This window comes from Salarias fasciatus, chromosome 2 (assembly GCF_902148845.1).
Source record: "Salarias fasciatus chromosome 2, fSalaFa1.1, whole genome shotgun sequence".
NCBI lineage: Eukaryota > Metazoa > Chordata > Actinopteri > Blenniiformes > Blenniidae > Salarias > Salarias fasciatus.
This window is the reverse complement of record NC_043746.1, coordinates 9,562,707-9,673,998: the sequence shown is the minus strand read 5'-3', so window position 1 is coordinate 9,673,998 and position 111,292 is coordinate 9,562,707. Positions and strand designations below refer to the sequence as shown.

At 45.1% G+C, this 111,292-nt stretch overlaps 7 protein-coding genes across 16 annotated transcripts; 3 read left to right on the top strand and 4 right to left on the bottom strand.

The window, feature by feature from the left end:
• Positions 1-1,419: 1,419 nt before the first annotated feature.
• pdlim7 (PDZ and LIM domain 7) lies at positions 1,420-34,756 on the bottom strand. The gene is made up of 14 exons (XM_030114078.1): positions 34,576-34,756; positions 32,189-32,287; positions 23,620-23,771; positions 21,041-21,074; positions 19,935-19,942; positions 13,295-13,437; positions 12,841-12,877; positions 11,988-12,083; positions 7,017-7,069; positions 6,508-6,751; positions 5,934-6,114; positions 5,702-5,822; positions 2,831-2,946; positions 1,420-2,500 (listed from the first exon to the last, which is right to left on the bottom strand). Exons 1-14 carry the CDS (start codon positions 34,597-34,599, stop codon positions 2,414-2,416), a joined length of 1,395 nt encoding a protein of 464 aa, XP_029969938.1. The 5' UTR covers positions 34,600-34,756; the 3' UTR covers positions 1,420-2,413.
• A 3,831-nt stretch (positions 34,757-38,587) lies between these two features.
• cltb (clathrin, light chain B) lies at positions 38,588-42,909 on the top strand. Of its 2 annotated transcripts, XM_030108799.1 has the most exons (6): positions 38,588-39,034; positions 39,594-39,640; positions 39,747-39,864; positions 40,811-40,922; positions 41,544-41,597; positions 41,903-42,909. In XM_030108799.1, exons 1-6 carry the CDS (start codon positions 38,872-38,874, stop codon positions 42,072-42,074), a joined length of 666 nt encoding a protein of 221 aa, XP_029964659.1. In that variant the 5' UTR covers positions 38,588-38,871; the 3' UTR covers positions 42,075-42,909. The 2 variants fall into 2 exon arrangements, with proteins under 2 accessions (XP_029964659.1, XP_029964667.1); XM_030108807.1 differs by lacking the exon at positions 41,544-41,597 and having other exon boundaries at positions 38,593-39,034.
• A 404-nt stretch (positions 42,910-43,313) lies between these two features.
• higd2a (HIG1 hypoxia inducible domain family, member 2A) lies at positions 43,314-45,036 on the bottom strand. Its single transcript, XM_030108820.1, has 2 exons — positions 44,838-45,036; positions 43,314-43,764 (listed from the first exon to the last, which is right to left on the bottom strand). Exons 1-2 carry the CDS (start codon positions 45,034-45,036, stop codon positions 43,598-43,600), a joined length of 366 nt encoding a protein of 121 aa, XP_029964680.1. The 3' UTR covers positions 43,314-43,597.
• A 1,190-nt stretch (positions 45,037-46,226) lies between these two features.
• On the bottom strand, positions 46,227-68,577 carry ankhd1 (ankyrin repeat and KH domain containing 1). 7 transcript variants are annotated; one of them, XM_030101405.1, is made up of 40 exons: positions 68,137-68,577; positions 65,120-65,273; positions 60,290-60,446; positions 59,944-60,106; positions 59,713-59,860; positions 59,391-59,624; positions 59,157-59,251; positions 58,080-58,241; positions 57,642-57,723; positions 57,318-57,509; positions 57,100-57,209; positions 56,767-56,854; positions 56,488-56,615; positions 56,261-56,404; positions 56,072-56,174; positions 55,702-55,964; positions 55,320-55,604; positions 54,808-55,231; positions 54,575-54,714; positions 54,358-54,469; positions 54,103-54,248; positions 53,857-53,999; positions 53,380-53,593; positions 53,049-53,224; positions 52,585-52,747; positions 52,400-52,495; positions 52,189-52,305; positions 51,942-52,110; positions 51,611-51,810; positions 51,460-51,502; positions 51,150-51,279; positions 50,841-50,993; positions 50,500-50,649; positions 48,573-50,148; positions 48,278-48,467; positions 47,930-48,052; positions 47,501-47,752; positions 47,210-47,394; positions 46,956-47,123; positions 46,227-46,862 (listed from the first exon to the last, which is right to left on the bottom strand). In XM_030101405.1, the coding sequence occupies exons 1-40, from the start codon at positions 68,413-68,415 to the stop codon at positions 46,803-46,805; spliced, it is 7,917 nt and encodes a 2,638-aa protein (XP_029957265.1). In that variant the 5' UTR covers positions 68,416-68,577; the 3' UTR covers positions 46,227-46,802. The 7 variants fall into 7 exon arrangements, with proteins under 7 accessions (XP_029957265.1, XP_029957219.1, XP_029957227.1 ...); XM_030101359.1 differs by having other exon boundaries at positions 51,150-51,502; XM_030101367.1 differs by having other exon boundaries at positions 51,150-51,502; positions 58,080-58,235.
• A 2,221-nt stretch (positions 68,578-70,798) lies between these two features.
• On the top strand, positions 70,799-76,735 carry hnrnph1 (heterogeneous nuclear ribonucleoprotein H1). 2 transcript variants are annotated; one of them, XM_030105478.1, is made up of 11 exons: positions 70,799-70,868; positions 72,041-72,137; positions 72,218-72,373; positions 72,480-72,623; positions 73,493-73,631; positions 74,385-74,563; positions 74,698-74,810; positions 74,894-75,029; positions 75,112-75,195; positions 75,312-75,404; positions 75,894-76,735. In XM_030105478.1, the coding sequence occupies exons 2-11, from the start codon at positions 72,056-72,058 to the stop codon at positions 75,989-75,991; spliced, it is 1,224 nt and encodes a 407-aa protein (XP_029961338.1). In that variant the 5' UTR covers positions 70,799-70,868; positions 72,041-72,055; the 3' UTR covers positions 75,992-76,735. The 2 variants fall into 2 exon arrangements, with proteins under 2 accessions (XP_029961338.1, XP_029961347.1); XM_030105487.1 differs by having other exon boundaries at positions 75,890-76,001.
• rufy1 (RUN and FYVE domain containing 1) lies at positions 76,532-81,461 on the bottom strand. 2 transcript variants are annotated; one of them, XM_030105458.1, is made up of 17 exons: positions 81,132-81,444; positions 80,807-80,986; positions 80,617-80,734; positions 80,437-80,538; positions 80,225-80,348; positions 80,086-80,147; positions 79,743-79,878; positions 79,494-79,595; positions 79,298-79,414; positions 79,028-79,195; positions 78,849-78,946; positions 78,656-78,775; positions 78,149-78,278; positions 77,956-78,050; positions 77,700-77,748; positions 77,543-77,620; positions 76,532-77,452 (listed from the first exon to the last, which is right to left on the bottom strand). In XM_030105458.1, exons 1-17 carry the CDS (start codon positions 81,442-81,444, stop codon positions 77,309-77,311), a joined length of 2,136 nt encoding a protein of 711 aa, XP_029961318.1. In that variant the 3' UTR covers positions 76,532-77,308. The 2 variants fall into 2 exon arrangements, with proteins under 2 accessions (XP_029961318.1, XP_029961326.1); XM_030105466.1 differs by lacking the exon at positions 78,849-78,946 and having other exon boundaries at positions 78,656-78,768; positions 81,132-81,461.
• Positions 81,462-84,194: 2,733 nt separating this feature from the next.
• Positions 84,195-87,495, top strand: hbegfa (heparin-binding EGF-like growth factor a). Its single transcript, XM_030115906.1, has 6 exons — positions 84,195-84,438; positions 85,112-85,345; positions 85,451-85,643; positions 85,738-85,890; positions 86,007-86,093; positions 86,239-87,495. Exons 1-5 carry the CDS (start codon positions 84,396-84,398, stop codon positions 86,077-86,079), a joined length of 696 nt encoding a protein of 231 aa, XP_029971766.1. The 5' UTR covers positions 84,195-84,395; the 3' UTR covers positions 86,080-86,093; positions 86,239-87,495.
• Positions 87,496-111,292: the final 23,797 nt, after the last annotated feature.

The window sequence follows — 111,292 nt, the reverse complement described above, 5'->3', positions numbered from 1 at the left end:
GGGCCTGACGGCTCTTTGTAAGACTTGTCAGTAACATAGATGCTTTTTTTTTCCAAGAGTTTATACTGTAAGTTCACTTATGTGTTATTGAGGAAAAACTGTTCCATCTCACTGTACTTCTTTGTGTCACTCATTACTACTCAGTGTCGTGTGTGTGTGTGTGAGAGAGAGAGAGAGTGCCTGGGTGTGTGCGTACCTCCCTGTCGCTCTGACTGTAAGTTTCTTTTCTTTTTCAACTAAGAACAATAGACTTCTGTACTTGTGAATGTTTTTTTTTTCCTCCTCTATTCATTTCCTCGATTCAATGTTCCTTGCCTTTCTGCAAGTCAAAAATGCTGTATTTATTACATGCCACAGCGCTTATGCAATTGTATAATCCTTCTATTGTTTCTCTTCTGTTCGTTTTTTAACCTTTTTTTTGTGTTCCTTATTGTTAACGTAAAATGTTGTCAGACCTTTTTGTGGCGATGGAAAACCTCCTGCCGAGGGAGATCTTCTGTACTTTTTGGACAATGATATGGATTTGTGGGTAGAATTTTGGAAATTCGTTTCTAAGTGCTTTCAAGTATTTACTTGGCCTTATGTATATATATCTATCTATGACATTTCAGAAAGGTATGTATAGTAATTCAATTCGAAATTGTTGTAAATAAATTATATATTGTTAATTGAAGGACTGGACCTTTTACTTTTCAGACGGCGGTTGTGGTTTTCAGTGTGTGTGCCTCAAACAGCGAGGGCGTTAAACACACACCACCTGCATCGCAGAGTGTCAAAAAATTCTAATAATGCTGCAATTATTTCAACAACAGCAAAAACTTAAAATGGTCCCCTCAGTGCAGCACTGTTTCAGTTAAAAAAAATAACACTACAAGGTCTAAACACAAGCTACATTTCAATTATTAAAAGCATGATTGGCATCAAAGTCGTACTATAAGACGTTTGTTTATATTTTTACGAAGTCACGGTGTTTCAGTTTGGACTTAATAAAGGCATGAATTTCCTTTGACGTACCAATTTAATAAAATACAATAGATCAGAAGAATCACTTTCGATCATCGTGCATGTTCAGAAATTAAGATTTTGATTTACATTTGGGAAGTACAGGAGCCATGCTGAACTGGCACAGAAAGGCTGTTCCTGTATGAAAAAAGTTTTTTCATCTCCAGCACAGCTTTAACCCTCAAGGAAAAAAAAAAAAAAAAAAACACACTTCCAACCAAATCGACTGTGTCTGGGTATTTACTGAGATGTTTTTCAAATTGCAATAATTACACTTTTTAATAAAATTAATTTGAATACTAGCCTTCCCAGTTGGTCTTCTTCCTAAAATGATTATGGCTCAGAACAGAAGGTCACATGAGTTCTCCTCTTAAAAAAAAAAAAAAAAAGCAAAAACACACACACACACACACACACTCCAGCACTATGCTCTGCCTCAGCACATGGCATCACACAATAACTTTATTTGTAACTTTTCAGCAGCTATAAAAACATTAAAAAGCCAGTTCTGAAGCAACATAAATACATATTTAACAACGGCTTGAAAGTAATCTAAGGAAAAAAATCCCAGAATCATAGTAACAAGAGGAACAAGTATCTCAGGACTTATAAAAGTCTCAATAATCCAACTTCATCTTTGCTGTTGAAACGTGAGACGGTTAAAACAGTAAACAGGGTGTTCTCTATCGCCCAAAAATGAATAAAACTTTCAATTAAAGATTACTGCAAGACTCAAAATTCCACTAAAAACTGCTGGAAGGTCTCGGATTCCACCGGCGCGACGCAGCCTTTCTGTGAAGAGAGGCCAGTGAGGCAGAAGAGGGAGACGCTCTGCCTGGCCGGCCGGCCGGCGTTACATTAGAGGGAGCTGCGGCTCCAGCTAATGAGCAGGCCGGGGTCCGGAACGGGGCCGCCACTTAGTGCGGCAGAAGTGGCCGATCATTACCGCAATATGCGAGGTTATTAGCAGTTCAACGACTCCTCCGACTCGGAAGACACCGACTTGATACTTGTTACCGCAGAATTAGCGAGGGAGGAGGAGAACGGCCGAGGTGTGAGATTTCACGTCTGGAGACGTTCTTTTTTTTTTTTCCATCAAGATCAAAGTTTAAAAATTAGTACTGATGGGAAATAATTCCTTGACTACTTCCAGTTCTGCAACGCAGCATTGGATATTACAGGCAGTGGCGCCTGCGCCGTGCTAACAGCGCAGTAAAGTGACGACAAGTGACGTTAGCAGGAAGCCTCAAGTACAGAAACACAATCTGCAGGATAGAAGTAAAAAAAAAAAAAAAACAAAGGCTGTGTGTGGTTTGGAAAGACGGGAAGTAGACAGTATACGGATGTGTCGGCGCGGGTGGAAGGGGGAGCGAGGGATGAGCTCCGTCCTCTGAGGCCGGCTCTCTCGCTCTCACACCGGAGCGAACGCGTGGCCTTTGCACAGCGGCTTATCCTTCTTGGAGTAGAACGTCTTCCCCTCCAGGTTGATTTGGCAGAGCTTTAAGAGATGAAAGGAGACAGACAGAGAGTCAGACGGAGGAGCCGGGGTAGAACTGATGCCGTGCTGCAACTCTGCCCGTGTGGATTTACACAGTTTTCTCCTGGACAGAGCGGCGGCGCATTATTTACTCAACCACATTTTCTGCAATAGAGGGAGTGATAGACTGCAGGTGACAGGTTAAAAGGAGGGAGGGGAGGGGGGGGGGGTAAAAAGAAGAAAAAAAAAACTTGAGTGAGAGTTTTTCAGATGCCATTGTGCGGGGACAGCCACAAGACGAAGGGCAGGCGGGGCGAGGAGAGCCCGCCGTTATCAATCAAAGTGACTTACAGCACAGACGAAGCAGGTATCATGCCAGCTGTAGCCCAGGGCCTCCAGGAAGCGATCGCCGGCATCAATCTTGAAGTCGCAGCCGTGGCATTTGGTGCCAAACATCTTCTCATAGTCTGGAGCGGAGAAACGGTGTCGGGAGGAGAGGTGATGAGCTCAGGGTGGTGTCGGCCCGCCATCGCAGTCCAGTAATATCCCCCCCAAGACCTTTCTAAACTTTCCAGCTGCTCGTGGGGAAACTTGATGAAAAAGCGGCCCTGCGACTTTATCTTATCACAAAGTGATCAATATGTCATTAAAATCAAGTATGCACAGGAGCTGGAATCGGATTTGCAATTAGATGAGTTGAGGAGCAGGGCCGTAAATAGTGATAATTCCCCCTCTCCCTGTGCACGGCGTGCACGTATTTACCTGAAGGTCTTACACAGAACTCTCTCTTTGTCAACCTCAACTCTCTTTAATAAATCCAGAGGAGAGGAAGTGATGTGCCGGGTGTCGTGGCTCTCTGTGTCACCTTAGTCATATGATTTTATGATTTTCTACAGGCCTGAAGACTTCCTGGGATTACTTTATGTCTCAGGTCCTTGAAGTAACCTTGAAGTAGCCTTGATACAGACAGACCAAGCTGCCAATGCATTATTTTTAATAGCAAGAAACCAAGAAATTGGAAACTTTAGATGTCCTATTAAGTGTTGCCTGATCAAATACGTATTTTCTGTTTTGGTGCATCCCGATCCTACAGCTTGTTCAATTTTCCTCCATGCAAGTATTAAAATTGCATATTTTTTTTCCAAACCAAAGAGCTTTAACCATGTCGGAATCCGGAACCACCTCATATAAATACCACCAAACAGGTCCTGTCATATTTTATACTCATCCGGAAATGACTAACATCTCACTTTCAACGACCACTTAAGGGCCTGAAGGACAGAAGTAAATGATGGATGAGGCTATTTTGGCGGCGGGCGTTCGTCTCCCGTCTCCTCGCCGGGCGCCCGATAACCCGAGTGTTTATGTTGTGTCGTCCACCCTCTGTACATTAGCGCCTTCCCAGAGAGCGAGGCAGGGATTAGGATGAGGGGAAATTGCTCCAGATACTTGACTGGATTTGCCAGTCTCTTTCATCACAAGGACTCCGGGGAAAAGTGTCAGGTTATAATGCCGCCGCTCAAGAGTGAGTGGGTGAGAGCCGTACAATCCCCGGCAAGATGCTGAGGCAGCAGAATGTTTATCAGAGCTAAAGGCATTATTCAGAATATGAGCGCTCAGGTTCTGGCTGCAGCGCTGATAAAGCAGCAATCCACGTCAGAACCTCAGTGGCGAGCGCGAGGCGCCGCTAAATCATTTATAGCATAATAGAGGCGCACGCGCCATTCATAAAACCCAATAGAGAAGTGTATGAAGTAAACTGGAGCTAAATAGATTACAGCAGATGAAAACATCACACTTTATGAGTGACTGCGGCGCATGCCAGCAGATTCACGATACAGGTCCGTGCCAAAGCTCTCAGCAATAGTGCAACAGTGCTTTCTGCAAATAGCCTGATTTAAAAAAAAAAAAAAAAAGTGTGAAACGGATTGAAGTAAAACTAGAGAGGGGGCTGCACTGCGCTGAGCAGCGTCTTCAAAGGAAACGCATTTATCGCAAAATGCACTTTATAAGACCTCTGAATCACCCAGTGGCTGCAATTTTCTGTTTCTGCACCCCTGCCTCAGCGGAGTATCCTAAACTGCACCCGCTTCCAGTCGAAACAGCAAACATCCTCTATCAAAGCGGCTCGATCGCAGCCCTAATGCAGCGAGGCGGCACGTCAGCTTCCCCCCACTCATCCTGCGTACTTAAAGCCAGTGCAGATTTAGAATAAACATGTTTGGCTTGATTTGTGTGTGTGATGTTAGTGGGAGACTTACACAGGCTGAAAAGCTCCCATGTGGCACCGGAGCTAATCGGCCCCGCTCACATTTCAGCCGTGCTTTTCCTTTCCCCAATGTTTCATCTTTATTACTCAGACATCACCTTTAATTCTGAACATTACTCAAAACCGCAGAAGTATTTAAAGTTCCTGTTAAAACCGGGCTTTCTGTGGGAGGCACTGCGAGCTCGGCCTTGGCGGATCCTGCCGCTGCGTTTGCTCGAAACAAAGAGAAATCTTACAATTGTTCTTCTGCGAGGGGGAAAAAAAAAATTGTATTTGCTTGGCGTGGAGGATTTTTCACCATGGTGACGCTTTCATGTGTTTTATGAAGCCTTGACAATGACAGGAAGTCTTGTATTATTAAGTATGAATGGAAGACGCAGTCCTTGAGTGAAGACGCGTTCAAACTAAACACTCGGCGAAGGCTGACTGACAGCTCGAGTAGTATCGGCTCAGAAACTCCGGCTCGCCGCCGTGAAATAAACAGTGCGCTCTTTGTACTGTTTCAACTTGACTCACGTGACGCCAGCGAACAACACTTCAGGTGGGCTGACGACGAGCGAGAATCAAAGCACAGATTTGTAAACCAGTGATTAAAGCGGGGCAATACTTCACTGCCCCGCGCTTCACCATGAGAGGGCGCACCGCACACTAGAAAGCTGCCCTCATGGGGTTTCTGCAAAGATGCTGTCTGGATCGTAGCTACAGTGGGAACAATCACCGTTCAGAATAGGGGTAAACAGCCTTCCTGAGAAAAAGACTGGAAATGAGTAATGTAGCGTATCAGCATGTTAAGACAGTAAAAGAAGTATTTTTCTCAAAACAGGTATTTTATTCTCACAAGGTTGTTTTCCCTCATTTTCTCAAAGCAAAAACGTGGTTATTTATAGGTTGCTCACTGTCGTGCGTTATTGAGGAGCGCAGTGTGTGTCGACTGCAGCGGCTCGGTTTCTCACCTCTCTCGCAGTAGGGTTCCCCCTCCTCCATGTAGAAGGCCTGATTCCTGATGGGAGCCTTACAGGCGGCGCACTTGAAACACTGAACGTGGTAGGTCATCTTCAGGGCGTGCATGATTTCCTGACAGGGTGGGAGGAAAGGTTATGCATTTTTTTTTTAGCCTTGTTCTTACTTCACTCTGGAGACAAACATCTGGTGTAGCGTTGAAAACTCCTAGAGCGCCGCCGTTACCCCTGCGATCTTCTTTTTGCACTTGGCACAGTTGGGCGCGTATCGGTTGTCGTAGCACTTGGTACAGTAGACGCAGCCCCTCTCCTCGAAGAAGCCTCCCTCCTCCAGGAGCGCCTTGCACTGCGAGCACGTGAACTCCTCCGGGTGCCAGGAGCGCCCCAGCGCCACCAGGTACCGGCCCCTGGAAGCCGCACACATTAATAACCCATCAAAGACATTATTAAATCATCTGTATCCGTTTCAGTCACTCGTAGGGAGGAGCTCGGGAGACTGCAGACATTTAAGCTTTAAGTCTCTGGAGAACTTTGTAATTTCAGCTGATGAAAAACAGCTCCTCTGTTTGCTCGCAACAGTGACCAGAATACGAACTAGGATTGCTCTGTTATCGGTGAAATGTCCCTGGAGATAGCAAGATGTCTGCAAACTATGTGATTTCTGCTGACTGACTTCATCTGCAGCAGACGAGCGAGCGGGCGGGCGGGCCGCCGTCCAGCATATTAACTGCCTTGAGTGGCGTGAAAGGGGGCACGCCGGTTCTGATGAACTGGATCGCTCCAGCTGTCGGCGGACGCACCTGATGATTTTGTTGCAGGCGCCGCACAGCGGGGTCCTCCCGCTGTCCTCGGGCGCCTGCTGCGCCGCCTGCAGGATGGAGCTGCGGTTCTGCATGGGGGTGGGCAGCGCCGGCTGCTGGTGCTGGGTCACCACCAGGCTGCTCTTGTCCGGGCGGAAGCGCTCGGCGAAGTTGGGGTCGGTCACCCATGGCGGCCGGCCGCTCGGCTCCGAGCCGCCAGCTGCTACGGCCGCGGTCCTGGAGGCTGCGGCGGAAAACGAAACAAGGACCCCTTCTGTTGGATTCCGGCCATTTAAGAGACTCAGACGAGACGTTAACGTCTCTGTGAAGGAGAGCCGGCCTCCGCTAACGTACACACTCGCTCCAGATGTCTGCTGTGGCGGTTTTGCATTTCACGCGGCTGCTGCTGACGCCCGTGTATTGACACTTAAGAGTAAGAATCTATTAGCACAGTGCCTGCTGGATGCTGCTGGGCTTCTTTTTACGCATCAGCAGGAGCAGAGACTCACCATCTGGTTTATCTGATGCCTGGGCCTTGGCAGGTGAGGGAGTTGGCTCAAGGCTGTGGGGAGAAAATGGCTAATTAGTGAAAGGTACGCACCACACACACACACACACGCACCACGGTAACCATGGTTACCTGTCAGTGAATGTCAGGTTTGGTTACTGGTGGCCAGGACTGTCTCTATTCCACTGTCAAAGATTACTTCCTGTGTCAACGACTGAACAGGATTCCAAAATGCAAAGTAAAGTAAGAAAAATACCCTGCTTCAACTTTCAATCTTGTTTCTTTTTTTTTTTTTACTATTGAGTTGGCGTTTCATTAATTTTTTCAATGTTGTGCAATTTTACCAACAGGAACAATTTTATTCACAATGAATGATAAATCTATGGAGGTAAAACCTTTAACTGATGGTTGAAGACAAAGTCTGATGTCTGTGACTCAAAACCAGTTGAAGCCATGTGTTCAGAAAGTAAACCAGATATTGATGATCGGATTCAGAGCAGTAACAAGTCCTTGCTCTTCTGTCAGCTCACAGATGGAGAGACATGTTTCAGGCTGTTGGTAGCACGGTGCAGTGCGGTGGTTGGTACTTTGGTCTCACACTGAGAGCGCCTGCGTTCTTTTTTTGTCACGAGTTCTTTCTCCCAGGTTTTCTCAAGGCAACCCAGCTTTCTCCAATAATCCAAATATCGACTCTAACCCTGGAGACCTACAATGAATGAAATAGGAATATGCATGGTAGATTTCACACTACCAACTCAAGGAAAAGAAACAGAGAGGAGGAATATCTCATCTATGTTACATTAGAGAGCCATTATTTTTAACCCATCTATTAATGTTTCTGTCCATCCTCTCGAGGCCCGCGGCTTCTCCTGTTCCGACTCCGTCAAAAATAACTTTTCACATGTCAAATAAAACCATAATAAGTGACTTTCTAGGATCTGGAGCAGGGCTGGAAAATGTCCCCTCGGATTATTTCTGAAGGCTTCTGCTGTTGTAGTGTGGCGAGAGTGTGTGTCCACGAGAGATCAGAGAGGCGACCACAGGCTTTCTGAGAGGGAATCTGCAGGGGAGAACGAAAAAAAGATCTAAAAAAAATTAGGAGAACCACTGCTCTAAACCACTATATGTGCAACTACATTTCTTCTTCAATAAAAGCATCTGTGCTTCCACTTGGGAGAAGAATGCATGTACTTTGATTAAATCTCATCTTATGCGGTATTAACAGGACATGCCGGTTTGAACTCGTAAAATGTAACTGGGCATTAAAGAAAATACAATATTAAGACGTTTGTGAAACATATCGAGCCGTTCCCGGCAGCTCATCATCTGTGCAGGCCATTTCCCGTGATAACAAAGAGACCAAATCAATCCCATAACTCAAACAACAGATGTGCATCCAATCAGCGCGTTACGAGCTTCAAGAGCTCCGAAGCTAATGAGAGCACGTGAGCGTGCTCTCGCAGTGATTGACAACACTCACGGGCAAAGTTAGAAAAAAGGGAGGAACTCATCAGACGCGCAGCCGTGTCAGATATGGATGCAGGAGAGTCTCGCTTCAAGCCTGCATTTGCAGAAGCGTTGAAATAAAGAGTTCTCTACGTTTCAAAGTTCTGTTACCCGCAGCAAGCGTCACTATATTCAGAAAATCTTCAAACCATCAGCGAGACAGAAAAACAACTTCTGAGCCCAGACAGCGAGCTCCGGAGATGTATTATCTTGAGAGAGAGAGAGAGAAAAAAATATGACACTGCCTCGGGCATCTATCATGTTTACATCATCAACCGTGCCATTTACAATACACTAATGAAAGATGATGAAATCATTTCTCATGTGCCAAAAACAGAGGGAAATCTGAAGCAACAGCCCCACTGCATAGTACTGCTTATACTAGGTCAAGTCTGCATATCAATTACACTCTTCATGTATCCAAACACTAAACATAAAACACAGAGGCAGAAGCTACAGACAGCTGGAAGCATTCCAGCAAGAAAAGAAACGAATTAAAAAAAAAAAAAAAATCTGCTGTTTTCAAAAATGCACACTCTGAATCATAAAGGACATTAAATCCCTTTGCAATAGCAGAGATATGGCTTCCAGGCCTGATGACAGTGAGGAAGTTAGATCTTTCTAAATTAAAGAAGGCTCTCCCTGACTCCTCGTGCCCCTGGAAAGTGAGTGAAAAGCATTGAGATGAGAAGCATCTTGAGGTCAGGTCAAATCAAGGGTAGAGACCGTTCGTTTAAACCCGTTTGACACACAGACCCGGGGTCAACTGAATTCCTCCGAAAACGCCGGCCTTCTGGGACGTTACCTTCCACCTCACAGGGTGCGAGCCCTCGCCGCGCCGCCCCACATGGCACCGGGCCAGCGACTCCAGCTCCGCGCTCGGCTTCCAGAGCTGTTTTTCTTCCGCTGCTCCTCAGCAAGCCGAAGGCTGCAGGTGCAAACAGGTGCACGGCCTCCTAACAGCAGCTCAGTCCCGCATGAAGCGGCCCGAGTCCTGATTTCTTGACATTTATGCTGCTTTTCAAAAATCTTTCTCCTCTCTTCAGCTGATATGATGCAGCTGTGCAACTGCTGCAACACAGATTGCAGTTTTTCTCTCCTTTTTTTTTTGTCAGTGATGCGCAACATCTCCTTTCACTTTTGCTGTTTACTCTTTTCACCCCTGATTTCTGATGTACGCCTGCTTCATTTTTTATTTATTTTTTGCCTCCATTCCTCTGGGATACATCAACAACGGCGAGGACAGCGGAGGAGCGGCTTGTTGGCAGCTCAGCATCAGGCTGAGAAAGGAGCAGCTTTTGATTTTTTTTTTCAAGGAGCAAGAAGCCACTGACATGTGTCACCCTCTTCTCGGATAAGAGGCAAGGGCGGGTGCCGCTCTGCAAGAATCTGTGTATGACAACAAAAACATCCCACAATGGCACCACGACCTCAGGGAGGAGCCGCCGCCGCCGCTTCACAGGCTGCTCAGGTGGAAAAGGCCGACTTTCATTAAACTCCTTTCTTTTTATCTAAGGACAACTATACTTTTGCAAAAGTGGAGAGGCTTTATTTATTCCTACAAATGTTTTTTTTTTTGTCTGTACCACAAAATAAACAAGTAAAAAACTCAGTAGAACATTTTGTGACAGTGTTAGAGGAATGTGTTTACTTCACCTGTAATGTCTGTGAAATCATGATCATGTTGTGATACTGAGAAACTAACCCATGATTATCTTCCTTTCTAAAGTCTTCAAGTGATTCTAAATGCTGCAGTGAGTTTTTTTAATGGTTCCTGTCTGTTAAAATTCCCCTTTTTCATTCTATAATCGCCTGTGCATGTGGAATAGTTGTGTTCTTCTTCGTAAAAGTGCTTTGAGATTTCTGTTATCATCAGCACTGAATCTGTAATAGTTTTCTCCTCTCTAGGTCAACAATATCTTTAATTTAAGATGATTTTATTAAAAATAGAAACACTAATGTAGCTCAAGAACACCATAATTCAAAGTTCCATCACACTGCGTGTGCTTCTCTTTCCCACCCGCTGCTCAGACTTTTATTACTGGCTTCAGGTTTCACCTGCCAGCCGCCTGCCACATGTTCCGATCACAAACCATTTGGCAATATCATCTTTCAGCGAGTAACCTTCCAACATTTTCTCTACTTGTCCCCGATAAGCCCAAGAAGCTTTTTTTTAATCTCCATGTCTTTTCCCCCTGAAAGTTATTTCTCGGTATGCATCTAAATCTTCTGTATGATTCCTGTCACACGCTGGCAGTGATTAAAAGTTATTTCCACCCAACCCTCAGCTTTTTTTTTTCCTTCCCTTCAGTGTTGTGTGCAAGGTCACCGCACTGCAGCAACTCCCCGGCTGAAATATAAATATGGTAATGTTGATCTTTTATTACATTTTGAACACTCTCCCAGTTATTTTTTATTTTACGTAACTGCTAAGCCTGCATTTCCTCATAGTTGGTGTTATGCATGTTCCCCCGTTTGTTGTTTTTAAGCCTGACTGCACATTAATTTTCTCTCTGGGGTAAAAGTAAACCTTGAACTCTCATCTTACAAAAAAAAAAAAAAAAAAGACACACCATTATTCATAAATAGTGAGAAAAGCCCTGCTTCTACATAATCATTTTGTTGGGAGTGCTGTATAAAGACTCGTGCCGAAGACTTTAAAAAAAAACAAGGAAAGACGAGCTGGTTATCAAAAGAAACCCAAATGCTGAATAAACAGGGAGGAAAGAAGCACAGAAGAAAGGACAGAAGAACCAGAATTGCTTTTTTCAGGCGTTTTATGTTTTATATATTATTGATGACAGCAGAAAAAAAAAAAAAAAAAAATCAAAAGTACAATTTTGTCTTCTTTGTGTTTCTTAATGGTGGGAGAAGCCTATTAGATGAGGGAGACTCGGAGATGAAAAACTCTGAAGGATGAAGATCTCGCAATGTAAACAGGCAGGAAAAGAGAACGGGGGAAGGAAAGAGAGAGAAAAAGAAGGCGAGAGATCCAAGGAGGGTCTGAACTTTGCAACCAAAGCAGAGAAACAAACAGAGGAGCTTCCCACTGATAATGCCCCCCCCAAGTTTCATCTCCCCTGGAGGTGACTGAGTGAAGCAGTGTGAATTGGAAAAACCGGGCTGCAAACACAGTGGTCCAGTGTGTTGTCAGCAATCAAGTCAGAAATTCAGAAGGAGATCTTAACACTTCGGCTCAGTATGCAAGGTTCCACTTTGGGCTTTGTCATCTACCCTACGCTTCTTCATTTTTTTTTTTTTTTTTTTTTTTTTTTTGTAAGTTAGCTCGTCTCGTTTTCCTCGGACTTCTTCGTCAGCCCATGTGTATCTGAGAGGTGAATTTGTGAACTGCCGTCGGACAGTCTTGGTTGTCTTTGTGGCGTCGTCGTCGTCGTTGCTGCGGTGCGGCTATCTCTAGCGGGCTCTGGCTGGGCTCTGCCTCCCAGGGTGCATCTCTGATGCCGCTCAGGATTTGATATTGAGAGCGCGAGCGGACCTGTCGTGGTGCCAGTCCCTCAGACGAGCGTAGCGGGGACTCTGAATCTCGGTGAGGAACTTTTCCCTGACCGCAGGCAACACAGACATGAAACAGAGACAGACACCAAGGAAACAGATTGCAGGGAAAAGAGTCAGCGACACGAGTTGGAAGAGTCGACAGAGTGAAGAAAAGTACAGGAAATGAAAAAGTAGCAGAGGAATTAAAGTGGCAAAAAAACACAAACAGAAGAAATTATAATAGTGATGCAAGGCAAATCTGAGAGACCTAAACTAGAGGAACCTCCTATGAATATAGATAGATATCTTCACGAAGAAAGAATAATAGTGTGAGATGTGTTAATGAAGAGGGTTAGATGAAGAGAAAAATCGGTTGCTTTTTTCATTGTGGAGTTTGCATGTTCTCTCTCTACTTGCATATATATATATACATATATATATATATATATATATATATATATATATATATATATATATATATATATTTATATATATATGTGTGTATGTATAAATGAACTGTTGGCCACTATAGAAAGTCACTTCGCTCATTACGGCTGGATCAATCACATCAATTCAAAATTTTCAGTCACAAAAACATGTTTTTAGGACTCCTAATTTCACAGTGCATCCTCGTTGTTTCCATAATGCGGCTCTAATGTATCATCACACAACACACACCTCATGACACTGCTGAAAGCAGCAAAATGACCACAGCAAGTTAGGGAGGATTAAAAAGTCGAGATGATTTCCCCGTAGAAATCAACACACTAATGCACAAACACAAACACCCATGACTGTTAAATTGGCGTGACTGAGGCCTTTACCTGGACCGCTTCATGTTTTCATCATCTGGGTCCTGCACTGAGAGATCCAGGAGACACACACATCAGAAAGGCTCACCGATTAAAAACCGAACGCACACACACGGCTGGCTTTCCACGCCTAGTCAGCTGATAACGAGAGGCATGAAAAGTGACATCGGTAATACAAAAAGCAGCGCCGTTTCTTCCGATACTGATTACAGGCAGGAAAAAAAAAAAATCCACAGCTGTCACAGATGAAAGTAACCACCTGACATTTGTGACATCGCTCTAAAAACTAAAAAAATGGAAGGAAAAAAAAAACCTGTTATCGTTCTTTTCTCTGTCACTTTCTGACTGGCCGCCACTGCGATCAGATCAGCTGTTCAATAGTAAGCGCCATGCCTCATGTCTTATCTCAGCCGTCCCGGCCTGGAGCCGTCGCTCCGGCTGTCTGCCTCTGCGGAACCTGACTTACTGAAGTCGGTGCCTGTGAGCTGGGCCAGGATGCGGAAGGAGCGGGACTGGGTGGTGCCGGTGCGGGGCTGCCAGTCCTCGGTGTCCTGGATCAGCCTCTTCTTGCTGCGGTCGTTGGGGATAAAGCAGGGGATGTTCTCCACCCTGAGGCCGTGCCTGCACACGCACACGGCAGGCGCCGTTAACACAGCCACATCTGGAGACCCGCTCGCTCGCTCGCTCGCTCGCACCTACTCGGCTCGCGACCTTGAAAGCGAGAGGACTTCCCGGGCGCATCATGCAGGACCCGCTGCTTAGTATCGCTGTCACGTTATCAAAGAGCTAATGGATGCCCATTACCAGATTTCTCAGGGGCACAATATAGCCTCTCATAAATGGATATTACTACAGGAGAGATCACATCTACGCCAGTCGTAAGCCTCAATGGGAGAAGAGCCGATCGTCTCCAGTAGCTGGCCTTGCGCGCGGGAATATTCCGCGTCGTGTTAAAGCTGTTATTTTTGTTGAACAACTTTCAAAGTAGCGGAGAAAAAAAAAGGCTCTTTCATACCCAACGCCCTTTTTATCACAGCTGTAGGTCAAGTGCAGCATGCATTCATCAACGAGCAGGGAGAGGACAAAAGATGAATGGTCACTAATGAACTGCCATCTCGGCCGGGCAAATCTTATCGCCGGATCGACCAACACACAGCAGCTCCTCTGTTTTCATAAACAGCCTGCACACTGGAAGCCTCCAAGCTGACAATACAGCCAGCATGCAGCCGTCCCCTTACTTGGCCTCCTGGTAGATATCATCATAGTAAGTTGGTTCGCCCCTGTAAAATAGACCAAAGACGAAGTAAAGACCGGTGATATAATGTTAGAAGGAGGAGATGGAGGGGAAGTCAATAAATGGGCAGATGATTGATTAATAAAAAACGTTATAAGGCTTTTTCCACATATGTAGTTCTGTCTTGAAATGAATAGGAGCGTGGCAAAAGTGGAAAATGGTTTGATTTATCTTGAAGTAAATTGTTCAAAAAGGAAAAAGAAAATGTGTTTGAAGATTGGTTCTCTGGGCATAGTTATGAACGGTAAAATGAAAATATGAACACAAACGGCACTGCAGTCGTCACAACCGGTAAATATATGCAATCAGCGGTGGGGTCACGGGGACATGTGAAGAGTCCAGAGGTGTCCAAACTACAATCAGCAATCAGCAGCCGTCTTTTACATAGTCAATGACTGATACTAGTCCCATTAAAACACAAGAGGTGAAGTAACATATCATTAAATTCAGCCTCCAGTGAGCGGCTCAGCCTTCTGAATATTTTCCTGCACGTGGCCTGAGGAGTGTGGACGCCTCTGGATGGGGAGAGTTACGGTGGACACACACTCTGCAAGAACACAGAAACTCTGTCATTTCATGTTGCATGAAGAAATCTAGAGGAGTACACCTGGGGGAGACGGGAGAAAGAAAAGCAGCGCCTGTAGGTGACATGTTCGCTTTTCAGTATTAACCATACGGCGATGAGTCGGAAATGAGCTAGGAGAACTCCCAAACCGCTGCTCTGAGAGACAGAATGAAATCTCTCTTTTCATAATGTGCATATAAACCTTTGCTCTCAAAAAAAAAAGCAAACAAGTAATCAATATTTCACATCAGACTACAAAAGAAGTAAATAAAATACTAACTTTTCAAGAGTTTCCATCTGTGGAGATGAAAGAAAAAGAGGAAAACACAAAGTGAGAGAAAGGGGTCAGGGTTTGGCTTTGGGGAGAAGAGCGAGGAAGAGAGCACGTCAATACATGTCTGCAGACGCACGCAACAAAGGACGGGAAACGGCGCAAAATGCAGAGAGCATGCGAGAGGTGACACCAGACATGCTGTTACTGTCAGCCGGCTCGGCGGGTGAAGGACGCCATTGTTCGTCTGTCAGATCCTCTATTGTCACCCTGACCCAAAATGACTCGGGAGACGGCCGAAAAACCCTCGCCGCCCCGCTCCTCTCGTGCCCCCGAACACAAAGCGTTATGTAAATGGCTGCAGTTTTTTGCACGAGGAGAAACAAAACTATCCCAAATTTCTCCGACGCCGCACTTCGCTTGTGCTCCGACACCCTGTAAGTCATGTCAAACGCCAGAGCGGTGATGCATCCTGTCAGAGTACGTACTGCACAAACAGCACAACAAAAAACCTGCTTTAGAAATCAGACGGGAGCCGTCTGCACTTCGCTACTTTATAAAGACAATCCCGCAATGTTTTCACCAGACTGCGCCGCTGTGATCAGCGCGCCTCCTTCTCCGGAGATAAAAAGGAAGGGGTGGTACTTCACAAGTATGCGAAGCCTCTCCAGAGAAAGTAAGTGGTGTAGCATGAAAAAAAAAAAAAAAAAAGAGCAGGAGAGCTGTAAAAGCCGAGTGAGAACTCAGCAGAATTTATGAGTGATGCTAAATACAGCAACACGCCGCATCTCAGCAGTCGAAGCAGCCATGACCCAAATTACAGGAGGCAGACCGGCCCGTCCTTCAAGGCCATTTCATGCCAGTCTGCCACTTTCTGGACTGGAAAAACAACTTTTAACTGATTCTCTAAACGCAAGGAAAACCTGAATTTAAAACTGGACAATAAAAACTTCAAGAAGAGCCGCACTCAACTTTTCAATAGAATAATTGATGTAGCGTTCTCTATAAACTGATAAGATACGATGATACGATCCAAACTGTGGATGTGTGATTTTAGTGGTCTGATTCACGGTCTTAGCTGGAAACCTGACAGATTGATAAAAACACTGCAGAGTTAAAGTAACAACACGACCAGAACTTTTTCCAGTAGCTCCTCTGCTCTGGCAGTGGGGCCAAACAATTTCCAGAGTTCAGTCAATTAGATTTAGCTTCAAATGAAATTACAAATGAAACGACATTCCCTGGTCATTTCACAGCACTGGAGTTAATTGTCGATGAGCAAAATGGAAACTGACGAAGGACAGAACATATTATTTGTGGGTTGTTGTTTTTTTTAACCAACAGTACTTTTACTCATATGCAATCATAATTGCTATTAACTGAGGAGTGAAACAGGAGTTCTACTTGAGGGAAAATGCTCAGTATTCTTTTGAACATGGCAGGCAACACATTTCTCTACCAGGTAAAAAAAAAAAAACACACACAAAAACCCAATCCCAGTGTGTGTCCCAGTGTGCTGCCGAGTGAATTCTACAATACGCATTTTCATGAGCAATTCTTTTTTTTTTATACAAAGATACACAGAATAATCCCAGAAAGTCGATAGTTCATCTGTTGAAATGAAAAATCGCATCTGGAGAAGACTGAACGCTGTGCGTGAAATTCCTCCTCTGCTATGTGTGACAATATGTGACTACATTCAAAAATAAATACACTTTTTTGCATTTCTACTTACACACACACTGAGTCAGGCATACATCACATCAGAGACCCGACAGCGTCACTAATACGAGCGCACAGATTGTAAGGAGGAGAGGAAATATTACTGACAATTTGCAAAACCATAAAGCCGAGACTGATTATTGACACGTCTCAGTTCGATGAAGCCTTTTCTGTCATCTGTTGAATTCCACTGCATCGATTTACCAGACGAAGCACGTCCCTGCTAAATATTATCCGTTCGGCGAACAGCAGCTCCACAGTTTATTATGACGCGATCCATAATGACAGCCTTCAATTGCCTCCGCCGCGTTTAGCAATCGGCGCAAGTTTCAACAAAGAGCATCATATGCTCACCATCGCGTGTGCTAAATTCCTGGCAGGGCTGTTAAAGCAGTGAGTCAGCATACATCTGCCGCGTTTATCTGCCTCTGTAATGTTTCTGAAAGTCTGAGACACGGCTTTGGCACCACGCTGCGGCAGTGATTGAGCTGGATTCTTCTAAATCCTGAATGGGCTTTTATTTTTTTTTTCCCCCTTTCCTTTTAAGTATAAAACCAGAATAATGAGATATCAAAAATACCATTAAACCCAGAAGGTGAGAGTGTTTATTCATCCACCTACCCATTGTGTGGCTGCTGTGTGTCGGCGTGGCCCTGTGAGCGAGGAGCGTTAAGTTTAGGCGAGTAGGCCACAGGTTTAATAAGAGGTCCTGAGTTGACGCTAGCGCCGCCTGCTGCGAACGGCCTCGCCACCTTGTTAATGGTCGTGCTCGGGGCAAAGGTGTACTTTGGCTGAAGGGAAGCTGCGGTGAGCGAGTCCTGCGAGGGTGTGGAAGAGGGAGACAATGCAGAGCAGTGCACGACATGCAGATAAGACATTTCTGACACACCCAAAAAACAAAAAAAACAGACGTTCCTGAGGCGGTTGCACAATCCCAAGCTGTCCGGTTTGCGGGCCAATATTTTCTCATGGCAAACGATTACTCCGTACGGCGGTAGCAGTTCTGTCGGAGCCTGCAGGCTTTTCTCTACACACACAAGAAGTGCTTAAGAAGTCGCTTTATTTGTGTTGGCGGTCGGCCAACGACTGGCCAGCGTAATCTGCCGGTGCCGCTGAAATGAAAATACTCCGAGTGAGAATACTGTCAATATAACCGACATGTCTCGGTAATGAGATTTCTGACAAAGCTAAAACGGGGCGAGGGCTTTGTGTTAGCGCTATATGCCAGCTGCTTAGCTAAAAACTGTGCAGCACGGAGCCGTTTGTGACACCGCGGTGCCATCCGGGCCGCGCTCGGCGTGCCAAGCGGCTCTCTCAGTGTTTGTTTGGTGTCGGGGATTGTGCAAGGCATCACAAAATTAAACTACAGGAACTTCCAAAGGCGACACTCGACAGTCCATCCAGCAAGCGCCGCGCTCAGCGAGTCAGTGATGCTTGGCTAACGCGCCGTGCACAGACTGTGTAAGAGCCTCACATCACAGGTGACTCAGAGGAATTTAACACAAAGTGACACGGCACTACATCGACTCCAATCGTGAGTAATGATTAAAGGAACTTTTAAATTCGGTGTCGCTGGAGTGCAACGGCAGAGCATGCCAAAATATTCACACAGAGGCTTTCAGATGAGCGCAGGCCTACCTTCTGCTCTCCAGTTTTGAAGGCTCTAAAAGGAAAGAGAAGACAGTAATTAGGTTTGTTTCAATGAAACCACCAATTAAACGAAGGTGCAACGGAATCAAATAAAGCAGCGTTGAGAGCCGCCTGTGGAACACAGTCTGTGAGAAGAATATTCAGAGGGAAAACATGGCCTGATCACAATGACGAGTGCAGCAAAGTGTATCAAAGCCACCAGTGTCAAGATGAAACGCAGCAGATGAAATCAGTGAGGCAGCAGCGAAAGCTGGACACTTGATTCTAAAATATATTGCTTCAAAGTTTTTCGAGGTATTCCTGTTTTATTTGCACCGGTTCGACCCAACTGTGGTGAAAACTGATGAAACTGATATGAATCATTATCTGACTCCGCTAATCTAACTGAAAACTTCACAGACTGAATCTAAAGTGAACAGTCGGATTGCGCAGATACTATGGGTAGGAAAAAAACAACATTTTATGCTCATAAACTTGGTAAATATTTTAAAGATTTCTACTTTATTACACTTTATTCTCAACAGGTAGGCAGAAGCCATTCCTATAATGCATATGTTGTCCAAGTTTTTCTAATTTATTAACTTGTTTATTTTGAGAGAGGAATTGACTGGTTTTGTAGGTCTGACTATTGTAAAACATGAACAGGGAGTTTACTGAAGTCAGTGTATTTAAACTATTAGGAATGCATGAGGAGTATGAAGTCAACTGGATTTGAGGCTTAAAACTGAAAAGATTAGCTTAGACTGAAAACTATTTCCTCACGGTTTGTAGAAGTAACAAGAGGCGAGACCAGCAATTTAATAAAAATAAACCTGAGGTCACATTAGTGAATCACAAACACGAGAGCCACACTTCTCTCAACGACAGATTCGCCCACCGAGATAAAAATACAAACGCCAGAGAGCTGTACACTTCTTAACTCTGATCCTGGGCCTCGCATTACTGCGGCGCTTCGGCTGAATCGCAGCAGACGTTTATTAAAATATCTTTGCACCTTCGCCGCGCAGCGACCCGACCTGCCATTGCTGTGGGGCTTCTGAAATAACTGGACGTGAATTACGAGCCTCCCCCGACCTGTGAGCGCATGCCACACAACGCTGCGCCGCGGCGGGATAAAGCGAGGATGGAGCGTGGCTGCGGTCGGCCTCAACTGTTTCTATCGCACGCCAGACAATGGACCGCACTTCCTGTGGCGGAGAGAGATGGATAGCCCCTCCGTGTCATTGCCTGTTCCGCCACTGATAGAGCGATTTAAAGACGGGATGACAACCGGCAGGAGCGAAGGAGGAGGGGGGAAGGCATTGCGGCGTGTCTGCGCTCGCCACATTTCCTCTGGGATCCGAGTCACGCCGAGTCACGCCGGAGATCGGAGGACGTACGGAATGGTTGCTCCTCTGCCGTATTTACTTTTAGCCCCGTGGACTCAAATGAGCAAATGCGGAGATGATTAAGTGGAGAAATTAGCTCTCCCTGTTCGGAAACCGAATATGCACAGTGGATGAAATCATTTCCTGCCTCGTTTCATGGATCACTTATTTCAGCTGATGCATGCTTTGGCTCTCCAGCCGATGTTAGATAAAGACTAAAAGTCCTCCTGCTTCGACTCGGGCGTCTCCCGTGATACTGCAATCAAACGTGCACAAACAACTGACATATTTCAAGCACCAGCGTGTACTCTAGTTCACCGATAGTGAAACTGAAATATGACCCCAATGTGTCCCTATAGCTGCAAGCCGGATCCCCAGTGGTCATATTTTCTTTGATTCAACGCTCTATAAAAAGCTGCGGATAAAGCGGAAAACCTTTCCCATAAAGAAACGACACAAGATGATCATTGGTGCTGAACAAAATGAGACACTAAACCAAACAATAGACCGTATCTCATCAGCGTGCAGCTGTCCTCCTCTCTTGACATAAAAGAACTGTGGATGGCGGCCAGGAAAGGAATAAATAAAAGCCAGAATGGCTCCTCTCTGAGAAGTGTTTCAGGAAAACAATATTTGCTTGTCTTACAGTGTAATAACAATCGGACGGGGTGAGATGAAGAGGGGAGGCCTGGGATCCACGGGAAGAAAGTCATCGGTGAAGGAAAACAAGAGGAGAGTGGAAGAATGTGAAATGTTTACAATAGTCGGACTCCACAAGGAGACGAGAAATAAGAGGAGGGAAACCGCAGAGCGCAGGGAAAGTATGGTGGGTGTTAAGTAAACACACGGGCTTATTACAGGTCCATCGAAGTATCGCAACCACTCCCTGAGAGACAACGGTGGGAAAAGAAATCTCTCTCCTTTACAAACGCACAGAAACAATATGTCTATAAATTCAGTTTGCTGGGTCACTTAATCCTCCTTCACCTGATAAATGCAGGCGAAATGAAACATAAACAGAAACAGAAAAGTGACACAGACAGAGAGATCGCGGTCTAATCCCCTCTCCACGCAGCGTTATCGATTCTCACAGAGCTTCTCTTTTAATTGTTCTCATTTCTTCCCGTTCTCACGCCGAATGCCCCGCTCTCTCGCTCTCTCTCTCTCTCTCTCACCCTCGCTGTCCCTTAAAGGCATTCGGTAGGCTGCAGTTTAGTTCACGACCTCATTCTGCACAGAAAGTACAAACAGAAATGTTACTAGTTGGCCTCATGAGGAACACACTGTATGCAAGTACGCACTGTTTGCAAGCAGATACACACATTTTAGGATTTTATCCAGACTCTAACTTTCCTGCTGGATTCTGTTGGCTGAAAACTTTTTAATTATGCAGGATCACAAAGTACATGATAGGTAGGAGTCAAATAATCAATATTAGTTCCTAATATCTGTGGGCCTACGTTTGTCCGCTGGTGAGAGTTTCCACCTGTTTGGTCTCACTGTGATGTTTTGGAGAATTTTCGAGATCGTGATTACTGTTATATCCGTTATGTGGATTTTATAAGCTCGGGTACGATGGTAACTCTGACTGCATGAGGGGACGACCTCCACGGTGAACTTCAGCGTGCAAGAATTTTCCTGTACGTCATCCACACACGTCTTCAGGAAGCAAAGCAGGACCTGTTGTTGTTCTAACAGCATTTATGTCCAGAAAGGGTTCGGAATGGAGGCCGATGGAGAACGTCAGCGTCGTCCTGCACTTTACCTCTTAAGGAGTTCAGAAAAACACCAAAAACCACAGATTTACAACAAATGAAAAGAGAAATGGAAGATTATTATTATTACTCTACTAAATTGTTGATATGTTGATGTATAAAATACACGATGAGCCAATTTTTCAATAATGCATTAGTCAACTAGACATTGCAGCTTTAGTGTACATTATTAAAAGTGCACCCTGATCACCAATGACTCGACAAGAATGAGAAAAGCAGCTGGATTTAATGAAAAGCGTGAAGAAACAAAATGTGCGACAAGGTTCAGAAGGATATTCAGATCAGCTCTGCAGAAAAGTTTCATAAATAACCTGTGGCTGCCGTGACTGTCAACAAACTCCGTGAACAAAGAAGATTCACGAGAATCAAACAGCTGAGACTTTTGGCAAGCGGCATTAAAGTGAACAATGCTACTTTCACGTTACTTATGAGGATCACAAAATCTGAATGAGTCCCATGACAGCCGCAGCTTCATTTTTACTGCTCTACAAGTCAATACCTCCTCATTTTCTGAAGGTATCAGACTCCTGAGTGATTACGATTCATCCCTCTTTTGGGGAGAAATCTTTTTTCTTATAATTAAGCTCCTGATGAAACATTTTGGCTGAGACTTTCTGGCAGCAGTTGATGCGAGCAGGTGTGAGTGCTGCCTATAGGAAGGTTATCCAGCGCTAATTAAAAGCATGCAAGACAAAAAAAAAAAAAAAAACTGAGGAGAAAAGATGAACTTTCCTGGCCACATTTTAAGTGTTTTAATGGGAGGAAATTTTTCAACTAATTCTGGTACAAAGTTGAGGCATAATGTAAGATATCCAAGGTTCCTCTGAAAACGGTTCATTTTGAACCAAACAAAAGCCAGTGCATCCACTTAAGAGCTGCTGGCATGCATATCTGCTGCTAAGTGCAGACTATTCACCTCTGCTCTGGCTTCTTGAGGATGATAAAGGACTGAATATGATTGAAGAAAGAATGAAAGAAGCCAGAGACCCTGGCCTTCAGTCAACAACACCACAAAATAACTGATAATGACGAGAGGCTTTCAAGTGCAACGACAACAAGGTGATGGAGTGATTACACAGGAAGAGGAACAGGACGGAGTTTGCATGTTCTTTTTCCAGTGTAGAATCCAAACAATTTCCAGGTGTAAAGTTTGCACGTTTTCCCTTACGGAGAGTTTACATGCTCCCTCTTACTGCATTACAAGTCACAGTCCAGTTATCCATCGTAGGGAGCTGCAGTCGATCCCAGCCAGCACGAGCTGAACGGCTCTGGCTGCACAAGTTTCCAGCCCAACACAAGGCCGAGCACAGCCTTTGTTCCTAATCATACATTTACAAGCAAAATGCCAGCGTGTTTGGAGGTATCTCTCCGAGCTGAATCCTGCATCCGGCCGAACAGCTGTGCTTCCAAATGCACTAAAAAGCAATTTGTTTCAACTCGTCCATGCCAGCAAGAGTTTGGCAAACACTTTTAGAAATGCAACATGGGATGCAGAGAAAAGCCTGAAAAGAGACCACTTAAATATGCTTTTTCAGCTTCAGTCCTGAAAATACGAAAGCTGCCGTTTGCTGCCATAACTGTGTGGGCGGACGTGGGCACATCTTTAAACAAAGACAGAGGTCAGACCGAAAACATAAGACAGCTCAGGAAATTATCTTAACTCTAAACCACTTAGTGAAGGATTGATGAGGAAGAAAAAATAACATGTGTTTGAAATGACCATATGGTTGAACAGTTTGTTTTTTTGCTCATATTCTTTGATATTTCATGGAATATGAGACAGAGACAAACAGGATGGCAAACAAAAGGCGTCTGGCAGAAATAATCACCTTGTCCTGCAGTGTACAGTAGCGGGGTTATGACCTTGGTGACGCACTGAGCTGCAGTCAGGTCCAAACCTAAAACTAATTTAAACCTGAGGGAAGTTAAATAATGGAGCGGACGATCATTTCAATGCATTTCGCCGCTGTCATAATTTCAAGGACATCGCGATATCTCATCTTCTCCAAGTATGAATAAAGCGGAGTGCATGTTTGGTGATGATTTATGTTGCTGTTAGAATGAGATAAAATAACGATTTAAGAAAAAAAAAAAAAAACAGTGGGTGAGTGATTGTGTAGCGTTTCTCTGCATTTTGCGAGGCTTACTTGCTCAGGCTGAGGGTGAGAGAGTCTGTCGCTGCTCTGATCTTGTTCTGTGCCTCCACGTGGGTCATGTCCTCTGCGTTGGAATCGTCGATGGACACCACCCAGTCTCCCACGCCGACGCCAGCCTGGGCCGCCTTGCCGCCCGGCGTCAGCTGGAGGATGGGGAAAAGCAAAAAGCGTTCAGACAGAGGTTAGGGCCCCCGGCGAGGAAGCGTTTAATGGGAGACGACAGTGATAGCGGAGGAGGAAAACAAAACTTGCTGTCAGGGGCAAAAGTGCAGCTTTGGTAACAACAGAATTCAAGCTGCTGATGATAATTTAATGAACCAATTAAACATGAATGCAAACAAAATGACAGAACGAAAGTGAAGCGCTGATCCCAGGATGAAATAAAACGACGGCAGAATTTTAATACATCGTGTAAATCTTTCTAACTTTATTCACTTTGTCACATGATGTCTTTCTCAAAGAGAAAGGCTTAAAATCACAATGACTCAAGTGTTATGTGTCACTTTGTGGCCATAATATCCAATAAACTTTATATACGGCATTCATTTAAACTACTTACTGGTAAAAGCTGACAATACATCACATTTCCAAATATAATGATGGATGATATAAACAAAGTGATTTACTGAACGTATCAATTCCACCACAAACATTGCTTTGTGTGATTAAAACGGGGAGATCTGTCTCATTTCAGTCTCTCTGAATAAAACCCAGCAGCACCATGCATTATTGAAAGAAATTCTCTCCTCCAAAGTCTGGTGCTTTGCCCGCTCAGCAGCCAGGAGGCAGTGTTATCATCCACTGTTGGCCATTTCTTCCAGGGAAGAAGTCAAACAAGAACTTCCCTTTTTATCGTTCATCTGCCAAACCAGCAAATAATGGCTGAATCAGAAGGAAACCTACAGCAGAAACAAATCCATTAATCATCAATTCAGTGTTTCTGTAGATCAACATAGATAGATCTCCTGACAAAAAGCATCATTGCTAATTGATCGTGTGAAAATTGTGTGAAAATGTAATGGCATCAATACCCAGATTATTACAATCAAATCAAACACAGCTTTTAAGATCATAACTGCAATAATAAAATGTTCTTTAAATGTTTTGAATCAATCATGTGAAATCTTTTTATCACAGGCCTACAAAAATGCGTAAGAAAAAAATAATGTTAAAGGTAATTGTAAATGCTGTAACTCTGACTATTAAATACAGAATGTTTCAATTAAAGCAGCTCGTTCAGCAAATATTTGATTCTTTGGATTCAAAATTCTCTCACAAGTCTGGAAAAAAACAGAAACCTACTGAACTCCAGCTAAACCCTCGCTGAGGCCTTCCACTGTGCCGCTGCGTCTGCGTCTGGGAGACTGTTTCTAACTTTAGTTTGAACCGGATTGTAGCTTCCAAGAGGTTTTTCCAGGCACTGTAATCAAACACTAATTCAATTGATCCGAGTTTCAAACGGTAGCACTAATCAGGGAGAGTTCAGCGTGGCTTACCATCAAACCGGTAACTCTTCATTTCCTAATTTCAACACACTGGAGGTTAATAGCTCATGCATGATGTGAACAGCTGAAAGCAGCATGCGAAAAGTCTAGGAACACACACACACACACACACACACGGAGTCATGTTCTGGAGCGTCTGTTAACAGTTAATAATCAGCTTGTGGAGTCTGTCTTTCTGGGTCTGCCTCACTCAACACCACTAAGTACAGACATCAGAGGTCATCATGATGTCATCAGTCAGCACCGATGATTTATTGCAGATGTGAGTCACAACTATGAGGCATCCGCAGACAAGGACCACATGTTCCAAGCAGTCGTATCGCTTACCGGAATCAACTGTTTACCGTTTTGCTCGCTGAGACAGGTAAGTCAAAAGGATGACGTCAACCTCTGGGGCCGTCACACAGAGAGCAGCCGTAGAGGAGTCAGAGCCGGAGTCTGGTTTCAGCAGGACCAACCTGACGTAGTTATCCCCATGCTCTCATGCACCGCTCTGCTCCACCACGTCCTTTTAACTCTGCTAATACACTGGGCAAAGATGCCAAGTCGGGTTTTGTAAGGGTTTAGCCAGCTTGTCCGTGTGGCTTAATGAAACTCAAGACGAGCGTCAAACCCTCAGATCACCAGAGAACAGAGCAGAGCGCTCAGAATCAGATACGCCAGCGCCAGGATTTCTGGCAAAAAACAAAGTCTATTAGGATTACTCTGATGTCACGGATCCCTGCAAATGTTAGCTCATCAGAAGCTCAGAGGACTCGGAGCTTCAATCAATAGTTTCGCTGCCATGTTCGGCTAAGCTATCGCACTCGGCGCTTTGATTCTGCACATTAAACGTAAACACTTGTGTGAGCGGGGAAGTAATGCGCTCAGTAAACTGACGACAGCTCGGGGCTGGAAAAAGCTGCTCTGCACCCCGACAAAGACAACACAGCTAAAGCTGGCCCCCCTACTCCAAAACATGGCAAAGCTAATAATAGGAAGACATGCATTCCTCAGAGTAAATCCACGTTATTCTCATTTTACAGCCAAGTTCAAACATCACTTTAATTGCCTTTGATTTGCACTCGCTGGAAGTAATTAGAGGGGTGAGGAGAGAAATAATTTCTCAGTTTTAGAGAGAACTTCAAAGACTTGGCAGCTTAGGTTGGAGAAAAATAACAATGGCGTGGACATATGCAAGGTATTCTCTGAGAAAAAAACAAAAAGACTACAGTTTGGCTTAATGCCACTGAGGTCTGCTACAAAGCTGGAGTGCTGTTTCCTTTCCTTTAATTTTACTAGATAGTAAAACTACAGCATTTTGTTGTTTTGCCAAAAAAAACAATTATTTAATTAGCGCCGAACAACAGCATCCTATTAGATTTAGCCACAGAAACGCTGTCAAAGCCTCATGGGAGCTGTACATGTTTAACGCTAACAAAACGAACACTCTTTAATCTCCGTTGGACTGAAGAGCTTATAAAATGTTAACCAGCTCACTATTAGATACCCTCACAGCATAATATGGACAGGAGCCTCCAGAGATTTGGGAAAGAATTAATAAAGAAGCTCCATATAAGGACTGCAATTAGTTATTTAGAAGAGAAGTGCTGCACAGACTTCTCCATCATTATTACCGTTTTAAAGGCCGACATTTATAGCTTCATAACAAGAACCGCCTTCATTCTGGAGGATTACATTGATACAACACCTGATCTGGACGCTGCAGTACATTTCACATGAACTGGTTTATATATTTTCATGCATAAAAGACTAATTATACCCAATTCCAAAAAAGACAGGATGAGGCTGACTTATCAATAAAAACAGCATGTAGTGACTGGTGAATCACATGATCCTCACGATAGGATGACGACATGCGAGAAGCTGAAGGTTGCACTGCATGTACAACAGAAACTCATTTCTCGAGACACGGCCAGGTCTATCGCCGTCTAGCATTCGTGTAGCAGAACAATTGCCGGAGGGCATTTCAGCACTCAGCCCTTCCACTGTGAGGTATGTAGTCGAGGATGGTCGTGCCGAAACACACAAAGCCTTCTAACGAAAGAGAACTGGACGGTAGCGTATGCAGCAATGAAATCCTGTGTTGAAATCGTTCTGCAATTTTCCCCCCGATTGGCAAAGGTTTGACTGCCCGCACCTCTGAGGGACCGTGCCTCTCTAAAATTCTCTTTTCATACCCAGTTATGCAACCGACTTGTTGACATTTCAACTAATTGGTTGCAAAATGCTCGAGCAGCAGTTTTTAATCCTCAAGTCCCGCATGCTTATCAAGTCTTCGGTTGATTCTGTCCCAAATAATTTAGGAAACAATTTCAGACCGAGTGGTTTATAAAATCCTGTGGGTTTCACGCTACATGTATGTGCGAGCTGCTGATGGACACGGACACCTGCGCTCCTGGCTCAGGTTCAGAGTGCAGCTGCTGGCTCACTTGAGAAGGCAGCAGATAAAGTTGCTGCGCTCAGACCTTTGCTTGGTAGGGGGCGGACAGAAACCCTACACCCGCCACGTCCTCCTCTCGGCCAGCAGTTTGTCAATACAGCGAAAGGACAGTGGAAAACATGTTCTTGTTCTTGCAAATGCACTGATCTCTATCTACAACCCGGGATGTGACAGATGGCTGCAGCCACACAGCAAACTGGGCCGCGTGACGCGCCGGGCCCGGCGCGGCCAACGAGAAGCGGCCTCGCTAATTTGCAGTGAATATGCGCGCATCATAGCCGGGATGTTTGGATGCTTTCTGGCAGAGCGGAGCCGTTTTGGCACGCTATCTTATTTCAAAGCATTAAGCCAACCTTTCAAACTGCAGCGTCTTGCATTCACCTTTGAAGTCTGTCCCTTGGGTGAACTTTCAGGTGAGCCGGGTGTCACGCCGACTCCGAGGGCTGATTACGCTTGTTGTTTTTTCTTTTTTTTTTTTTTTTTTTTTTTTGTGGCTGAAGTAATAATGCAGAGAAGTTTTATCTGCGGCTGGCAATATTCAGCCTTTGTAACTCGGCACCAGCTCACTTTTATTCTTTCCACGGCTATTTGGAGGCCGAGAGACAGTCTGTCCTTACATCACTCACACAGCACAGCTGATGCAAAGCCATAAATATCACTCTGAGAAATGGAAAACCAAATCTGCAACTATGTGGTCCCCCCAAACCCCCCCCCCCCCCCCCCCCGCCAACCCCCCTATAATGACTACAGGGGCACACCTCGCACCACCTCACCTTAACACACAGCTCACAACACCAGACATTTACATCCTGCCATAAGAAATGCCCCCTGTGGCCAATCTACCAGCACCCCTTGAATTATTAATCAAAACCCCCAACATGGCCTCCTTTCTTCGAATTTGAGTGTGCGTGTGTGTGTGTGTGTGTGTGTGTGTGTGTGTGTGTGAAGTAGAGAAAGGGGAGTGTTTAAGAGGATACCGGTGATAAAGCAACAGATGGCTTCCGAGCCAAACAGAGACACGGAGACACAGGAATATCAGACTGGATGACACATCCAGCTGTGGCGGCGCGGCGACGCTCACAAATCCCCTCCCCTCGCGCACTGACATGACATCACTTGTAATTTCCTCCTGAACATTTGATTTCAGTGCCGTGGCATGTGTTTGTCGATAGGAACCAGATGGTGCTCAGGAGGCTCCGTTATAGTACCATAATGTTTATGGAATGGCGGGCGGCACGAGATCCGGGGCAGATATATGGACAACTGGCTCACAGCAGTTGCAGGGCTGCCCCAGAGCGCAGCGGAATCACTTCAAACGGCAGTGAAAATGGATTGCCGCAACACCTTGCTTACTAAATTTCAAAATGGGATATTGATACAGATGTAGTTCGAGGAGGATGTTTAAATAACTGCCTCGCCATCTTCTCAAAGCCGTGGGAGTTTTAAGGCATTCGGAAACATAGCTGGTTCTCTGCTGCCGTGACGGTGCGATTACATTTCACAATCCTCCCGTCAACTTCTGCTTTTGTGGCCAGACGCCATTAAAATGACACGTTAATACAGGAATTTTACTCGTGGAGGTTAAACCTGACTCACTTTATGAACGCATTGTTACAAAGTCTTCTTTGGTTTTGGAAGAGCTTTATTTTGAAAATAATGTCATCTGGAAGAGCTACAAATTGAAAAAAGGAAATCCTGCATTACAATAAATAAAGTTAGGCTGGCATTTACAGTTTATGGAGGATATATCAAAAGACATTTTCAAATTCTGCAGTTGGGGTTTTCTGGGAGTTTGGAGACTGGTGAGTCAAACTGAGAATATTTTAGCCTGAAGATTAATTAATTTCAAAAAACTCTCTCTGTTACAGACTCCAAAAAATGCAGAAACACACATCAAGTGGTTGTGTAGACGAGAGTCATCTGTGCATATGAATCGTCTGCATACTCGGCATTGTTCATGTTTATGGCGCATTGTTCTCTATGTGCATCTGTGTGTGCTTTCATTCCAAATAAAAACAAAACCTAATATCACCAGCTCGTGTCCTGGCATGCTCACTACATAGTTTTCGGCACTTGTGCCATTCCCATGCAAATAAACATTGTTGTGTCAACGCGAAACTTTTCTGAGATGATGCATGTACACATATTATTAGGATGAAATAGTCTTTTTATCTTCCTGCTTTCACAGTGACTTAGAATAATGGCCATGATCCATGTGATCTCCTTAGAAAAGTTTTCTTTTCAGACAAAAAGTATCCATCACACAGATGAGAAGAGTGAGTGTTGGAAGAGGCATTAGACACAGAAAGGAGACAAATGGATCGTCTGTTGGCTGCAGACAGGGTGGATATGAGAAAAAATCCCAGGAATGCTGAGAAAGCATAGCTTTCCAGGCCTTGCTCACAGAGGAAGGAAGCAGGAGCATTGTAGAGCATGGAAACACACACCCGAACTCACTCACCCAGGAGGCAAGAAGTCAGACACACAGTCATCCAAATCATTGAGAGGTGTATCAGAACAGCAGCCCAAAGACCTTCGGATACTGCCAGTCCCAGAAATGGACAACCCAAAGTTTTTCTCACTGTCACAATTTGTCGCAACACAAACGCACTCGAATGATTTAAATCTCCGCCAGCTCCTATAAATCCAGCCTTGAACAATGCTCATTGCTGTCTCCTCTTCAGAAAACGCACTTAGACACATTGATCCTTGAGGAGTTATCACTTGCTATCTCTTTGCCATGCAGACGGTCTAAAAGCCTTTTGTCCTGTCACTTCGCATGGTCTTCATTTAGTAATTGCTTTAAACTGACTGAGCTGAGATACTTATCTCTTCACCGACAAGTCACTGGAGACAGACCACCCACTACATTCATCAGACGTGAGGCCAGTAAGTACAGACCGGAGTTTTCTTCCTGTTACTAAGGGATACTGTATATCTTGGTGGTTTTACAACTCCTTATTGGGCCATTTTCATCCTCCATAACTGTGAGGTTCACTGTCCCTTCTTTTACGGCAATCACGACAAAACCCAACAGCCCCTACGAGGCAAAGAGAGAAAAACCTGTCAAGTTTTTATAAACCCTGCACCCTCCAGCCTGGTGGACTGCTGAAACAAGCAACATATGTTAGGTACTGGCTGGTAGTTAAGCTCCAAGCTTTGAAATATGTTACATTCTTCACATGCGGAGCGACTGTCAATCTCACAACGAGCTGCTTGAGCAAACCAGGATCTGACAAAATTCATGGAGACGCTGCTGCAGAGAGGCTTTGAACTACAGGGCATGCGAACCGCTCTTTCAGCACGGAAAAATAAAGTGCATGTACCTTGACTACAGAAAAAACTGCGATCCTGCAAGGGCTGATGAGCGGAGACAATTCAACTAGAACTACTGACTCACCAATTGCTACGGTACGCCCTAACTGTCTAGACTGAAATCTTTCAACGCTAATGGCAATATCCCACCAAAAACCCTACTTTCGCTGCCATTCGTCAAAAAGGGGTTTTTCTTCGGTCTGTTTGGTCTTTTATGAGTTAGCAGAAAGCCTTTCTTGTCAAACATCCAAGGGGAACATTGTGTTTTTGAGTGGGATGCCTGCCAGAAAGCTGAGCAAATACAAGACATGTACTGACAAGGCTGGCGATAACTGCTGCCCTCGCCACAGGATTACATCAGCTCCGCACACACCAGGCCACGTACAACGCTGTGCACCATATAGATCAAAAGGACACACAGCAGCGCGTCTCACTGTGGGGTTTTATCTTAATTGTCGATCGTGACTATGTAACAGCTACTAACACAAAGAGCTAAGAGGTTAGGCGCATCATTATATCAATCACACATGAATGGTCCAAGACTAACCCATTAAGTCCCAATTATCTATAATAATAGGAGAAGCGGAACAAAGCCGATATTATAATCATAAACGCAGGTCCATTTAATACTTATAGATAATCCTATCTTCTGAGCGGGCAACAACGGCAGAGGAGATAGAGTGCATAAAAAAAAAAACATTGGTGAGTGAAATACCTGGCAGCGGAGTTGGAATGACTGCTTTGTGTGCCTGCAAGTGCGAGTCTGTATGTTTGTCAAGCACGCAGCACACTGCACTTATAAGGCCTGGAAAATGGTTGCTGCTCTCGTCAACAGCAACAGCAGTTTATAGAGTATTTGAGAATTGTTTCAGTGACCTAACATGGAGAGCGCACGGCACTGTCAAGTAAATGACAGCGGGCTCCCCGCGTTGGACTCACTGGACGCTTTTTACGCGAGAGACGCTGCGTGGTAAATCTGACCGTGTAAGGTTTGACATTTAGGCCATAAAAACTTGACTGGTGTGAAAATAAGCAACATAGTGTAGAGATTAGATCCTGTGTCAGGCTACAATGCCAAATAAAGCAATCTGAGACAGTGTGCTTTTGCTCAAGTTGAGTCCTTTCGGCGGGAGCGATCTGGTTCGCAACACCAACAGATGTTGGTTAATGGGTCAATCTGAAGATAAATGGCTGGACAGGATGACGTCCTGTGAAAATAACGAGGAAATCTGCAGAGGCCTCGATGATACACTGATCCCAAGAAGTACAAAAGCTGAGCCCAATAGCAGTTTCTTACCCTTGACACAGTGAGGGGCATGCTGAAGTCCTTGCCGCCCTGCAGCCTGAAGCCCCAAGGCGCTGGGCCGCTGAGGGTGACGGAGTACATGTTCATAGCCTGGAAGGAGAGAAAGAATGAAATGTCTCAATTAGTCAGAGGACATGGGAAAGCTTTCTCTGCCTCTTCGTCCTTCTCTGGATCATCAGAAAAATCCCGGCTGCTGGTTGTCTGCTTTTGTTTCCAATGTAAACACGCACACACATACCAAAGAGGAGTGACTCTCGAGTCGTTTCCTCTCACATTTAACAACTTTAAATCTCATGAGTAAAGCTTGAGTAATTCACCAAGCATGTCTTCTGTTACAATTGAATATATGACTGTTTGAATTCATCCAATTGATTATCACGCAGAGCAATAAAATGTCAGAGGTGCTGCTGGGACATGACATTCCTGCATTGATTAACCCACGAACAGACGTATGCATCTTGCATAACAATGGAAAACATTTCTTACAGAGACTGAGCAAATGAATAGCGCATAAACCGCTGCATCACCAATCAACTGAACAATAACAACAACAACGTCATTTAAAAGTTATGCGCTTCAGCGGAAACACTGAAGGCAACTTATTGCATTCGCCTAGTAAAAAGACAAAGTAATAAAGAACGAAAACCCTCCAAACCTGCCCTGACATTTATCGATCTTTTACACCGTTTATGCCAAATGATAAACAAGGAAAACTATGCGAACCAGTTTGACCAGAACAAAGCGATGGCATTAAATGTCAAAGCACTAAATACCAAGGTGAGAAGTAAAACTGAGATTTAAAAACTATGTCACTGCCTCTCAGTAAGCAAGTGAAGACCCTGCCGATGACCTCTGAGCTCCAGTCTGGGCTTCTCCACCACCTCCTCCTCCTCCTCCTCCCCATCCTCCTCCACCTCCACCTCACCCCGTCAGGTGTCATCGCCGCTCGTGACACACAGGGCGCCTCATCCGAGACCTACCTTGTCCTCAGGAGCCGGCCGGTAGCCCAATCCCGGGAGAAAAAGCTGGGGAGTCAGTAAGCTAGGGCAAGCAGATTCCCTCTCTGTTGGCAAACCCTACCAACCCCCCGATGCTGTCCGTGACACAGGCAAGCCCTCGCCTCTGCTCACTCCTCAGAGGCTATATAAGGAATGTAAAACTACACCAAACTATTTCAGCCCAACACCCACATGAGTCACAGAGAGGGAAAGAGGAGGGAGGCGGGAGGAGGGGGTGCAGAGGAGGACTGAGAGAGGTAACGTCAACTACCCCTACATTCTGGAGAAAGGCCTGCTATATAAAAGTCAATTGATTTTTTTGTTTTATAAGAAGTACGCCTGAGAAAGGGCAGACAAGCGCAACTGAAGTGAAGCGTATGGAAGTCTGCATTCTTTCTGGAGGGCATAAAAACACAGCAACCCGGCAATTATATTTTAACATCTTGTTCTTAAAGCAACAGAGCGGCTCACATATAGCAAACACTGCAACATGGTTACTGCTCATAGATAACACAACTCAACACTGCTCGTAGATAACACAGAAATAGTAATATCACCCCGCCGCTCTAATATAGTGCCAAGCAACCGGCCAGGCACCCAAAATAATCCCAGCAATAAAACCTGCAGATCTGAGCGACACTGAATGGAAATCCTGTTAAAGAGTGTTTATTTGTGTTCATTTATGGGGTTTGAGCTCCAGTACAATGCTCTCTAGGTCCTAATTGCCCAAGAAGTTGGACTAGTTTTCCTCTTGTTGTGGAGGAAATGCAAGAGCCAAGAAAAATCAATTACCTCCTGACAGAGCTGGAGCAGCAACAGGTAATGGATGGGAGGCTAGATTTCACTTATGATAACAACACTCTGCCAATTGATTATTGTGCTGTTTTAATTTACATTAACACCCTGAATGAAAACATCGGGCTGAGGGATGTTTGTGTTACTACACACTCTCTGCTTATGGTATCGCTATTTATACACACCTATATTACATTACCATAATGTTTCTATAAGGACCTGTATGGCTGACATGAATGGCCTCTTTTTATTCTGTAATCTCATTTGACTCTCATGCAAAATACTTAAAATCTTCCGTCGAAAAGTTTGAATGAATGCATTGTGTGCAAGACAATAATTTGACTGGTAATTAAAGAGCACGAAAAGAACAGTGGAGACAGAAGAAAGAGGAGGAAACAGGATGAGACACGAGATTCAAACTTTAGACCCAGACTGAACAGCAGACACGGCCAGGCAACGACAACACAAAACTGTTATTTGCAGGATCGCTGCACGGTGACTGACTGACGCTTCGAGGAGAAGAAGTAAAAAAAGTAAGAAGTTAAGAGAGGAATGCACAGAAGAGATCACGCTGCTACTTCTTACCTCCTGACTCTGCTCTCCAGACATGGCGAGTACCGGATAACGGCGGCGAGCGCGAGAAGAAAGAAAAAGTTAGTCGGTAACAAGTAACTTGTTGGACTTCCTTAAAGCGGACGTCAGGAAGCCTCCGCGGATCCCCCTGGTGAGCACAAAACTCATTCCCTCAAATTCCTTTTAGGAGGACCGAGGCGTGACGTCACGCGTCACGTGGGGCGAGCGGGAGAGGCCGCGAGGCTGCACCGCACTGATGAACGCACCGCTCATCTGCCCCGACCCGAGAACAGCCGAGTGACTCGAGGCCTCCTGGCGAAGATTTACATGAAATGAACACAGCTTGAACAGTAACTAGTGATTCCTGTTTCATCTTCAGAATCAGAATCATCAGCGCCCAAATGTATTATTTAAAAAAGTCACAGTTTATCGTTTTGTTTGAATTAAACACAGGCCATTTTAAATACACAAGGCCATCATAAATGTAATTCTTTTATTTAGGCTAGTCAATCTATGATTTTACACATTAAGATGAAAGAATACATTTCGGCTCAATGTAGAATGAAAACAAGCTTAAACCTGTGGACTCAGCACTGCCCCCTACAGTGATGCAGAGGCACTGACTGCTTCATTTCATCAGCAAAGCTACATTTTTTTATAGACACAAAATACATTACTGTTTCCATGGGAAGTGAAGTGAGGACTTGTTATAAAAGTCTCAAGTCAGAGGTTCAATGCAGTTTGTATGGTATTGTGTTAATTTGAGGTGAAGCCCAGCGCTAGCTGCCTCATTATTTCAACAGGAATATGCCACTGTGGCAATTTCACTAATAAAACATGACTGGAATTGTATGGACGTTTCATTCATTACACATCAGAATCCATGTCAGAATCCGGATATTCATATTATTAAGGCTTTATCAGTATTTGTTTTGTACTTTTTTAACCAACACCCTTTAGTCGCTACAATATAAATTCTGTCATTTTAATAGGAGACATATGCAGTTTCGGATGTATTAATATTCTAGTATTGTTCTGTACATGACTGCTACACTGGTATCAGCATGCGACCACTATCACTCACACTGTGCTTTGAAAGCTCACCCACTCTTCGCTGATGTGAGTGAACAAGATGACTGCATGTTGAGACAGTAATCAGGCCTGACAGTTCCAACAAAGGTGTATCATTGTGTGTTTTAAAATGATGAAAAACTCCATCATCTCTTCCGTTTTGAGAAGCCTGTCAGAAACGACACCACACATGTGCACATTAAACATCCAGGGCCTCCAGGCATAGACATGTAAAAGGACCCCCCGTCTTCCTCAAGAGAAATAAAATGCCTGTTTATAGTCTTTGTGGTTATTTGAGTTCCTTTAAAGGTTGTTTTGTATGTCTTTATGTCTGCTTAGTATAATTTACCATCTCTTTGAACTTGATTTTTTTCTCTTCTTAGGTTTTCCTGAATGTTTATTGTTGGTCTGTGTCCCACTTTCTGGGACTGTTTTCTGAAAGGCTAAAATTAATTTCTGTTTATTTGTGACAATTTTCAATATGAGTAAGTTTGTTTGTGGCACATGTAGCCTTTAGGTTCTGACTGACCAGCCGATGAGAGCTCCAAGAAAAACCTGAAATGAAATTATAACTCATCTAGACGATTTTGGATTCATCATGGATCCACAAGACTACTTTATTAGAGCAACAACTTTAATATTTGTCTACTTTATACTCCCCTAAAAGTAACCAGTGGAATTATTCCTTCATAAAGGTAAAAGTTAAATGCTTTATGGAGTTTTAACTACAAAAATTGTGATTAATAGCAATTAATTCAAATATTTACCTCATTAAGCATTTTAACTAAGAGACAAGACAGCTGCTCAGCTTTTATTCATCTATCTTTTTTTTGTCTGCATGGTTTTGAAAGAGAGTTTTTAAAGAAACGTAGCCATCTAAATGTTTACTCACCAAAGTCAGAGACAAAGTTGTGTGTCTAGTTTGTGAAGATCGTGTCACCGCGTTCAAAGATTACAATGTAATTCAGCATCACCAGACTAAACATGCAGAGAAATGCATGACACATGCATACCAGAGCCAGGAGGTAGAGCTGGACCGAACTGAGTGACAGGCTGCTTTTATTCTGCTGCACGGTACTGAACCCAGTCCAGTGTACTCTGAATGTTTTCTGTATAACAACATGGTCTTTTCTGTTTCTCTGCGGTTGTGTCCTTTTTGAGTGTCTTCATATTTGTTGAGTCTCATTTCAGCCATTGTTGTTCTGTGGTTTTACTTTATGATCAGATTAGAAAATCCTAAACAAAGTCACTTTAATGATTTTTTTTTTTTTTTTTTTTTTTGGTTGTTGCAGTTTATGTCACTCTGTCATGATTCAGTCTTTTCATAATCAGCTGAGTCACATTGAGGTAACGCCATGTTTTTGTATGTTTTTGTGGAAAATGTGTGTCACACCGAGACCTTTTTACCCCTTGGGCCTTTCAGACCTGCCCCTGATAGCTTCTTTCAATAGATGTATCCAGAGCATCAGAGAATAAACTGTGTCAACAGTGTAACACTTCTCTCTGTGCTTTAAATTGCTCTTTACTGCACACTTGTGGTGATACTCTTGAAATGCATTCTCACAGATTTACAAGTGACAATGATGTCAAGAAGATTTTACCTATAAAGCACTGATTAATGTAGTAAAGCTGAAACATTTCAAGAAATAAACTATGTTAAATACAAATAGGAAACGATTAATTTAAAAAATGTCAAACATGACTGTGACATTTGATAAAGATGGCAGTAAACTGATCATTCAGACCATCAGGATGTGTTTTTCTTTCTGTTTTTTGAATTCACAATTACAATCAACAGTTTACTATGACCCTTTCTGGACATATCCTTGCCTTTTTGACATGAGTTCAGCAGTTTCCGCTCTGAGACGGAGGGGATTCATTGTGACTCACTGACAGTGACTGAACATGTGGCTTTTTGTTGCTTGAGGGTATGAATGTAAATTTTTAAAATATGTTGGGGAGGAAAATAGAGCAATCGCACTTGTTACTACTTTTCAAGCCAACAGTGAAATAAAAATATGGCCCGAGGGACAAAAATGGCCCCCTACAAAACCCAATCTGGTCCACAGGATGAACTTGCAGCGGAAAAAAATCTAAAATAAAAGCAGAAACGGTCCAGTAAAGGTCTATGACTGTGTTCGTCTTTGTGGTGGACAGGATTACAGATCCTTCTGTAGAATTGGACTGGTTTTATGTGATTCTGCCTGCAACAAAACACAAAGAAATAATGATTTCCATTTGAGGCCTGTATAATATTGCACAATGTTGAAATTGCAGCTATTTTTTCCATTTTAAAAAATCAGTTTGTCAGACTTTAGAAAAAGCTTGTTTATTAAATGTACCAGACAGAAGTGGAAGAGGTCTGCAGATGAGAAAGGAGGGATGGAAGTCACTGAAGAGGCGGGTGGAAAGGTGAAGATTGAAGGTGAACACTGTAAATGTGGAAGAGTTCAGCGATCCGGAGCAATCACTGGGTTGCAACTGCAGCCAGGACGGAGTGACGGAGGGAAAGGGCAGGATTACAACACAGTAACAAGATGATGATGTACGGCTCGGGGACAGGAGGCCGAGCTGGAGCTGACAGAGATGAAGATGCTGAGATGTTCATCGGGAGTGAGACAGACCGCAGGGGCAGCCGAGGCCGGGCTGTTTTACCTAAAGATACCAGGAGCTGGTTTGGACTTGAACTGAGGAGAGATGGTGGAAATATTAACATTCTAAAACTCCCACAAAAATGAGATGCTGGAGATGGAGAGCTGAGAGAGGAATCCTGGAGGTAGCGATGGAGGAGATGGGGATGGATGGTGTGACAGTAGAGGATGAGGTACAAGTATATGATCTAATGTTTGCAGAAAACAAAAATGTGCAGTGTGGCTTGTGGCCGAAGCCTGTGCAGACCGGAGGTGTCCAGCAGATGGCGACAGACTCCATTAAAACGAGCAGGGTACCCTCGGGGTGCTGCCCCTGCTCCATCATCACCGAACAAGTGGAGAAATCATGAATCATCGGTGAAGGCCTGAAAACCGCGACCGTTTCTGTCAGCCGGCGTTTACCTGTTGTGTCTGCACTCCTCGGCAGTTTAGACAAATCTACTTTAACCCGAGGGGAAGCTCCAGCGGTGTCCGTGGAGCCGGTGCAGAGGCGGAGGACGGCTTTCTGTGGATTTCACGGTTAACTGGCCCAAAGTGACCGAGCTCCGGTAAACTTGGAACACTTTTTTTTTTGTTGTTGTGAAAGATGGCTGACAACGGAGCGCACCCGGCGGAGGAGGACCCGGCGGCGGCTTTCCTGGCTCAACAGGAGAGCGAGATAGCGGGGATAGAGAACGACGGAGACGGTTTCGGAGCTCTGGAGGGGTCGGACGATCCGCCGCCGTCCGAGCCGCAGACCTCCAACTACGGCAAGTTTCAGCTAATGTCAGCGGCGGCTAGCAGGCTAACCGGCTAACTCAGCAGCTAATGCCTACCCCGGCAGCTGCATCTTTTATGAGACAGTCAGTCAACAAAGCCCCTTCACTACACATTTATAACAAGCAGCAGTGAAAAACGAGGCTTGTTGGTTTAGTGAGTTAGCTTTAGGAGACATTTCTCTTTAATAATGACCCAAAAAAAAAACGTTAGCCTGCTAGCTAGCGGTGCTACATCTGCTTACGCACACACAGCGTACGTCACGTTAATTAATGTTAGTATTTCCACATATAAACCCGAATAAAGTTATACTCATCCCCCACTAACGACGGTTAAACTCGACCAGACACATTGCCATGAAGTGGTAACTAAGATAAGGTACAGCAGCGGCTTCCTGAAAATCCAGTCCGGGAGCGACCGAACAGGTGCAGCTGCATTTCTGAGAGCGAGCAGTCACCTGGAAGGACAGGGAGGGATCTCTCTTAAAGCTTTAACAAATCACTGCAAATCTTTACTAACTCTGCTTCTCTCTCTCTTCAAACATCATGTTAGACTGTTTCGAAGAGGAGCCTGCCACAGTGAACGGGGACCTGTTCCCGGTGAGTCCCACTCCACTCTTTGTTTTTTGTGTTGGTTTTGTTTTGAGGGATGTGTTGATCGTGTTTCAGGTTTAGCTGAAATCAAATGTTTTCTGTCTTCCTAAAGGAATCCAATGGACCAACAGACAACTATGCAGCCATCGCCCAGGTGGACATTCAGAGGCAAGAGCCAGAAAGTTTACGCAAATGGAGAGAGGAGCAGAAGGAGCGCCTGGAAGCACTGGGTGAGCAGCTCTGTGGACAACACCTGATCAGGATAATGACCTGACATCTTACACCTTATTGTCACAGACTGCTGAGATCCGTAATTATATGTGGCTCAGACCTGTGTTCAACCTGGCTTTTATTGTGTCTCATATCCATATTATCTGTAATCTGATCACATTATTTATTTTTTGGTCTAATTGTATCCAAACCTGTGATTGGTTTATATTCTAGACTTTGTTTCACTTGGGAAGGATATTGGATTTAGCTCCCAATATTTTATCTATGCAGTTGTATAAAAAGGAGAAAATAAGTCAGTGTTTGACCTTTTTCAGTTTTATTTTAATAAAGGAAACGTATGCAGATTTGGCATAAACATTGCTTTTGAAAAAAGCCTTGTATAATATAAGCCAGTTGTTAATGTGAACGCCAGCATTTCTCCAATAATTCAGTCCAGTTTACACACTTGTCTCTGATGTACAACCAGAGCCGATCCAGGCATCCTTTCACTGTCCTGGAAACACTTTATGTGGAATTTATTTGAGTTTATTCTGCCTGTAAAGAGAAGATGATGGTTAATCCGCTACATGTTCTCTGAAGACTGCAGCAGGTCTTCAGCCACACCGATCATTGTTGTGTGTTCACTGTCAACATGTTTACATTTACCCTTCTTTTCAGCATGGTCACAGTGCAGCACAGTACACTGTCACTGTGTTGTGAATGCCTTTACAATGTCTAATAATGGACACTTTTTTCCCAAAAGCAATAACTAACTTACCAATCTTGTCATTATCATATCAGTACCTTTCTCTCAGCTCCCTGTTAGGTTTCTTTCTGATGACTATAAAGACATGTAGTTCCCAGGTGAAAGTGAAGATTGCACATTTTATTCAGTGCTTCATTAACTGCGTGTCGTCTGTTGGGGAGCTTCTCACGTGTTGTTTTCTGTCGTTTCCTCAAAATAAGACTCAGCCTCCAAGGCGGCAGAGGCAGAGTGGCGAGAGAAGGCCAAGAAGGAGCTGGAGGACTGGCACGTGCACCAGAGCGAGCAGATGGAGAAAAACAAGGCCAACAACAGGTGAGAGTCTGACGTTTCCCCGGTCATCAACACACACTGAGGTAACAACCAGCGACGATGCAGCGATCGCAGCACTGAGCAGCACTGAGCACACACTCTGCAGCTCAGAGACTCACTTGATGAGAAGATTCAGCCGTTCTTAGCAAATTACAGCTTTTCTGCTAATCTTTATAAAGCTAAACTTTTCTGACGGTTTCCATTCGAGGGTCGTGGTGTAGACAGGGCCTCAACTTTTCCTCTCTTTGAGCGAGCTAACCACTTCTTCTCTCACGCTCTCCAACAGACTCTGTCCAAGTCTGGCACGGTATCTCTCTGCATCTGTAGCTTCTCTGTTTGTTTGCAAGCGCTGAGACTCAATCCTCTAATGAGACATCAGGCCAGTCTAAAGGCCGTCACAGCCAAACAGGAAGCAGCACAGTGAAGAAGGAATGCTGGCAGCACGTCCACCAAATTCTTCACTTGTACTCAAAAACGAGCTTTCACCTCTCCCCTCATCAGAGCTGCGTCTCAGCGGTTTACATGATTCTGTTAAATTAGAGGCCAACTTCTTTTTCTGCTGGCATTTTGATACTAAACCTCTTCTCCTCTCTCCTTCTCTTCCCTGCTTTGGCCGCCCACTAGGATTGCTGACAAGGCTTTCTACAAACAGCCCAACTCTGATGTGATAGGCTTGGTGTAGGTTTAGAGCTCCTATGTTTCATTAATGTCTTTTGATTTTCACCCGATGCATGCACAAACACTGGAAGTGCTTGTCCTGTTCACAGAGGTCTAGTTTGGTGTATTTTTTATTTTATTTTTTTTTTCGTGTGTATGTGTCTTGATTCCAGTGTTGGAATGTGTTTCTTAGTAAAAGTGTGTCAAATGTAAAGACATGCATGAAGCTCCGACGCTGCTGCTCGTGCGATTTAGCATCGTGTTCGAGTCCGACTGGCTTTATTTTCTAAATCCTTCCAGTCAAGTGCCTCTGATTCGTCCCGCAGAGCGTCCGAGGAGGCCTTCCTGGCGGAGAGCGACGGCGACAGCCCGGGGACCGAGTGGGAGAGAGTAGCCCGCCTGTGCGACTTCAATCCAAAAACCAACAAGCAGGCGAAGGACGTGTCTCGAATGCGCTCCGTCCTCATCTCCCTCAAACAGACGCCTCTGGTCCGCTAGAGGGACGGGCTTCCCTGCGCTCCACAAACATTGCCTTTTAATCTCACATTGCATTTGAAGGATTTGTATTCCCTTTTCAATAGAAGAAACAAACAAACCCCAGTATGTTTATAACCTTTAAACACTTCCTGCCTTCTGGATTCTGTGTAAAAATATAAACGCGAGGCTCCCGTGAGACGAGGGGCTGCTCTGTTACAGCTGCTCTCTTTCATCACTACTACACTTAAGGAAATAATGTTACTGTAAGTTAAGCATTTTCCTTTCCCCTTTAACTTATTAAGATTCACTCGACTGCATGCCTCCGTCAACAGTTTTGGTTTTTTTGTTTGGGTTTTGGTCAAACGCGTCCTGATTAAGTACTGTTACAGATTAGATTGTAACCACTTCTGCCTCTCATCAGTGGGAAAAACACCGCTGTCTGTTGCATTTTATCCCATTTTATCATGTTTTAACGTAGCTCTCACACACACAAGCCTGTGGCCTTTCTCATCTAGCTCTTACTCCCATTTTTTTCTAGTGTGTAGCCAGATGAATTTAATCTTCAATTTGGCTCAATTTGAGAATCACAGAACTCACAACCAAAGATTTTCTGCTCTCATCTAAATTTCCAGACTTCACTGTGCGGCTTCTGTCTCATCTCACTCCTTTTTTTTTTACCTTTTGTGTCACATCAACACATATTCAACTTAAAAAAAAAAACAAAGGAGAGACAAAAGTCACAAATAAGTTTGTTTCAGCAGTGATGTCTGCACATTGTTTCACGTGTTGCCTATTTGGACATTATGAATATTGAAAAAGTGAATGTTGAAAGGGAAACTGGAAAAATAACAATAAAAAAGTGGATTTATGATCACCTCACTTAATTTGTCCTTTAATATTAGAGATTGTTGCCATTTGGACACCCTGCAGATAATCACTGGTGTACTGTGACACAGACCTGAATGTTCACACAAGAGAAACACTAATTAGGAATATGTCTTCAGTTTGTATAATCCTGTTTTCACAAGAATCAAGCCTTCGCATCCCTGACACATCCAAAGGGCGTCTGATTAACCCCCCTCTGTTTCAGTAGACTCACCCAAGCCGTTAATATAATACCGAGAAAAAGAAGGAACTGTGTTCACCTTTAATCTGAATTTTATAACCTGTCGAATAAAGGTTGTGTGAGGAGTAGATTCCACCTGATCCAAGCTGTGTGATGTCTTCTTACACACACACACACACACATACAACACCGGGCCCAGTTTATGTTTTATATCAGAAGACACATTCGGGTATAATACAGATTATTCCACTGTTGACACATGGGAGCAAATAACCCACCAGCAACATAGGAAATCTCAATAATTCGCTTCAGCAAGTTTAAAACTTGCTCGCTTCTCCTGATGAGGCGGGTTCTTTCAAACCGTTCCACACTGTGAGTTCACAGCTTTAAAATAAATAAAGTTGGCCTTAGCGTGTGTTTGTCACTAATGTTGGAAACGACGTAGTTTGTTCAGTTCAGGTCCAAGCGGGACGCGTCTTCACTGCTTGGGTTTCAGAGCCGTGCCCAGCACACCCACCACCAGGGCGACCACCGTGAAGCCCTGGGCGAAGATCCGGCCCCTCATCAGCAGCTGGGACTGCCGGGTTTTCCCTTGGTGGAAGGCTCGGAGACCGTAGAGCAGCGCTCCTGCTGTTCCCAAGCAACCTGGAGAACACACAACGATCACAATCAGGAACTCACACTGGAGTAGTGGTTAGCACTTTCACCTTCCAGAGAGAAAATCTCTAGTTCTAGTAAATCTATAGAGTCCAGTTTTGAGGGACTTTCTGTGCAATGTTCACTTGCTCCAATTTTCTAACTCAGCTCTAAACATGTTTGAGGTGAATTCATGACACTAAAACCGTCTGCAGGCAGGAATGTCAGAATGATTGTCCCTCTCTGCATTTGTCCTGTTCAGTGTTTCTAGATGGGATCAGTACCAGGATGCTGAAGCTGACAGAGGGCAAGCTACATCAACTGACAACCACAGACGCACACACTCAACAAGCACATCTGTACACCTACAAAAAAGCCACACAGGCACAGAGAGAACATAAAAAACACAAATAACGACCCCAGCCACGAAAAACTAGGATTATTAAGGAGCATATGTTATGATAAAGTACTGATCTGAACAGTTTCAAACAGTTAAACATGCCATCACAAGGCAACCTCTCATTAATAAACAATAACTGATGTCGAAATCGTTGCAGTTTGAAAGTTTTCCTATAAAATGTAATTTCAATACAGGGGAGGATAAAACTGCCTCTAAAAGCTTGGCATTCGGGGAAAAAAACAGATGTAAGAATAATGTATGTATATTAAGTCTACAGGTGCAGTGTTTAGAAACACTGTAGTAATGCATGTGGCATGGGGGATGATGAAGGTCACTGTATTCTATATAAAGAGGAGCAGGAGGGTTACACACGTGGACACACATTAGAGGTGAAACTTTTGTTTTCCGCCTGCACGATCAAATAAAACCTGATCAATAAAAACAATATCAAAAGCAACTAAGTTTGAAGTAGCTGCTCTGGTTTGAGGTAAGTTATCTGTCATCTCGACTCACCTGAATGGCAACACGGAAACAAACACACAAACTTAGTTGTACTCCGTTTGTTGCAGACATGCTCCAAAAATATTGAACATCTGTCCAGCTCTGGTCGCTGACCTACCCTAAAGGACGCGTTGTTCGCCACTTGTGTAACTTCTCTCGGCTTCACGCTTGTATAACTCACCTATGGGGACGAAAGGGTTCTCCTTGGTTTTCCGCATGAATTTCTCCTTGAAGGTCTCCTCCTTGAGCCTCGGGAGCGGGGTGAAGCCCTCGATGACGGGCGGCTGGGAGAAGTCGAACGGTGCGGGTCCCGGAGGCGGTGCCGCGGGGGAGGCTGCTCGCTCCGGGACCGCTGGTGCTGCTGCTGCCGCCGCCGCCATCTTTACTGTGGGAAACGGGAGGAGGCGGGGTTGCCAGGTCTGACAGAATCCAGCAGGACCCGTCCGGATACCAAACACTCACGTTGGTGTGCAGAGAATGTCACGTGGGGAGCATAGTCATAACCACCACCAAACGACAACCCAAAAAACATGTGAAATATAACATAAACACGTTAATCTACCTCGCGGTTAAAGATATATAAAATATGGCGTTGATTAGGGAGTGAGTAAATCAGAAACCTTTTTATTAATAAATTGAAGAACTAATGATATGAGTTGGAGGCTGTGTCAGCCTGTTAAACCCATATAACGGAAACATTTATTGTTTGCTCTCGAATGCAAAACGAGGAAAATTGTTTGGACACCGTCCCGATCTGGCAACACTGCAGAGGAACCGGAAGACTGCATTTCCGGTTGCACTTTGACCCAAAATTCTATTTTATATAATATACTGCGTGCGGTTTCTTTCCCTCCTCAAACCCTCCCATGACTGAAACTTCAGAGACTGTGAGAAACAGAATACAAACCCATCCATGTTCTTTGCAAATTCATCCACTTCTCTCAGTTTGGAGCAGATGGTGGCAGTGGCATCTGGGAGTGTTACAGGTTCTAATCCCACTGCTGATACTTGACCAGTGGGTCCCTTAGCATGACCCTTGACCCCTACCAGTCATTAACTGTTAACTGTGGGTTAACTGTGAAAAAGTAGGGTTAATTAAAGGCAAAGTTAGAATTCCCCGTAGGGATAATTACAGTATGTAGCCTGTGGACAGACCATCACTTGGTGTGCTTTGCAGTTTTTTTCCCTTTGTGTAACAGCGAAGGGGACCTAGAGAAAACAAGAGGGAACATGCAAACTCCATAGAGAAATAGCAGCTCAAGCCCAAAGTGCATTAAAAGCTAAGATATTCTTGCTGTGAGATTGATAAGTATATTTCCACAATTGACACAATACTACCATCAACATTTAAACAACCCTAGAGAGCATACTCAGGCTTCAGTTGAACAGCATCGTTAAATGATCCGACTCTCAAAGTATAGCAGCAACACTAGATCAGTTTTTAAAAGCGTCTCATGGACCAAATGTTCATATTAATGAGAATCATGCAAAACTCGAGACTCAAAAGTTCAAGGCTCAGGAGTTTGATCAAAGAAGCAAAGAAAAAGAAACATCAGAATGAAAACGCACATATTTTTCAATCTTTTTATTGAATATTAAGGTAAATATTTCACATTAATACAGGCTACATAAAGTAGAGCCACTATACGACATGAAATTTACTCTCATTTTAACCCTTTTTAGTATGTAAACAATTATACATGTATTTACCACTCTAAAAGGTTCTGATTTCTCTTTCGCTTTAGGTAATCATCTAGTTCTGGGCCAAGTTTAAATAGCTACTTCATGTTGAGCCCCCTGCAGCCCGAGAACGGTGTACGTGGGTTTAAGTCAAAATTCGCTAAACTACGCAGAGAATGGTTTCCTGTCGAACAGGTGATCGCACATGTTTGTTTGCATCATTGGGACATTGATAACAACTCTGGCCCAATTTCCTCTTTCCTTGTTAGAGATAGGCACATCAAAGAATGGCGTCAAGAGAACTTCCAATTCTTCAACTTCTGCTCTGCACTTTCAGGCCTCTACTAAAGTTTACATGTTGTACTTTTACGATTTTCTTTGTCTCAATCGGTCGTGTTCGTCAGTTGGTATGTCGTGTCTGCACTGTGGGTCATGCTGTGTGCGTTTTGATTGATGTTGACGCCGTCTAGTTGACGTGGTTCAGGTGCACATTGCCCACATGAGGTGCCCAGGTGCCAGGCCACACCTGGAGGAGAGAGGACAGATGTGTGGTGGGTTAGTAGAGTCACATCTGGACAGAAACGTACATGGACCGGACCCTAAAGAGAGAGACGCTTGCCTGCTGCTGTGGGTCAGAGTTATCCGCATTGTTTGGGACCACTTTAATGATGGGGTTCCATGCGGGGTCACTGGCGTGCAAACCATTGTACATCGGCCCCCCGGGGCCCTCCGCCATGGAAGGATGAGGGGACAGCATGGTTCCTCCATACATTGACATCGGCATCCCCTGGACAGACAGAGCAGGTAAACCGTGTGCACAGAGAGCGGAGAGGCGGGGCTAAAGGGGCCGACCGGGCTCTGGCTTTCCGTTACCTTTGGGAAGTCCATGTAACTGTTGGGCAGATGCTGGGGCTGGTGGTAGTTGTTGGCGGGGTTTGCGATGCCCGTGTCGTCCTGCTCCATGGGCTGGTGTTGAGAAAAGGCCGACTGCTCCGCCTGCAGCTGCGGGTGCATCATGTGGCTGCCGATCAGGGGCTGGGACCAACCGGACATGGCCTCTGCACCAAAACACACACACAGTGCGTGTTTACCACAACATGTCGATCGCAAAGTCAACACACTGTTGTCAAGGAACACACACACGCTTTCGCCGTTTGCACATACCCGAAGCGCTGCCAACCCCGAACGACCAAATGCCTCCCTGTCCCACGGACGCGGTGTAGCTGGTCGTGAGGAGGGGCGGGTTGACCGAGCCCGTCTGCCGGATCCTGGCCAGCCTCTCCGTGCCGATCGGCGGCGGGACCTTCCGGTCCTGCTGCGAGGAGCTGCCCGGCTTGGGCTGCGGGGGCGGGACGACGGCCGAGGTGGACAAGGCCGAGGATGACACGGTGGAGGGGGGCTGGACAGGAGATTCACCTGGCGGAGAGGAAAGATGGGAGAAATGTCAGCTTTACACATGGTAAAGTATCAAACAATGCCTCTAATACAAAGTATTTCTGTCAAAAGAATCTCATTAAAAGTAACCGAAGCCAAATCTGTTAATCTACGAACCAAAATAGACTTTACGATAATGGAAAACACTGAAGCTCTTACCTGACGTGGATGCGCTCCATGGGTGGGGTGAAAAGTGCTGTCTGTTAAACGACGGCGTGCCGGCGGTCTGTCCATGCAGGTACACGGGGCTGCCAGAGATACTGGTGGCATAGCTGGTCAATGCTGTGGAGGCAAACAACAGGAAACTGATCAATAATGAGCAAACGCCGCTTAACAGTAGAATCCTTCGAGCTTCCCAAACTACCTCTTATGTAGTGTCAACCATCATATTTTACAGAACATATGTTTAGAGAATCAAGTTTTTATCAATGATTTAATGTGGTTCTACTTTTAGAAATTAACCACAAAAATATACGGGTAGATGAACTGAAGGGAATGGAGTCGTACCGATGGGGCTGTTGACCATCCTCTGGGACGCAGAGCGGTAGCCAGGGGCTTTGGAGCTGTCTGGAGGCGGTGGAGGCATCATGTTCTCCATCTGCCCCATGCTCATGTACGCTTGCGGGGCCGAGTACGACTGCTCTGGGGGCGATCGTGCAGGCAAATGGCATGCTCCCCACACCTGACTGTTTCCCACCTGTACAAGGAAGAACAATCTTTAGACAAAGCCTGACAGAAGAGCTTGTTGGAAAGCGTGGAGTTAACGTGTGATGTTTAGATTGTGTATATTGCCAGGACTCACCTGGCTGTTGTTGTCGAAGATGCTGCTGAAATTGAAGAGACCTGCGGGACCGAAGTTGGGGGGAATCTGCTGAGGCTTGCCTGCGCCGGCCACATGCTGTATCTGGGAGCCGTTGATCATGCCCAGGTTAGCAGAGACCTGAAGAGAGCCTGGCGCCTGGGCTTGAGCCTGGTTCTGGGCTTGTGGAGGCAAACTTGTCGGCTGGGAAGTCTGGTTTGGGGTTTGTTTTGGGGGTTCTTGCTGAGCGCTGAAGGGTACAAACACAGACTGCTGTTGCTGCTGTGTCTGCTGCTGCTGCTGCTGTTGCTGCTGCTGCTCAGAAAGCGAATAGTAAGGCCCTGGTGGCTGCATACGATGGGAGACTCTGGGTGCTGGGGCTGAGAAGTGGGGCACGGTGTTGTTGGGGTGTGCAACGTTGTGTGAGGGGAGAGGAGGCGGCGCGGAGGGCAGGTGGGAGCTGGGCTGGGCGTTCAGGAGAGCTGGTGGCGCTTCTGAGGATGGCGCAGAGGACGGCGGGGGAGGTAACTGCTGTCGAGGCTCTGGCTTGGGGACTAAAGCCATGGCAGGGGGAGTGAAGCCCACAGAGTTGATGCTCTCGCTCATGGAGACGGGCTGGCTCTCTGCGGGGAGAGACGGCTTGTCTTTTCCTGGGGGGGCCACTGCACTCGGCTCCGTTTTAGTCGGCTGGATCACGGCCTGCGAAGCAGGACCGACCGGCTGCTGCGGGGCGTTCGTCGTAGTCGTAGTGGAACTGTGATGTGCAGGAGAGCCTGTGCCTCGTACTGTGTTGCTTCCGCTGACAGCGGCGACCGACACGGCAGGGACGCCAACGGACTTGGGATCAGCAGCGAAGAGCTGTTTTCTGACGGAGGAAGGAGTGGTGGCGCTGGACTGGGGGTTGTATGGAGTGGGATTCGGGGCGTGGGACAAGGCTGCGGCCGCGGACACGTTGGGAGCGCTGGTGGCGGCGGCGGCGGCGGTGGTGGTGACGGGGGCTCCGGAGCTGGCTATACTGCTGTGCTCGCTCTGGGTGGAGCTGGGCCGGGCCTGCGACCCAGTGCTGCTGGTTCCTCCGTTGTGCTTGGGGGAGCTGTTAGCACTGCCGGGACTGACGGGGCGCACGGGGAACGGCCCCCAGGTGCTGGCGGCGGGAGAGAACGTGCCGCCAAACTGCGCCATGGGGAGACGAGGGTGTCTGATCTGGTGCATGGTCTGAGCGGCCAGGAGAGCCAGCTGAGGGTGGGCGTACGCCAGGGGCAAAGACACCGGGAAAGGCTGTCTGACGTTGGATGACAGCCCCTTCCCAATCTTTCCCGCGGCCTGAGAGGAGGATGACGACGAGCATGAGGAGGGCTGGAATGACACGCCTGTAGAGGTGACCAGCGAGCTCAGAGCCTTTGGCCCAGTGGTTGAACCACTTGTGGCCCCCGTGGTGCTGGGGAACGAAGCCGAGGCCGCTTTGGAGCCCGGTGCTCTGATGTGATTCCGGGGAATCAGATCCTCTAGCTCTTTGGCTGGGTCTTGGATGAGGGCGTTGATTAACTGGACTGCATACCTTGTAGACTCCGTGCCTCCTCTGTGAGAAAAAAAAAATCAACAGAACAGCGCTTTAGCAAAATATCCAGTCTACGTGAGTAAAATATAGAAAGTAATGACAGATCTCAGACTGATGAAGCACTACGATGAAGCAAACTGTCAACAGGGACCTACTTGGTATTCAATAAACCAAGGGGTTTTTTTTTGTTGTTTTTTTTTAATCGAGTCAGTTGCATCGAATACTGATCTGGCTGTGCATACAACTCAGAACTTCAGGCAGAACTGAAGTCATCGTGCACATTTTCCTTTTTTTTTTACTGGGAAATGATTTTCAGGGACATGACAGAGTGTGAACAGCAGTCTTTCGTTCCAGCAGAGGGTGCTGTTTTACCTTATGGTGATCATTCTCTCGCCGTTCTTGTCCTTCTGTTTGTCCACATCAATGTGAGCTCCGGTCACGTCCTGGATGGCTGTGATGTTGCAGCCGCCTCGTCCCATGATGCGAGACACCACAGAGGCAGGCACAGAAAGCTTCTTTGATCTTCAAAAGAAGGACACAGTGTTTGTGAGTATCTCTGAACTGTGCGGACCACCACTTCCTGTCACTGATACACAAAGTATAACTACAATATCAGCAAACGAAGGGGAGACATATCTGGGATGTATGCGATACAATTAACTTACATATGAGAAGAAATGATCTGAATGAGCTTGTTAAATGTGTAAACTGACCTTCTGACCACCTCCTTCCAGCCTTCTTCTCTCTTCTGGCCTCTCTTTGGACTCGTGAGGCTGAGTTTACTGTTGGGTGAGGTGACGGGAAGAGCCATGGTCTTGAATGGAGAGGGTAAGGAGTTGGAGGTGGAGTCACCTGCGTCAGGAGCTCTGTGACAAAAAAAAAAAAGAAAGCTCATGTTTAATTGATTCATAGACATGACTGATATGAATTATTCAGAATCTGTTAATATTATCATTTTGAACAAATTGTTTTGTATAAACATAGTTCTGCTGGTATGATGGATGTTTCCTCTCCGGACTCACTTTTGTGTTGGTTTTGAGATGGAGACTGTGACCTTATTGTCCACTTTGCCGTCTGTCGGCGGCTGAGGACAGTGTCTCTTCTCAGGGCCGGGCAGGAGGGCCTGGGATTGGGCTGCTCCTGAGGAGGGGGCTGAAGAGGAGGAGGAGGAGGAAGAGGAGGAGGAGGTGGAGGAGGTGAGGTCAGGGAGGTAGTTGAGCTCCTGACTCTTGCCCCCACTGCTGCTGCTCTCGCTGGCACAGTCGGTGCTATCCAGGGGGTCAGAATCGCTGTTGCCACCTGTGAGTCCCCCACCCCCACCCCGTGGCTCACCGTGGATCTTGTTCTTGTCAGCCTTGTGCTGCGCTAGTGCAACCTGGCAAGAAGAAGCGTTCTTGTCACTCAATTTCACGTCTTGCACACATGTATTCAGGAATTGCTAGTCGGCACAGATAACGGGGCGCAGAAGTACAGCAGGCCTCACCTGTGGATCCTGCAATATGATTGGTTCGTTGGGGGCTGATTCCTTGGTCTTGTTCTTTTTGTTCTTACGATTGGTGCTGGGAGTAGTGGCCACACTAGCTCGCTTCTTACCAAAAGCTGTAGTGAAAGTGGTGGAAGTGGCAGAAATTCCAATGGTGGTGGTGGTGGTAGCACTCGGAGGCTCGATTGGAACCTCGGTTTCTAAAGCGACAGAGATCAGCGTTTATTAGTCCAACAACTCTAAAAAAAAAAAAAAAAAAAAAAAAAAAAAAATACAAACGGATGGATGAAAGGTTTTGGAATTGACTCTGCAAGATGTTGGAGAAGTTTACCTTCAGCCGAGTCTTCCTTCTGCTCCTGCATGTCACAGGACTCCTCCTTGGTTTTCTGCCCCTCTTCTTCCTCCTGCTTCCTTTTCTGCTCTTCCTTCTTCTTCTTGCGTTTCTCCTTCCTCTTCTCGCGCTTGGCAGCCAGGGCCTGCTTCTTGCTCTCCTCTCGAGACTGCCACACGACGCAAAGTCAGGTTAAGAAGGAATCCTTTCACCCGTCCGTACCTCGCCAGTCGTTACGCAGCGTTACCTTCTCCAAGTCCAGCTCCTTGAGGAGGATGCTCGCGTTCTTGTTGGCCTCGGCAGCCTGCTGGTCTTTCGCTTTGACAATGGTCTCCATGCACTGGTGACACTTCTTCAACAGCTCCTAAAGGAGAGATTCACACGATTTACATCTGAACGGCTCCTGTCACTTCAACAGCTGCAGGCAGCTAAAGGCCGAAAAGGAAATCAATACGTACCTTGTCAGCAATGGTGGCGATGTATCTCATGCACTCAATGTCTGACGGAAACTGGTTGACCTCCTTCACAAGATACTGCACCACCTTGACGTGACCCTAAAACGTGAATAGAAACTAGAATTAGAATCTAGAGGAAACCGAAAATGTTAACGTTACACACGTCTGGGTTATAGGAGGCTGCGAACCTTGCGAAAAGCAGCCATGAGTGGGGTAATCTTGCGGTTGTCGGCTGCGTCCACATCTGCACTCGCGTGCACCAGGAGCTGCACCACGTCAAAGTGACCGCCATTCGCCGCCAGCCAGAGGGGAGTGTTCCCTTTTTTGTTCCTTACATCAATATGAGCACCCCTACAAAGAAAGACAGGCTGTGTTAAGAGACATGCTTGCTCAAAGAGTGGGAAAGGGGGGCTGGCAGGGTTTCAGTTACATTACAGAAAAGAAAGCTACTTCTTTTTACGTACTAGCTAAATTCTTTTTCAAATCCATCTTTTCCAATCTGATTCACCAACTTTTAAAAAGTCAACATAGTGTCAGTGATGCCAACAACGCAGAATGGTCGAATGTCGTCCACATGAGAAAATAATCAGGAGCAACTCAAATAAAGAGAAATTGAAAGTGGTTGGATATATGACCATCTACGAGCACCGACCTGCTGATGAGCAGCTCACAGAACTTGTAGTGGCCCTTGTCGGCAGCGATGGTGAGGGCAGTGTCTCGGGATGAAGGGACAGGGGGAGCGTTGACGTCGGCACCTTTGTCCAGCAGCACTCGGCCCACCTCTGCATAACCTCCGGAGGCCGCTTCCATCAGAGGAGTGAGACCAGTCTAAGGGAAGCAAAGGATCGGTTAGCGAGATGACAAGCGGAGGGGTCAAAGACAAACAACTCCAGGATTGACTCGCTATTTTAGAGGTAGACAGCCGTGTCCAGCCAGTCAGTCCAGTGTAAACTGGATCTTTACCACAACAGAGAATTCCTCACCTTAGCCCGATGCTCTACGTTGGCTTTACGGTCTAGCAGCAGGCTGACGACCTCAGCCCGGCCTTGAAAGCAGGCGAGGGTCAGAGCTGTGTTCCTGTTGGTCTCGATCTGGGCGTTGATGTCCGAGCCCATATCCAACAACAGCTTCACTGCCGGCACGTGACCGTTCATAGCTGCCAGCATCAGCGGAGAGATTCCCAGCTTACTGCCAGTCCTGGTGGGGAAAAAGAGATGGATATAGCTTTTACAGATGACAGAGCAGTGGAATATGGAGCGAACATTGCATCGAGAGTGATATTACAGTGTGATCAATACAATTGCTTTATTAAATAACTGAGTGTTCTGATTGATAAATATTTCACTGGAACATTGTATCCTGGCATTATCATATTGCAAAATAAGAACTTATTTACTCCACATATATGTATATAGATATAGATGACCTTCAGTTTTTTACTTGTGGCTCTTATCGGTTACCTGGAGTTAATCTCGGCTCCAGCGTTGAGGAGGATCTTGATGATGTTTACATAGCCGCCGGAAGCAGCCAAACTGAGAGGCGTGTAGTCGGAGACGTTACGGTGTTCCTTATTGGCTCCCCGCAACAGCAGCAACTCAACAACCTGCACAAGAAAAAACGATCCATCTCCACAAGTAAGTTAAAGTCCAGAGTGCACTGATTTGAAGTGTCGGTGTTGTGAAGACGCACAAACATGATGCATTTACCTCCTGGCGTCCCCCAGAGCAGGCCAATGAGAGGGGTGTGTCTTTGGTTCTCTCCGACTGAGCCTCAATGTCCCCGCCTTTGTCCAAGAGCACCTCAACCACTCCGACATGGCCAGCTGTGGCTGCCAGGATCAGAGGAGTGAAACCTGGAAGAACAGAGGGAATTAAAATGAGTGTCAAAATGATCAAATCAAACCTCACAATTAGTCTTTTTTTCTAATTATGATTTTTTACTTAAAAACATCATGTCAGTACCTTTTTTGTCCCGATGCTCAATGTTGGCTCCCCGTGCGATCAGGACAGACACGAGCTCCTCGTGTCCTCCGGCACACGCCAGCGTCAGCGCTGTGTCGTGGTTACTCTCCGTCTGCGGGGGAGCACATCATCTCTTAATGGGACAAACTCGCGGACCGCTGCAGTCGCTTGTACCGACGCATTTATGAGATGTCTGTCAGGTCAAACTGTGTCTTACATGTGCGTCTATGTCGACAGAAGGGTAGAGGGGCAGGACTGAAGGGGGGGATGCGATGTTTGCAGGCGTCTGCGTGGGTGGCTGGGAGAGGGGCGTGGGTGAAGTTGTAGTGTTCAGCATGGGCACGCGACTGCTCACAGCTGCAGTAGGAGGAAAACACAAGACAAGTTATGCAAGAGTCTTTAAAACTGTTTGAATGAATGATAATCAGCGATCAGCTGACTTGAACTCACCTGCCATGATGTCGTCCAGTGTGTCTGTGAGCGTCTGTGCAGGCGTCGCCACCATGAGCCCATCCGGAGCCTGCTGAGGTATCATTCCTGGGAGTAAGCCGGGCAGCTGCTGGCCCTGGCCCTGCTGCGGCTGACCCAGCATCTGCTGCCCCACCAGCACCCGCTGCAGCTCCGGGCTGGTGCTTCCCGGGTAGTCCGCCGGGTTGTAGTCCGGCAGGGGCTGGATGGGGACGAAGGCGGACTGGAGGGGCGGGGGCGGCGGCTGGGGCTGGGACTGCGGCGAAGGGGGCAGAGGAGGCTGCTGCGGCGGCTGCGGCCCATCCCTGTACAGGATGGTGCCCACCTGAGGAAGTTTGGGGTAGTCGTCCTCCTCTCCGTCTGCTTCATCCTCTGAACCCTCCTCTTCGTCCACGTCTTCCTCTTCCTGAAAATGCACAGAAAAGCAGCGTCAGCCTCCAGGATGGATTGAAAAACAAAACTCTCTCTTTTTAAAAACAAACAGTGAGACTGACCTCCTCCCCATCGACTCCCGACTGCTCCTCTTGCTCTCCGTCCTTGTGGGCCTCTTCGTCCGTGTCAGAGCCAGTGTGACCATGGGCACATGGTGTCGCAGCGAGGGGCCCTGGAACAGACGTAGTCCCAGGCCCCGGGCCCGGACCCTGGCTTTGTCCGGCCTCCTGCTCTTCCTTTAAGCCCTTTGCCTCCATGTACTCTTTGGTGAACTGTTGCTGTGTTTTCAACTGCAGCTGGCGCTCCACCTTCTGAAGCTCCTTCAAGATTTTCTTCTTTTTCTGCACCTAAACAGGCGAAAGTCACATCATTGTATGACTCAAATGCTATGAAAGCACGAGTCACTCGTGCTTTAGAATGCAGAGTTTTGTTCAGCTCAAGTACCTGCTCCTCTCGGCTCTTCTTCAGCTCCTCAATCTTGTCTTTGGTGAGCGGCTCCCCCTGAATGAGCTCTAGCGACTGGAGCTGGGCCTTCTCAATAGCACTAATTCTTTGGCCGAGCTCGTTCAGCTTTCCTTCTGTCTCCTCCACAATGCACTCGAGAGGCTGGCACAAGTGGAAAGGTGGCAAAGGCTCTGCTTCAGGCCCTCGGCCAACGGAGCTGGAGAGACCAGGCTGAAGGGCGGCCTGTCTCTGTTTGGACACGCCTAAATTTGAACGAAAAAAAAAAAAAAAAAAAAATGAAGAAGCGTTAAACTTTAAGAACAACTACAGCTTTAGAAATCAGTGCATGTTTGGAGGCAGGACTGCTCACCCTTGCTGGACACGGGTGGGGGTGTAGCGATGTTTGATGGGGCTCGGTCGGGCTCCTGAGGGGGCACCACCATGGCGAGAGCTTGGAATGGGACACGAGGAACCTGCTGCGGCAAAGGAGCGGTTAGGCTTCAACGGTCAAAAAACAGACCCCAGTTCTCAGAAGAACATGAAATTATCAACTACGTACCTGAGAGGCATCTTGTGAAGGGGGGGTGAGCTGGGAAAGGTCGGGGGCCGGGACAGACAGGATGTTGCTGGGGTAGTCCAACAGGTAGGACACCACATTGGTGTGGCCACCCTTAGCAGCTTCTATCAACATCGTTGAACCATCCTACAATGAAAAAGCATCACATTATTTCCAGTGTTCTGAGCGAATACAGTTATTCTTAACACCAGTACTAAACTGTGCATTACTTTGAGTCTGTGAGTAGGATCAGCCCCATGCGCCAGCAGCAGCTCCACAACAGCCAGATGTCCTCCAGCGCAGGCCAGAGACACCACTGTGTGATCGTTATTGGCAGTAGCTCTGTTCACATTAGCACCTGGACCGGAGAACAGAAATGTAAACACACAAACTCAGCGTTTTTACCACATACTCAAGACGTGTATTCAGGGATTTTAAGTGACATTAAATGATGGTTTCTAAAAACATGAGGTGAATCGGTTTGTGCGAACACACAGCGTATCACATACCTTTGCTGATAAGAAACTGCACTGTACAGAGATGTCCTGCCCTCGCTGCCTTCATTAAGGGTGTTCGCCCTCCTTCAGATTCATGCTCCTACAGAACAAACAAGATGTTCATTACATAACAAAAAAAAAAAAAAAAAAAAAAAAAAAAAAAGACGTTTAGATCTCCAGAAAATGATTGCTTTTAAGAAAACTGCGGCGTTGTACAATAACCAAGTTCGATCAAAGCTTCAGACAAAAGACTTGAATCATTCTGTTCTTTCCTGCTGTCATCTGAATAATGTGGAGGACTTGGTTTAACAATAGTGACAACAGGGATTCAAGACTATGGCGTACCAAGTTGGCTCCAGCCTGCAGCAGCACGTCTGCCACGTCGGTGTGTCCGTTCTCACAGGCGTACGTCAGCGCCGTGTCACCCGTTGCTGTTGTGGCGTGAACGTTCGCACCTGAAAGAACAAATCGGGACAATTTGATTGCAAGGAAATTAAAATAAAATTGGAATACATTCGGGTTTTTTCTCTTTTGCTGTCCATCTGCTTCTTCCTCCCACTTACCTGCAGCTAGAAGGTATTTGACCAACTCCAGGTGGCCTTCCTGCGCAGCCTCCATCAGAGGGGTAGAGCAGCCCAACTCAATGTCAGCGCCCGCCTTGATGAGGAAGTCAGCCACTTCCAAGAATCCGCCACAACACGCGAGGGTCAAAGCAGTCTCCTGAGTCTCTTCTGTTTGAGCGTTGATGTTAGCACCTGGACAACAGACACGACACTGTGACCATCTGGCTTCAGAAGGACCAAAGTAAACCAATATATGCAATGTTTTTCTCTTGGTTCCATTTCATTTTTCAGGTGAAACAAACAGTATGAATCAAAGTTTTCTACCTTGAGCCAGCAGCAGTGCTACCATCTCCTCGTGGCCTTCTCTGGCTGCCTCCATCAGGGGGGTGTAGCCCTCATCGTTGACCTGGACACAAATACAAGCATTGGCAAACACATGAGGCGTGAGTTCAAGCATGACTCACGGCAGGATTCCTCTGCAGTGTAAAATTTGGCTCGCTTTGTGTCAGAGTGGACTGCTGTGCTCAGCTGAGGTCACTTTTGTGACACAACATTTTAATGGCATATTTTTATTCTTGTCCTTTAACTTAAATGACAGACTGGTCTCAATAATCTTTCCCTTGAAAGTAGGACATGAGAAACTTCTAAACAAAATACGCTCCATCTGAAGCTTTTTGATTCTTTTTAAAGACTCGTGTGGTGAGTGAAGACACACAGCTGCATCCTCTTCTGCGTTTTAAAGCGTCCATCTTCACCACATACCTCCTCCAGGTTGGCTCCTCTCTCTATGAGCAAGGCCGCCAGCTCCACGTGTCCGCCACAAGCTGCGAGGGTGAGGGGCGACTCGAAGGAGTCGGCCGGCATGTTGACCTGCGCGCCGCTGTCCAACAGCAGCCGTGCCACCTCCACATGGCCGTCCTGGGACAGCGAGACACACAGAGAATGTAGAGATAAGCACCTGAATAAATACCTGTCATCACCGTGCAGTGAGTTCGCTTATACAAATGTCTGATTCCAGATTAAAAAACATTTTGCTTCGATGTTGTCAAGTTTCTACACGTGTTCAATATCAATCTTCTAAAACTGAAAAGAATCACTTGTATTCCAGTGGTAATTCATGACATGCAATCTGCAAAATTTATTTCAAGGTCACATTGGTCACTTATTTTACTTGCTGAGGATATTAATATTTTAGTTTAAGCTAACATCCATATATCTTAGTATCTTTTAGAAAATCCTTTTTACCATCAGCTTTATTGAAGCCATCTCTGTTGTTTTCTCCGCCATTTTATTTAGCTGTTCCCATGAATTCTACCTATTTGTATTCCTCTGGATAATTTGCATGTGTGCCATGTCTTTTTGGTTAGCCATGTGCACATACACACGTATGTGCAGGTGCGTTTGTTTAGTTTCCCGTCAATCATTCGTGAATCATCAAGTAGCTTTCCATTGTGTGGAACGGGCTATATAAATAAAGAGTGATGACGTGATTAGATGGCACCATACTTGGAGCAGCTCCACAGCCTCCTGAGTCTGCACAGTGAATTCAATCAAAAACGATTCAGTTAGGAAATTAAATTTAAAAAGTGAAACTTGACCTAGACAGCGTTCACACCGATTCCCCAGTTCAACCACAATTCATAGAAAGGTTAAGGTTTATCTCATCCTCACACTTGTGAGCAAAATGTGTAAACAAAACTTAAGGCATGTAACTACTGTGATTTGTGTCCTGTAACACAATGCAGATGAACTGCATCGACACAGCATTCGTACTCCGGTTATTTGGAGTGTTCAGCACTGGGAACAGGGTGTGCAATACGGTTTGGGTCAGATGCTCACCATGCAAGCTTCCATCAGTGCTGTGTGCATCTCATCTGTTTTATGTTCCTGGTCTGCACCGGCCTCCAACAGAAAGCGCACCATATCCAAGTGACCTGCAGAGTACACAAACACACACTTATATATAGTTCGCTTTAAATAAATACCTTCCAAAATTGTTAAAGAGTGAGAGAAGAGGACGCACAATTTTATCACGCACAAAAGCATCAACAGGAGACCACATTGAGTTCTGACCTTTGTAGCAGGCAAGTGTGAGAGCACTCTCTTTGAACTCGTTGGAGTGTGTGTTGATGCCGGCGCCATACTCCAAGAGCACCCTGGCTACTTCTACATGGCCAGCACTGGCTGCCTCCATGAGGGGTGTGTGTCCGTTCTCGTTGTGGTCCTCGATGTTCGCGCCCTCTTTCAGCAGCACCTTCACCACGTCCACAAAGCCGCCGGCACACGCGTACGTCAGAGCTGTGTTGCCTGAAAGAGAGCACAAAGATAAGTCTGACCTGCAAAACACAGAAACATAAAAGAGACTCTTTATCTCAAGGAAGTAGGGCAGCTTCACCTGTAGAGGACTGTGCATTGACATCGGCTCCATGCACTAGAAGCAGTTTGACAATGTCCACATATCCTCCACTGGCAGCAGCCATGAGTGGCGTTATGTCCCCCTTGATGCCCCTGTCCTCCACGTTAGCGTGCATAGCCAGCAAAACCTGACAAGAAACAAGGAATGATAAGGTTGTTAACAACAGCAAACCTTGAGTGATGTACAGCTCCCAACACTTTGGGTCCATACCTGTGCGAGTTCATAGTAGCCGGCCGAGCAGGCGAGGCACAGCAGGCTCTCCCCTTCCTCTGTGTGTTCGTTGACGCTCCGTCCCTCATCAAGCAATTTGCGCACGGCGTTGACGTCCCCGTCTGAACACGCCTCCGCTAAACTACGGCTGAAAATAACCAGACTGCTACAATTACTGCCACTGTGACAGGTTAACACACACACGCCTCAACAAGAAGAAGCAGCCACACACACACACACACACACACACACACACACACACTCGCACGTGCAAACATACTGTATATGCAGCTGACATCTGAGAGCAGAGATGGAAATGATTGTGCACCGCGGGCGAGATACATACTTGTCGGCTTGGCCGGCGTTGAGTGTGTTTTCAGCTCTCATGCGGGTCAGGGCGGCTGCGGCCTCGTCCAGGGCACAGCTCACGGACGACGTCAGCCGGCGGAGCACCTCGGGGTCTGCAAAAGCTTTACCATCGGCAGTGGACAGTTTACCGATGCCTGCCGAACATCAAAAGGGCAGAGGTGCATAGGGCAATGCAAACCACAGGGGGGAGCACAACCACACCAGACCAGATGAAGAAGCAAGTCCAGTCCAGCCAATCCAATCCAGGGTTAGTAGCAGCATACACAAAGAAGAAAAAAAAAAATACACACAGAAAACACACACAAGCATTTGTTAATATGGCTAAATATATTTGTTTTACTTTCATTGCATGATCTATGATTTTTCATTTCTTGATTGTCAATTAGAATAAAAACATAAAATATCCAGTTGATAACAACAGCTGTGATCTTTGAAAATCCAATAACAATGCAGTGAAGGAGGCAAAGTCTAATGACGCTACAGGAAAAAGTGCTGAATTCTGTGTGAATGATAGGTGCAAGACAGTGAAAGTGAGGCAAAACTTGAAGAGAGCAACAGAGAAAAGCACAATTCCAAAAATACAAAATGACATAAAGGAGAAAAACATGTTTGAGTTTGGGTTTCTTAAGAGAGTAAATAAAAAAAGCAGAGAGAAATCAAGAGCAAGCAATGTGAAGTGCTTTTTTTTTTAATTTTTTCATTTAACCAATGACAGCTTTTTTTTTCCCCCTTATTTTTTGGAACACCTCAGTGTGAAAGATCTCATTGAGGAAGCAGCATAAGGGCCAATTTCCACCCTAAAACCCATTCATGTATTTGTGTCTGAAAGTGAGAATGTGAGCATTTTTGAGATGTCTATAAAAATGCGGCCGGATCAGCCAGGAGGGGATTTGAACTTTTCAGCCTCAGCTTCAACCCATCCATTAGCCCGGCAGACGTGAACTCGGTGAGGTCCTCCTGTGTTTTCACTGCAAGCTAAACTTAGTACGGCTCTCAGACAAGCATTTCACAACAGCCCCGAAGGCACGGGGGATCCAACAAGTCGAGGAAGCTGATCATTAATGTTTCACAGCATCGCGTTTATCTCAGAGAATGCAAGTAGTTCAGCAACAATGAGTGTTGACTGATGTCGTATAAATGCATCAATTCCAAACAAAGAAAGCAACACGGGGTGATTGGTTTTCTTTTACTTTCAGACGATACCTTACAAACTAAACCATCCTTTAAATTCTAACTGACCTTCACCCAGTTAGGTTGGACTCATTCTTAGGTACACCGCACGGACATTGAGCTCTCGTTGAGGTTAAGACTGTGCGCGCATGTTTGTTTTGTTCAACTGAAAATGGTCACAGACGGCGTGTTGAGCTGCCTACAACCAGGAAACCTCTGAAACGCTTTTTTTTTTCTTTTTTTAATAAGAGGGGAGAGAGCATTCTCCACATTGTGAATTTATATTACAGGCGGTGTTAAATACAAAGAAAAACTAAAAATGAACCTTTTACCAATAAAATAACTTTCTGCAAAAGCTACAATTCAGTATTTCACTGTCAAATTCTGTAGGCAGACTTTCTTACTGACTAAATCTTTGCTTTGTGGGATTTAGGACCTTCAGGTCTGTCTCGGCCTAATTCAACACAGCATAAACCGAGAAGACTTCTTTCGGTCACTGACTGAAACGCACCTGCTTCTGCCTTGCTCCACCCACAACCGACATGTTTACACAAACAGCATGAACTTCTGTGTAGCCGTACCAAAATTAATGTCAGGACAGGTGGATACACCAAATGCCTCCTGAGAAAACACAACTGTCATTCACACTAATCTTGAAGCCGTCCACAGCTGGCATTAGCATGCGTCTCGGGTGATCCAATCACGAGCGGACAGCTTTAAGTATATCCGTTCACACCTGCCCCGAGCAAACATCTAAGGTGACCACGTCTCACTTCCTTATTCTATAGGAAAATGAAGCCAATGTGAAGATATTTACATTCTAGCAGACAGACAGCAAAGTGGGAATGGATGTTTGGTTGGTTTATGGAAACTACATCATTGCACCAGATAAATATTGGCAAAAGCTTTATAAACATTTTGTTTTTGTCATTTTTTTTAAATTAATATCTGACATTTTTTTTATCCATATTTTATAAATCTTGCAGTTCAGGGAGAAGAAAAAGGGAGCATTTCCAAATGCAGAAGTGGGTTGAAAAATATTTAAAATGTTAAAATAGAGCAGCGCCTTCTGGAGTGCAAAGGACTCCGTTTTTGGAAACGACACCTTCAATGTAAACCCAATAAATCCATGTGAATCCTCACATGGCGCTGCTTTGCTCCATCTTCCAAATGCAACACAATCTGCATATTTCTTCCTGCAAGCAGTTTACCGTTACTGAATAGTCCTGAATGGAGGATTGTCACTCCAAATCGAGCAGCTTCTTTAGTGAGGCCTTCAGCACCTCTGAGCGTCGGCTCTTACATTGTGTAATACACACAAGTTAGAATTTCAAAACCGAGGTCAACGGCACCTTGTTGAAATACTTGTGAAATTATTTTCCATGATTTATTGATTTTTATTTTTTTTTCCATGCTGGATTTTCTTGACAATAAGAATCTTTTAATAAACACGTCCAATGTGATGGTCGACAGTCTTCCTGTCCTCTTATACAGGTACGCTGCTGCGTTTCGCACCACAGGAAACAATGGCCAAGTACTACTGTTCATCTTTTAGACAGTCAGCAAACGTGTCTTATGTCACACTGCACCGATGGTGCACATTCACGTCCTTGAGCCGGCTCTAGTCTAAATAAATGCCCACAATTTGAGGACAAATGCATTGCACATTTTTACAGCACAACGCCACAAATGCTCACGATTTCCACATGAGAGACGTCCACAAGATCTATCCAGACCACTGCGTCCGATCTCTGAGGCTGTATTGGCAGAAATTTAATCTAATTATTTAAACACTTAAAATGAGCCTTTCATAAATAGATTCAGTCAGTCTGGTTACTATAAATACATTGGGGGGGGGGGGGGTATATTCAGAAGACACCAATAAATCCTTCATGTCAGCCTTTAAATTTATGTTTATTTAAAACGTCATCATTTTCAAACTGACGACAATAGACAATCATTTAAAGTTAGTGCGAACAGGAACTTTGTTGGTTTGACCTATATTGTGTAAAGCACAACATGTATGAATCACTGAACTGATCCAACCACTTTAAGCCAAACCATTCCACAGCTTTTCAGACAAAAAGTCCACTAACATGACAAACCTAATGACTCGTTTACTAAAATGCTCCATCAAAATTTGATATAGATTACATCTGCAAGTACCGCAGTCACATTATGGGATGTTTTTAATATTTTGCTCCCTCGTTTATGAAAAACAGAACTGAAGGCAGAATTTCAGGCACATTGTGTCGTTTAATCAAACAGTGGTTTCATTACTGTTTTTTCTGCCACATTAGGTCAGTTTAACCATTTAAGACAACAACAATCATTAGCAAACATCATCTAGTTGCACGATTAGCTGCAACAGCAACCTTTATTAATATTTGATATGTAACCTGTCTTACATTTGATGTAATTAAGTCTGGTGTTTATTTCCGTTTCTGATAAGAACATAATTTACTAAATTAATCTGGGGATAAATAATGAAACACGCAGCAGTTTATTCCTTATTTTGAAAATTAAAACATTTGGGAGCCAGTTAAGATTTCTTTTTTCTCCTGCGCACTAACCGTGATGTTTATCTGCAGAAAATATTACGCGACATGATCATTCTTAAAATACATCATCCGTGTTCTGTGAATAATGACTAGTTTGATGCATTATGTTTCCAGGCTGCTGACGAACGTACAATAATGGCTGATGTTAAAATCAGCTTTAATCTGTTAAAATCAGCTTTAATCTGAAGGTTTTACATTCACTTTAAGTTCATATTCAGGGAATTTTAGCTCTTTACACTGAAATGTCAAATCTATTTGAAATTTTAAATGACCTTAAAGCCAACATGTTTATTTTCAGATCCTATGAAATAAACTGGCTGACTGGATCACCTGCAGACATCAGAGTCTTGGTATCCTCCCCAGCGATTGTCTGACAGGCTGGTATTTGGCTACTTTGTTCATGCTGGGAATGAAGACAGGGTGTCCAAATCCTCTGTCCATAGCCCGCTGACATAAACATTCCACTTTTTGCTGATATTATACAAATATAAATATAATAAAGTAGGGAAATCAACATCAGACAGTATTAGTATTACGAGATGAAGAGCAAACAGATGACGTAAATTACTACCTCCTTGGTTTGAACTGGGCAGGGTGAAAGCGGAATAGAATGAGATTAGCTATTAGCCGTTCAACACAAGCTCTGTGCATGCTGCGGGGGCTCAAGCCTGTTCCCGTGTTAATCTGCATGGTAATGTTCACAGGCCCAAACGAGGCCAGGACGCCCGGCCCTAATGGATTAATCTACACAGACCTTCTTACACTGAGATTATAAGTTCTAATGAAACTAATTTATCCAGATCACTTTCAAACTATCTGTTGATATGATACTTACAGAACTGAGAGGTTCTCTTACTACCATTTCAGACTCTGGCACAAAAACAATATATGGCCTCTGTTTTTGTAGGGATTGGGGAAAAACTGAGGTGGAAGGGTTAATTATTAGCTGCATGGAATTAAGATATGTTAAAGCACAAATTAAGACAGATTGTGCAAGTATGAGTGTGACCGATGATTTGTGGATTTTACATGTGTTGACTATTGAGATAATTTTATTGCGACCTAAACAGTCGTACCTGCAGCTTCGAGAAGAGCTTCAAGGCGGGCCTGTGTCTCTGGATCAACAGTCCTCAAATCAACTCCATCCGTGGCGCTGGACAAAAGCAACTCTGAGGCCGTCTTCATAATAGGGTTATCCAGATCTTCCTGGTCCAAAATGAATGACTCCACCTGGCGGGAAAGAACAGGGGTGAAACGTGAGTTTTTACTCCTTTGATTGCCAGTTCCAGGTTAGCTTAAATTAAAATGCTTCATCAGGAAATGAAAACCCTGCCCAAGTGTACTGACCACTGTTATATGGCTTATCATTAATAAAACAGAACTTATCAGCAGCGAGAAGCTGCATGAAACTTAGTTCCGTGAACAACTTTCCACTTAAACACAAAATGTAGTCACAAATATCTTCACTGCCAACCAAGCATGTGGCTTATGTTTATATACAGTTTCTTGAAGGGCAAAATTGAAAAACAAAACAAAAAAAAAAGCATATGGGGAAAAGAATTAAAGCAAAGGAAGTGCTTTGGACAGAAACACAGAGATTCAGCTGAGAGTCAGCTGCCCAAAAACAACACGACAATCTGTGATCATACCTGCACTTAGAACACGTTGACTATATGCGGTAGTACAGATCGTTATGTTAATATCTTAGTGACGTCAAACATTACCCACACATCAATAGTTTAACATTATCAGGATTATTGTAAATGTGTCAAAAGCCTCAATCAATAATTCTCAGCATATAAGGGCCAGCTACAAACTAAACACAGGAACCAGAAGATGTTTCCCATCTGGTCACAGGTCCTGTTTACCTCCCTGTTTGATACAATTATTTCTGGGTGACTCAACCAAGACCACAAAATATAAACGCTAACAAAAAATACCATATGGGGAGGGAAACAAGTTACCTTTTTTAAACAAGTTACAGTGACTTCTTACTTTATGTAAAGGAACCTGCGTTGTGGCACGACACAACTTTCAGTCCAAATATCTACACAAAAAGTCAATACACGAAACACAAAGCAATGAAGCCATTGTTATGGAAAACTATTGTCATCTAGAATCATAAACTGTTGACTCCATACACCGATAGCTGAACCACACAGTGCCACACGTGGGACTTCATTAAATTTTTACCTTTGTCAGAAATGTCAAAGCCAATCATTACCTTGTATAATAGATCTTGTATGCAGATTAGCTCTGCTTAAAATGTTAATTGTCAACAACAATGTGACTAACATGGAGAAAGGGATTTAGCGTGGATGACAATTTACTGTCAGTCAATGGCAGAACAAATAACCTGAGAAAGGCATATCTCTTTGTGTCTATAAGCTGTGGCAGGCTTTCAGAGTCTGGCCCACAGAGCGAATGTTGGGAGAGAGTCAGCAATGTGGAGAAATTCAGCTGTAAGATAGGAAGGCAACCACAACAACCCATGGGGGATGTAGTTCCTGTGAAGGCCTTTACAATCAACAATGGATATCAGTCTTCACTATTAATGAACTACAGTTCCCAGAGTGTTGGTATCCAGAGAGCTGGAAAGGCCTAGAATGGCATCTGCTTAATCCTGGGGCTCAGATTTTAGCTGCTGCCCAGAGCAGCGAGTTCTCCTCTGGACTGAAACACCACAACAAATGCTCCCTTTCAGGCTGATGGTGGAGCCCGGGTGAGTGGAAAAACAGGACACTGCGGCCATACATTTGCAATTTGATTCAATTAAGTTGCATGCCATGTAATTGACAGATCTGATATTTCCTTCAGCTGTGGCTACTACACAGCTGAAGCTAAAACTTGAAAAGTCAGGGAATATTGACAGTAGTATCAGCTGACATCCTAGCCGGTCAGCCATGGCTGCAGAGGACTTCAGACTCTTGCAGTGAGATGCTAGTTCAGCTTCACCACTCAACAAGTGAAGTTCTCAGCCTGGCAGTGACATTTATGACTATTTGATGCCCGTTTCTTTCAGATATCAATAACACTACATCCCATTACAAGATGACACCGACAGATCAGATCTTTAGGTTTGAAAATTTAGTCCAGAATAAATGTTTACTATCTGTCAGAGGCAGTTGATTTAAATGCCTGTTGCTGTCACGGGACAGGGCAAAGAAATCCTGAGAACTTTAAACTGAGTATTAAATAAGGCATGCACTTAAAACGTATGGTCATGACAGCGAAAGGATGGAATTTGACCAAATGACAAAAAATGTCACAAGAGGCGGCTTTGTCACATTATTAGAAAACAGCGTTGTTTAGTCGCAAGTGAAACACACCAAATTTGACTTCAAACGATCTCCGCGTGTGCCGACAGAAAAGCGTCTCATGCGTGTTCAGCTGAGGCCATGAGATGCCATTACACCTGTACCGTGTGTGACATGGGAAGTTAGACAACTCCTAACACCAAATAAACAACGCAAAATTAAGTTGACAGCACCAGTGTCCATCTAACAGACACTGACGAGAGTTTTAAAAAAACCAAACAGCTGAGCGAACGGAGGAAAACGTGAGCTGTTCGGCGAGAAATATAATCCAGACGTATCGAAAAGTTAGCCGAGGGTCGAGCCGAGTTAATTTACATGATTTAGAAAAGTGACGTAATTGCACCACAACTACGAAATGGCAGATATTTATTCGTCCGTGGGTGTCCCCGGGTTCACGGACATCTTCCATTTGCCGTGACTGGAAAGCTGTTGGAAGAGCTGCAAACTTGTGATGGGTGTTGAGAGACGACAGCACCAAACGAGGCCGTCGTCGCTTCCACCCGAACTAGGCCATGGCCACAGCCTGCGCTGCATAAATAAAACATTTCAGCCGGTTAGCGTGAACAACCGCTCCCGTCTCACCACACGTTACCGACATCGAAGTGTCCATAAGCTTCTGAGCTGACAAGGGCTTGTTATTCCATTAGGGAGTGGGTTAATTTTACGTAATTTCAGCGGCCTGGGAGGGGGTGGTTGCCAACTGCGAGCTAATGCGCTAGGAGAGGAATGTTGCCTAGCTCTGGTTAAGCTTAGCTAACTAGCTTAGCGTTAGCTACCTCTGAAACCTCGTCTTCGTCGCTGCCGGATCCCGGACCAGAGGAGAGGACGGCCGCGGCCGCCAGTTTGAAATCCAGTCTTTCTGCTGCAGGCCCACCTGGCTCGCCGTATAAACGTACTTTCTTTCCACCTACACCAATCCCAATGCCCCCTAGTCCGACTCCTCCTGGTGTCGCTCCTACCCCCATCCCTGCCACTGGGGAGCGAGGAGTCACCGAGTCAATCTCGTCCTCGAAGCCGTCCGTCAGCATTGCCGTCCCGGCTACTGCATCCTGCATTCTTGTGTTCACGATACGCGTGTTAACGAGCTAGTTGTTCACTTAAACGTCCGTCCAGGCGCTTTCTGTAGGGATATCAGCCTGATTTTACTTCAGGGAATCCAGAAACTCTCCCGAAGCGAGGGTTGAGGAGGATCTCTTTCCCCCAGCCATTAACTTTCTAACAACCTAACCCGATACGCACTGTTTCTCAGAAACACCGCCTCAGTGCAGAATCCCGCTAATTTGATTGGCTTAGCTGGAGAGAAAGACGCTTCCGATTGGTCCGCGTCGATGCTCGTCAAACATGAGCCCGCAACGTCGTGTTAGGTTTACCAATATCACGAGGCTGTAGAACGAACGTCAAGACATGACATGGTAGGCTTAACTTAACTGGTTGAGTTTAACTAGTTCAGGTAAACTCGGATGAAAGAAGACACACATCCAGAAACTGCTCTGGACACATGCTGTGTGGATTACAATCTCTGAGTTATTATAATTTCGTCTTTATACATATATATATAAAATTGAACCACACAAATTTCTCATCATGCAGACAGATGCTTTAATGTTTGAGATGACATTATTATATTACATATATATTTATATATTTGTATTATACATAATACACAAAAATCTGACTCTCTAAAATAGCAGAGTCATACATTTCATCATAACCACTCATATAACTACCTTCAACAATATCAATTCCTTTTTGACATGATCAAGGTTTTCATATCGAAATGTGCTAATGATTTTAGCAATAGACAAAAGTGATAAATAAATAATAAGGTGGTACTGCCCTGTGGCACAAACTGTTAATTATATTTGAAGTCCTAAATACACAACATCGCATATGTGTTTGATTTTTTTTCTTTCTTTTCTTTACACAAAATAAGAATATAATACAGAATTACAATTAACTAAGCCAAACTGTGCAAGCCAGAAAAGAAGCCCAAGGACGTTATATGAAATCATTCCTTCAATAGATATTGCAATGAAAATAAAAATAGAAGGGATCAAAGAACAATTATGGAAAACTGGCAAAGGAGTTCATAAAAACGGTCACACAAACCACTGAATATATCATTTCAGAATCACCTAGATACTGTTTTGACAGGAATAAATAAATAACTTTGCCTTAGAAAGGACCAAAGAGGGAATCAATTACATGATTTATCCATGGAGTTCCGAATTTGATTTCTACAAAATGTGACGAAAAGCTGATGCTTGGAGGTAAAACATTTGAATCCTTCAACCTTGACAGGTCAACCTATCAACAATAAACCTATACAAAAGAATACCAAGTTAAAACTCAACACAGATTCAAGTTTTCACGTTTTATTATTCCAGAATTCATCAGCTGAAAGTGCATTGTGTATCATAAGATGGGACACCTTTGTGTTTAACTTGTGACTGCTATTAGACCTTTTTGTGGCACTATAGGGAATGAGTGTTGTATTTTAAAAATGTAATGTTATTCTTTTTGGCAGCTCAATGGAACAACATGACAGATGTTGTTTTTTTCTAACATCTTGCATTCTTATGCACATTCCCATCCAAACTGTTTTTTGAACAATGTGTTCTTCAAATTGATAGCTGTGCAGGTGTGACACTTTCAACCAGAGCTTTAACCAATATAACAAGAAGCAATCTGAAGATAGTACGAAAGGAATAATGGCTTAAAGTTTGACAACATATATGTTTATTAATATCATTATTAATCATAAAAGAGACTAAAATGAGGATTGACTGTTCCTCTTCTGCTTTAAGTTGCTTGATAGTAAAGAGTATGAGTGCACGCTCTAATTGCAATTGTCATAAGGGTAGACAATGTACCACATATAGTCTGCCTTTAAGAAAGGGTAAATCAGTACAAGTTGTTGTCCACCGTAAAATGGGGTTACTTGGATTTATGTGCCGGGAGATGCCGCCAGGACGGCTGGGGCCTCGCGAGGCAACGTCATCAGTTCAGGGCGTGGACGCGGGAGCATTTGGAGGCGTTTGGCCATTTGCCTGGGGTTGCCAGGCCCGTATGAAAACCCACACTTTCTGCATTTAAAAAAAGACAGTCTATTATTGATCAAGAGACAGAAAACAGGAACTCGTTGCTTTGGACAGGCCACCCACTCAAATAAATGTTCAAAATGTTAGATTGGCATATATTTTCCCATTAGTTGATGTTATGTACTGAAGTATGATTTATTGATTCATGACGATGTTGCCATTCATATGTTTTGATTCAGTTACTAACAGATTAAGAAGCAAGCATGTGTTTCTATTGCATTTGGTCACGATAGTGAGATTGAGTTAATGTGTGATACAGTGGCGATCCAAGGCAAGCCCTCCTGTTATTTCATCACCCTAAAGAGGAGGATGGTTCAAAAGTCTGGCAACCCAGTGTAAGGTTTCAACTGCATCACGCAGCCAGTGTCCGTGCGTGCTGTGGCGTGCTGAATCGACGCTTGTGTCAGGTAAATGAATGTAGCCATCTATTATTTAATTTGAGTATGTAAAAGTTAAACCCTCGCCTCATTCGTGGTAATAAAATAGGGTATGTACCAGGGTGTATTGGCAAATTCTGCTCTGATAGCGTATCGCTAATTAACTATGCTAACCATCGAGCTAGCCGCTAATAACATGGCGCAGGCTGTAAGGGCCGCTTTTGTTCTCGTGTCTGTCTGGGTGGGGTGGTGAGCACGTTAAAGGCCAGGCGCTGTTTTTTCATATAAAATAGTTCAACATTTACTCATGTTGATGAACTGTTGGTTATATAATTCAATATAAGACGGAACGCGTCATATCCAGATACTTCGTCGATTGAAAGTAGCTAGCAGCACGTTTGGAGCGTCGCGTGCGGGACTGACGTCGACTTCGCGCTCTTTGTGAAGTCGACGTGTCTGTGTTTAACCGGACAGAGGGGGGAACTCAAATTAATCAATGTACTTTAAGTAGTGTACAGAAACTATGTTTGTCACAGCAATTACGTGTTACATCTATGATAAGTTTGAATTGAATTAAACCGGCTTGTTCAGCTATAAAACTGTAGATGGCGCTGCTCTGCAGCCGCAGCTCATTTTGACGAAGCTTTACCCGCATCGCGTATCTATTATAGCTTTACTTTATGATGGCTTTTAACTCGCGTTGGATTCCCCGTCTTTAGCCAGTCACCAATATTGGTAAAACTTTTTTTTTTAAAGTTAAAACTGGGTGCTGGTGGCATTCTTTCAATTTCATGAAAACCTTTGTTTCCCCATCGGAACATGACCTGAGATGAACCCGTCTGGTTCAATATATGTCGTCTCAATTTTGTATTTTTTACGATTTTAACAAGTTTTTTAATACCTGTTCAGTCTTTTTTTTAAATTTACCACAGTAAACTGCCTCAATGACCTTCCCCTCTAAACCGGATAATTAGTCCTTTTTAAGTCTGATGGTGCAAGGTCCTTAATGAACCTTAAAGGTATTTTATTGGACTATGAACACCACAGGACCCAGAAAAAACCCATACATGCTCAGTAGCAACATGTAAACAAAACCCTGAAAGAGTCTTCCCGGACAAACCTGCAGTTGAACCTGAAATGAAGTGGGGGTAGTAATAATTGAACTATTGAACGATTATTAATGGTGTTTTGTTGTTCTTCAGTGACTTTGAGCAATCATGGCTGATGAGGGATACGTAGTCCGAATCCGAGGTCTTCCTTGGTCCTGTTCAGTGGATGAAGTACAGAGATTCTTCTCAGGTATTGTATTCAGCACACATTTTAAATTCAGTGTCAAGGTTAAACAGTTTTTAGTTTTTGAATGTACATCTTGAATGCAGACTGCAAAATTATCAACAATGGAGGCGGCATCCACTTCACTTACACGAGGGAGGGACGTCCCAGCGGAGAGGCCTTTGTGGAGTTGGAGACGGAAGAAGATCTGAAGATCGCAGTGAAGAAGGACAGAGAAACTATGGGTCACAGATACGTAGAGGGTGCGTACAATGGCAGACAGACCACGAGAACTTGGTGATAAATAGCCTCATTGTCACCGCCTGTTGTGAGCTTTGATAACGAGCAGCTTTGTTTGCTGTGATGCAGTGTTTAAATCCAACAACGTTGAGATGGACTGGGTCATGAAGCACACTGGCCCAAACTGTCCCGAGACGGCAGGAGATGGGCTCGTGCGGCTCCGAGGTCTCCCCTTCGGCTGCAGCAAGGAGGAGATTGTGCAGTTTTTCTCAGGTAAGAACAGGCTTTGTTCAGTGGACAGTGTTGGTAATTAAAACAATTCTCCCCCAATCTTCCTTTTCTTGGCTCCTCTCTCTTATCGGCAACACCTGTTGTGTCTAATTGACAAAGTCAACATTCCAGTGTCAACACTAACGTGTATCAACTACAGAATGTGATGGATGTATTTTTTTTTTTTTTTTTTTTTTAAATTGGTGAGAAAATAATGCCACAAAATGAAGCCAGGTAAAGGTTTAAAATCAGGGCATTCTTTTGAGGCTTGATGCTTTGTTTAGGGGCAAACACCCTTTCCCATTTTTTGTCATTATATTCACCTTGAGCATTCTTTCTTAATCTTGCTTTTTTCAAACTCAGTCTGATCATGTTAACGTAGTTTTCTGTGCCTTTTTAAATATACTAATCTTAGAATGGTCCCACTCATCGTTGATGTAACTGATCTTTTACCCTAGCATCATTGCTCTCCATTTCCTCACACCTGTCATTTGTTACAGAAACGTTTCTTATACAGAGCATAAAAGTGATGTTCCTCTTGCTTAAATGATGGAATACATAATTCTACTCATGTCACCTACCAAGATCTTGCTCTCTTCATCCACACACCAATACTAGCCTGATGTCGCACACAGTACCCTTTCCATTATTTTCCTCTATCCTATCATTTCTACTTTATCCCCTAGAATGCATTGAATGTAACTCATTTAAATGACCAGTCTCTGGTTTGAAAAAAAAAAAAACTGGTATGTATGATGATGTATAGAGTTTTTCCATAAGTTTTCTATCTCTCTCTTTAGAGAAAGTCTCATTGTGATTGGGCATGTGATTTAATATGTCCCCTGCTGGGGTTATCTGTCCTTGGGTTGAAGGGTTGGAAATCGTGCCAAATGGGATAACATTGCCGGTGGACATCCAGGGGAGGAGTACGGGGGAGGCCTTCGTGCAGTTTGCTTCACAGGATATAGCTGAAAAGGCTCTAAAGAAACACAAGGAAAGAATAGGGCACAGGTGGGGATGGTTGGTTGGTTGGCTGGATAAGTTGCTTTTCTTATGGTGTGCACTTTCAACATCTGAACCCAATGCAAAGAAAACCACACGACCACAATCCTGGCTACTTGCAGCACATTTGTCTCACACACACGCACTATTTTCCACATTTGATCAAACATACTCTCCAAGTTCAGTGGGTAGGTTAGTGCTTGGTCACCATTTAAAAAAAAAAAAAAAAAAAAAAAGTAATAAAGGCACAAACAAATTCTGAATTGAGCACTTTACCCAATTTTGGGGGAAAAGGGTGTCTGAGCACTAAACGCGAGTCCAGGTTGCTACATTGTCAGGAGTTTCCCTTGTGATCATATCAGAGGGCCTCTGTTCACAAGGATCTGGAGCCCACAGTCACAGGTAACGCTTAGTGGGTGGCAGAAGGGCTCAGACTCTCTCTGTCCCGCTTACATAAGGACGACGACTGTCATGGCTAGGAAACAGGACATCATTACTACATAATCAGATCTGTCAGTTGATTTAGGAAACCATAAGAAAAGTGCAAACTTTACTGAGGACCTCATCAATTGGGACAAAACATTTCTGTTCAATTCAGTAAATAAGTGATTCTTTTGATCTAACTGAACAAGTACTATTAAGATATTACTACCAATGGACTACACCATGACAGCATCTGCTTAGCCCAGTTTGACCAATATTGAGTAACTGCAGTTTTCACCGGTTGTCCATATCCTCACTGCGGTATGTCTATGCTCTCAGGTACATTGAGATCTTCAAGAGTAGCCGCGCTGAGGTGCGAACCCATTACGAGCCCCAGAGGAAGCCCATGGGCATGCAGAGACCGGGCCCGTACGACCGGCCCTCTGGTGGACGCGGCTACAACATGATGGGCCGAGGCGGCTCCTACGATCGGATGCGTCGAGGAGGCTACGGAGGCGGTACGTGCAAGAGATGGAGTCAGATTTAACCCACGCCTGTTGTGTGTCTCTTCATGCTGACCATGTGCAAAAGAAATGAGATTAGTGTAAAGTCCTTATAAGACCCGGGGTTAATCTCAACTATATATTTTCAGGTGTGTCGGATGGACGGTACGGCGACGGCGGTTCTTCCTTCCAGAGCACGACAGGCCACTGTGTCCACATGAGGGGTCTGCCGTACAGAGCCACAGAGACAGACATCTACAACGTGAGCTGCCGCTGCTTCGCTGTCACCCTGCATTTGTGTTGTCAAACGAGTGTTTATTTTGTCTGTTCGCCATGTGTCTGTAGTTTTTCTCGCCGTTGAATCCAGTGCGGGTCCACATCGAGATCGGCCCAGACGGCCGGGTAACCGGGGAGGCCGACGTAGAGTTTGCCACACACGAAGATGCGGTGGCAGCGATGTCAAAAGACAAAGCTAACATGCGTAAATTAAATTTTTTTTGAAACACTGTCGCCATACCTGCACTTTAAAAGCCAAACATGATTCATGGCTTTGTGTCTTTCAGAGCACCGCTACGTGGAGCTGTTCCTGAACTCTACAGCAGGTGGCAGCAATGGAGCCTACGGCAGCCAGATGATGGGCGGCATGGGTGAGTGCTGCAAGTGGTTTGAGATGCTCAAACGTCGGACGCATTGATGTTTACACAACTGGCTTTAGTCGTCGTGTGATTAACGTTTTCCTGCTTATTTTGCGTCTCTCTTCCAGGAAACCAGTCCTCCTACAGCGGTGGCCAGCTGAGCTCAGGCTACTCTGGAGGATACAGCAGTCAAGGAAACATGGGCGGCTACAGTGACTACAGTGAGTGTCGGCTCTGTTGCAGTACTCATCTTTCATCTCAGTATGAACTCCGCAGCGCGTTGATGGCTTCAGCAACTGTTTGTGTGATAAAAGCCTTTTTTGACCAAAGTAAAAATGGCACTTGCATCGGCGTGTGAAACATTTGTGCGTCCCGTCTCCGTCACAGGCTGTCTCCTCAGGCTTCAGGAAGCATTCAGGATTGTTTTTCACGCCGCCTCGGCTCGCCAGTGACAGCTGTTGATTCCCAGCTGTCAGATGTCATCCTGTGGAAAGTTACTCTCTGTGACTTTAGTTCAGGAAAAAGAGTAGAAACGACTTTACTTGGACAGCATGTGACGGAGCTGGACGCTAATTCAGTGAGACTGTTTAAACAGCAGGCATTACAAAGTTCCCATCGGAGGTGATCGATACTGCTGCGGACTGCTTTTCCAAGTGTTGCCTTGTTTGAACTTCCCGGTCCTATAGTCTGTATTCTCTCTCTCTTGTTAGGTAACCAGAGCGGAATGGGAAGCAGTTACTACGGCGGTGGAGGAGGTGGAGGAAGCAGAGGCTCTATGAACGGACTGGGCGGAGGATGGGGAATGTAGTTTTTTTTTTTTTTTCGTTTTGTTTTTTTTAATTCAACACTTTGCTGAATGGACTGGAAATGTGAGGTCTCAGTAAATAAAAGATGGGGTCGGGCAAAATTGTTTTGAAAATACTGAGGGGTTGGGATTAGGGTTTGTAATTTTTTTTTGTTTGTTTTTTAAGGGAGTGATCTTCCGAGAAGTAAGATCATCTTAATCACAAGAAATGCATCTGGTTTGTCTTCCCCGTTCCTCCCAGATCCTACACGTTACCGAAACCATGCTGTCAATGCCTGGAAGAGTGTTTTTGTGGTTTACTTCTCCAACCAGCAGGAAATTTCTCAAAGTGAACTCATGTACTGACGGACTTAACATTCAAGTTTGAGTGTCAGAGTGTGAACAAAAAAGACTGCTGTCCTCTCATGTTCAAATTTTTCTTCCTCTAGCGTTGAGTCCCCTTTTTTTTTCTATTTCCAGTTGAAATGTTAGCCTAAATTTGAGACTGTAAATGAGCATGTTTTTTTTTTTGTTTTGAGGTGTGACTGTTGGTAGGTTGTTTTCTTTTCCCAGATGGGGGTGTTTATCAAGGAGGGGAGTGAATTCAAAATCTGCCACCATGAAGGTTTCTACTGCTTCAGAAGCGTTTTGTATTTCCTGTGCACACAAAAGTGAATAAACTAGTCTGGAGTATCTAATTAAAACAGGAGGCTTTATTTGTTTATCAAACATGATTAAATAAAAATCATTTGGTCATCCTTTCCTCAATCGATTCAGAAAATGGCTTTGTAGCAGTTGACATGATCCACAGAAGTGTTACAGTACATTCTAAAATAGTGATTCATCAAAGATCTACAATCGTTGACAGCAGTGGGGCCTCAGCTGGGAGAACGACGGATGAAGTACGTAACCCTGCGACACAGAAAGCCTCGGCTGACCTGGATGGAGCTGCAACACCAAACTACAGCCACAGTTAGAAAAACACTGCACGTATTAAAAACGGGTCAATTTATCAAGTTAGTATCAAAGTGGTACACTGATGGTGTTATTTTGCATGGAAACAAATATTTAAAACTTTCCATCTCTTACAGTCCAGAAATCCATATCTGGGGGGGGGTACAGCTCTGTGATCTCCTGATCTGACAAATTTCTTTCACTTTTACTAAAACTCATGTCTAAGTCATCCTGCACTCTCTAAACGCACAAAATAGAAACGCAGCTTCTGGTGAAAGGTGAAGCCCACACCAGCATAATATACCTGAATTTCAGGTGGAACACCAAATCGTATTTTTCCCACAGACTTGATGACGTTCCTCATGAGGATAGAAAGCTCGTGTCTTGTCAGGAGGCCGTGGAGCTGCTTCTCCGCAGCAGGAGGGAGTGGCACATGTCGCACACTCTGACGGGCCGGGGGTACGAGGGTAAGGCCAGCTCGTTGCTGGAGCAGCTGTTGCAGTAAATGTCTCCGCAGTTCCTGCAGTGATGCTGCGGAACGGGACACAGCTGGAGTCAGATCGGCAGAGGACGCTCAGATCATGAAAACGGGAGGGGGAGGGGGGCGTTGCGGGGGCCTACCTTTCTGCGTGAGATAGAGAACTCTTTCTGGCACTGCTTGCACTGGGTGGCTTCGTCGTCTTTGAGCCAGGCGTGACCCTGACGGCGACGGCGGACGTTCAGAGTGAGGCTCTCAGCATCAAACACACAAAACACACCAGGCTGCTTCCAAACATACCTTCAGGGCTTTGTTGACCTCCTTGAAGTCCTCCATCTTCAGTTTAGACCTTCAACAAAGAGATAATGTCAAAAATCATCTCATATGGTAACGACCATGCTGTGGTTTCCAAAACTTGGGATAGGGGGCCCTTTCGGGGGGGGGGGGGGGGGGGGGGGGGGGGGGGGGGGGGGGGGGGGTTGCTGAAGATTACATGTTGGGCAGAGGAAAAGAAGGTTGTGAACTACAGAAAAAGATGAATGAAAGCAGCACTGACTGGCTGAGGTGCAGCCCCATCTCCTGCAGAGCCTGCTCCTGCTGCTCGCACATCTGCTGCAGCTGCTGCTTCTCCTGCTTCAAGTCCTGCAGCTCCTGCAACGCAGATTCACACACAAGAAACATTGGCGACTTTATCAAAGTATGAAAGAGCGTCGTTTGTGTAATGAAGGTGTACAGAGAGAGCATCTGACCGAGTTGAGGCCCTGCAGCTGCTGCAGCTGAGTTCGCAGCTCCACGCTGTTGTCCTGCTCCCGCTGCAGCGCCCTCTGCAGGCTTTGCCTCTGTTCCCGCTCCGCACGCAGCTCGCTCTCCAAACCCAGCCTGTGTTCAGGGAACAGATGCCCAGTCAGCAAAACCAACGGCATATATTACTCACCACTCAGTGTGGTGTTCTCCCAAAAACATTTAACCAACATATCGATTTATTTCAAAAATGTAGTCAAACATTGTATTACGGTAAGCTTCTCCTTTCTACAGGGCTAACTACAATAATTCAAGGTCGGGACTTGACCTGATGCACCACAAAGGGGGAAATATATCAGTAATATAAACATAGAAGTGCTCAATCTCCAGAAATATTACAAATTACATTTCAGGCAAACTTCACTAAAATCTTTAGTGTTTTAATAGACCTCTGTAAAATCTATGAATGGTTCTTTGGAAAAAATGAACTAGTGAAAACCGATGTGTGTGTTCACCTCAGAGTATCCAGGTCGGTTAGCTGCTTCTGCAAAGCTTCCACCTTCCCGTCCAGCTCCACCTTCATGTCTTTGTCTGACTGGTCGCTCTGTTTGCGCTGCCGCTCCGAGTCCTGCAGTCTGCAACCCACAGGAGCAATCACTTACACACAGGAAACACACACACACACACACATCCATACTACCGCATTACCTCTGCTCCAGTTCCATCATGGTCTTCTCCATTTCATTCATCCTCTGCTCCAGCTGCTCGGCCTCCGCCTGCTTTTTCTCCGCTTGTCGTTCCGAGTCCTTGGGGGAAAAAAAAAAAAACTTCTCATCCGAGTGTGTATTGCCTCATAAGTGTGTAAGACAAACAGAGACTGCGTCTACCTGAGCTTTATGAAACATCTGCAGGTTGAGAGTCTTGACTTGGTCCAGCTGGAGCCGCAGGGCGGCCAGGGTGTCCTGCTTCTCGTGGGTGTCCTTCTCCAGCAGCTTCATGGCCACCTCCATCTCCTGCTTCAGCCCCACCTGCAGCTCCAGCTCGCGCTCCAGTTCCTACCAGCAGGAAGCACACAGCAGTTCGGGAGTTTAACCATGTGAGCCGTCCTCTCGCATGCTGCTGCTGGTGGCCGTTATGTCCGGTTTGTGTCTTCTGACCTGGCGAATGCGCTTCTCCTCTTTGTACTGCTTCCACACCACGTTGTACATCTCGTCCAGGCCTTGTCGGGTCTGTTTGTACGTCTCCAGCTCCACCTGGCTGTCCTGGAGAGCAGCCTGGAGAGACAAACGGCACGCAGCGTCACGTATTCTGGGAGCGACGCAGTTTGTTTTCAGCTCATCGTGAACGTCGAACCTCTTCTTTCTTCTGGCTGGACTGCAGGATGGACTCGTTGTCCATCCTCAGCTTCTCCTGCTCGTCCTGCAGAGAGTTGATTCTGTCCGTTGCCGCGGTCAGCTGAGGAGCAGAACAACACATTTCCCAGTCAAGGAAACTACACATATAATTCGATGATTAGATTGTTATAAATTGTGTTTTATTTTATGAGTTTCTGCAGAACAACAACTGTGTGCAATACAAACGAGAAAGCATGGCGATGCTGACCTCCTCTACCAGTTTGCTGTTGGTCTTCTCCAGAGAGTCCATCTTGGCCTGAAGGTCTGTGACGGTGCCGGTCAGGTGACGATTCAACTCCTCTATGTAGTGCTTCTGGTCCAATATGGCGGTCATCTTGGAATCACTTGAACAGGAAGAATATATTACATGTTATTCATTTCCTTCATAATGATTAAAGCCATTAAACAAACACAGTCAAATGAATTTGGAGAAAAGTCTTAGAACTCCAACAGTTACAGAAAAAGCTAACTTCATGTTATTACATGAGATTTAAAGTCTTTTAAGTGTCAAAGAATTTGTGGGTGGGTTAGATCCATGAGCTCGTACTCACTCTTTAGAGGTCTCGTTGTTGACGGGGTCTTTCAGGTAGAGGGAGAAGTCAATGACGCCCACCTGAAGACAGATGAACACTGAGTCCTGATCCACTCACTGAGAGGAACTGATGACCTGAGAGCCCGTTCAGCACTGACCTGAGAATCCAGATCCTCCCCTTTGATACACAGGTTGGCGTCGATCACGTTCAGGCCGACCAGCAGTCCCCCCATGACGGCCCCCTCCTCCTCCATCATCAAAGCTCCGGAGTCATAAAACTCACTGAGACACAGAAGACAGGAAGGAAAGAGGATGAGGTCGCAAGCGGCGATCTGATCAGTACGACTGCGTCCGCACTGTTTGGGGATACCTCAGGAGGTCCTTGTGGTCCAGCAGGGCCTTCAGATAGTCGGCCACCTTTTTCTGCATGAGCGCCAAGTGGAGCCAAGCCCTCGCTCTCCCCAAGCCAGTCCTGCCGGGACACCAGACTCATTAGGACTGTCACATAGGAGACGCTGTGGTGGTCTCAGTGAGCAGGTGGTGAGCGTACTTGATGCCTGGCATGTCTCTGGCACTTGTGGCAATGTTGACAGACTCTGGACACAACTTCTCCACCAGCTCCAGCGGTCCCCATATGGACTTATTCTGACCAATGAAGGATTTCTTGGCTGTGGAAAAAGGTTACAGTAAGATCTGATTCTAAAAGTGCATAAGAAAAAGGGCTTAATGTTCCGTCTCACCTTTCAGCCCGTGTTTCAGGCAGTGCTCCAGGACCACAAAAAACTGCTGCAGGGGAGGGTATTCGGAGTCCAGCGTCCTGCCCAGACTGAGAGAGGACTGGATCAACACTTTGATGCTCAGCTTCATCATGCTGAGGAGGTTGGACCTCTCGATGGACATGGGGTCTTTGGGGGGCAGGACTGCAAACGACAAGAGGACAGAACAGCGACATGAAGATCACACCGCGACACTGGAGATTAACTGTCATGTGGGAGACAGCTGATCCCAGCCAAAGAGGAAGTCCCGGTTCGACAGCTCCAGTCCAGAGAGAGAGCTCCAGCCCACCTGGGAGGATCTTGGAGGTGCTGTTCAGGTCGGTTCCGGGCTCGTCCTCGGTGGGCGAGCAGGCAGCGGAGCCCTGGGAACTCTTCCTCGGTGCGGCGGCGTAGCTCATCCCGCTGCTGATCGTCTCCGTGGCCTTCCGAGCCAGAGACAGGATGGGAGCCGACCAGCTGTGAGCAGAGCCGGACTCCTCGCTGCGCTCCGGCCCGTCGGGCTCGCGCTCCTCCGCGGCGCCGGACTCCTCGGCCTCATCTTCCTCTTGTTTTTCTTCCAGATCCTCCACTGCTGTGTTTACTTCCCCTGCCTCGTCGGCCATGTTTGTCCCCCCTCCCTTCTCGCGGGAGGCCACGTGACCAGATCGGATCAATCACGCGCGCTGTGGTAATACTTTTTCTTCTTCGTTTGATATTGTGGTAGTTCAGAGACTCATTACCGCCACCTATTGAATCAGAGTAGGAAAACACTGTGACCGAAGTAGTCTATATATTAGAAAAAATTCGAAAATTAAATACATAAAAACATAGCTACCATTCTAAACAGTACAAACATAGGTTGCAAAAATAAATAAATAAATAAATAAATAAATAAATAAATAAATAAATAAATAAATAAATAGAGAAAAACTAAATAAAATAAGAGAGAGTGCACTGAAATCCAAAGCTGTGCTGAAAGTTTATCAGATAAAGATTAAATGATGGTTGCAGAATTCCTTCTTCCATCTCCGGAGCACCTTTGAACCAACCTGCTGGACCTGCTGAACCAACTCCAGTGATGAAGGCAGCGCTCAGATGATGGTCGGTGTCTTTCATCGAGTCCAGCAGTGTGTCCAGTGTCAACACAGAGCCTGCACACCTGAGCAGACTGCCCAGCTTCTGGTTGTCCTCAGAGTAAATTATAGTGCAAAGAAGACACAATGGGTATCTTAAGGATTAATATAATGTGGAGATTTTTTTACACTTTAAATAAATTCTTGCAAATTTCTAATTCATGAAATAAGATAATTTCAAGTCTTTTCTAAAATTATTATTCTGAGAATTATTTAGGCATGGTTAGCCCTGTTGGTGAGATAAAAAGATAAAAAGATTGCTGATTTGATGTGAAGACACTTGGACCATGTGTCCTTGTCAGACCTTGACTTTCAAATGAAATGCAAAATTAGCACGAATGTGAAAAGATCCACTGAGCAATGACCTCCTTCCCCTCGGCCCAGTTAGCACACTTCTGATGCTTCCTCTGGTTCAGGAATTCATTGATGTGGTGATTGAACACGTGTGCACTTCTTTTTTTTTTGTTTGTTTTTTGCTAGAATTTACCCTTTCAGTCAACTTTCTATGATTCTGCTGTCATTCATGCTTCTGTGAACTACCAACCCTTGAAAGCAAAGACACTGGGTGGCCTACTCGAGGTGTGACTTCACCTACTGAACCTCACTGAGATATTTTTGGCATTTATTCTGGAAAAAATGTATTCAAATTTAATGCATGTTTTAATATTTTGCATTTTTTCTTTGTGATGTGTGATGATCAAAATGCAGATCAAGAAATACCTAAACCATTACTCCATTCCAAACAGGAATATCAGCTTAACCTCTGAGGACATGCCACAGTAACAAGCAGGACTGGCATATCTTGCATAGTTTTCACATATTCTGCAGCATGCAAAAGATACCCATGTCTGACTGCTGCATATTTTGTCAAATACAACACAGTAGTTTAATTGTGTACTCTGTCCAATCTAGTTATCTAGTAATCTAGTTAGTTACAAATTATTTCATTATTAAACTACACGTGAATTTTTATAATTATATCAATATGTTTCAATTCAAATTTAAATATCGAGGCAATTATTTCATAAAACATATTTTGAATGAATTATGCCCTGTGTGTGTTACATGTTGAGCATACCCTTCAACAAATACTCGTGTGTGAGGCGCAGTTCTCATTTTCTCCACGTGGGGACGCAGATAGGTTGTGTATTGGACATATGACCTCTTGCAAGGTGTTTGTATAATTTACAAGGCAAGAGAGTTTCATCAGTTCAGTTTTGTCCGTCCAATTTGCTCCATTGTCGGATTTCGTAGCTGTAACCTTTTCCAACTCTACTGTCATTTTTCTCCCATACATTTGGAAACCCAAAGCCTGCCTTTAGCTAACAGTGTGCCTGCTCAATCCACTGGATTTATACATGGATTGTATAGAAACGAATCCTTAGAGCCACGTGGTAGACTCAAACGGGAGTAAATCAATATGGGCCTGCATAAATAATGATTTATCTTTGGTATTCTTTTGTTTGGATTCTGTTTCTTTACTGGCATGTGCACGTGTGTTTAAAAATGTAACCTGGTTGCAAGTATGTTAGTCTATTTTGCCTGTCTTCAAAAAATAGCAGTTAAAAAACAGAAAAACAACAGTATGTCTGCCTCAATTCCTCATTTAATCATAATAATACAGTAATAATAATAATAATAATAATAATAATAATAATAATAATAATAATAATAATAATAAGAAGAAGAAGAAGAAGAAGAAGAAGAAGAAGAAGAAGAAGAACAAGAAGAAGAAGAATAACAAGAAGAAGAATCATAAGAGTCTTTTAAAACAGCAACGTGTTGTTTAATACAAAGTTTTAAGAAAAAAATGTTATTTTAAAGATTTTAATGTATTTATTATGTTTGGTAGAGTTTTAGTTCATGTTGTGTTTTTTTTAAGGTACAATTAAAATGTCTATTTAAAAAACTGTAACTTAAGTGCTTAAAGAAGTTTTTGTTTATTTATTTATTTATTTGATTTGCTGAAAAAAAAAGGTTGTTGTGACATTGCTAAACAGCAGTTTTAAATCTGAAGTGGAATAGTACAGAAAGCGGAGCATCATGATCATCATTATGAAGGTTTCTCTTGGTAGCCGCTATCTTCGGTCGGACAAATAGGAAAATGATGGGTAATCCAATAATAAAATGTAGTAATTAGCTGGCGCGAGGCTCCTCCGGCGGCTCTCGCGCCGTGTGGGCGTGGTGAGGAGCGCCTTAAATAGGCGCGCGCCTCTGAGCAGACGCTCTTTTCGCTCCGCTCCACGCAGCTCGTGACACCAGACACCCGCCGAGAGGTCGCAGAACACGCGGATTAAATCCACCAAACACTTAAGAAAAAAAGAAAAAGCGAAGAGGATTAAAAAAAAAAATAACCGGAACAAGTGGGACGGATTAACCGACTGTAGACAGTTTGAAAGAATTTATTTCCACCTCTTGGAGTCACTGGGAGTTTTGTCATCATGAAGTTTTTCGCCGTTGCGCTCCTGCTGCTTCACGCCTTGGGTAAGTCTCATGAGGAATGAAGAGTGTGTTTCTGTTTTTGGTTTGTTTGTTTTTTGAGTCATTGTGTTGCTCCTTTTATAATATTTCAACATGTGCAGCGCAGTTTGGTCAGTGTAAACCTGTAAAAGCATGGCCGTGCTGTCAAGTGTCCCGTTCATTTATCATCTTTGAGGAAAGTGTTTTCATGATGCCAGACTATCCGGGAAAAAAAAAACTAATGGGGTCATCTCTCTATTTTAGAGCATGCTTTATGTAACTGGATACATTTATTTTTAACCCATATTCTTGCCTGACATTAGCTAACTGTCTGTCCATGCGTTTTGTGGGTGTGTTGAGACCCAGCGGGTCTGTTCCAGAGCCTCATTTATCTTAATCTCCACTTGCTTTCTTGTAGTTCAGTGGTAGTTTTCGCTCTTCCCGGCAAGCCATAGTGTACCTATAATTATGCTTCCTACTTGAGCTTACAGGAAGCAGTAGTGCAACCCCTAAGCCCCCCCAAAATCTGTCCTGAAGCTTCCTTGTGCTCAACATGTTTGGACTTGCCTCCAGAGGTCCGCCCACCTTGGCACACTAACCTGAGTGCAGTGGTTGTCCTGCCTGTGCTGCCCTCCCACAAAATTACATGCAGATGTTAACAATTGTTTGATGTTTTTCCCTTCTTTTCCTCCTCCAGCGCTGTCCCGACTGGCGAGTGGCGCTGCGGTCGACAGGTATGAGAGCAACAGGCACACGTCCGTCATCAACCTGTTGGGCACGACCGCGGACAGGAGGGCGGAGGAGGAGAGCGGGAGCGTGGATGCCACAACAGCGGAGTACCAGGAGGAGGAGGAGGGGGATGAATATTATTACTATGACGATGAATATGAGGACGGCTTGTCTGGAGACTATGAAATGCAGATGCCAAGAGGTGAGGGAGCAGCCACTCTGGCCATAACATGAACATTTCATCAGTGTCATTATATGTTTCTCATCAAAGGATAAACTCTAATCGATGCTTGTTTTTCTGGTTTAGTCGCCATGTCAAGCAAACCCAAAGACCCGTCTGCCATCCTGGAGGCTGAAGAAGGAAAGAGAAGGAGGGGAAAGGGAAGAAAGAAGGGGAAAGGCAAGGGGAAGAAGAGGAACCCCTGCCTGAAGAAGTATAAGGATTTCTGCATTCATGGCACCTGCCAGTACTTGAGGGACATCCGCGCCCCTTCCTGTGTGTAAGTATCAGTTCTTCATCCGCCCACACAATCACCGACACCGCAATCCACATTGTTACTCAACCTGTTTCCTCCCCGCGCTCTCTCTGCGCAGATGCCATCCGAATTACTCTGGCGAGCGGTGCGAGTTCATCACGCTGCCGGTTCAATCCCCCGAGGGCTACAACCGGACCACCGCTCTGGCCGTGGTGGCCGTGGTGCTGTCGTCCGTCTGCCTCACCATCATCGGCTTGTTACTAATGCTCAGGTGAGTTCAGCCACACACATAGATGCACATTCTCAACGGTACACACTCTCATGATGTTAGCATAGACAGCTGCAGGGAAGAGTCTCATTAAGCTCTTTTTCTCTTGTTTATTGCAGGTTTCACAAGCGGGGGGCGTATGATGTAGAGAATGAGGAGAAGGTCAAACTAGGGTTAGCATCCAACCACTGAGGAGACAAAGAGAGGTAAGTAGCTAGACGCAGGATTACACACACACACACACACACACACACACACACACACACACACACTGACCAACATCTGTGTCCCTCCTTGGATGAAGTGGCACTGTACTCATCACTTCTGTATTTCTCTTTTTCCCACCGGCAGGCAAAGACGCAGAAATTCTACCTCAAAATAGAAAAGAGAAGTGAAGCGCAACAGGAGGTCCCGGAGGAAGCATGAACGTACGTGAAGAAGGGAACAAAGAGTGTCCACTCGACGTTCTGCCAGACGTTCAGACGGAGAATGGGCAGCTGAACGTATTCCTGATGGCCTCAAAAGAAGACGGCCCGTCTGGAACTGGAATACCGACTGGCTCAGAAAAAGGACTGCAGATGTGACGAGCACGAGAGAGGAAGAGGAGGAGGAGGAGGAGGAGGAGGAGGAGAAGGAGGAGAGGGGACGTGTCGAGACTCTGTGCTACTTCTTGACTGTGTGAAAAGAAAAGATTCAAACTGAACTGAAATGTTTCAATTGAGAGCTCAATCTGGAATTCTTTTATCTCTCTCTCTCTTTCTCAACAGACAGCATTTTATATTTTCCTGCACAAGGCCATCATTTGCTGTCCTTTTCTTGTTTGTTTGTTTGTTTATTTGTGTGTACAGTCCACAGTATATTTATAATTCTAATTTATTTATTTAAGCTAACTGTATTTATGGAGATTTTTAACCACCTTCAGCAGTTTGAAAAAAAAAATAATGTTACAGTTGTTTTTATATTTCTCATTGGATGATATTTATTTATAAAATGGAAAAAGCAAAAAATGCAGAAACTCCTTGAGGTAGTAAATACTTTCTGAAAAGAACTGTAATACATCAGTATCTAATCTTTGACTTTAATTTTGGCACTCAATGATCGATAGCACTGCGATGAATACATTGATCATTGAATCGACATGAATTGTTCAGGGTAGTTAAAATGATGCTTTTTAACACCTTTCTCATGATTATAACCGTTCACACCCGGAGGCTGCCCAGACTAGCCAGTTGGATCAGCCCGCCACTTATTGGCTCCTGCTTTTAGCAGTAGTGGGTTCACAGCCTTGCTCGAAGGCACATCAGTATTTTGTCATCGGCGAAGGGACGAGCCCCGCTGCTTGACTGGTCCCACTCGGCTTTATCCTGCAGGTTCGGGGAGGTTTAGGCCATGTTAGGCTTCACGCTGGCTGTGCCTCAGTTTTCTAGTGACAAATAAACACAGTGAGCAACGAGGTGCACTGGATCATTATAAGTGATGCAAAAAAAAAAAACTATGCTCTTAGCATTTTTGCAAAAAACAAAAAAAAAAAAGCCTTTTTACAGGATGTCAATCACCAAATGCACTGTAGCAGGAATTGGGTATACATATATCGTCATGTCTTACCATCGTTAGAGGAGAAACTGTTAAGCTGTCATGGAACAAAATGTGAATTCAAGTGTTCTACCCTTTCAAATCCTGCCCTGCAGTTTTGAAGTGATTATTATTTGTGATTTTATTCAGATAAAAATAAAACGAGATCATCACAACTTTGGACTCTTGTAGTTCCTCCATTGTCTGCACTTCCAGTCCAAGCTGAATATGAGTGAACACCCTGGATGGGTTTCACCCGTCCGTCACGGGGAACATGCAGAAAGGATAATCACATACACTGACTTTCACATCCTTCACCAATTTAGTCACCAATTATTCCCAGACACATGTTTTTAAACTGTTGGGAGAAAAAATCAAAGCACCTGGAGGAAACTCACTTGTGCACAGTGTGAACATGGAAACTCCACACAGACCCAGCCCGGACTCAAACCATGGACCCTGCTGTCCACTAAACCACTGTTCAGAAAAGGTTTCACATATTGAATCAGAAAGATAAGCTAAGCACAGGTTACTTTTATTTTTTGCTCCTTGCTTCCTGAGTCAAACCACGCACCAATGCTTGTTTGGATAATGATAGCAGCAGTGTGTTCTTTTGGCCCATTCAGGATCTGTAATTATAGTAAAGATAATATTTTGATTTCCCCGGACTCTGACGTGTGAGCCACTGCCTCTAACCAAAGCACCTGTATCCTGGCTCTTAGCTCCATTATGTACACAACACATAAGGCCAATATTTTTAGACATGAATTCAGCCCATTAGGTCGAATTCTGGCTGCCGGGTTCAGGCCACACATTTTCCCGTGGATACAAGCACTTGATCGTTTAGTCACAGGTTAACAAATGAGTGCTTCACATGGAAAATGAAGACATGATTTCTTCCACGTGCTGACAACCCCTTCATCAGCTTCACTGACAGATCAGTCATACAGCATAACGAGTGCAGGCGGGACTCGCTTACAGCTGTGTGTGTGTGTGTGTGTGTGTGCGTAGGGAACAGATGTGAGGCGGAGTGTGTGAGCCAGAGAACACCTGATGTTCAGCCACAACACATCGCACCGCCGCACCGCGCAGCATTACTCACACAGCCAACAGATGTCATGTTCAAAGACGCTCCTACCGAGTATAACATCTGAGGCCTCGGCCGGGCCCGAATGCCGCGGGGTTCAGAGAGACCGCATGCGGCAAAGCACCGGGACGCAACAATGTGTGCCGCACACAGACTTAATGGAGGCGAGGACAGTCAAAAGACCCAGCTGGACTCAAAGGCAGGTTGAGACCCAGCCAAACGTTAGTCACCCCTTGAAGTCACCTCCTACACGGATGTTGTTACACCGGCACTGTGTGTGTGTGTGTGTGTGTGTGTGTGTGTGTGAGTGGTAATGTGGTCAAAAAATGCCTCAGTGCTGACTCTGTGTGGGTTGCAGGGGTTAACCAGGAAAAAACTCCACAGCAAAACATACATGTTTTCTGTGCGTTCGCTTTGGGCTCTGTCTGTTTCCCAGGGCTCCTATATATATTGAATAAACTGAATACTGGAAGAGTCGCACAAGGAGATGGTAGTTAAAGACAGATGTTGAGCTGAGCCATAAGGGTGTGGACCCTGATTCCGGATGTAGCTTTCCTCATAGCATTTGTTGAGACACTTCTTCAGCTTTGCAACTGTTGTTTCTCAAATGAAAGTGGCATTATCATTTTTTTTCCCCCCCTTTGTCACAAGATCCCCATTTTGTAGTGCGGTGTGTATGTGCGTGCACTGACGAGGCACGCTCGTGTGGATGTGTGTGACGGGAGCATTTCGTTTACAGTAGTGGAGCCACCTAATCCCGGCCTCCCAATGTCAAGCAGCAGAGCACACAGAAATAGTGCCGTGCAGTCATGCTCACATAGCTGCTATTCCCGGGGCCGACGGCCACCGAATAGCGTGGACGCGGGGAGAGAAGGGAGTTTGCTGCGTTCTGTTCCTCAGCAGCCTCAGTGGTGGACCGCAGCCAGGAAATAATGTCCAGCATGGTGGCCCATCATCGGGCATCAGCGCCGCGCCGCTCCTGAATTTTCCTTGTAGGGCCTGAGTAACAGATCCGCTCCGAGCCACAGAGCCCGGCCTGTCCCAGTCTTCTGGGTGTTTGTCAGAGTTCCTGGAGAGATGCAAAAGAGAGCATTTCCAAAGCTCAGAAGGCATTTCCTCTCAGTTTGGCCAAAAATTCACTCAGGGAGGCAATATTCATACCAGGAAATACCCGGGCGGCTATTGTTTCTGATCCCTTTTTTTTTTTTTGGCATTTGCTGTTTTTCTTAAAGGTGTGCACGCATTAAAGTGACTCTCACACTCTGCATTGCACTCGTAGATTGCTTCTCATACTGGAGTGTGAAGCTGTTGCTTATACAGTGGAATCTCTTAATTTGTGGGTTGCAAAGCAAACGGACAAAACCTACACATCCATCTTTTATAGCTCCTTATCCAGCCTCAGGAGGTGCAGAAATTATCCCAACCCACTGAAAGAAAACACACCAACACAACACACAAGGCCAAACTGGAAAACGTCAATCCACAGAGCAGTGATCTTTCTTTTCACAACATGATCAAGCTCCATTAGAACAGCCGACCGCTCAGTTGTTTTGATGCGGAGCTAAATAGATGCAAGTCATCGTGTGGTATAACAGCTGCCTGGGACTGAATAAGAGCCTGGAAGCTGAGGTTGTTGTGAAAGGTGCTTCCTGCCCTGCTGAGAAACAACAATGGGTATTTTCCACACTAATATGGAAGTGCGCACGCCAACAGTTGGAAATTTAATCATTCTCTTACCGGATATCATCAGCAGGAAGTCATTATCACCTGATATTAACCAGTGTGTGTGAGTTTCAGATTTTTTAAGTCCTCAGTTCAGCTTTGGTTAATGTTCTAAACTCGCTCTTTCCAGATTAGGATGTGTACATTTCTGGGATGAAGCGAAATAAAGTTTGCATGTGTGTTTGTGTGCTTGCATGATGCAAACACAAACCGCCAACCGCAGCTGCTCCTGCGGAGCACACTAACGCCGGGGCCGGACTGACGACGCGATGACAGGGACGAAGACGGTGTCGCACGACGGATAAGTGTGTCGCACGCCGTCCGTATCGCCCTGTTTGAGAGAGAGAGAGAGAGAGAGAGAGAGAGAGAGAGAGAGAGAGAGAGAGAGAGAGAGAGAGAGAGATAAGGTCGAAAGAGTAATATGAGAAGGGGAGACATGGAGGTGAGAAGAAAAGGATGGAGAGTGGGTCAAGGTGAGAACTTCTTCTTAGGAGCCGTTGACTTGTCTGTGCCCAGCAGTGGATAAAGAGGATTAGATTGTCGGGTCGGGGTGGCCGTGTAGCTGCCTGTCACGCCGCTCACTTTTCCTTCTCAGGCCACGTCAGTTCCTGTGAGCATGACTCCTTCATTCATTCCTGTCGGCCACGCATCCCCATCCTCTCCTCCGTTTCCTCATCCTCTTCCTGCCTCCCATTTATTCTCCTTTCTTTTCTGTCCTGAAAGCGGGTCCACGTTTCCCCGTGCAGCCCAAACATGTCACGAACACACACACATGTCCAGAGTGGCACCCAAAAGGCAGCAATATGAAATATTGAGAGTTCATTTTTAAATAATGTGGAAAATATTGACTCCCTGACCAACACCCATCATTTGTTAAATGAAGAGCTAGTCATTCTTGCCTCATGCCTGTTTTCTCCACTACATCATCAAGCTGAACCACTTCGTCTGGTGACAAACGCTTTCTCCTCACCACTGCACCATGGACTTTAGGAGAAATAAATAATACTAATAAAAATGTCACCTCTGACAGCTGTTATGTCTTCATGTCTGCTCAAATACTGGATCCGAGAAACCACTCAAACATATTTCCCAAACATAAAACTGTTCCTCCGAAGTGAAAGTAAGCTTATTGTGCCATCTGTGGGACCAGAGTGGCAGATGGTGGAATCAGAACTATTCAATGCGTTTCTTTTCAGTGAAAGACATTCTATAAGGAAGAAAGAGCAGAATAACTAAATAACACAAGGCTAAGATGGAAAGGGGGAAAAAAAACCAAATGGCATGAGGATGACACAAGCGCATTTAACTGTCAAACTGCACTTGAAATAAAAATGTGAACAACGAAACGGAAAGTGCAATTTTAGCTGAAGTTATTAAAACTGTAAAGCATGACGGAGTTACCAAACTGCGCTACGACAGACTAGTGATCCGAGTGGAGTTATTTAAATAAATAAATAGCTGTAAACATTGTGTTTGATATAAAGAAGCACGAGCACAAATGGAGCAGTGAATAATGTATGAGCGGCATATTAGCAGGAGGTATACTGACACTGATAGCAGGAGTAGGAAGCTCCATTAAACAGCAGTGTTGTTATGCTTCTGGGTTGAGTGGAGGGTCAACAACAACAACAACAACAAAAAACACTAAAGATGAGGAGAGACATGACCACAGGCATGAAACTGGACAGACGATAATGCGAAACTAAAACCAGAACAAAACCAGAACCATGTGAAACATGAGCGCACCGCGAGGGAACACAAAGGAAAACCAGAGGAAAACAGGGCAAAGCACATAAATAAAGTACAAAAAGACAAGAATCTCACTACAGAAGCTTCAACAGATCAACATGTTGTCAAATCCAGCCTCAGATGCACAAACTGCAAATGAAATGGTTCAGCACAGTGAATGAATGGATGATTTATTAAACAACCTTTCAGTTCCTACTGGAAATAAAGCAGTTTGCGTCATCATACAACCCTTACACCCTCAAAGGTTATTTTTCATCGACTAAATTATAGCAGCAGTAGCCTGTTATTTGACACCAGCCTCATTGTGTTTCAGGCTGCTGCAGTGAGCAGACGACCATCTAAGGACAAGTTTGTCACCTCATTCAAATCACGACTCGATCGCAACATTCATGCACGGCAGAGAAATAGAAATTAAAAAAAGTGACTTAACAAAATCTAGATCCTGTAGCTCAGAGTCACTGCTGCCCAGGAATGAAATGTGGTTACTGCTGTGAACTGCAGGTCGCAAATAGCATTCCCAGAATTCCTCTCGAAAACATTCAGAAAAGTCTAAATTGAGATGTAATGCTGTCTCATATGCATATGCATTGCTCATTGCGTGTGGGCGTGCGCTCACAATCCTGTGGGACAGCGGCAGACGCAGAATAAACAGTTGTTACCACAAAAATATAGCAAGTGACTTTTTTTTTCTTTTTTTTTTTTTGCTTTAAAGCAGCGCTGGAGAAAAAAATTGAGACTTTAATAGAGAAACAGGCTGTGTTTGGCCTCTTGCAGATTGACTTCGTGTTGAAAAAGCTGTTCAGCTGTGATCCCCCGGCTTGCGATGCCGGCGGGAGCCGGGCCGGGATGCCAGCAGATTCCCTGCTGCTGATGTCACCCTGCTGACACTTGTTATGTATCATGGTCACACTATTAAATTCTCACCGAAGTCTATTTAGGCCCCAAGGAGGCTGATGGGGGCATCGCATTACCTGCTGGGTAAGACGAGAAGAGACTATGGGACACAGAGGGAGCGAAGGGGGGGATCTGAGAAGTCAACAGGAGGAAAAAAAGAAAAGAAGAAGAAGAATAAAAAAAAAAGCAGAAGGTTTCCCAGTCTCCTGTCTCCTCAAGCAAACACGTACACATGAGCATACGCCGAACAAAATAATCCCCACAAACAACAGCGTGCCTGCAAACAGACAGGAAGGCTGGATGACTGCATGCTTGACTCATCTGTTTTCTCTGCCACTTACAGTATACGGTGTGGTTCACTGAGAAGAAAAGAAAGAAAGAAAGAAAGAAAAAAACTCCTCCCATATCCGCCCGGCATGCATACTGTATGCGTGTTTGCAGGAGAAGGCGAGCTAATGGCGGTTTTGGGGGATCGGCCCAGCGCGTGCTGGGGAGCTGAGCTGGCGAACACCGCGGCTTATGACAAAGGGAGGGTGGACGGATGTCGGAGGGGATGGCAGCAGGCTCCGCTCACCGCAAGGAGTGGGCAACAGTCACCCTGCTGCTCTGGGTTTCCTCTGTGGTCAGCTGCTGTTGAAACTGAAATACACCTCACTCCTCTGCCGCCCCTCACGCTGAACGCCAAACGCTTTAGGCAATCTACAGTTTGATCCTGAAGGATTTGTAGGACAACAACAAAAGAGGGATTTTTCTTTGTCTGAACCTTGTGTGTTTGATTAACATCAAAGAAAGAATGTTTTCCTCTTTCCAACAAATCACCGAAACCAGAACAGCCTCTTCGATCTGTCCGGCCGTGTCAGAATCAGACAGAATCCGGAAACTATGGATGGCCAGCTCAACAAAACCACAGCAGACACTCAGTTTGAGTGATGAATCTGTGGAAGCTCCACAGCATCAAACGTCTCACAGATCCCACCTGTGTTTGATGTCTCACTCTGATCATGGAAATAAGTCAGCATTTTTCTAAATTTTTCTACTTTTGTAGAACCTTAAGCCTCAAGTCAGCACGTTTGAAGAGTGTTACTCATCATCATTCAAGAAGAGAACGTCTTAAATAAAGAATCTGAGAGGAAACAATAAACTGAAGTGTGAGTGAATGTGAGGAAAGGTGAAAGGAGGCCTGGAAGAAAGAAGAAAACCAGTAAATCTGAAGAAGCAGTTTTTCCCAGCATGCCAGCAACTCTGTGATTTTTGAAAAGGAACGCTCATAAATAAGTTTAAAAGCAGGACAGAATAAATATAAACTGTCAATTACTTACACAGCTTTTGGAAGTGCAGTGTTTTTAGTAAAAGTAAAAATGAAAACTTATCAAATAAGCTCTACAGTAAAACAATGATTTTTTTTTTTAAAAAGGGGGACCGGAGGATGTGTTCCAACTATAGGTGGATCACACACCTCAGCCTTCATGGGAAAGTCTACTCCAGGATACTGGAGAGGAGGATTCCACCGATAGTTGAACCTCGGATCCAGGAGGAACAATGCGGTTTTCATTTGAGAAAACGTTCGACTGCGTCCCTCATGGTGTCTTGTGGGAGGTGCTTCGGGAATATGGAGTCCGGGGCCCTTTGTTAAGGACCGTCCGGTCTCTGTATGACCGGAGTAGGAGTCTGGTCCGCATTGGACCTGTTCCCGGTGCATGTTGGACTCTGGCAGGGCTGCCCTTTGTCACTGGTTCTGTTCATAAACTTTATGGACAGAATTTCTAGGTGCAGCCAGGGGCCGGAGGGGGTCCGATTTGGGGACCACAGGATTTCATCTCTGCTTTTTGCAGATGATGTTGTCCTGTTGGCTCCATGGAACCTGGACCATCATGCACCGAGGCGGTTTGCAGCCAAGTGTGAAGCGACAGGGACGAGGATCAGCACCTCCAAATCCGAGGCCATGGTCCTTGACCGGAAGAGGGTGGCTTGCCCTCTCCAGGTCGGTGGAGAGACTCCGGCCCAAGTGGAGGAGTTTAAGTATCTTGGGGTCTTGTTCACGAGTGAGGGACGGATGGAGGTGAGATTGACAGGCGGATTGGTGCAGCGTCTGCTTGCATGTCCCACCGGGAGGAGACCCCAGGGAAGACCTAGGACACGCTGGGGAGACTATGTCTCTCGGCTGGCCTGGGAACGCCTTGGGATCCTCCCGGAAGAGCTGGAGGAAGTGTCTGGGGACAGGGAAGTCTGGGCATCTCTTCTTAGACTGCTGCCCCTGCGACCCGGTCCTGGAGATGCGGTGGAAGATGGATGGATGGATGGATGGATGGATGGATGGATGGATAAAACGATGATAGCAATACACAACAGGCAACAGTTTCACTTCAGCAATCTCAAAATACTTGAGAAATATTTTTGTTTACGGAGAAACAGAAGAAGTTCAATATAAAGTGAAATCAATTTAAAGGTCTCCCAATGCATGAAGGTTAACAGGTGGCTATTTTACATGATGCCAACTAATAAACTAATAAACCTAATTTCATAGTGAGCCTACAAAAAGTGAAGTCTCCAATTTGCAAAAGTGTTAAAAAATGTTGAGAAGAATCACATTTTGACGGGTTTTTGAAGTTTAAGGAAAACCCAAAGAAACGATTCAATTCACAACTTAATAAATCGTTACTGTAAAAGTGAAGGGGCGACCAGGATCCATCCACTGGAAGCGTCACTCTGCCTGTTGAGTCGACCACAGAGGTTGGACTGACAGACTGACCATGTTTGTGTTTGGGTCGGTGGATGTATGGGCCTTTCACTGACTGCAAGGTGTCCGACTGCCTGATGAAACCGAGAACTCACAAATTTATAGCGAATGACGAGGTGATTTTCCTTCCTTTGACTTTCATCATTCGTGTGAATTCATCTCTCCGACTCGCTAACAGATTTACATTCCTCCCCCCGAGGCCGCCAAGCAGCCCACAGACTATTAGAGGGGTCCGCGACCTCAGCGAGACTTTCCCCTCTGCCTTTTTGCGTCGAAGCGTCGACCCACTGTGCCTGTGTGTGTGTGTGTTCCCCTCCCCGCCGCCGCAGCCCGGAGACAGAGTGGGAGCTGTTCAGAGGGCAGGAATGCAGAAGTGGAGCTCACAGCTTCACCACTGGAGGAGAGAGAGAGAGAGAGAGAGGCTGCACGGGGGATTTTTCCTCGGATGAGGTCATGGGTGACGGCGCTCAGAGAGAGGGAGCCGAGCTCGTGGCGGACGCGCCTCTGACCTCCCTCTGCTGGCGTGCACACACACACACACACACACACACACACACACACGGGAGCAGAGCAGAGACATGACATGTAGCTTTCAGCTCTGCCCATTACACCACGGCTAATCTCCAACTCCGCACTGTTCCGTCTTTATCAACACGCCCCACGCGACAGCGAGCTTTGCACAAATCCGAAGCGGGGCCGCTTCAGGGAGCTCCGCCACGTGAAAAGCCCCGCTGAAATCTGTCCCATTACGGGCGGAGAGACGACGCCGATTAGTAACACCCTGCAATTACCACACGTACGCACCGACGCAGCTGATTCAACAGCCGCATCGTCTCATCCTGCGGAGTGATCGGATCGGTATTGCTGAACTGATCGGATGGGGAGTGCTGGGCAGCAGCGGCTGTCGAGACAGCAGGATGATGGTGCTTATTATTGTGATTACTCAGCCCCTTTTCCTCCCCGTTTATGACTCACGCAGAGGCCGACGCTCCGCGGCTTTGTGCTTCGGTGTGAAAAATATCTCTCCTTCCCCCTGCCGTGGATTTCGGGAATGGGACTTCACACCAAAGCTTTGTCGGGGGACAATAGGCCCCCCGCTTGAATGTGACACATCGCTGTGGGAGAAAGTGGATGTTTTTGTAGGAGTTCTCACTGGGAATTGCACTTGAGTCAAGAACCAAAGATCATGAACTCATCCGGCAGCGGCAGTTGATTGTCAGGCGACGAGTCGCCCAGCGTCTGTGACAGACCAGCCTCCGTGGTTTATGGACAATGTCCGTTACTGTAAAGCCGTTGAATCACGTTTGGCTGAGTGAGCATTTTTAAGAGCATGTCCAAGCGATGATTCAACCAGCAGCGGTGCAGCGTGCACACACGTCTGCTAAAGTAGGTGTGCAGAGATGCTTAAAAATGGTGTAAGTGGTGTATAGAGGGTAAAAATGAAATCAGGAAGCAGCTGTCCAACTTCAAACATCAAAACTCTTCAAACTCAGGCCATGAATGGGCGATGTGTTGCGACTCTGAATCTGCTTCATTGTCAGTGTTTTTTTCAGTTCAGCCCTGTTGAGACAAGCTCTCCTTGTCAATTGACAATCTTTTAACTGTGTCAATCATTCTTCTCTTTCAAATACAGCCATTTACATGCATTTTCTTCTTCCATGTCCATTATAAAACGAATATAATGCAATGGTTTTCTGTCTAAACTCATCCTCATTTACAGGTTGGAAGCATGGATGGGCTCCACTGCAGCAATGATTTATACGGAACACAATAAAACACAATATTCATCTTAAAAGCAAGTTAAAATCACAACTACAGGAGCAAACCTTCTGCAAAAACTTAACCTCCCATCCACTGTATGGATGGGAGGTTAAGTAGCAAATAGCTCTTACTGAAGCAAAGAACTATGGTGCTGCGGTGTAGATTTGCTGTGTGGTGGTAAAGCGCTGTGGCACAGCGTGTGGTGCGGTGTCAGTCCTGGAAAGAGGAAATTATGCAAGGTGAAAGGTTTGTGCAAGCCAAGAATTTCCAAGACACCAACAGTTTTTGGTACGACTACTGTTTCAAAAGCCATGTGAAGCAGCAGCAGTTTGTCACAGACTTGAACAGATGTTTATATCTGTCCTCCACAGAGGCTGCTGACACACACACACACACACACACACACACACACGTACAGACACACAGGAACAAGCGGGAAACGATGGAGGCGAATTCTTAGGAATTTATTGCTTCCTTCTGATATCATATTTCAGTGACTAGTCTTGTTTAATGCTGTCGTCCTCATTTTCACTTCTTTTCTTGAAAAAACTATTCTTATTCACTCACGTGCAGAGTCAGCAAAAAAAGAAAGAAAGACAAAGCTACTTTGACCATATTGTTGAGTTTTTTTTGTGATGTGAAACTGATTTATGTGGAGCCAAAACCTGCACAATCTTCTTATTGTTGTGTTTTAGGAGATGAATCATCAGATGCTGACATTTTATCTTGGAGATCGACTTCTGTGTCAGCGATTTGAAGTGAAATGACGTGCACCGATTCAGATCGCGAAACTGATCTGGGCTTTTTGGCCGTCCTGTGAAAACCAGAAGAGAATACATGTGTGTGACTTTTTTTGTCTCCAGATTTCAGAACTGTCATCTCTGGAACTTAATAAGAATCCACCCCACCTGGTTTCATGTACTTCCCTTTTCTCGCCCTCCCCATCTCTCTCTCTCTCTCTCTTTCTCACACACACTCACACAGACACACTGTTTTATCAGACAGTGGTGTGATTGTTTGAAAATGCAGGTGTGTTTGGGACAGTGGGAGTTTCCTGGCTTCTATTACAGACTCAGCGTTGACATATTTACTGTCCCCGGATCCTGTCCCTCCTCCAGCACTCCCTCTCCATCTCTGAGCTGCTATTCTCTTTCCTGACCTGACCTCGGGGTCACAGGCTGCTGAGCAACTCTGCCTCAGCGCTGCAGAAGCCTGAGAAAAAGCGGAGTTGTGTAAACCAGGCAGCCGCAGCCTGACCGACCACAACATCCTCCTGCTCCTGCGCTCATTAGCGGACCGCTTTCCTGCCCGCCGTCTTCCGACCTACGTCCATCCCGGTGGGGTACCGCCTCGCCCCCTCACCCGCCCGACAGGGCCCCCACATCAAAGAGAGCCAGGAAGTGACACCCCCACATCAGAGGGGCTTTGTTTCAGAGGGCTGACTTTACCCGGGACTCACTCCAGTTCCTGCCGGGACTGAAGTGTGTAGGTACTGGCCGCCGTCCAGGGTGACGTTCCCGTCCCTCCTGTGTGTCGGCGCGCCTCTCGGTCCTCACTGTCACACCTTATATAGCAAAACAGCCAGGGCGAGCCAGCAGGCTGTCAAGTCGGCAGTTTTTCTGTCGGGTGAGCGCATGATTGAGCAGCGCCGGTGCCAGGCCTCCGCTGTCCATCACTATAGTTACTGAAAGTAATGCCAAGCAGGGAAAACAACATCATAAAAGAAAATTGCCGTTGCGTTTTACAGTCATTATTGGACTGTATAGCTGGGTGGGTGGGAGTAAGTGATTGCAGATGTTCTTTAGCGAGGGTGAAAGAAATGTTTTGTGCGTTTGTGTGTCACTGCAGACGCTGAAGATGAGTTACACTTTTCCTGGTCAAGGTTAGTCAGTCATCCACCGGAGCTCCCACGCCCTGTTCCCAAAAATCCGTGTCTCTTATCGTTTCATCAATTCAGCGGAGAATGCTTAAACATAACGATGTCGTCGTGACTTTTTTATTTGACTCAAAAATATTCCAAATCAAGATCACAATGTTTGCAAAAATGAAAAATGAAAAAAAAAAAAAAAAATAGCATATTAAAGGTGTTTTAGGGATTTGTTTTTGTGTGCTTTTCTGTGAAAAAGCAATAATTCTCTGCAAAGATGTTTTAGGTTGTGAATAGGTATTGTGCCAGCAAATTTGCAAACTGTAGCTCATCTTACAACAACAATGATTGATAATTGATGAAACTTGATGATTGTTAACGTTTTTGCTGACTCAATCGTGGCACAACAATATCAGAAATCATAAAAAAAAAATATCTGAAGCGAGTACATGCATGATCCTCTGACTGTGAGCAATATCCTTTAGAGAACTAAGTCCGACCACTGTATTGAATATGGTGCTGACTCACCCTCGATTCACAAGCCAGCTCAAAGTAATGAAAGGAAAACCACTGCAACTACAGAAAAAGATTACTCTGTCAGGAGTTTATTAAGATTTAAAAATGAGCCAAAACTAGTTTGCTGAACTTACATCATCCATCCATTCATTCATCCAGTAGACAGTGAAGATCTTCACCTGAATGAGTATGAAGCCTCATGTTTCGTAATGGTGGGGTTGTGGAAGCTTTCCTCGTCTCACAGCAAGGTCCGTCTGGTCAGCGCCTTTGTTTATGGAATTCACATGTTTTCCTTAAGCATGGATTTCCTTTCCCAGTCCAGACATGAAAGAGTGAACGTGCAAACTCCAGCCAGGAATTAAGCCCGACAGGGAGGCGAGACTCTCACACTGTGTTTTCCAGGGATAAAAATCTCTAACATAAAAATCCAAAATGCTGACCATGCATTTTCAGTTTCAAAACTGTTAACCTGTAAGTTCCAAAATGTGTTTTTAGTGTTTGAAGTCAACAGTTTTCAGTAAAACTCGGCCTTCAAGCCTGGAGGGTAAATTCATTTTGCCTTTTGTTTTGCTGACATTTGTCTCACCCCACCCTGACTCCTGCCCTGCACATTTCTCCATTTTTGTGCTCTTTGACACCGTTTTCCATCCTCCTTATCTTCATCTTGGGCTTGCTCAACAGCTGCTATAAATAGCCCTACTTCTGTCAGGGCCATTGTGTGTCTTTATGCTGTAGTAAACACTGTGCCACTGTTGTCTCTTTCTCGGCTATCCCGTCTGGGTGAAGTGTTTTTGCCTCTTCCTGGTATTTTCCACACTTTCGTAATCTAAAAGCCGCATATTGTTGTCTGTAGTCTGAGAATTGACGCTATCCGTGCATGTGTGTGTTTTTGTGCTCGCATTGTGCTTATTGTGGGTGAAAATGGGAGGATCCTGAGGCGAGGGGAGATACGCTGTCTGCACTCGGACAGGCTCTTCCTCCTGGCTGATTACTGCAGAGTCATAAACGGAAACACAGACAGGCACATGGGCACACATCCACTACACACACACACACACACACACACACACACTGCAGACCCTGCCCGCCTAAGAAAAGGCCCGTCTTGCATAAACATAAAGATGGTTCTTTGTTTCCCTGGTTTTCCACGGCCCTGTCCCTCAGCAGCGTGGCTGGCTTTTCTTCCATCTGTCAGTGCTGTTATTTTCAGAGGCTTTCTTTAGAAGTGGGTGTTAGGAGAGTGAAGTAAGGCAAACACACTAAAAATACAAATTTCTAAATGGCCTAAAAATACACAAAAAGAAAGGACGGAGAGAAGGGGAGGATGTGGCGGAGCTGAAACTAACGTCTGAACATTGTGCTTCAGAATGCTGCGAATGACAAAACGCTTCACATGAGTTGTTTATTGGTCTCTTTTTGCACTTGGATCTCTGACTTTTCTTTTTCCAGAGTGCAACCTGAAGTTAAAACTGCTGTGTTACTCAAGCGTTAGTCATGAGGCAACTCTTCCTTCATCGTTGTTCAGAGACTTGTCACATGCAGAATCCTGTCCACGGTGCCAAAGAAAACACATCTGAGGATGGCTGAAGACAAGTATGACCATCATGGAAAAATCTAAATCTATTTTCCAATTTTTAAAGGATGATTTTGCGAGTTCAACGTAGTTCGCGTTTGGTTTATTGTTTCAGCATCTCTGTTTTGAGTTTGGTTTCTTTCTTTTCATGCACACCTCCAAAGTATTTAGCTATAATTGATTTCCCGACCAATTTTCATAAACACTGCTGCGTGATGAGTCGCTCCTGTTTACAGAGGCAGCCACATCAAGTCAGAGCAACCGAGTCAATATAATTCAATTCAATTTTATTTACTCAACGGCAGATACAGCACGGTCACCTCAAGGCACTTTTAGAGAAAAACCCAGCATTTCCACTTGAGCAAGCATAGGCGACAGTGGAAAGGAAAAACTCTCCTTAAACATGAAGAAACCTGCAGAACCAGGCTCAGAGGAGGCGGCTTTCTGCTGGTCCGGTTGGGGTGAGGGGACAGAATGAGAGAAAAAAGAGAGGACTGAGACCAAAAAAGCATCAAGCAGGAGGCTCAGGCCATGAACTTCTAGTTCCACTGTCTGAGAAAGTACAGAGAAAGAAAAAAAAGTCCTGATTGACTCTTACAACCCTCAAATCAAACATGTTTTAACCGCAAGGAAGTACGTCAGCGCTGTAAACACGGCTTCTGTGACTTTGTCTGTGATGATGGAAAATTTTGTGTTCAGACAGAACCTACCGAACAGTAATCAAGCACAGCGGGCAACACTGGAAGAAACTGCAAGCAAGTAATTTCATCATTTTTGGTAAAGATAAGATCACTTCTCTGTAGTTTTCATGAGGATGGAACCTAAATGCTGCTACAAATGAGGGAGATTTGCTGCTTCCTGCACTGTGTTGTATCAGCACGTCTGCTGAAATTCATCCGAGTTTCCTTCTTACCACTTTCGAAAGCATGATGGGAATCATTGGTGGTTGAAATTTGATTTTTCGAAACTTCTGTTAAGCTGTTTTGTGTTCTTATTTCTTATTGGCAGTGCTCACAGAGAGGGAAGTCTGTTTCCTTCGTCAGGGATGGATGTGCTCAATTCGCTGTTCATATGACCATAAATATCCGACACCTTCAGAAATGCAGTAATCGAAACAAAACTCATTGATATATTTATTTATGTATGAATGATTCAAATTTCCTTAAACTTTCTAAGCAAAGCCCTGTCCTGCTGAATACGTCAAATCCGATGGTCTGTTTGCTGTGCTGAAGGGTTTTCACTGTATTTAACATGAAATTTTTCTTTCCACTTCTTCACGTTTGTTGCTTTTTGTCTTCCACTCATGTTCTGTGGTGAAGTTATCTTCAGTTACACACGAGAGGGTTAGAAAGTGCAGATGAAAACACACCACAGACATGAACTATAACGGAGAAATTGACTAACGAACCACCCAGCATACGTCTGAAATGAAACAGAAGCAAGGGTAACTAAGTTGGAACCATAAAAAATGAAAAGAAACACAAACACAAGGAACCATGGGGGATGACACAAAAGGCTGACGCATGAATAACCTGTAAAAACATAAAAGTCGGGCGGTGACGCTTGACGTCGCAGCAACATAACTGCTGCTATCTGAAGAATCTTATCACGTTATGCTGTTTACATGATCACTGCAACAATTTATCTTCTCCAGAATTTAGATAATAATAAAATTTTCGCGAACAGGGTCACCGATTATCCCTTCATGTATTGCCGCTGACTTATGCAACTCCTCGTGTGTGGAAAATCCTGGTCTCTGGTTAATCAGTTGCCTGTTATAACCCTGAAACAGTCGTTGTGAAATTTGACTATTGTGAAGAAAACAGAAACCGTATCTTCGCTACCAGAGGGACAAACTGTGACTGACCACTCCTATCACAACGACAGACTGCTGATTTAAAGAAAACCCAAATGCAAAACTATGATTATAGAGTATTTACAACTGAAAGGAAGTTTAAAGTTTTACAAATGTTTGTTGCTTCTTTGTCCCCCATGACCTGTGAAAGCATTAATACTTAATTTTGGGAAATTGGTTGATGGAGTGCAAAGAATGTTAATGGAGGCCAAACGTGGCCTCTGTCTTCCCTAAAGCCACGGAAAGGACAAAATGTCCAATGTAACTGGTGACTTGTGAGATGACAATGTCACCGAAATGGAATGAGTGAAAATTCAGACGCGCACAGATTAAACATCTCGGTGTGATGAGATGATACCGCGTAAGGCACGTGTCTCTCCATGACACGCCGGCTACTCTCTCACACACACGTAGGACATCATGTGTCCCGAGCTGCAGGAATCAGCCAGGTGTGAGATTTACGCTGCCTTGTTTGCACGGAAACTAAAAATGCCCTCTTGCTTTGCTTCGTCACGAGCTCTCACGCTGTAATTCTGAGTCACTGCAAAAAAAAAAAAAAAAAACCACAACACAACAATACCATAAACAGACATTCTGATAATGTAGACAGAAACGTCTAAAGCTCCCATTGGTCATCGATTAAACTTGTGACTTTTGATTCTTCAGAAAATGACTACATGAAGTGACAATCACACGTTGCCCACTTCCTCGCTTCACTGGAATCACTTTTAGTTGCACTTCCTTTAACACAACCTCTATTAATGTAATATTTATTTTTGTCTTTAACACCTCTGAATACTGTTGTCAAAAAAATCCCCATACCTAAATGACACACACACACACAACACAACACACACATACACACGTATGCATGCGCTACCTTTGTGGGACTTTCCCATTGATGCAACACATTTTTTAGCTTCATACTTTAATTCCGACCAAAAACCACCAGAATGTGAGTGTCTGGCCTTTGCCCTGACCTAATAGTAACCCTTGGCCGGAAACCACATCTTCACCCACAGGTACATGTGAATAGGTGAAGTGGGATGTATCCCACACACACACACACACACACGCACTTCTTTTCTAAATGCGTTATGTCTGAAGTGTGTGTGGGTGCTCCGGCTGTGTCACGCCGCTGTGCCACCACATTCCTCCCTGACCAGTTCCTGTGCCGTCTCAAAACAGTTCCGACGAGGCAGGAGGGAAAAGAGAAGAAGCAGGGGGCTGAAGCTGGCTGCAGTGACACCAGAGGAGACGTCAGGGGAGAGAGAGGGGGCGGCCCTCTGCTATCAACACTCCCATGATGCCACGGAAATGCAATTTCAGGCAGAAAAAGCAAAACACTGTTGGTGTTTATAGACATTCTGATGGCAGAGTGTAACTCAAGCGGATGTGGCTTCACTACCTACTGTTACAACAGTGGATCTTCAGTGTGCCCTGTGTAAACACCAAGAAGCTGAAACAACAGTGTCTGATGTGAGGAAGTCTGATTGTTGTGAGGATGAAAGAGCAGAGGGTGGGGATTTTTTTTTTTTTTTTTTTTTTTTTGTCCGCTGGTCTCATCGAAAATATTTTTTTGAGTTGGAGTGCTGAAGTCCTGACCTTCAAATAATTAAAAAAAAAAACACAAACCACTCACAATACCACAATGGGGAGGCATTTGTGAGGTGGCAGCACTTTCACATGACTCCCTTGGGTTTGAGCACAGCCAATGGGAAGTTTCTATTTTCTATTTTGTCTATTTCCTGGTCGTTTCTGGCATTCCCTGCAACAGAGGTGTTTTCATGTCTTAAGGCTTAAAAGCAGGACTTCCCGTTAAAGAGTGTCTTTATGAGCTTCTGCTTTGTTTGAAAGGAATGTGCATAAAATCCTGTGAGGGCCACACTTAAGTATGCTCCTGCTTCAGCCAGCGCGCCGCGGGCATGCCAAACATTACTCAGCAACATTACTATTTAAGATTTGTGTCAGGAGACTGCTGGGCACCAAGTCTTGAAATACACATGCATATCATACTGGACAATCTTTTCTGTATTTACATGATAAGATTGGGTAGTTTCAAAGACTAACCTGAAAAATGTATCAGGATACATGCAGAGCACCGTGTTTGTTTCATGGTTTAACTCCACAACTGTGTCTAGATAAGCCATGGCAGATACTCATACTGTATTAGCTGAGTAATCCACCTGTAAAGCTTTCTATGACTATGTTCACTCCATCCTGATCTGCAACAATAAATATCAAGATATTATCAAAGACTATAGCGAAGGCCATGACACCCCCACAGAGCGGGGACTGTCATCACACAGACGAGATACAACAAGGTGGAAAGAAATAATAAGACATTAAACACCGAAATGGGACGCTTTTCTCTCAGTCTTAGTGGGAAACAAGTCACAAAGTGTCTTACATCTTTGAAAGGTCTTTATAACCGCTTAATTCCAAAGAAGCTACATAACATTGGGCATTTACTGTTCACCTGAGTACTGAAGTGCATCTTTGCTCTCCAGGTAAGCATCCATCTTCTATACTGCTTCATTCAGGGACGCTGGAGCCAAATTACCTGAGACTGAAAGCAGCGCCGCACGGTGGCGCAGTGGTTAGCGCTCTTGCCTCACAGCAAGAAGGTCCTGGGTTCAAATACCGGCCGGGGCTCAGGGCCTTTCTGTGTGGAGTTTGCATGTTCTCCCCGTGTGTGCGTGGGTTCCCTCCGGGTACTCCGGCTTCCTCCCACAGTCCAAAAACATGCATGGTAGGTTAATTGATCACCCTAAATTGCCCCTAGGTATGAATGTGTGAGTGAATGGTTGTTTGTCTATATATGTCAGCCCTGCGACAGACTGGCGAACTGTCCAGGGTGTACCCTGCCTTCGCCCACAGCAGCTGGGATTGGCTCCAGCCACCCGCAACCCCGAAAGGGAAGAAGCGGCAGAAAATGGATGGATGGATGAAAGCAGCGCAAACCCTGGACGGTTACCAGGGGTCATGAATTCACCTTGAATGCATGTTTTTGGACAGACAGTGTTACAGTACCTGAAGACCTCTGCAGACCCATAAGCAACATGCAAACTCCACATATAAAGGACCCAAAGGAATAAAACTAATAATAGCCGCTTCTTGTTTGTTTTTTAAGTCTTGCAGAGAGAACGGATGCACTTTACGCACAAGTGCAGACGCACAATGGTTCAGTTATAGGGCAGGTTGAGTCATGAAGACACAAGAATGTGATAGATGAGGTGTGGCAGAGGAAGGAGGGACGGCAGCAGAAGTATGCTAAGTGTAGCCTGAGGCCACCTTCTTCTCCTACAGGTAAGACCTGAAAGGAACATGGTTTACAAAAGGATGCCTGACTCACAAAGGTTGCACTGTTTAACAATCGGGCCACGCTCTCTCCCTCTCTCTCCCTTCACCTCTGACCAGAGAGCCCTGCAGACGCAGCGGTGGAAACCTGAGTAAACGCACGATGAGGCAGCAGCACTCAGGTAACTTCAAAGCTTCCTAACAACAAGCATATCACATTGCTCTGCAGGAATGTTCCACTGCCGCTGCGATGTTTTCAGCAGCTTTCAGTCGGAGGCCGTGTTTAATTGCCTTTGTTTGACATGAAGAAGAATCCTTTGATCGGCACCAACCCACCTCTGTGTGCTCAGCCTCTCTGGGGTAGCAACAGCCAGGCGGCGAGCACGTTAAGGTCATGGACAGCTTCATTGAAGTTTGATCCCGCACAGCAGCACCTTGAATAAGTATGAACAAGATATTCACATGCATTTACAACGACAATGAGCAGAGTGTCAATGAATGTGGCTCACAAGCATGAAATATTTTCGGAGTTGCGCAGCATTCCTTTAAATATTTAGCAGAGCAGTCCATAGATTATCCAAATTGTTTCCATAGCATGTGTTCACCCCAGGCCTGTGTAATGCATGTCAGAAATATTTGACATTCGTTACAACCTCATCAGTCAGAGTATCAAAGGACGCCGGATGAACCCAAACCAGAGTTCCTGGTGGCGCTTGCAAAACAAGCAGTGAGTCAAAGTCCTTGCATCACTTTGGGAGAGTGATGTGATGCAATGCAGAGACATGCGGGAAGGAAGCGTGGCACAATTCAAACAAAAAATAAAAATCTTACGGGAGGAAATGCACAGTAGAATCGCAATGATAAACTCTGGCAAAAACAATTTGGTGTTTGTTGTCAGTTTATCATCCTTTTATGTTGTATCTTCACCGTTTATTCCCCTCATCACAGGTGTGCTGCCTTCAGGTGCTCCTCTTGTGCCGATGATTTAGATTTCATCTCCCTGTCTTGCTAACTTCATTCTCTTATGAATTTAAGTAAACTGATGAATGCCGCCTGTGTCAGGTCATCATGAACCATCCTTCTTACTTCCTGTCATTCAGTCGCCTTTTCTGGTACTCTAGACTTTATGCTTTTATAGAACTCTTTTCATGCTTTTGAGGATTTCTCACCTCGTTTACTATGACAAATAAAGTCAATAATCCACATTTTATTCCTTAAAAATTAGCATTTTAACCTCATGTACCTGTAATGGTAAACATATGAGTTGGTTTACCTGTCAATAATACTTTCACACCCATATATTTTTGACTTGAGAGAAATGAGATCGGCAATAGATTCGGACAGGCGGCTGCTTTAATGCAGTCTGGACTGTTGTAATGAAGAGGGAGCTGAGCGCTGAGGCAAAGCTCTCTGTTTACCAGTCACTCTGCATCCCAACCCTCACCTGTGGTCATGAACCTTATGACCCACAGAGTGAGAGCGCAGATACAAGCGGCTGAAATGAGTTTTTTCCGCAGGGTAGTGGACGCCACTCTTGATCGAGTGAGGATTCAAAGTTGATCTGATCTCAGCTGCATCTGATTAGGACGCCTCCTGGTTGGAGCCCTCGAGGTCGACCCAGGACTCACTGGAGAGACACTATATCTGTGGTTCGGTCTGGAAACAACTTGAGGTCCCTCCAGAAGAGCTGGAGGAAGTTGTGGGATAAAGAGATGGGCTTATTTGCTCTCTATATTGTTACCGTGACCCTGTATGGACAAAGCAAGATGGATGGATGGATGGATGGATGGATGGATGGATGGATTGGTGGATGGATGGGTGGATCTTTCTGCTTGACACAAATTGTTGCAATGAGAATGCAATAAGGCCGGCTCTGATGTGTGTCTGTCAGTCAAATATCAACACAAACAGATGAATACCAACCAATAAATTGATTGAAGGACAAGTAAATTCAGCTGGGACTGAGAATGTAGGAAAGACCAAAGAACTGGACAGAAAGGGTGTGACGAGCGCCATACCTCACGACAGTTTGCTCCTAGCTGGTAAAAATTAACTGCAATAATCCAAAAATATTTCATAAACCTGAGCATTCAACATTGTTGCTGTAGTAACACCACAGACCTGCTATCACAACAGGTTGTGTTTGTGTTGTGTTGTGTTGTGTTTCCACCCTTTGGTCAGGTATTCAAACGGCTGTGTGAACGGTCAGCAATAATTTCATTTCAACTTTGTCCCAGATTGGGAAACTGTGACATAAGTGTGAACACTCCCATAAACGGCACAGTTTCATCCGTTTTTATTAGTCTCAGAGTAATATACACCCTGAGCCACATTAACTGCACACATGGACATGCACACACTGGCACACACTCATGAGGAATGCTACGCAAGGTGTAAGTTTACAGTCCAATGTCTCACCTCAGAACACTCTGACACACATACAGGGAAAGCCTGGGATCAAACCACTGGACCAGAGACTGGAGTTTAACCCGCTCCACCACCTGAGCCACAGCCGCCCTCCATAGATAGTTATCTGTTTGTCTTAGATAACCTGAGAAAGGTTTGGCTATATAAATCCTTTAGTCATGGCAGGTAACACTGGTCTGGCCCCCAACGGCTGTTTGATAAAGCCGTCTTCCCACTCCACTTTACGGTTAGGGGCTGAGTGGACCTGGGCAGGGTTACCCAGTGATTCAGGTTCACTCAGTGTATCGGACACACCCACAGGAAGCTACGCTGGAGTTTCCTTTAAACTCATAAAAATCAAAGACACGGTCTGTTGCTGCTTGGTGTGTGTATATGTGCGAGTGTGTGACTTTAGTGCCGGTAGGGTGTTGACAAGACACTTTGACAAGTCTTAAACAAGTTGATCAGAACCACAGGCGAAAGCATGTCCGTTAGAATCGCTTTGTGGTGAGTGTGTGGTGACGTTAAGTCACGTTGGAAAGGAAAGCGTAACTACGCCTCAGTGACATAGAGATCGATACCTTGCAGCTTGCCAGCTGTCTGGTGCGCATGCCATTCCTGTAACCACCGCTGAGCCAGTCCCCTTTAAATATTTACAGTTGACATGCTGCCAACAGAAGGTGACTGTCTACAAAGTACAGTGTAATGATGGATCTGTGGAAAGAAGCATAGGAGGGACAGGCGAGGCAAAAGAGGGAGGACACAGAGGGAATCGGTTATTTCTTTCTCATCCTGTGGTTTGATCATCATTCTCATGGACAATGTGGAATTAGTTATGACAATTCCAAAGATGTGTTCTCATGTCTATCTCAGAGGAGTCAATCATGAGGAGAGTTTGGGAGAGTTTTCCCATTTGTTACCTTTTTTGGTTCAGCATTTCCTCTGATATGAAAGCTAAAGGACGCGCAAACAACTCCAAAACTGGACACTGGCGGGTTTCTCTTCACAGCGGTCAAGGACACATGCAGAAGTTCTGACCTGGTGATAATCCAGTGTTGTGTAAATTCAGAGCGGTCACGCCAGTATCAGGATGAACTCACTGTTTCTGCATGCTGAAGTCAGAGAAACTGCTAAACCTCCCTCTTTCACTTTGTTCTCAGTTTCTTCTGAATAGATCGTGTTATAGGAATTGTATCTTTGTGGGTGTGGACCTTATTTAAAAAAAACATTGTATAAAGAATAAAAAAACATTGATACACCTAAGTCTGACTCATTTATCTATAATCTGGAGTAGTCAAAATAAGACGAAAATCACAGCCGTCACAGTCTAACTCATGCTTAGTGGGACACACACACACACGCACGCACGCACGCACGCACGCACGCACGCACGCACACACCACTACACTCTTTTTATCCTGCTCCAGTCCGGTGCCCATGTAATAGGATCTGACCGTCGGCCTTTCTCACTGAATGGAGAATGTCACAACGATAGAGCTCCATGCCACAGACGCTTCTGACCTTCACACAATGCTGCTTTTGAAACCAAATGTCTCCACTGTCAAGCAGCTCAGCAAGCTCACTCTGTGTGTGTGTGTGTGTGTGTGAGTGTGTGTGTGTGTGTGAGAGAACAGGGGAATCCCTGAGACAAACAGTGTTTTCAATAAGCACAGCAATTAAATGGTGCATTTTTGCCAACACAAGCACGCTTTCCAGGCTCTGCAAACTCTTGTTTTGGACAATGTGGTCACTTTTACTCTTTTCCCAGTCAGCATTAAAAGAAAAAAAAAAGACATATGGAACCCAAGTGGGTTGAGTTCTAGAAAGAAAAGAAAGAAAACATTTGTCAGACATGCAATAGATCTGTCTGCGTCGAGTTTCCCTGACTGAGTGTTGCCTCCCATGATGAGAAAGCTGTGTTTATTTTTCTGTCAGGGTGGGAATATGCAGACAGCCTCAGCTGCGCCTCATGGATTATGTGAAATATGTGGAGGATGTGTGGGAGACAGACAAATTCTGTTTGAAACTGGAAATAAAGTCAGTCTGAGCAGACAGCCAGTCTGATGCTGGTGCTGCTGACACACAGCGGCCGAGCGGTTTGATGAGGCAGCAGAGGAGAGTTCACCCAGATCACAGATAATATGTGCTCTCCTACTTGTCACTCTAGACGCGCGTAAAGTTTATGGACTTGGCATTTTAGATACTATGACAACAATCTGGCTCAAACACCATAAATACTCCACGGTACACTTGCCCCTGTGAAAGAGTCCACACCTATGAGAGCCGGGAGACACATGGACGATTTGACGTAAAATATATTGGGCTGTGACGTGGAAGCGTTTCTTCTTGGCGGCTTTTATTGAGTG

Bases quoted from the DNA above. Each gene is read 5' to 3' on its own strand.
- pdlim7 (XM_030114078.1), bottom strand. From the start codon at position 34,599: ATGTCTGGAGAGCAGAGTCAGGAG. The intron at 6,752-7,016 runs GTGAGTCTCTGC...TTTCCGCCGCAG, and splicing joins GGCATCAGATAAACCAGATG to CCTCCAGGACCGCGGCCGTA. The intron at 5,823-5,933 runs GTAACGGCGGCG...CCACCCTGTCAG, and splicing joins GCAAAAAGAAGATCGCAGGG to GAAATCATGCACGCCCTGAA.
- cltb (XM_030108799.1), top strand. From the start codon at position 38,872: ATGGCTGACAACGGAGCGCACCCGGCGGAGGAGGACCCGGCGGCGGCT. The intron at 39,035-39,593 runs GCAAGTTTCAGC...ACATCATGTTAG, and splicing joins GCCGCAGACCTCCAACTACG to ACTGTTTCGAAGAGGAGCCT. The intron at 41,598-41,902 runs GTAGGTTTAGAG...TTCGTCCCGCAG, and splicing joins TCTGATGTGATAGGCTTGGT to AGCGTCCGAGGAGGCCTTCC.
- higd2a (XM_030108820.1), bottom strand. From the start codon at position 45,036: ATGGCGGCGGCGGCAGCAGCAGCACCAGCGGTCCCGGAGCGAGCAGCC. The intron at 43,765-44,837 runs GTGAGTTATACA...TGTGTTCTCCAG, and splicing joins GAACCCTTTCGTCCCCATAG to GTTGCTTGGGAACAGCAGGA.
- ankhd1 (XM_030101359.1), bottom strand. From the start codon at position 68,415: ATGCAGGATGCAGTAGCCGGGACGGCAATGCTGACGGACGGCTTCGAG. The intron at 58,242-59,156 runs GTGAGCATCTGA...TGTGTCTCGCTG, and splicing joins CACTGATGGAAGCTTGCATG to TCCCAGGACGGCCATGTGGA. The intron at 56,616-56,766 runs GTATGTGATACG...TCTCCGGTCCAG, and splicing joins GCAGTTTCTTATCAGCAAAG to GTGCTAATGTGAACAGAGCT.
- hnrnph1 (XM_030105478.1), top strand. From the start codon at position 72,056: ATGGCTGATGAGGGATACGTAGTCCGAATCCGAGGTCTTCCTTGGTCC. The intron at 72,138-72,217 runs GTATTGTATTCA...TCTTGAATGCAG, and splicing joins AGTACAGAGATTCTTCTCAG to ACTGCAAAATTATCAACAAT. The intron at 74,811-74,893 runs GTGAGCTGCCGC...ATGTGTCTGTAG, and splicing joins CAGAGACAGACATCTACAAC to TTTTTCTCGCCGTTGAATCC.
- rufy1 (XM_030105458.1), bottom strand. From the start codon at position 81,444: ATGGCCGACGAGGCAGGGGAAGTAAACACAGCAGTGGAGGATCTGGAA. The intron at 80,987-81,131 runs GTGGGCTGGAGC...TGTCGTTTGCAG, and splicing joins CACCTCCAAGATCCTCCCAG to TCCTGCCCCCCAAAGACCCC. The intron at 77,453-77,542 runs GTAGGCCCCCGC...CCCGTTCCGCAG, and splicing joins TCTCTATCTCACGCAGAAAG to CATCACTGCAGGAACTGCGG.
- hbegfa (XM_030115906.1), top strand. From the start codon at position 84,396: ATGAAGTTTTTCGCCGTTGCGCTCCTGCTGCTTCACGCCTTGG. The intron at 85,346-85,450 runs GTGAGGGAGCAG...TTTCTGGTTTAG, and splicing joins TGAAATGCAGATGCCAAGAG to TCGCCATGTCAAGCAAACCC. The intron at 85,644-85,737 runs GTAAGTATCAGT...CTCTCTGCGCAG, and splicing joins ATCCGCGCCCCTTCCTGTGT to ATGCCATCCGAATTACTCTG.